The sequence below is a fragment of the Polypterus senegalus genome, chromosome 11 (assembly GCF_016835505.1).
Source record: "Polypterus senegalus isolate Bchr_013 chromosome 11, ASM1683550v1, whole genome shotgun sequence".
In the NCBI taxonomy this organism is placed as follows: domain Eukaryota; kingdom Metazoa; phylum Chordata; class Cladistia; order Polypteriformes; family Polypteridae; genus Polypterus; species Polypterus senegalus.
Window position 1 is genome coordinate 51,793,515 of NC_053164.1, and position 144,179 is coordinate 51,937,693.

Genomic DNA, 144,179 nt, shown 5'->3' on the forward strand with positions numbered 1-144,179 from the left:
AAAAAAAAATCATCATTTCTTGAGCTGAAAAAGTAGTAGAAAGAGTCATCATTTTAATTATGTGAGGGACTCTCTGGACTGATTAATCCATGTTTTTCCTAACAACCTTCTCCAGCTCTTTCTAGGGAATTCACAAATGCTTCCAGGCTAGCTGAGCAATAAAATCTCTCCAGCATGTCCTGAGTCTGCCCCTGGTTTATTCCTAGTGGCTCAAGACTTTTACACCTCCCATGGGATGTCCTTAGTCAGCATCCTGTGTAAAAAGAACCTCGGACAGCTCCTCTTCATCCAGAGATGCCACTATTTTACTCCTGTTTTGCTGAGCTCCTTATCCTACCTTTTCTCAATGAAGACTGAAAACTTCATCTGGGAACTTAGTTTCTACTTCACAATACTATGTACAATGTCTGTTAAACTGATGCCTCTACTGATTCAAAAGTTAGTCTCGCAATCAGTACTATCAAAAGTTATTCTTCTACCTGTTTACTCCATAGCTACAGGAAACAAACTTCTCATTTTCTGAAAGGACCGTGATGGGCCAATTCATATCTCAGCCCCATCATACAAAGTAGTCAAATGTGCCAGTGCATGACAAAGAGGACGTCTTATACACGCAGTAGAGATTCAGTCCTTAGTTGTCTAGATTGGGTCCTGTCCAAACCCAATTTTTTTCCTTGATATCCCGACTGTAAAAATTACAAACTGGAGAGGAGATGAGACAATCTCTGGAAGAGTATGTCAACCATGTTGAACAGACATAGTGTTATGCAGTAATTTAATTTGCAAAATGAATAGGCTGCTGTGTGATCTGACAGTGCACATTTTCTTATTCATTTAGACATTATTGAGGAGAGGAGTCTTAGGATGAATACAAGTAAGCAGTTAATTCAGTTCAGTTATGCTTTACTGAAATGGCTATAGGATGTATTGATATAGCTGCATGTAATGAATTAATTGGAATTTTTGGTTTCAGGGTAATGGTGGACAGTAGGCTACTTTTCCAGCATCAGGTGCAAAACACCCACCCCTGCTAAAGTCTGCTGTAGGGCAGACTCCCACACACTCGCGTGTAAACCTGGCAATTTAAAACCCCAGTTTACACAAAACACACCCATCATAGGGATATAAATCATAAACCCAAACAGACAGGGAAAGCATGCAGATATTCATGAACTGACCAACCTGGAGTGGAAATTAAACTCGTGATGCTAAATCTGCAAAGCAACTGTGCTGACAGACACCCCACCCCCAAACTTCTAAAGCATAAGATATTAAACTCACTTCCTCCTTTACTGCTTTGAGTTGGCATCAAGTGCAAGGCCTGAAAAAAAATACTGGTTTAGATGCCAACCCAACTTGAACTTTGGGAAATGGAAGGAAACTGGAGATCTCTTGGAAAGCAAATACAGACATACAAGTAGGGGGGACATGGACACTAAACCTGGGGTCTGGTTCAGCCACCCTGCAGCTGTAGGGTAAGAATATTTTTTTCTGTATTTCTCTAGTTTTGAGCAGTTGTAATTTAAATGATTGCTCAATGTTGGTTACAGTAAAACAGAGCCAATAATATTATATACATAATAAATGTACATAATTAAATGTAGACTTTGTCGCTTGGGGCCTTTACGTCCTGACTCATATCGTCCATAACATCTGTTTAGAAATTTTAAGAACTAACATGCTTTTTCTATGGGTGTCTGGAATGTTTGGAATTTTGTACTTCACCTAGAAACTTTGGATAGGAAGGAATTATTTATAGTTGAAAAATTAAGTCCTTACTGAGAAAAAAAATCAACGCCGGGTACAGAAGGGAACAGGTAGACCACAAAATGATTTAATTGAATCCTGTCTTGAAATAGCTTGCATTTTTTCTCAGAACAAGGTCATATTTTGTTGTATTTTTCCGTATTTTAGTAGACCTTAAAATCATCAATACTGTGAAAAAAGTATTATGGCCCTGTCAGATAAATTTCATATTTACAGTACAATACAATACAATACAGTTTATTTTTGTATAGCCCAAAATCACACAGGAAGTGCCGCAATGGGCTTTAACAGGCACTGCCTCTTGACAGCCCCCCAGCCTTGACTCTCTGAGAAGACAAGGAAAAACTCCCAAAAAAACCTTGTGGGGAAAAATGGGAGAAACCTTAGGAAAGGCAGTTCAAAGAGAGACCCCTTTCCAGGTAGGTTGGGCGTGCAGTGGGTGTCAAAAGAAGGGGGTCAATAGAACACAATACACAGAACAGAACAAATTCTTAATAGAGCATAATAATAAATATTTTAGAAGTACGGAGCAGAATTTAACAGTAGATGATATCACATAATAAGATTTGGATATTTTTAGAGTCCTGGAGACCTCATCCATCAAGCTGCCTCCCCATTTGGCCATTTACCCGGCTGAAACGTTGCCCCGATGAAAGGACCCCTCTTTCCCATGATTCCTGTGATCCTCCATCAGGGATGACTTTACCATAGGCAGGCAAACAACTTGGCAGGTGGGCCGTGGCACCAATTGCCACATTTGGGTACCGAGAACAGAAACAGAATAGGTGAGGGTTAGTATTCAATTCTAACTCTCATGTTACTTATGTTTTAGTGCTAACAACTAACAACAGAGATGCAGTCTGTACAGTTAATCAGCAGCTCTAGTCAGGATATGCTAAACTGAAGTAGTGAGTCTTCAGCCGGGATTTAAAGGCTGAGACTGAAGGGGCATCTCTTATAGAAGCAGGAAGACCATTCCACAGTTTAGGGGCCCTGTAACTAAAAGCTCGACCTCCCACTGTTATTTTATTAATCTTTGGAATCCTAAGTAGACCGGCATCTTGAGATCTTAATGTGCACTCAGGTTTGTAAGTCATGATAAGTTCAGACAAGTAAGCCGGACCTTGGCCATTTAATGCTTTATATGTTAAAAGGAGGATTTTGAAATCAGCCCTAAACTTAACCGGGAGCCAGTGTAAGGATTTAAGAACTGGAGTTATGTGTTCATATTTTCTTGTTCTTGTAATAATTCTTGCAGCCGCATTCTGGATTAACTGGAGGCTGTATAAAGAACAGTTTGAACAGCCAGTGAACACCGCATTGCAGTAGTCAATCCTACTAGAGATAAATGCATGAATTCATTTCTCTGAATCCTGTTTATTTAGAACGCCTTAATTTCCTAACATTTTTAAGATGGAAGAAACATGTTTTGGACAACTTTGTAATATGTGCTTTAAATGACATGCTAGAATCAAAGATAACTCCTAAATTGCGGGCTGATTCAGTAAAATTAATTGGGATTCCAACTGAGTTAAATGACAACAAAATATTGCTGTGATCAGCGTCATTCCCTCAACAATTAACATCTCTGTTTTATCTGTATTTAAAGACAAGTAGTTCTCATTCATCCATTCCTTTAATTCACTAACACAACTAATTAAAGACAACATCGGAGAAACTTCACTTGATTTAAATGAAAGGTATAACTGGGTGTCATCTGCATACGAGTGAAAATTGACATTGTTTCTTAATGAGAGTTCCAAGTGGAAGCATGTAAAGTGAAAACAGTAAAGGTCCCAGTACTGAGCCCTGTGGGACACCATATTGAACTTCTGTGTATAATGATGGAGTACTGCCATCACATTTCTGTACATATTGGAATCGATTTGATAAATAAGAACTGAACCAAGCTAGCACGGGGCCTGTAAGCCCAACATCGTTTTCTAGCCTGTGCAGTAAAATAGAATGGTCAATGGTGTCAAATGCTGCACTTAAGTCTAACAACATAATTAAAGTGGAGTTTCCTTCGTCAGAGGATATCAGAATGTCATTTACAACTCGTGTTAGTGCAGTTTCTGTACTATGACCAGTGTGAAAGCCAGACTGGAATTTCTCAAATAAATTGTAATGCGTAAGGTGTGACTGAAGCTGACTGGCGACTACTTTTTCTAGTATTTTAGAGAGAAGTGGTAAAATTGAAATAGGCCTATAATTGTTTAGTATGGGGTGGCGCAGTGGTAGCGCTGCTGCCTCAGTTAGGAGACCCGGGTTCGCTTCGGGTCCTCCCTGCGTGGAGTTTGCATGTTCTCTCCGTGTCTGCGTGGGTTTCCTCCGGGCGCTTCGGTTTCCTCCCACAATCCAAAGACATGCAGGTTAGGTGGATTGACAATTCTAAATTGACCCTAGTGTGTGCTTGGTGTGTGGGTGTGCTTGTGTGTGTCCTGTGGTGGGTTGGCACCCTGCCCAGGATTGGTTCCTGCCTTGTGCCCTGTGTTAGCTGGGATTGGCTCCAGCAGACCCCCGTGACCCTGTATTTGGATTCAGCGGGTTAGAAAATGGATGGATGGATGGATTATTTAGTATGTGTGGGTCTAGGTCTGACTTTTTAAGTAAAGGTTTAATGACTGATATTTTTAGTGCATCAGGTACGGTGCCATGCAGTAATGAACTATTGATAACGGTTAGAATAGGCGCTGCAATAACATCCATTGCACTTTTTACTAGTTTTGTTGGCACTGGATCTAGGGAACAAGTAGTGGGCTTCATTTTAGTAATTAAAGTTAAGACTTCCTGGTGAGTTACAGGATTAAAATTACTAAAGTGCTGAATGCAATGTGCGGCAGGGTCTGCTAAGCTATTATTTGGTTTGTACTGTGATGCTGAGATCTGGGATCTTATATTTTTAATTTTCTCATTGAAGAAGTTCATAAAGTCTGTACTGCTAATATCTGTTGGTATTTTGAACTGTTGATCTGAATTGCCATTTGTTAATTTAGCCACTGTTCTAAACAGTACCCAAGGATTTTTGTTATTGCTATCTATTAATGTAGAATAGTATTCTGAGCGAGCTTTAAAGAGGGCTTTTTTATATTTTTTAACACTCACTGTCCATGCAATTTGAAAGACATGTAGCTTTTTTGTTCTCCATCTGCGCTCCAGTTTTCGACACTCTAATTTAAGAGCTCGAGTGTTTTCATTAAACCAGGGAGAGTTTCTATGTGCTTTGATCACTTTTGTTTTAAGGGAGCCACTGTGTCCAGAGCATCTCTCAAGGTCACATTATAATGTGATATTAGCTGATCTAAATTGTATTCCATGTTTACATTTGATGTTAACTGATCTAAACGGTTTTCTACAATTACGCTCGACTTACTCAAGGTATCTATAAATTTTGAAGCAGAATTACAATCTAGATGTCGCACTGTCTTTGTTTTAATCTGTGAGTGCGTTGGCATGGGCAGAACTAAATCAAATGTAATTAAGAAGTGATCGGAAATAACTACATTTAATGGAGTAATATTTAAATTTTGAATTTCAACTTTGTAAGTTATAATTAAGTCTAATGTGTGGTTATGATTATGAGTTGGACCTTTGACAATCTGACAGAATCCTACTGAATTTAACAAATAATTAAAACATTTGCTAAAAGTGTCAGTTTCCACATCAATGTGTACATTAACATCCCCCATCAGAACTACGTGATCATAATTTATAGCCAAATCAGATAGAAGGTTGCTAAATTCAGTCATGAGCAATGAATATGGCCCTGGTGGTCTCTAGACTAGCACTATAATTGTGTTGGAATCTGTTTTAATATTTAAAATGAATACCTCAAAGGATGTAAAGTTGCCTACATTTTTAGAAGTGATTTGCATTTTGTTACAATGAATTATTCCAAGGCCTCCTCCTCGACCAGAATCTCTAGACTTATGAAGGAACGAGTATCCATCTGGTGACACCTCAGCTAGGGGGACAGTGTCGCATTTACTAAGCCAGGTTTCAGTAAGAAGACACAGATCAGATTTTGTACTTAATATAATATCATTTACCAAAATAGCTTTAGTGCCAAGAGAGCGAATGTTCAATAAACAGCATTTAAAACTGCATGGTTCTTTCTGGTGGTAAATTTGACTCGATCTTGTGAGTTGATGTTGGTACAAAGTGATGAGGCCGAGAGAAAACTGACATCATGCTTAATGCTTAGCATGTGTTTGGTGTGCAAGTTAATCGAAAATGCAATATTTGGTCAGCTGGCCAATCCAACCTGGTTAATAGGATGATTACAAGAAGCTGTTTGAGGTTTTGGTTAGACCTAAATTAGAGCAGATGATGCTGAAGCAAAGCCAGGATACGCAGCAAGACAACAATCTGTAATGGACAACCAAATCTACAGCAGAACAGCTGAAGAAAATTCAGTGTGTGGCTTTGGAATGACCTAATCAAAGTCCAAACCATTAAGATGTCGTGACAAGCCATGAAAGGTGCCAGTCATGCTCAGAAACCTGAAATGTCACCAAGACAAAGCAGTCCTGCAAGGAAAAACACAAATAATTCCACCACAGCACTGTAAGAAATGGAGCAAAAACTACTTGGGAAAATGATTTTTTTTTCTAAGCTTTGCTTTCTGAAAATGTTTGGGTGAATAAGACAAATATCATTTCAGATTGACATAATCAAATAGGAACTTAGAGACACGTGAATATAAGTTTTATTGTGTTCCTTCTGAATGCTTGGAAATGTGGTCTGGTGTTTTTTTTTTGGTCTGGCACCTTTGACTGGCCAGTATGAGAAAATCCCCACGTAATATACTATTCAACTCATCTTGATGCCTAGTTATGTCAGGTGTTTTGGAGTTCTTTATTCTTAACTGGTGGTCCTAGCCAAAAGGCAAATTTCAAACATTAGCAAGTGGGCTATTGTTTTAGACTATTCCAAGGTCCATCCATCCATTATCCAACCCGCTATATCCTAACTACAGGGTAGTTAGTTATAAATATGATGTTACTTTTGATTTTTAATACTTTACAAGCCCTCTGTGGACCTCTAACAGAAAAATGACACATCTCTATTTCATTACAGAATATTTAGACTTTAAGCCTTTAAATGAAGCACACATTTTTATATTTCAAATATCTAATGCAGCTTTTCTTGTTTATTATGTGCTTAAGTAAATTGTTACATTTTGTGATGACACACCACATTTGGGCAGCTTATGCTAATTCAGACTTTTTGCCTTTAACTTGTATAACCACTTAATGATGCTGACATATTGCACTTGTTCAGTTGAGCTAAAAATGCTCTGGTGCTGAGTCTCGTTTGTACTCTGCCTCTGATGCTTCTCATTTCATTGTCCAACAACAATCGGCCAGCAATATGCTTGGATGCTTGTATGTTGTCCACAAGGTGGACGTAGTTTGGTTCTCTACATTTGCCTAGATGATTCTCAATAACACCCTTGAATGCCTTCCATCCAATTTCTTCTGGCTATACCAGCAGATCATCGAATCTTTTGTCAATGATTTGTGGAGCTTACACCAAACATCTTGTCTTCCTTAATCTTGACATCAGTTATTTATGGAAGCTTCTGTCTGAAATATCAAGATCCTTCACCTTTCTTGTTCATTGCTTTCACCATTTTTTATATCACTCCAAGTTTTATATGAAGAGGAAGCGTAAATATCTTTCTTGTTTCGGCATATGTTTTATGTGCCACATGTTATTGCCCTGAAACCAAACTCTTGCACAAGGGTCAGTTTTTTTTTTTTAATTAATGACACTGTTAGCACAGCTGTCCCATTTGCAGTACTCTGTATATCTGAGCTCCATTCCCATCACCACCGCAATTGCTTTTAGATAATCAACTGTATATTTATAATATGAGAGGAAATCACAAAAATATGCAATACCACTTAAATGGTATGAAAATAGGAAAATGTAAAGGTGATTTGTGTGATCAGCAGGCCAACATCTATAAGATCCTTGCAAAAGTGTTCAGGATCTTCATTGTCCAGTGTTATTAGAAATATCTGCATGTAGTTTTTGAGTCAGTACACAAATGACTTCTTCACATGTAGCATTGATTAGATAGATACTTTATTAATCCCAAGGGGAAATTGACATAATCCAGCAGCAGTATACTGATACAAAAAACAATATTAAATTAAAGAGTAATAAAAATGCATGTAAAAACAGACAATAACTTTGAATAATGTTAGTGTTTACCCCCCTGGGTGAAACTGAAGAGTCGCATAGTGTGAGGGAGGAACGATCTCCTCAATCTGTCAGTGGAGCAAGACAGTGACAAAAGTCTGTCACTGAAGCTACTCCTCTGCCTGGAGATGACACTGTTAAGTGGATGCAGTGAATTCTCCATGATTGACAGGAGCTTGCTTAGCGCCCGTCGCTCTGCCACAGATTACTGAATGTCTTATTTTTTAATAAATGATTTCCGGACTTTTTATTGGACTTTTCAGGGTCCTGTTATTTAATATTAGAATTCAGTTTAAGTTCTGATATCATTTTCTGTAAAAAATCTAAAATAAGGCCCCAAACATCCATTTATTTTGTACTCCATTTATCCAGCTGAAGTCCTTGGCAGAGCTCAGTCTCGCACACAGACCCCCTCACTAAATCATGAGCACCCAGTTACCTAACTACACATCTTTAGGGAGTGAGAGGAGGGTAAGATTACATGAAGAAAACCCCACACAGGGAGAAGGCAGAATGCACAAACTATATTGACAGAGCAGATACAATTTCATACTCTCAATGTGCCAGCTTTTCTGAATTATTTACTATTTGAATTGTTTTTCATTCATTTTTTTCTTTTTTAAACCATGAAATGTTTTTAGAGATTTTATTTGCTTGTTGTAAACGTTGTTTCACTACTCAAGCCTTGCATAATTTTTCCAAAAGATGAACTCCTTAATTGAATGTTTGTATGAAGAGGTCCGAAGACTGGGTTCACATTCCAGTTCAGTCACTGCGTCCGTCCACTCAGACTCAGTCACACAAGCCCAGTTTAGAGCTGGCAATCAGCTAAACCCACAGGAAGAGAAGGAGTGCAGAATATCCAGAGAAGACACAGCCGGAAACGGGATAATGTGAAGGTCATGCCACACACGTAGTGAATGTGATGGGGATGGCAATTCAATCAGGTCTCCGGAGCTGTTCAGGACTGCTACTTATTGAATTCCAGATCACATCTGTCCATCGTCAAGCCACTGTCAATTCCGGAGCACAGAGCCTATGGTGACATCATCAGGAACAGGGCAGGGACTAGCCCTGGAAGAGAGACCAGTTCAGTGTGTTAGAAAACAGTTATTGGGCTAAGAGCAATGAATTGCTTTAAAGTAGCAAAAAAAAATCTAATCTGTCATGTTGGTTCATCCCTGGGCCTCCGTTGGAATGATGTTTCCAGCTGCCACGTGCAGTTTTTCCTTGGAAAAAATGTTGCAAAGTTTTTTCCTTGAATGATACAGTTTCCAAAGCCCTTTTTTTAATGTTTCATCACATGGCCGAAAAGACAGCCTGGAAAAATTACTCATAGTGACAAACGACAAAATTAGGGACTCGTAATACAATATGAATTGTGCCTACGTAGGAGATGTGGGCTGGAATGGCGCAGTTATTTGCTTTGGCTGAAAGCACAGCTCAGTAAATGGATAGATGGGGGAGGCACTATATGATTGACAGACAGATAGATATGAAAGACATTATATACAAAAGTTACGGTTGAGTGATAGATGTGAAAGGCGCTATATGATAAACAAAGATATGAGAGTCACTATAAGATAGATAGATAGATAGATACGGAAGACTCTATATACCACAGATATGATAGATAGATATGAAAAACGCTGTATATGAAAGGTATGACTGATCGATAGGTAGATTAAGGCTGTATATGATAGATAGATGAATTCAGAAAGTATTCAGACCCCTTCACTTTTTTCCTCATTTTGTTATGTTGCAGCCTTATGCTAAAATCATTTAAACTCTTTTTTTCCCACATCAAAAAACACTTGGTAGCCCCGAATGACAAAGCAAAAACAGGATTTTAGATTTTTTTGCAAATTTATTAAAAATAAAAACCTGAAATATCCCATTGACACAAGTTGTCGGATGCTTTACTTAGTACTTGTCTAAAGCCCTTTGCCAGCGATTCCAGCCTGGAGTCTTCTTGGGTCTGACGTGATGAGCGTCACACCGCCTGATATGGGGATTTTCTGCTGTACTGCTCTGCAGATCCTCTCAAGCTCTGTCAGGTGGGATGGAGGCTGTCAGTGGACAGCTGTTTTCAGGTCTGTCTAGAGTTGTTCGATTGGGTTCAAGTCAGTGCTCCTTTGTTATCTTTGCTTTGTGCTTTGGGTCATTGTCCTGTTAGAAGGGGAACCTTCTGCCCAGTCTGAGGTCCAGGGTCCTCTAGAGTAGGTTTTCATTATGGGTATGTCTGCACTTTGCAGTCTCCTAGTCCCTGCTGCTGAAAAACAACCCCCACAGCATGATGTTGACACCACCATGCTTCACCTTTGGAATGGTGTTGTACAGGCAATGAACAGTGCCTGGTTTCCACCAGACATGACACTCATTTTGCTTTCAGCAGACCAAAGAATCTCATTTGTTACAGTCTGTGAATCCTTTAGATGCCTTTTTGCCAACTCCGAGCTCGCTTTTTTGTGTCTTTTACTGAGGTCACTCTGTCATAAAGCCTAGATCAGTGGAGTGTTGTGGTTGTCCTTCTGGAGGTTTCTTCTATCTCCACACAGGTTCTCTGCAGTTTGGACAGAGTGACCATCAGGTTTTTGGTTACCTCTCTTAGCAAGGCTTTTTGCCCCCCATTGCTCAGTTTAGCTGGGTGGCCAGCCCTAGGAGGAACCATGGTTGTTCAAAAACTCTTATGGGGGTCACTTTTTCTTGGGAACCTTCAGTACTGCAAAAAGATTTTGTAACCTTCTTCAGATCTTTGCCTTTTCTTTAGTTTCTTTAATCATGTCTTTAGTTTCTGCAGGCAGTTCCTTCAACCTCACGACTTTGGGATACACACTGTCACCTGTGGGATCGTTTATAGACGTGTGTGCCTTTCATATTCATATGCAGTCAACTGAGTTGACTATAATTGGACTCCAAACATCTCAGTGGTGATCAATAGACAGGGATGCACCTAAGCCAAATTTCAAGTGTCATAGCAACTTGTGTGTAATATTTCAGTTTTTTAATTCTAATAAATTTGCAAAAAGTTGTAAAGTCCCGTTTTCGCTTTGTCATTTTGGGGATATTGAGTGTTCTTTGATGATGGGGAAAAATTATTTTAATTGATTTTAGCACAAGGCTAAAATATAGCAAACCTTGAAAAAAATTGAAGGGGTCTGAATGCACCATAAATAGAAATGTAATTTGACTGCCAACAGGAAATTCACTTAGTCCAGAAATAGCATATAAAGCCATAGCACGAGAAGTAAAAAAAACAAAACAAAGTGCAAATAAGTGCCAGAACCGGAACTGCAGACACAAGCTAATAAAGATATAAGAACTGGTGTGCCTGTCATGACTGTCTAGGATGAAGATGAGCACAATTGAAAAGGAGCCTTTACACTAATACAATAATAAACTCATCCTTTGACACTGGCTCTGTGCCACTCACTTTTAAAATCGCCTCTGTAACCCCAGTGTTAAAATAGTCTGGTCTTGATGCTGACGATCTTAAAAATTTTCGGCCTATTTCCCATTTACCTTTCCTGTCAAAATTTCTTGAGAATGTTGTAGTCTTCCAGCTCACCAATTATTTAACCACTAATAACTTGATGGAACCCTTTCAATCTGGTTTCAGGGCGTGGCACAGCTGTGAAACTGCTGTGCTACGGGTAGCCAATGATTTGCTTATGGCAGAAGACTCTGGACAAACCAGCATATTAATTCTGTTAGGCCTCAGTGCAGCATTTGACACTGTCACATATGACATCCTACTGTCCAGAATGGAGAATATGCTGGGTATCTCTGGCACTGCCCTCCAGTGGTTCAAGTCCTATCTGACTGATAGGCAAGAGTTTGTTAGTCTTGGCAACAGCAGTTCTAGCTCAGCACCAGGCACACAAGGAGTTCCTCAGGGCTCTGTCCTCGGCCCTCTTCTCTTCTGTATTTATATGTTTCCCTTTGGCCATATTATCCGTAGCTATGGACTGGGTTATCATTTTTGTGCAGATGATACTCAACTCTACTTCAATGTTAAAAGTGGAACTTCAGAGCTTTCTCAGCTCACAACCTGCCTTAGTGAAATTAAAACCTGGATGGAGCAGAACTCTTTAAAATTAAATTGCAACAAAATTGAACTCCTGCAAATTGGGGCTAAAATGCAACTTAATAAAATGAGCTCCTTCCCAGTCAATCTTGGCGGAGATCTCATCAGACCTGCCTCTACTGCAAAGAATCTTGGTGTCATTTTTGATTCCTCTCTTTCTTATTCCGCCCACATAAGTCACATTAAGAAACATTCTTACTTTCACCTCCGTAACATATCCTGTGTTCACTCCTTCCTCTACTTTTCTAATGCTGAGAAACCTGTCCATGCTTTTATCACATCCTGCATCGATTATTGTAACTCGCTGCTGGCAGGTGCCCCTTCTAATCTTATATCACAGCTCCAGCTTATTCAAAACTCAGCTGCAAGAGTCCTTACTCGAACCAGCAGCAGTGAGCACATCACACCCATCCTGCTCCGTCTTCAGTGACCTCCTCCATCACTATGTGCCTGCCTGCCCACTAAGGTCCTCTGACTCTGGCAATCTTGTTGTGCCCCACACTAATCTACACTCCATGGGTGACAGGGCCTTCAGCTGTATAGCGCCCAGACTCTGGAATGACCTACCGAAATTAATCAGGTCAGCTGACTCCATGAATTCTTTTAAAAAACAACTCAAAACTCATCTGTTCAGGAAGGCTTTTAGCTCTACTTGACTTTATTACCCTTCTCTCAGTTTACCTCTCTGTCAAAATACTCATGTAACCTGTGTGTATGTGATAGACCATCAATTATGCTGTCTGTTAGGCTTTTCTCCAAATTTACTGTCTCAATCTTCTTTATTTATTTATATGGTTCGTACAATGCTATATACTGTATACCCTGCCGTTCTTTCTTATATTCTGTAAGTGCCTTAAGCATGGGAAAGGCGCTATATAAATAAAATGTATTATTATGATTATTATTATTATTATTACACTGAGATGGCTGTTAGCAAAATAAGTCCCAGCACCACTTTAGCCCACTGTGGTGGGAGGACCAAAGGTACTTGAGGTCAGCACATCATGGAGATGATGCTCAGCGTTAGTCATGATGACCTCAAATTTTGCCATCATTCTCTTTTCTCCCACTACTGTAAATCGAAAACAGAGTGAATTCCTGGCCACTTTATCCACTAATTTGGTGTCACCTCAGCTGGAATTTTGTAGCAGCCCACTGTGTTAATCAGAACACTGGTCTCTCTGAATTGATCTTCACACGCTTTAAACTATTTATTTGTATTTGTAAAATGTCCTTCCAGTTTCCTCCCACCTTTCGTGTTAGGTGTATGTCTAATTGTAATTTGGCTTTGTGTGAGTGTGTTCTGCAATGGCCACATCTGGATTTGGTTTTTGCTATGCACTCAATGCTGGACAGGATTTGAATCCTGTAATTCCGAACTGGATTAAGTTGGTTTAAAGAGGATAGCTTGTTGATTCCGCATAGCACCATCTTTTCTTTTGGAACAATAGAAGCTATAGAAATTACTGTTACTCTTCAACTTTTTTTAGTATTAAATTGATATGCTATTGATCAAATCCAAAAAGCGCTATAAGTGCAAGTGTCTCTTTGAGGTGGTATCCCCACCGTAGACCAACACTACAGCCCTCAGACCAGACTCTATCTTGTCATCTGCAAGTCTGAGGGCTCCATTTATCTCGGAGCTCATGGTTCCCTGGGAAAATGCTGTTTGTCTGAGATACGCTGAGCTGGCCACAGATGCTAAGCAGCACAGATAGAAGGTGCAGATTCTTCTAGCTGAGGTTGGCTGCAGAGGATTTGTGGCTACTTCCGTGTTCAGGCTACTAAAGGGGTTGGGAGTCGGGGGACGGGACCAGAACCAAGCTATAAAACAGCCATTGGTTATGGATGAGGAGGAGTGATGGCAGCTGGACCCCAAAATGATGTATAGGTATTTAGAGGGTAGTGTACCTGGAATGCCAGGGTGCATAGTTGGGCCTTGTAGATAAATCAATGAAATATCTAAGAAGGGGGGTTCCTACCTAATAACCCATGGGAAGGATCTGCCACCCATCAAAACCTACATCTAGATCTCCAAGCGATGACCCAAGTTAGGGTGGTCTTATGTATGGGATTGAAACATCTAGTCCTGTGTGCTTGAATGCCAGTTGTGGCTGTGTGTGTCTCTACCAGTTGTAATTTCTGCTAATTTATTTTTTCTCAGATTGCACTTAGCTAGATGGGAGCACATCCCTCAGAGTATTCTTGATGGTCATATTTGGCATGGCTTCCTTCAAAGCACTGATGTTATTTTTACATCAATCGAGTATGAATGACTTTGTCTGTATGTTTCGCGTTGTTGTTCTGCCGGAAGTTGAATCTTCTCCCTTCTCCTTGTTCTGCACACTGCAGCAGGTTTTTCTGGTTTACTGCACCTCTTTTTGCTTTTGGTCATTCTGACTCTTCCATGACCTGATAACTTAACATGCAGAAACGTCAGCATAGCAAGATGTGACCACCAGCCTGCGCCACAGTAACATTCTTTTATGAGGCGCATTGCGACACACTTTAATGCATCAAAAACCTCTAATCGTCTCACAAATAAAACATAAAACCATTTTCTTGTTTTTGATATCATTCGCCATTCTGAAACTTTTTCATTCTTCTGCCACAAAAGGGTTGAAAGAAATTTTTTTAATAAGAGACCAGAAGAAGCGATGTGAGCCATAGGACAGGTAAAGATCTGTAACAACCGTCAAGCCAAAATCAAAACCCAAAATCGTAGCCGAAAAATCTAAAGTACTGAAATCATTTAACTAAATAAACTTTTCTTCACTCCTCCCAAACCTCAAATGAATAGGAAGCGCACATCGTGACCTTTATACCTTCAGGATGATAAAAATGAAACAAATATAATCATTCTATGTTAAATATATTTTACTTAAAAGAAAACAATGGGAGGTTTGAAATGCCCGTCTTCAAAAACCTAATTAGAGAAGCAAACGGTTTATCAAAAAACAGCAGGAAAAAGTCTGATTTAACGTAAGCCGCCCTAATTCGGGGGTCCATAAGAATGTAATAATTTACTTCATGATGTAAAAGTACGTAATAAACAGGAACAGTTGTCAAGTATTTGAAATATTAAAACGTATGCTTCAATTTAAAAGGTTAAAAAGGTTAAAGTTCAAGTACAGTGGTGCTTTGTACTTAGAATGATTCTAACATTGAACAATCCAGAGTTTTGAATGCTAAATTTGAGAGAAAATTGATCCGGAACTTGAACGATGCTTCTATGTTTAAACTGTATAAACAGTGAAAATGTGCAGCAAAAGATGGCTCTTATGCAGAAAGTGTAAACGTCATCTGTTGTGTGCCCAAGTCGTCTCTCGCTCTTGCTGTGAAAGCACCACTTACGTTACACTTGTGTTTTCAGTGCTTTTTTCACTTTATTTTTGGTGTGTTTGGTTATATATATATATATATATATATATATATATATATATATATCATAACCCTTATCTATTAACCACAGTATCCAAAGAGAGTGTGGAAGCAAAGAAGCCTAAGTGGAAGATTAAAGTATCAACAATTGAGGTGATAAAGGAACTTATCGCAAAGCAAAAGTTGAGCATGTGTGGCTGATCTGGCAGCCATGTTTAAAATATGAAGTACAGTGAGTGCAACTTTCATTTTATTATACAGTATTTATGTAATTTATTGTTTTCATTTAATTTATTGTTTAGGGCATTCCATTGTGTTATTTTTACTTTAAATTTTGTGTATTTGCTGTTTAAGTTTATCGACATGGGTATTGTTTAGGGCCTGGGAATGGATTAATTCACTTTCCATTATTTCTAATGGGGGAAAATTGATTCAGACTTCGAACAATTCAGAGCACAACTTTAAGTCCTTCTAGTGATTTTTGATGTAAACACTGTTTGGTTTACTCTATCATAAGGGTAAAATTTTCTGCACAAAATACGGACCAAAAATGGCTTCATAATCAAGGTTGCTCAGGTCTAAAAGACCAAAAAGGGGGAGAACCTCAAAAAGCTCAACATCTTGCATAACCAGATATCAAGACGCATTGAGTGATATATCATATGTTGGGCTTTTCTCATATTGGTAAGTTGCCAGACAAAAAACTCTGAAGTGGTTTATAAGCATTCATAGTTAATTCTTATGGACACAAAATGACAAACAAATTAAATTTGTAACAAAATCATAACATCTTTGCAGCCCCAAACTGAGGGACACCCATGTAAGTGCTGTCAGTTGGTGATTGCATAGCATTTTCCAGCATATGAAGATCTTTCATGGATATTACCAGATGTAAATAGTATTTTTCTGCAAGGTTAGATTAGTAATAATTATTTATTTGTCTCCAAGGGGAAATTAAAACTTTACAGAAATTCAAGAGAAGGAAAATATATCTTTATATATAATACGCTACCATGGCTGTTCGTTTGTCTGTCCACTATTTTAAATCACCTGTAGTTCACAAACCATTTGACCTACTGACCAGAAATTTGGTACACATAAACTACGTGACGTCTACTATCTGCTTTCGGGGTGATAATGGACTTCCAATGTTATTATGTACTAATTGCAACACAAACACTGACTTAATCAGTTTTTTGTTCTTTTTTTATTATAATTTTATTGTAATCATTCCATACAGATAGATCAATTTTTACAAAAATTTTAACGTGAAAAGATGCCGACGGAAGAAGAAAAGAAATGGGCCGCTAGAGCAGAGAAAAGAAGAGCTGCTCATGAAGCAGCAAGGGCATCAACCTCTGAGCAAACGAATGCTAAACGTACAGAGAAAGAGGATGACAACTAGGAATGCTCAAGTCAAATGTATTCGCATTGTGCCGTTATTGGTTAGTATAATAACCAGATCACCCCACAAAGCAGGAAGAAAATACTGTTAACAAGTTTTAAAAACTGCTTATTCCCCATATAACTGCTTTATACATTTTAATAAAAATTTGCCAAATTTAATTTCTATAATTTCTACATTGACCCCAAAACACAGAAACTGGGACATAAGAACTCTGACAGTGCCCTCTGTCTGCCCAGGGAGGTATTGCCTACCTTACTTGAGCCTTGATGATGTCCCTGAGGCGTGCGTGTGCTTGACAATATAAAGGATGTAAACTTTAATGATTTACTATTAGTTTGTATGTTGCAAATTAGTATAAACACACGGAGACTCTAATGAAGAACACAGTACAAAAACTACACTCAAAGTTCATTTGCAGAAGATTTTTGTGACAACTTGGAAGTGTGACATGTCTGTCAAAGTGAAGTACTTGAAATGACGTTGAGCCGCATTCTGAAATGCCTTGCGTTGATCTCTGAAGGTTGCTCCATAAAGTCAACACAAATGATATCAAAGTACAGCCGCTTTTGCTTGTGACCTCCCAGCCTGTTTTTCTGCTGATATTGCTGCTCAGGTCAGCCAACATTTGAAATCTGGAGGGTGAAGAGACAGTTCCTCATGTACTGAGAGTGAATGAAGCCTCCCCTCGTGCCGTGGCGCTCAGCTGGCTGCTACTTCCTCTCTAAAAATTCACGTTTTGCTGATTGGAGTGATTTCACAAGACACTAATGTCTGTTGTTCTAGTCAGCAATGGAAAATAAAATGGTTGTGTTGGTTTAGAGCCAGCCTTCGGTTTTTACACCCTTTCAAGTGGCTTGCAGATCTCCTTGTGTAAACAGTTTACTGTTTCACTGTCACATATTGGGGAAGTTCTCCAGGCGGCTTTTTGTTTTATTATTATTAGGATGGTGATGAGAAAAAATTCTTTGTGATAGATTACAGGACATGTCTTACCTTGCATAACGTGCAAGAACGGGTCTGCTTCATGGACAGATGGGACCGATTTGAAGCACATGAATGCCTTTCATGGTTAATTGGTTACACTTTATGTGTGTTAAGAGCAAATCTTAGAAAGTTAATATTAAAGGTAAATTCACACGTGTTTGCTTAATCAGAATAGAATGTAGGCTTAGCACAGCTACTTAGATAAAAACGATTTTGGTTTATCCCTTGTAAGTTAACTTGTTAATGGAATGTCCGACCTTACTACTCTGCTGTTTTCTAATGTGACAACAGAATGATCTCAGGTTGTTAGATAGAAACATGAACTGTTAGACAGGTTAGATCGAATGCTACACAGACAGAAAGTTTTCTGACTATATGTCATAATGTGTGCGATAACATTTTGAAAAGTACAGAAATGTAACTTAAGGCCATGTCACATTATGTGACTTTCCCAGTGAATTTCAAACGTAGCCTTCATTTTCATAACCTTAGTGATTTGGAGGCAGTTGGTGATGTGCTGCCATGAATCCAGTCTCATAATGTGGCTCACTCCAACTAGTATGTGACTCACCAGTCAATCAAGCAGGTTTCTCTTTAGTTATGGGGTCGTTTTAGAGTACATGAGAGATGACAAGCATTGAATACTCTTCAATAAGTACATTACATCAAATGATAAGGAGTGTGGGGGCTTTGGACTTCATAAACACAAGAGAAGCTCACCTTCTTATGTCTCATGTTTTACGTACCATGACAGAATGGAAAAAAGTGTCCAAACTTGCCGTACCTGTAAACCCTTCGTACAGCTCTAGCTCCATCAGTCAGCATCCTACTAGCTTTCAGAAAAAGGGATGACCAAGAATGCGCAGGAAAGTCAACATCCAATCACTTCATTTGACACGGGCAGAGATTTTCAGTTGTGTAAACTGACACAATCTGTGACAAGATCAGCAACTGCCATCAGCAAATCTGACATACCCCACAACTACAAGGCGCATAACGTGACATCAGATTAAGATTCTTAAACCTAAAATAGAGACATCATAGACAAGAAGGGTTTCTTTTTTCTGTGCATTATCAGTTTTTGTTCTACATTTTTGTTTGGATTGTTTCTTTTGAATTCATTGAAACTTTTAAAATAAAGTTACCAGGAGCCTCATGTATAACGCCGTGCGTAGAATTCACACTATAACATGGCGTAAGCACAAAAGCCGAAAAGTGCTTGCACACAGAAAAATCCAGATGCAGGAATCTGTGCGTACTCCAACTTCCACGTTCTTCCGCTACATAAATCCCGGTCAGCGTGAAAAGTAACGCTCGTGCACGTGCTTTATGTAACGCCCTAACTCCTCCCAGAATTACACCTCTTTGAATATGCAAATCAATATAAATCACCCTTAAGCTCAGCCTTCTGTGAAAACACAATGGGAAAAGGAAGCGGGAAAATGGAAGAATTTCAGCGAATACCAAGTGGAGGCAAAGTCACCGTGAAAAGGCAAGAAGTAGCTCACCATCTGAGTGTCATATGAAAGCTTATTAGGGTACAGAGAAAAAAAAAGGCACACAGTAAGAAAAAATCAATAATTGTCAACTTTAATCTCGAAATTTCCACTTTAATCACATAGTTTATTTTGTCAATAAAATAGAACATCATAAACTTCATCTTAAAATCGTTTAATTAACCAGTTTCTCAAATCACATCGTAATTAAAGTAGCACGTTAAATGCTTTGTTTTGTATTTGATCTTCTATGTGCTCTATGTGTGTGAATCGCTACATGCTTCTTAAACCGGCTCTCTTCCTCTGACAGGACACAGAATCCATTACATTCATGATATTACAGCTCTCTGAATAACTAAAATACTGATATGTATACGTGATATCATTTTCATGATGATAGTTAAAGCACGTTATTAAACATGGGTTTCACAGCGCAGTGATTGTGTGTGACCTTCGATGAAATAATTTATTGCAGCAGTACTCATGGGCGGCTCTATGTCCAATAGAGAAAGTCCAATGTCAATATGTTATCTTATGCACGGTGGATTGCCACACAATCAGCTCTGTAATAGACGTTAAGCCATCTGTAAGCTCAGAGCGCCGATTCTTCAAAACGTTTAAGGAACATTGAAATATCTTCGTAGTACATGTTTAATTATGCTATCTTTCACGCCAGTCCCAGTGAAGAATATAGATTATTTAAATGAAGTTAAAGTTTTATCTGTATAATATAATAAACATATTTTGCTGCATTTCACCTTAAAAATGATATCGTCATCATATGTAAATACGCGCTTCATAAAGTGGCGCAGGTTGTGTAATATTATAACTGTAGTGCAAGTTTACAGTGAAGTAATTGTACTTATAAGTACAAACAGTTCTACAAGGAGCACTTGATTGAGTGCGTTTAAAGTTCTTTGGAGGAAACTGTTTCTGAACCGTGAGGTCCGTACAGGAAAGGCTTTGAAACGTTTTGCCGTGGCTGAGACAGAGTGTACTTGAAGCTGTATATCGATAATTCTCTTTCCGATCAGCTGCTGCTGTGATTCACATTCAGATACAGTGATATAAATACTCCGAGTGGTGCAGTGAGAGTAATATGGAAAAAGATGATGCGCTGTGGCAACTCCTAACGGGAGCAGCGGAAAGAAGAAGAAGGTGCAGTTAGAGTAACAACACTAAAGCAGTTATGGTATTTGGTATACTATGGCTATTCCCTAGACCATTATATTGTTACAAGTTAATTACAATCAGATGCATTACACTAATAAACAATATGCAGTTAGTTTCAGTGTATTTATAAAGCCGCGTCAGGAAAATAAGAAGTAACCACAGAGGAACAGTAGCATTGCTTTGACGCTGGGTGCCGCCAGTCTGCAAAACCGAGCGGAGAACTTGCGTACGACAAGGCATGAGGTACCGTGGAAAAGTGCGTGGCTTTACGCCAAGTGTAGGTTTTACACATCGCGATTTGAACGTGGAAAAGTTCTTACGCAACATTTCTGTGCATACGCACCGTTTATACATGAGGCCCCAGGACTGTAGAACTTGGTTTTTTATATGTGTCACACTTAATGCTCAAACATTTCTTTTTTAAGCATTTTATTGGTTTTATTAAAATCAAATAACATTTCATACAAGCAAGTTAAGTTTAACAAAACTAGGTTTGAAACAAATTAACCCCCAGCCATGCGCAAACATTTCATATAGCTGTAATTGAAACTCTTTTGGAGATCTTCAACCAACGCCGCTACAATAGGTGTGTGACATCTCAAGGGTCACTTTCGTCGAGGGAGGCGCAAGAAATGGAAATGTTATCAGGCAAAAGATGGCCATACATGCTTGTGCTTTATTATTTATGGCTTTGCTGGTGTTTTTTATTAGAACAAAGTTGTGCGTGTTTGGGGTCAGCACAGTAGTTAGTCCTGCAGCCTCACACGCCTGGGAGACTTGGTTTGAATCCTGCCAGACCTATAAGATAGATAGATAGATAGATGTCAGAACTATGGAGGTTGCTTTGATTGGTCACACTGACTTGGCCATGTACATCTACAGTGGAGTGGTCCAGGTGAGATTTGTGCCCAGTGCTGCTGGGATAAGATTAAAGGAGCTGAACCTTTTCATTTTAAGCAAAAGGAGATTAAGAGGGGACATGACTGGAGTTTTCAAAATGATGAAAGGAATTATTAAAATGAGTTTTTCAACAAGAACACAGACACAGTTGAAAACTTATTAAGGGTACATTTTGCACAAACATTGGAAAGTTTTTCTTCACACAGAGAACAATAGACACATGGAATACATTTCAAAGTAGTGCGGTAGAAAGCATAACTTCAGGGACATTAGGAGGCCATGGAACAACAGAGCAGCTCTTCTTCCCAGTGTTGTGGGTGGAGGGTAAATGAGAGTATGAAAACACAGTCTGAAAATAAATAGATAGATGGATGGAAAAGCCACTATATAATTGATAGATAGATAGACAGACAGACTGATCGACCAACCTGTATTTATCCTGGGGGAAATTTGGCTTTTTACAGAAGTTCTTTAAATAAAAAACATTTTATAGATTTGGAAAAAACATATGACGTGTCTGGGTGGCACAGTGGGTAGCGCTGCTGCCTTGCAGTTAGGGAACCCGGGTTTGCTTCCCAGGTCCTCCCTGCGTGGAGTTTGCATGTTCTCCCCGTGTCTGCGTGGGTTTCCTCCGGGTGCTCTGGTTTCCTCTCACAGTCCAAAGACATGCAAGTTAGGTGCATTGGCGATTCTAAATTGTCTCTAGTGTGTGTGCTTGGTGTGTGTGTGTGTGTGTATGCTACCTGCGGTGGGCTGGCGTTCTCCCTGGGGTTTGTTTCCCTCCTTGCACCCTGTGTTGGCTGGGATTGGCTCCAGCAGACCCCCGTGACCCTGTAGTTGGGATATAGCAGGTTGGATAATGGATGGATGAATGGATATGACGTGTCTCATGGCAAGTGCTGAGGGAGGTGCAACAGGAATGTGGGGTAACAGGGCCGCTCTTATGTGCTATTCACAGCCTTTATGAATGCAATGAGAGCTACGTCTGAATAGTTGACGTTCACTGTGGGTGTTTGGCTCCATCAAGGCTGCTTCTGTTCCCTTCTCCTGTCTGTGGCTTTCTTTGACAGCACTTCAAGGTGCAGCTGAGGATGTGAGGGTGTCCATTGCTGAGGCCAGGGATATCGTCATTGCTTTATGCAGATGATGATGTCTTCTTTGCCTCATCTGACTGTGACCATCAAGCGATTCGCTGCTGAGTGTGAAGCGGCTGGGATGAGGATCAGCACCTCTCAGTCTGAGGTCATAGTCCTCTTGGAAAAGTGTGGATTGAACTCTGCAGGTGAGAAGGGAACAGCTACCCTTAGTAGCAGAGTTCAAGTGTCTCGGGGTCTTGTTCATGAGTGGTCGACAAGCGGATTGGAGTGGTGGTGCTGTGCCAGTCTGTGGTGGTGAAGTGAGAACTGAGTCTAAAGACAAAACTACTGGCCGATAGTCATTCTGGCAGGTTATGGGTGATTGTTTTGGTAAAGGGAGTAAGATGGAGGATTTCAGACAGGGAGGAAGTGAGGCCTGGAACAGTGACAGGTTAAAGACCTTGACCTCTTCTCATCAAACTTTTTCATCAGACTTCCAGCAAGCCTAACGCTGAGTTAAGCAGGTTCACTATTGACATATCTGATAGTAAATTCTTGCACCTGTCATATTAGCTTTTTGCTCAACTCCAGATTCAAGACATCTAGTTTTCTCTGTTTCTCACTTTTCATGGCTCCGTACTTAATGTCCATATGTTTAACTACATCTTCTTATACCTGCTCTCTTTCTTTCTGAGCTGTTGTGAGGTTCACGTCTCTTCAGACTTCACTCAATCATTCATTTGTTCATTTTCTGGACCCAGTTTTTCCAAGTACTACACAAGTAGTGTTCATGACTGAATTTAGCAACCTTCTGTCTGATTTGGCAATAAATTATGATCACGTAGTTCTGATGGGGGATTTTAATGTACACATCGATGTGGAAACTGACACTTTTAGCAAATGTTTTACTTATTTGTTAAATTCAGTAGGATTTTGTCAGATTGTCAAAGGCCCAACTCATAATCATAACCATACATTAGATTTAATTATAACTTACAAAGTTGAAATTCAAAATTTAAATATTACTCCATTAAATGTAGTTATTTCCGATCACTTCTTAATTACGTTTGATTTAGTTCTGCCCATGCCAGCGCACTCGCAGATTAAAACAAAGACAGTGCGACATCTAGATTGTAATTCTGCTTCAAAATTTATAGATACCTTGAGTAAGTCGAGTGTAATTGTGGAAAACCATTTAGATCAGTTAACATCAAATGTAAACGTGGAAAACAATTTAGATCAGCTAACATCACATTATAATGTGACCTTGAGAGATGCTCTGGACACAGTGGCTCCCCTAAAACAAAAGTGATCAAAGCACATAGAAACTCTCCCTGGTTTAATGAAAACACTCGAGCTCTTAAATTAGAGTGTCGAAAACTGGAGCGCAGATGGAGAACAACAAAGCTACATGTCTTTCAAATTGCATGGACAGAGAGTGTTAATAAATATAAAAGGCCCTCTTTAAAGCTCGCTCAGAATACTATTCTACATTAATAGATAGCAATAATAAAAATCCTAGGGTACTTTTTAGAGCAGTGGCTAAATTAACAAATGGGAATTCAGATCAACAGTGCAAAATACCAACAGATATTAGCAGTACAGACTTTATGAACTTCTTCAATGAGAAAATTAAAAATATAAGATCCCAGATCTCAGCATCACAGTACAAACCAAATACTAGCTTAGCAGACCCTGTCTCACATTGCATTCAGCACTTTAATAATTTTAATCCTGTAACTGAGCAGGAAGTCTTAACTTTAATTTAAAATGAAGCCCACTACTTGTTCCCTAGATCCAGTGCCAACAAAACTAGTAAAAAGTGCAATGGATGTTCTTGTAGCACCAATTCTAAACATTATCAATAGTTCATTATTGCATGGCACAGTACCTGATGCACTAAAAGTGTCAGTCATTAAACCTTTACTTAAAAAGTCAGACCTAGACCCACACATACTAAATAACTATAGGCCTATTTCAAATTTACCATTTCTCTCTAAAATACTAGAAAAGTAGTCGCCAGTCAGCTTCAGTCACACCTTACGCATTACAATTTATTTGAGAAATTCCAGTCTGGCTTTCGACTGGTCATAGTACAGAAACGGCACTAACACGGGTTGTAAATGACATTCTGATATCCTCTGATGAAGGAAATTCCACTGTAATTATGTTGTTGGACTTAAGTGCAGCATTTGACACCATTGACCATTCTATTTTACTGCACAGGCTAGAAAATGATGTTGGGCTTACAGGCCCGTGCTCGCTTGGTTCAGTTCTTATTTATCAAATCGATTCCAGTATGTACAGAAATGTGCTGACAGTACTCCATCATTATACACAGAAGTTGAATATGGTGTCCGCAGGGCTCAGTACTGGGACCTTTACTGTTTTCACTTTACATGCTTCCACTGGGATCTCTCATTAGGAAACATAATGTTAATTTTCACTCGTATGCAGATGACACCCAGTTATACCTTTCATTTAAATCAAATGAAGTTTCTCCGATGTTGTCTTTAATTAGTTGTGTTAGTGAATTAAAGGAATGGATGAATGAGAACTACTTGTCTTTAAATACAGATAAAACAGAGATGTTAATTGTTGGAGGGAATGACGCTGATCACAGCAATATTTTGTCGTCATTTAACTCAGTTGGAATCCCAATTAATTTTACTGAATCAGCCCGCAATCTAGGAGTTATCTTTGACTCTAGCATGTCATTTAAAGCATATTACAAAGTCGTCCAAAACCTGTTTTTCCATCTTAAAAATATTAGGAAATTAAGGCGCTTTCTAAATAAACAGGATTGTGAGAAATTAATTCATGCATTTATCTCTAGTAGGATTGACTACTGCAATGCGGTGTTCACTGGCTGTTCAAACTGTTCTCTATACAGCCTCCAGTTAATCCAAAATGCGCTGCAAGAATTATTACAAGAACAAGAAAATATGAACACATAACCCCAGTTCTTAAATCTTTACACTGGCTCCCAGTTAAATTTAGGGCAGATTTCAAAATCCTCCTTTTAACATATAAAGCATTAAATGGCCAAGGTCCGCTTACTTGTCTGAACTTATCATGACTTACAAACCTGAGCACATTAAGATCTCAAGATGCCGGTCTGCTTAGGATTCCAAGGATTAATAAAATAACAGTGGGAGGTCGAGCTTTTAGTTACAGGGCCCCTAAACTGTGGAATGGTCTTCCTGCTTCCATAAGAGATGCCCCTCGGTCTCAGCCTTTAAATCCCGGCTGAAGACTCACTACTTCAGTTTAGCATATCCTGACTAGAGCTGCTGATTAACTGTACATACTGCATCTCTGTTGTTAGTCATTAGCACTATAACATAAGTAACATGATAATTATATTTGAATACTAACCCTCACCTATTCTGTTTCTTTTCTCGGTACCCAAATGTGGCCATTGGTGCCACGGCCCACCTGCCAAGTTGTTTGCCTGCCTATGGTAAAGTCATCCCTGATGGAGGATCACAGGAATCATGGGAAAGAGGGGTCCTTTCATCGGAGCAATGTTTCAGCCGTGGCATGGCCAAATGGAGATGCAGCTAGATGGATGAGGTCTCCAGGACTCTAAAATTATCGAAACCTAATTATGTCATATCATCTACTGTTAAACCGTAATTCTAAATTTTTTATTATGCTGTCTTAAGGAATTGTTCTGTTGTGTATATTGTATTGTATTGACCCCCTACTTTTGACACCTACTGCACGCCCAACCTACCTGGAAAGGGGTCTCTCTTTGAACTGCCTTTCCCGAGGTTTCTTCCATTTTCCCTACAAGGTTTTATTGGGAGTTTTTCCTTGTCTTCTCAGAGAGTCAAGGCTGGGGGGCTGTCAAAAGGCAGGGCCTGTTAAAGCCCATTGCGGCACTTCCTGTGTGATTTTGGGCTATACAAAAATAAACTGTATTGTGTACTGTATTGTATTTGGGGGTTGCATGAGCCTGGGGCAGATCACTGCAGTGTTGGACATGAGACAGGACCCTGGCCTGGATGGGATGCCGGTGCATTTAAAGACTCACACAAGTAGTGTCACCAATTAAACTGATGTTCGTGAGTTTGGTTTAAGAGAGTAAAACTTCTGCAAAACTTCCAGCACTGCAATAAAACCTAGGGTTGTGAAGATGGGAGTAGTAGCACAACTAAACAGTTCACCACTGTGCTGCCCACCGGTCGAGCAATCATTCAATTTATAAGCGCATTTATTTCAACATGGAATTCCAGCAGATACGGAAAATCATTTTCAGATATTTTTAGTACCAAATGCTAACAGCATTTTTCCTACAAGGCAGTTTCAATCTCCCGAAACAAATCCAATTCAAAGCCATGGAGCCAGAGCCTTATGGGTATTGCTGAGCACAAGGCAGGAACCAAAAATAGCAAAAAAAAAAAAAAATCAAGAATATAGAAGACTACTAAGACCATTCTAAAATTAGCCCATATCTTAAAATGAAGCTCCATCAGGCTGGTAAAATAAAAATAATAAAAGGCAACACTGCCAGGTGGACATTTGTAATTAGACCTTGCATCATGTCCTAAAGCAGAGGTTTCTTTACATGAGCAGGTTGTGCGGTGAGTGAAAACTTTGTGATGGATTTAATGGATGTGCTGCTTGGGATGAATTACTGGTATTTTGAGATGATCGAAGTCGTAACGAAAGGAATGAGGTGGGGTGACAGAACTGGAACCCTGCAGCACTCCTGCACAGCCGCAAGCAATGCGTCAAGTCACCAGACAGGTTGCTCTTCAAGTGTCCTGAAAAGGAGAGGCGTGCTACTTTAACTTGTCTCTTTGACACTTTGTTTCAATATTATTATCCAGATTGGTGTGACACCTCCCAACTACAGTTCATGGAGTCAGTCTGCTGACTTGGCGATGCTCCTCCGTCCTACAGCTCCAGGGACCAGCGTTTAATCACTGGCCCAGTCTGGCCATTCGCCCGTGTCTGTTGAGTTAGAGAGTTTATTCCAGCTATTCTAGTCTGACATCTGGAGGATCTGCTTCGTAGGTTGACTGGTGACAAAAGGCAAAAGAGTGTGCGTGCTTGAACGTACTGGCGGCCCACCCAAGGCTGGCTGCTGCTGATACCCTACACCAGCTAAAGACAAATGAGATAAGTCAATCTGTAACCTAGCCATTGAACACAGTATTTTTTTCTCTCTTAACTAGTCAATTCCTTACAATTTGAATTTGTTAGGTATGTACATTGACTCTAATCTGTATCTGTACAAAATTACAAAATATGCTTCCTCATGTATTGGATTTATCAAAGAACTTTTCCTACATTTATTCATTTTCTTGCTAAATTTTATTTCACGATTTTGTACCTATGATTTTGTGTCTCAGTGGGTTGGCAGACATTACTCTACTTGTTTCTGCCAAAGTGTACACAGGATGATAGGTACTTTTATTTGGGGGTCTCAAACAGCTATGAGTGCTCATATTGGAATTGTCTCTATGGACTATATTCTCTCATTTTCTTACCTGTGCCAGTGCCATTCTGAACCAACCATCACTGGGCGCACAGAAAATCTGGAGAAAAGCTTCTGTCAGACATGCAGAGGAGAGAGGCCCAGCCAGGATTCAGAATAGGGTTCATGGATTTGGCATGCAGCAGTGCTATGCAGTATCCCATCATGCCACCCTGATAAGCATATAGAAGAAGAAGATGGCGTTACATTTATATAGTGCTCTTCTTCCTACTCAAGACACTTGAAATACACAGTTGGGAGCCAATTCAACCACCACCAATGTGTAGTATCCATGTGGTTGATGAGACGGCAGCCACTCTTACACCAGTATGTTTACACATTGGCATTTAGAACATTAGAACACTCTAGACGAGAACAGGCCATTCAGCCCAACAAAGCTCGCCAGTCCTATCCACTTGTTTCCTCCAAGAAAACATCAAGTCGAGATTTGAAAGTCCCTAACGTCCCTTACTGTCTACCACACTACTTGGTAGCTTATTCCAAGTGTCTATCGTTCTTTGTGTAAAGAAAAACTTCCTAATGTTTGTGTGAAATTTACCCTTAACAAGTTTAAACTGTGTCCCCGTGTCCTTGATGAACTCATTTTAAAATAACAGTCTCGATCCACTGTACTAATTCCCTTCATAATTTTAAACACTTCAATCATGTCACCTCTTAATATTCTTTTGCTTAAACTGTAAAGGCTCAGCTCTTTTAATCTTTCCTCATAATTCAACCCCTGTAGCCCTGGAACCAGCCTAGTCGCTCTTCTCTGGACCTTTTCTAGTGCTGCTATGTCCTTTTTTTAGCCTGGAGACCAAAACTGCACACAGTACTCCAGATGAGGCCTCACCAGTGCATTATAAAGGTTGAGCATAACCTCCTGTGACTTGTACTCCACACGTCGTGCTATAAAAACTAACATTCTGTTAGCCTTCTTAATGGCTTCTAAACACTGTCGGGAAGTTGATAGCTTAGAGTCCACTATGACTCCTAAATCCTTCTCATAAAGTGTACTCTCGATTTTTCTGACCGCCCATTGTGTGTTCACGCAGGCGGTGAAGGGGTGAGAGAGATAGGTAGCCAGTTAGAGATAGGGGTTGAATAGGGGGCCAAAATGACCAGGCAGTAATGAACAGTTCAGTCTGGACATCAGGAAACACTCTACTCCTTTTAATGGATACCCATTATGACCACAGAGAGTCAGGACCTTAGTTTTATGTCATATCCGTCACTGTGTTGTGGCATTGGGATTCACACACAGACAACAGGGTGAGTGCCCCCTGCTGGCTTCAAAAAAAAACCTCCTCCTACAGCAACCCAACTTTCTCCTTACTGGTCTCACATCCAAGTACTGTCTGGGCACAAATATTCTTAGCTTCAGGTGATGACCTGTTCTGAAGTGCAGTCAACCTTCTGATGGAATTAAATAATAGTATTTTGTCTTTGCTTATTATGCCTTTTGTGTGTTCTGTCCATACAGTACATGACAATAACTGAAAACACTTCCTTTCAAAAGTATGGCACACATACTGTACATTGATATAGCCAAAACAATGCTGTTTAGTTGTTATTCGATGCAGAATTTATTAATGTGGCTCATAATCATTACCAATCTGCCGTCCTTGGTTCAAACTCCGCTCCTGCATGTGGTTTGCATGTTCACCCCTCGACATCCTCAAAAACTTGCTGTTTAAGTTAACTGGAGACTCTGAACTGATGCTGCAGGACTGTGGAGGTGGGTTTGCATGTGAGTGGGCCCTGCCACAGTCTGGTGCGCCCCAACACTTCAAACTGGATTGAGAAAGTTACTCAAGTTGCGCTTTTATTCCTTTACTGCAGTTAAAGAAGTAAGAAATGAGACAATCATAGGAGCATCAAAAGTGAGACTGATATCTAAGAAAGTGCAAGAAAGTTGGATAAAGTGGAAAGCAAGTGTGATGAGGAGAGGCAATGAATTGGGGGGCCAAAGGGTGATGGAAATGGAAGTACAGTGGAAGAAAAAGAGGCTGAAGCAGAGGCTGAAGGATAAAATTAAAGAAGATCTGACAGAAAAGGGTCTGACTGGGGAGATAGTGCAGGGCAAAGTTGTATGGATAAGGAGAACGAGACACATCGATCCCACGCACCACTGACAAGAAATGAAGAGGAACAAGACCGCGCTGTATAAGACTAAAGCATCAAATTACTTACGGATATCTCGTTTGCCTTATAGTCTGATACAAGCCCGATATAGTTAGTTCTTCTGCCAGCCCGTATTTTTCTGCTGCCATTTATGCTTTTTGTTATCAAACTAAACAACTTGGGTCTCAACGCACACTTGTGTAACTGGAGTTTACCTTTTCTCACTAGCAGGCAACAAACTGTGCTCATGGGTAAGCACTTCTCTTCATCAGTAACACTGACCTCTGGGGTACCACAGGTCTCTGTGCTGAGCCCTCTCCTTCACTTCCTCTTCACAAACGAAAGCAACCCTACCCATGATGCTAACATCATAATAAAGTTTGCAAATGCCACCACAATGATAGGCCTGATCTCCAATGATGATGAAACAGCCTATAGAGAAGAGGTGGAGAATCTGGAGAGTTGGAGCCAGAACAACAACCTTGCACTCAATTCCAAGAAAACAAAGGAACCGATTCTGGACTTTAGGAGACTGAACAACAGTGGTCACCATCCCATAAGCATTAACAGCGAAAGGGTGGAGACAGTCCAGACTTTCAGGTTCTTAGGAGTCATGGACATCAAACACGACAGCAATAGCCAAGAAAGCTCTTCAGAGGCTTCACTTTCTGAGGAGCCTGAAGAAACCACAACTCCCAGAACAGCTGCTGGTTAACTTCTACAGCTGCACCATAGAGTCTGTCATCCCGTACTGCATTACAGTGTGCTACTCTGACAACAGGAGGATCAAAACAGCTCAGACAATTACTGGCACTCAGCTGCCATCACTGGAAGATATCTTCACTACCCACTGGATCAGAAAAGCAAAGAACATTTGTAAAGATCCAACGCCTCTGCCCTCTGGCAAACGCTTCAGAAACCCCTGCATGCCCGCACTACCAGGCTGAAGAACAGCTTTTACCCCAAAGCAATCAGCCTATTAAATGCATGGTGACCACTGCCCCTTCCTGCAACAGAGACCACCACAGATTGAGCTGAACGTCTGCATCAACCACATACATATACTTATACAAGACCCATGTGGAGCTCATGACCATTACATTGACTGTAATCTTCACTGTGACTTTATTTATTATTTCTCTATTTATGCTTACATTTACCTTTACTTTTACACTGTGTATCTGGAATTGTTAATAGTAACTGTGCTTCTCATATTTTAATGTTTATTATCTACTCTTATATACTTTTATCTAAGGTTTGCTTCAAGCGATATTGTATTGTATTGTACAGTGACAATAAAGGTATCGTGCATCTTATTTCATGCTCTGGAGTGGGACAAAGAGGGGCGCGGTTTCTGGCTCATGAATATCGATTAGGCAGTAGCCAATCCAATGGCGTTTTCAGCAGGTTTGTGCCACGCCCTCCAACTCGAGGCTGGACGATGGCAGCGGCGAACTGCTAAGGGTCCGGGTTGTACGGTGGTCACTTCAGTCGAGCTGGGATGAGTCGTGGACGAGCGCGGAGGTGACGGCGATGTCTCTTAACTCGAGCGGAACTCGTTCCGCACTTCAGGTATTGCTCTATCGGCTGTAGCCACATTTGCGGTCGGCATTCTAAATTTAACAGAGTTTTTGCTGTCTTCTGTGTTTGGTTGCGCTTTGGGCGTACAGTGGTTTTTAACTTTTTTTTTTTTTAAGTATTTTAAGGTATGTGTTTTTGTATACGTACGGCTTTGCAAGGTTGTGGGAGCTGCATGTTTACGGTGAGCCGAAGTGCTCCTTTCGGCACCGCTCACCTGCGCGTTCTTTTCACGGTTGGCTAATTTGCATTCTGCCCACAGTTTAGGTGCCTGCTCCGAAATCCGGTACGGCGTTCCCTGTCTCTCTCTCTCTCTCTCTCTCTCTCTCTCTCTCTCTCTCTCTTTCATTGTAAACTCATTAAAATACTGCTGGCTTGTCTTATTGAAGCTGAGATATGAGATGACGAATTAATAACTAAGTAAAATATGATAACTGATGACAGCTGTTGCGAATTACTCTCTGAAATTGATAGTCCGTCTGTTACACTTGATCATCTCCTAAAGTAACTGTTCCCTTCATTAACAACAAAGCTTTATAAAGGAACGCGGTTTGTTGAGGAAATCATACTTAAGTTTTTGAACTCGCATTAGCAACTTTTTCTTAAATTGTGAAATTCAATATTCGTTCTCTCTGGCAGCTACACACTCGATGATTCTGCTTTATCAGCTGTTAAACGTTCACGCCGTGCATTCGGACACTTAACAATGTAATTAGCATTACACTGCGAAGAGATTTAAAATTTCGTTCACGGCATCACTTTAAAATGAATGGGCTTAGAAAAGACTACGTTTACTGAAGGATTCTTTTTTTCCACTCCGGAGTTAGTAAATCACACTGGTCAGTTTAGCTGTCTCTGGGTAGTTAAGAAATAGAGGCAGAGCTGTCCCTAATTTTAAGTTTTTAACCAAACTGTTACTCCAATTTAACTGTCCGTGGCACTGCATACGCCATTAGAGTACTTGCTTTTGCTTTGTTTTGTCGGTTTTTAAAACCAAATGCAGGGATTTAAGTCTTGAAAATGAACATCACCAAAATACCTGTGTGTGTTTTCTAGACTTTAGTGGGAGTGAAGATGTGACACAACATATTAGATATAATCAAATGGTTATGGGGAGCCGAAGATGTCACATGTACCCACTGACCAGAGGCTTTTCTTCAAGCAACTTGAAAGTCACAGGCACCAGAAGAGAAATTCCAAAGCCACCACAGAAGTGCTGACTAGGGTATCATATCCTGTAAGTCACAATTAGTGTGTCTGCAGATGGGCAATGCTGGCGCTGCCAGGCTTTCCTCCTGCCTCACTGGGCACTTAGGTTTCTTCACACAATCAAACGGCAGGCAGGACTGAAGGCATATCAGAAGGCTGATGGACTGGCATCCAGTCCTGTCCACCTCCCTGGTTTCTGCCCACCACTGCAGGGATAAACGAGTCGGCTTGCAGTTTTCATTCATATTGTTTATTCTTCTGTGGCTTTTAGTAACATTTCTGTTATCACAAACTGAAGGCCTTTATGGGGGGGAAAGGACCAAATCTCTGAGCACAGCAGCTCTCCAGAGGCCAGCTGAAGGTCTGTTCTTACACACCAGTTCTTAGTAATGTTCCTGCTAAGTTGGCATCCTGTGTGGAATTTGCCGCTCCTCTCGGAGGAGGACTAAGGCACAAGACTTTGCCCGGGCTGGAGTAGTTAATGTGCTTTTGAAAGCAATTGACACAACAGTCCATGTCTTGGCCATCTGGAGCCCAAAAGGAGTCCTGCAGTGTCTGCTAGTATTATTTTTATTTATTTGTAAGCCATTACTTTACGTAAATGTCAAGTTTACTAGTTTGATCTGTTTATTCTTTGTAATTTGACAGTCGAGGGGGAATAAAACACATTTGTAAATTTGTATAGGTTTTTTTTGCTTTCTCTATATAGGAAGAACCCCCGCCCCCTTAAAATCATCCAATTTATTTTTAATAACGTGGCAGTTAACACAGAGCAGAGACAGGTGCAAATGACAAATGTGTCCATAAAAGGAGTAGCAAATTCAGTGTTTCCCCTTGTGTGATCTGTGCCAAGCAGCTGTTTTAATTAAAAAATATAAGTAAGCAAAGATCAAGCGTTCTTATGGAAAAAGTGTATAAACTCCGCACATGCTTTATAATAACAGAAGCTGTCAACTGTCTTTGATGGCGGTGGATTGGCTCCATAAAGAGAGACTTTGGGGACGGCATGTTCCCTTAAGGTAGGGACTGACATGGGGTTAGAAATTTAGAATAAAAACATTAAGCTGTAGGGGCTCTGTGGGACTTACAACATTTTAAAGATGTACCTGTGTGGTGGTCACTTAAATATGTGAAAAAATATGTAATTATCAAAAGGAAGGACTGTGTCTAATGTGCGGGCGTCTGTGTGATGGCATAGGGGTTTGCAGGTTTGTTCAGTATACGGGCAGAGCAGCGCTAAGCCACTTGCATGCACTCTTCAAAATTAAGGATCTTTAGTGGCACTTTATGGTTGTGTGGTTCCTTGTAGCTCCGTTGCTTGACAAAGCACCATTTTAGTTCTATGCATGTGAAGTTGGTTCTTTGTGCCTTGGAAAAACCTTCTAATATTTAGAAAAAATATGAAGGGTATCCCATCAGGCCATAACAGATTAGTAAACCTGGACTTGGCCGGTAACCCTTTGGGATTTCAAAAATCTGTTACTAACTATTCACGGTTATTTATGGAGTCTGATATGAACCTAAATAAATAAAACCTTCTTGTGGATGCGGCTTTTCCCTTATGGCATCGCTCTGAAGTGCCACTCTGGCACCTTCGTGTTAAGGAGCGTGTGAGGCAGCTCAGCATCATGGATGAAAACTGTCAGCTTTTCTTTTTGTCTCCCATTTCTTAAGACTATTAGAATAATTTATTTCAGTAAATTCTACATTTAAGCTGCTTGTGCCTGTCTGTTACATAGGGAGTTGCCTGCACTTCTCCAGAGACCTTCAGCTGTGGCACTTGGGGCTACTAACTGAATTTGGGATTTGTCACCAGAGTGTCTTCTCAGTTGTCCCAATTGTGTGTTCTTTGCCATCACTCCAACACCAGCTTCAGGTTGTGTTGTACATTTTTACTCCTCTGCAGTGCACACAATTTAAAGTTGTAATTCCCTGCAAACATTTTTTTTGGTATCATGCTTCTGAATTGCTGTCCTTTACGAACCTCATTGTGTTCTGTAGGCGGCCAGGGCCGTTTTACTGGTGTTCCTTGACTGCCTTCCCTTTGGCCCATTAATCTGACTCTCCACTTCATGCGTCTGACACCCATGGAGCCTCCGGCCGTTGCTTATGGTCGTGAGTGTAGAGATTTTTTTTCCACTTGTAATGTTCCACTTCACAATTTCTGATATTTCAGCAGTTAGTGGGTAAGCTAAAATGACCACATGTTTTTAGAAGTAAAGTTCAACCCAAGACAGCCGACTGCTGTTGAGCAATAGTAAAAATAAAATAAGTGCAAACATTTTCAGCTAATTTAGGCTTTTCTATGCTGAGCTCCTAAAACACTTCCTTGTTTTGTGGTTGTTTATCATTTATTTTTGGTAAATTCAATTGTGTGACAAGTGCCCAGGCTTTAGCTGCTATAGTTTCATTTTGTTTTGGTAAGAATGTTTAGTTCTTTTTTTATTTATTTCTTTTACTAGATGAATACAGTCCTCCTAGTAACCTTAGTGTGTTTTGGTTCAGTAAATTCAGCTTCATCGTAAAGACAACTGAATGCATAGAAAAAGCAGCGAGCTGATTACTGCTGCGGCCGCCCCGTTTTATTTTTTTGCACTTGTCTGCCATACTTGGAATCACGTGTGCGGCATTCAGCACCCTTGCAGGTTTATGGGCCTACGAAAGAGTCGACCTGTCCCTTTGTTTAATTATTTAGTTTCAAATCTCTCTCTGTCTCTGTCTCTGTGTCTGTGTATATACACATAGTGCATTAGGAAAGTATTCACAGCGCATCACTTTTTCCACATTTTGTTATGTTACAGCCTTATTCCAAAATGGATTAAATTCATTTTTTTTCCTCAGAATTCTACACAACATCCCGTAATGACAACGTGAAAAAAGTTTACTTGAGGTTTTTGCAAATTTATTAAAAAAAAAAAACAATAAACTGAGTAATCACATGTACATAAGTATTCACAGCCTTTGCTCAATACTTTGTTGATGCACCTTTGGCAGCAATTACAGCCTAAAGTCTTTTTGAAATATGATGCCACAAGCTTGGCACATCTATCCTTGGCCAGTTTCACCCATTCCTCTTTGCAGCACCTCTCAAGCTCCATCAGGTTGGATGGGAAGTGTCAGTGCACAGCCATTTTAAGATCTCTCCAGAGATGTTCAAATCGGATTCAAGTCTGCGCTCTGGCTGGGCCACTCAAGGACATTCACAGAGTTGTCCTGAAGCCACTCCTTTGATATGTTTGCTGTGTGCTTAGGGTCGTTGTCCTGCTGAAAGATGAACTGTCGCCCCAATCTGAGGTCAAGAGCGCTCTGGAGCAGGTTTTCATCCAGGATGTCTCTGTACCTTGCTGCAGTCATCGTTCCCTTCATCCTGACTAGTCTCCCAGTTCCTGCCGCTGAAAAACATCCCCACAGCATGATGCTGCCACCACCATGCTTCACTGTAGGGATGGTATTGGCCTGGTGATGAATGGTGGCTGGTTTCCTCCAAACGTGACACCTGGCATTCACACCAAAGAGTTCAATCTTTGTCTCATCAGACCAGAGAATTTTGTTTCTCATGGTCTGAGAGTCCTTCAGGTGCCTTTTGGCAAACTCCAGGTGGGCTGCCATGTTCCTTTTACTTACTCTACCATACAAGCCTGATTGGTGGATTGCTGCAGAGATGGTTGTCCTTCTGGAAGGTTCTCCTCTCTCCACAGAGGACCTCTGGAGCTCTGACAAAGTGACCATCATGATAGATAGATATATATATATATATATACACACACACACACACACTAGGCACGGCTGACTTTTAAGTTGACCACTTCTTAAGGCAATTCAATATGTAGATCAATTTGATATTTTATACAAACTCATTAATTTGGTTATATTGCATTTGAGCGGTATTACTTTAATACTCGTAGTTTCTGTTATTTTTGTGATGAAATTTAAACTTTTTTTCTATATTGAGGTCGCCCTTTTGAACTCCCCTGATATTTACTACGCGGTGAGGCATTTGTAGTCCATCAACATTAATTATTTCCAGTGACATACTTTTGTCTATTTTTCCAGCGCATCGCGCACAAAAGCAAGGGAACGATGGGAGCACCAGAACTCTGCTCACATCATGTCACTTCGTACCGCAGGCTGCAAGTAGTAAGTCTGTGATAAGCGGAATACCGCTACGCTTTCCACTCACGGGATGGAAGGACAATCCCGACCGCTTTTATATAGTAAGAAAGAAGAAGAAGATATCGCACAGTCTGGAGTAGAAAAATCATCTTTTACCTGTAAAAACGATACTACAAATCCCATCGTGCATTTCAAAATGGACGGGGCGTGTGTGAAACTCGGCGCCTGCGTAGCACTCACAGGACGGAAGGACAATCCCGACCGCTCTTTATATATATATATATATATATATATATATATATATATATATATATATATATATATATATATATATATATATATATATATATATATAATAGAGAGAGAGAGAGGGTACGTGTGGTCACCAATCAGCCACCTACTTAAGGAGCCGCCGCCCTGCAATCAAGGCTGGAGTCGGGTGAGGAGGAGGACAAGGTCGTGGCAGTGGAGGCGAGGAGAGGCCCGAGTGTGTTGTGTTTAAAAGACAGTGGCTAGTGAGAGCCTAGACTTTGGGGAACTGGGGGGTTGGTGGCGGTGCACTTTTGTAAATATTGTAAATAAACGTGGTGTGATGTATCAAACGGTGTCCGCCTGTGTGTGTCCTGGCCACTTTACTTCACAGTGGCGTAGTCGGCAGGATGCTCCACCTGGGTTACGGTGGGGACCTGCAGTGAAAAATAAGTCGGTGAAGGGCCTGGCACAACAGGGGAGCCCACCCACGTGCCGCAGGGGTGGCGTGCACCCAACCCCGCCGCAACGAAGTGCTGTATGGACCATAGGGGGTCCATTGAAGGACTTTGTTCTAGAGGAGCGGCTCACCGACGCGGAGCCCAGGAAGAGGGCTGCCGAGAAGGAGAGGCTGTGGCTGTGGAAGCCGCAACAGCAGAGCTGCCCGGAGTGATGCTCTCCAGCGAGAGAGGAGAGCGTGATGGCCGACCAGAAGTTCCTCCACGTTAGAGGCGCAGGATTGGACAGTGTGTCCTGGTCTCTCGCTGGAATTTGCTCGAAGGTGAGAGCAGGGAATGTCGGTCCCGTGCGCCCAAGAAACCCGAGTGAACCGCAAGGAAAGGCTGGCAGAGAGCAGTCGGCAGGTGGAACTACTCGCAAGGCAAGTCCTCCGCCGGCTGCTTCTTTCTCCTTGGCAGCAATCTTACAGGAGCTGCAAGAACTACTGCGCCTTGTGCTGTTGCCGCCGGCCGAGCAATGTGCCCTTCGGGCAGAGAGTGGACTGAGCTTGCTGGAGGAGGCAAGGAGGTGGCCTGAAGAGGAAGAAAGGAATTATGTGGCCAGGACTTTGGGGTTTTGTGGTTCACTTTGTGACTGTATATAGTGTAAATAAACGTGTGTGTGGGTGACATGAACGTGTCTGCCTGTCTGTGTCCGGGCCAGCTTCCACTCCAAGGTCCAAGCGTGAAATTTCTTACAGTTTTTTAGACCCGTTTATATGCTTGTCCGCTTTTCATGAGAGAACTACTTAACGGATTTAGATTTTTTTTTTTTCTTTTTACAATAATTTGCTTAAACTTTCTGGTTGATTTTTGCAACTTTCTCATCACGCTAAGTACCATAGTTCTCTTGCGGCACCGATTTATTAGTGCAAATCCGAGAGAGGCTCATTGAGCTGCAGGGCCCTCCTCACTCACATGTCTGTCTCGGGGCGTAACCTTATCTCTGCTTAGTTAGCGAACAATAGAACTGCTTAAGGGATTTAGATTGGGGGTGTTTTTTCCTTTTTTTTTTTTCTTCTCCCTTTTTCTCTATGATTTCCTTGAACATTCTGGTTGATTTTGTGACTTCTTTCGTTTCGCTAAGAATCATATTTCACTTTTGCAGGAGCAATATATTTGCACTAATCCCACGATGGAAGGGGAAAGAGTGACGTCAGGAGTAGAGAGCTGGGCGGGGCCTCCTCACTGCCCTGTTTCACTAATATATGGGCAGAGCCGATGGGTATGGCTAATCTGCAATATTATGTTGAGATGAGCTTTGAGTGGTCGGGCTTATACAGTGTGAAGGTAGGGTACACGACTGGAGAGGCAGAGTATCCACTGTTGATTTCAGATGCTGAACATTTATATAGTGAGCTCTCTTTACATTGTGCAGATAGATGGTTAGTTTGGAGTCACTGTAGATTTTTATCTCTCCCCAATTGGCTTATGTTATCCATCTGTCCATTCTTTTTATGCACCTTGTCCTTCTGAAAGTTTGCCGTCTAGCCAGAGATTACACTTCAGAATTCTCCGTGATAGTCAACATTAGACTTGGAAGATTCTGTCTTAGATAAGAAACCAGACCATCTGTTCTTCGCTTGAATTTACTCGCTGAGATACTTAGGTAATCCATTATTCAGCCCAATATGGTCCTCCAGAGTGCTGGGTCCTTAGTGGAGGTCTTCCAGTGTTGTGATGCTAGTGGTAAAGTAATGGATGTAGGGGGTTTGAGGCCCTCCTGAGAGTATCAGGCCACCCACCAGGTTGTGCCAGGTTGGATGCTTGGTCCCTTGAAGTCATGGGGAAGCCGTTCCATAACTGCCTGGGCACCCCTTCTGTTGTCAGTGCTGCCCATCAATGCTTAAATTCTTTGCATAGGTGGTGGAGTCTGCCAATAGAGACTTCTCCCTGTGATACTGAGACTGCCGGCTGATAGTGTGGTGTAGTGGGTAAGGCTTTGGACTTCAAACCCTCAGGTTGTGAGTTCAAGTCCCACTAATGATACAGGGTGACCTTGAGTAAGTCACTTGACCTGCCTATGCTCCATAATTGGAAAACCAAAGGAATTGTAACCAGTTGTATCATAAATGTAAGTTGCCTTGGATAATGGTGTCAAACAATGAAATAAATGAGTCCACCACCTGCATGCTGCCTTTTGAAGGTGTGACCCTTCTGATGGCATTCTAGTGCATGTCTTAGTGGTCTGGACCCTCTCATACTGTGCCTCGGATCCTGCATAGGTCTCATTTTAGTAGCAGAATGCGGGGAATATGGTGATGTTGAAAATGTTTTCCCATATTGTGGGGTTTTCTTCATTAGGGAGCCTAAGCTTTCTTAACTTTGTTGTGTAGACTTTTACACGCTTAACACCAGCCCTCCCTTACTTAGAGATCCTAGCTTACTAGTCATTATGTCTTTTAGTACATTTTCCGTTTCTTACGGTGGAGTTTTTTTATGGCAAAATGCTTATCTTGCCTGTGACTAGCACAGGCAGGTCAATGAAAGTTTGTTCTAAACAAATATCTTTGTTACTATGCAGATGATGCATGCCATTCCTAACAATGCATTTCTTTCACCCAACACATTGGCATATTGCATTTTTTTTTGCCTTTTTTAATGTCAGCTGTTAAGTGAATTGCGCTTTCTTGAATTTTCTTAAAATCCTTGCAGATAATTACTGTGTGTTTCCAAATAAATACAAATGCACTTTTCTCTTTTAGCTCAGTTCATTTTTGGACCATCACAGCCTGCACTGTTGTTAATTGTCTGCTTTGATTAAACTAAGGGATTCAAAGTCAGCATATACAGTAGATTTATAATTTACATATATTCAACTTGGAGAAACAATCGAACACCCAGGTTTACAATTAGTCGACTGACGTGAAAGTCACACCCTGTAGATGATGGCCTTCATTTAAAAGACAAACTGCACACCCTCTAGTGACTCGCCTACCCTGTAGATTGAAAATGTAGGCAACTGTTTGGCTTTGTTTTACGTGGCTCAGTCACATATGCTGTATGGTTTTGAGACATGGATGCTATCCAGTGACCTGAGACGAAGACTGGATTCCTTTGGTACTGTGCCTCTCCGGAAAATCCTTGGGTACTGCTGGTTTGACTTTGTGTGAAATAAGCGGTTGTTCGTGGAGTCCCGAATGAGGTGCATTACCTGCATTTTGAGGGAGCGTCAGTTACAACACTACAGCCGTGTGGCGCGATTCCCTGAGGGTCATCCGGCTCTCGAGATCATCATTGTTGAGGAGTCGACTGGACCAGGCTAAGGGGTCATCCATGTAACACCTGGCTACAGCAGATAGATCATTTCCGGAAGGTGGGACTGGTCCACGTGTCTGCCTAGGGGGGTTGCCAACCGGGATCCCAAGCTGTTTCACCGTGTGGTGGGTGCGGCAACGCTCTGTACCAGTCCATACTCCCCAACTTGACTTGAGTCAAAATAATAAAGTATGTACAGCACTTGCATTCACTCTCACACACTCTCATTCTCTCTCTGTTATTGTAATAGAGGGGATGGGTGGGATGGACAGTGGTACTCTCCTTGGATGTGTAGACCGAATAATGGAGGGGCATTGGAAGACTTCCTCACACGGCAATATAACGTGTTCCTCCAACACAATGGGGGTCAGTATAACTTTGGTTGTGGAGACGCTCAGGGCTGCGTCAGATGTTTAGTCTGAACTGGCGGCCCTGTTGTGGTCTTTCAGAGCCACTGGAGGGAGTGACCATAAGGAGGTTCTCCAGTTATCGTGACGCTCAAGCTTCTGAGCTACACCACTTGATGTGCTGAGAGTCTCCCCAGATTTGTTTTTAGACAGAGCTCCTCTTCAGCCAGGTGTGGTGCTCATCTGGGGTGGGGGAAGGCGAGTTATATTCTGGGGTTGGAGTGTGGGCCACACTGTGTAAGCCACAATATATAAATATTGAGAGACAGAGAGATATGGTATAGAGGTATAGATAAATATTGAATATTCAATTTTACAACTTAACTCATTTAAAGAACAATAAATACAGTAATGCTGCACACTATGTTGCCTTATGAAAACACAAAGTATAATTCCAAAATAAAACAAAATCTAAACGCAACAAATTGTTTCTACCATGGAAGGGCATGATTGGGCGGAATTGCCCCCCCGATCTGAACCCGAGTGGCGTTTTGTTATTGGACTTCTGTGCTCGTCATGGATTGTCCATAATGAACACCATGTTCAAGCATAGGGGTGTTCATATGTGCACTTGGCACGAGGACACCCTAGGCCTCAGTTCGATGATCGACTTTGTGGTCGTGTCGTTGGACTTGCGGCCACATGTCTTGGACACTTGGGTGAAGAGAGGGGCGGAGCTGTCAACTGATCACCACCTGGACCTTTTTGTCCTGTGGGACTCTGGAGGCAGATGATAGGTACTGGCAGGCCAAGCGGAATGCGGCTATGGTGGTTGCAAAAAATTGGGCGTGGGAGGAGTTTGGGGAGGCCATGGAGAACGACTTTTGGACGGCTTCGAGAAGATTCTGGTCCACCATCTGGCGTCTCGGGAGGGGGAAGCGGTGCAGTGTCAACACTGTTATATGGTGGGGATGGTGCACTGCTAACCTTGACTCGGGACATTGTGGGTCGGTGGGGGAGGAGTACTTCGAAGACCTCCTCAATCCCACCAACATGCCCTCTAATGAGGAAGCAGAGCCTTGGGACATCTCTGGGACTGAGGTCACCGAGGTGGTCAAAAAACTCCTTGGTGGCAGGGTCCTGGGGGTGGATGAGATACGCCCGGAGTTCCTCAAGGCTCTGGATGTTGTAGGACTGTCTTGGTTGACACGCCTCTGCAACATCGCATGGACATCAGGGACAGTGCCTCTGGATTGGCAGAGTGGGGTGGTGGTCCCCCTCTTTAAGAAAGGGGACCGGAGGGTGTGTTCCAACTACAGAGGGATCACACTCCTCAGCCTCCCTGGAAAAGTCTATTCGGGGGTCCTGGAGAGGAGGGTCCGTCGGATAGTCAAACCTCAGATTCGGGAGGAACAGTGTGGTTTTCGTCCTGGTCGTGGAACAGTGGACCAGCTCTACACCCTTAGCAGGGTCCTGGAGGGTGCATGGGAGTTTGACCAACCAGTCTTCATGTGTTTTGTGGACTTGGAAAAGGCGTTCGACTGTGTCCCTTGGGGAATCCTGTGGGGGGTACTCCGAGAGTATGGGGTACCAGACTCCCTGGTAAGGGCTGTTTGGTCCCTGTACGATCAGTGCCAGAGCTTGGTCCGCATTGCCGGCAGTAAGTCAAACCAATTTCCAGTGAGAGTTGGACTCCGCCAGGGCTGCCCTTTGTCACCAATTCTGTTCATAACTTTTATGGACAGAATTTCTAGGCGCAGCCAGGGCCTTGAGGGGGTCCGGTTTGGTGGACTCAGGATTGGTCACTGCTTTTTGCAGATGATGTTGTGCTGTTTGCTTCATCAGGCTGTGATCTTCAGCTCTCTCTGGATTGGTTCACAGCGGAGTGTGAAGCGGCTGGGATGGGAATCGGCACCTCCAAATCCGAGACCATGGTCCTCAGTCGAAAAAGGGTGGAATGCCCTATCAGGGTTGGGAGTGAGATCCTGCTCCAAGTGGAGGAGTTCAGGTATCTCGGGATCTTGTTCACAAGTGAGGGAAGAATGGAGCATGAGATCGACATGTGGATCGGTGCGGCATCTGCAGTGATGCGGGCTCTGCATCGGTCTGTTGTGGTAAAAAAGGAGCTGAGCCGCAAGGCAAAGCTCTTAGTTTACTGGTCGATCTATGTTCCTACCCTTGCCTATGGTCATAAACTATGGGTAGTGACTGAAAGAACGAGATTGCGAATACAAGCGGCTGAAATTAGTTTCCCTTAAAAATAGGGTGAGAAGCTCAGTAATCCGGGAGGGGCTCAGAGTAGAGCCGTTGCTCCTCTGCATCGAGAGGAGTCAGATGAGGTGGCTCAGGCATCTGATAAGAATGCCTCCCTGGTGAGGTGTTCCGGGCACGTCCAACCGGGAGAAGGCCCCGGGGAAGACCCAGGACACGCTGGAGGGCCTATGTCTCTTGGCTGGCCTGGGAACGCCTTGGGATTCTCCCGGAAGAGCTAGAAGAAGTGGGCAGGGAGAGGGAAGTCTGGGCATCTCTGCTCAAGCTGCTGCCCCCGTGACATGATCTCGGATAAGTGGAAGAGGATGGATAGATATATGTATGAGTCTAAAGGTTGGAATAGGCAACCATATTGACAATGCATAATATATAAAATGAGTCACTATAGATTGAAAACTAATTACACATTGAAAAAAGACCAGTTGAAGTCCGTGAAAAAGGAAGACTGACAGCCAAAATGCCCTTCATTGCTCTAGCACTCTTGCTACATTGTGTGCCAAGTGCTAACTGTAATGTAGGTCATAGCCCAGTAAGGGCTCCATTAGTACATGTTCTTGGTCACACGGCTCTTTAAGTTGGTCTCTTTGCGGGTTGCACATCATGTTGTTTTGGCACCACTAGCTTGATTAGTAAGGTGAAGTCTTCTCGTACACACATTCAAAAGTAAATATCCACACAAGTACTAGTCTTCTACTGTAAATGCAGTTCATACCAACTCAACCAGCTAGTGACCGCAAATAAGCCATTTACCAAGTGTACCAGGGTCCCAGACTACTGTATCTCTAAAGTTCAACACCATCATGGGCCTTTAGAAGACATCCATGTTCATGGTGAACACACGTTTGCTGCATGGAATCGTGACCCTGGTAAATCAAAGTGGAACTGTGTGTCTAGGACTGAATTAGCTTATTCATGACAAACGTCAAAAGTGTAGTTGTTGCAAAGGTTTACCACAGTTCAGCGTAAATGTAAAGCAGTCTGTGTCTCCTGGTCTTCCACAAAGCCACTTTTAATCTTTAGATTTTTTTTTTCCTCTCTGTGTTAAGGTTAAGCAGCCAATATGTCCCTGTCGTCCATAAATACAGCATGTACATGTGCCAGAAGGCTTCTAACAAGCCATCTCTAACTGGTAGCGTGATATTTTTTCCCCTTGTAGCTTGGAGCAAATGGTCCCATGTAAAGCAGGTCTGCCTGTTCCTCTTCTTTTTTTATATATATTAAAAACAAACTAATTTCCCACCCTCTCCCCTTTTTGAAGATAGCACACTTTGTGTGAGCCTTTTGTTTGCTTATTTATTTTAAACAAAGGAGTATGAAGGGGACAGTTTTTCAATTTCTTGTTTCATATTTTCAGATTTTCTGTGAGTTAATGAGAGAGTGTGGGGTGCACTTCTGTGGCATATCACCTTTTACTTGTATCAGCACTTTCTGTTTACCAGCCTTACATGCGAAACCCATCATTATCTAACATTAGTGCATCTGTATGTGCACCACACCTATGATCATTGTCGCTACTCTGAGATCTTCTTACTGATAACCATAAGCATTGGACTTTGTTGTGACAGCAATTATTTTAGGAGTTGACACACAGAGCAGTAACAAAGTATGAAAGAGTGGGTAAAGGCAAGCCTATTATTGTTATGCGTAGATTGACTTATGTAGAAAATGTACAGTATATTTGTATTTTTGTACTGACATGGCTTCTTTTTTTATTTTCTATGAATAATTGCAAGGTATTTTGCATAAGCTATTTGTGTTATGGGGGCATTTCCCAAAAAGGTATTTGTAGTTTTTGCTTTACAGCTTACAACTTCTGGAACTCCACCTTTACTGGACCTGCTCAGGAGCCACTTTTATGTGTCAGGAAGATGGTGACCAAAATGGAATCCCCGCATCTATTCATAGCCCATACAAATCGCAGCATTGCTCTCATTTACAGATGCATCTTTCTTTTGTTCCTTCAATCATATACAGTTGACCAAAAAAATATGACAAATTGTAGTGCGGCTAACATTAAACAAATCTTTAACATGCAAATCTTTTAACATGGGCGCTTTGACCAACTGAAAGCACAGCACTTGGTGCTCATATAATACCAGTTTCACTGACCTGAAACTGCCTTGGCCTCGAGTTACACTCGACTTTCATCTTTCTTTGGCTTTTATGATCTGTTCTACCATTTCAAGATCTCTCTGCACACGCAGCTGGAAATCCCCATCTGGCAGAGTTGTGTATAGAAATCCTTCAGATGAATCATTCCAGTCAAGTAGAGTTTGTGACAAAAGATATTTTACTGTTCTGAGAGGGAAAGTGCTCCACTAAAATGTTTTTAAAATGCCAGCAATGTTGGGGCCCCGAATAGAATGCAGAGGCCTTGACTAAAGACACTAAAATCTAGTGCTGGGAGGTATACAGGTTCATACTGAAAACCGTTTTTTATTTTTGTTATGATATGGATTTTGCTTATACTGCAACACCGGTTTAAATAGCCTGAACAACATTTGGAACGTGGCGCAGTGGGAAACTGTTTAAAGGGGGGGGACCTTTTTCACTGCTACACCGCTAAACACGCATGCAACGAAGTACATACATTAGTTGGAGGTATTGTGCGGTGAAAATGGACAGAGAAGATTCTAAAACTGAAGCTGTAGCAGACGATAAAGTTGAACATGATGACACAGAACAACTTTTGCCGAAAAAAGGAGCCGTTTTTGTTGTCTGGAGATATTTTGGTTTTAAAAGGTCGGATGTGGACTATTTACTGCAAATGCTGTTGAGCTAAAGTTGTCGCCGGAGGCGGCAACACAAGCAATTTGCTGCACTACCTTACCCGCACACGTGCTTTGGAGTACCATGAATGTATGGAACTAAGATCAGCACCCTCCACGTCCTCCGGTAAAACTGAAAAGGCTAGAGGACACTCGAGTCAGACGTCACTTGTAGACGCATTTGCTAGCGGTACTGCCTACAATAAAAAAGCAAGCGGTGGTTCAAGATAACCAACAACATTACAATCCATATAGCTGACGAGTCAGTGGATAGAGATTGTTAACATTAACAGAAAGTATAGTTGGTTTACAAAAAATATTTACTCTTTGTTCTTTTTCTAAGACATGTTCAGTGCAATACAACTTTTGACAAGCACCTCTGGATATTTTACTATGTCTAAATGCCTCTTTGGATGGTTGAAAATATGTTGTCAAAATTATAGTTTTAAGTTGTTTGCAAAATTTGTTCAATAAAAAGGTTCTATATTTTGACTGCAACTGCCATGCAATGTGATTCCTTCTCTTCATTAGTGCCAACCCCTCACGCTATCACTTTATGGGGCTGTGCAAACCTGTATTAATACTTGTGTGCACATTAAAATGTTTTTTTGTACAATGTATAATCTCATGACAGTGGAGTAGGTTATTCTTTGCCAGTCCACTGAAGTAATTGCAGTGGAAAATGTGGTTAACATCCACTCATGCATAGGAAAAGAATACAATCGAATACCGTGAAATCGAGATAATTTTGAAAAATACCGTGATATAGAATTTTGGTCATACCGCCGAGAACTACTAGAATATTTGGTAACTGTGTAGATTCATTTTCTTTTATAAAATAATCGGAGTACCAAAACAACACAAAGTACTCCTGAGCTCCTGAACACACATCTCTAGTAGGAACTTGTTCTTCCTTTTAGTTTTTGTAATATTATCACTACTGTGCGCACTGCCAGCCTATCAATGAGGCTGTAAGCGGAAGAGCAGCTCACCTGCAAGCAACGCTATCAGTGCTTAAATACGATAAATCCGCAGAGCTTCCTGCCCTTGGCAGTTGTCATATAAGATGTTGATCACTGCTTATTGTGTTACGCATATTGAGTCTTGAATCTTAGGACAAAATTTTTTTCTGCAATCACCCTACTTTGTTTTTAAAAAAGATTTTTAAATGAAAACATTCTGTGCCAACATTATAGTTCTCACATAATTTTCAAAAGTATCTCCATCCACACTGAAATGATTGAAAATGCATATAGTGTAAATGTTTGCCCAGACTGGGCATGTGCTCAATGCTGGAAGCATTCTGGAAGCAATGGCAACACTGCTGTCCACGGGGCTTATCATAAAACTTGGCCAGTAAATTCTTTGCATTCTGCACACAAAGTGCAACTTACATGCATACAGGTAAGCAACACAACAGGTGCTGCTGAAAGCAGCTCTTCTATCTCTGCAGTTTTGGTATTTGTTTTTTTTCTGTGAAGGGTGACCAATCCAGGAACAACCTTGCAATTAGCAGGATCCAATCAGGAAAGGGCTACTTAATAAGCACAAACAAATCTGAATGCCACCAGAGTCTACAATAATGGTTCTGGCTTTGCTAGATGTATATGGCGCTGGAGACGTTTTTCAAAATTCTCCATTTTTAGGGGTTAAATGTACCAGGTTAGTGTGGATGAAAGTTGAAAACCAACTGATGCCTGTGTTTTTAAGTGAAAATGTAGCAGTGTGGACATAATGCTCCTGCATTACACACCCCAGTACCTCTATAGGGTGGTCCAGATCTAATTGTGCAATTTTCATTACGCTATAACTTAAGTTTATTACATAGAAAATCACCCGAAAAATCCCAGACCATCGAGAAGTGTGCGAACTGACAACATGAAGAAGTGTCTTTGTGCCAAACTGGAATCGTCCCCGCATAAATCAGTCATCCAGACGATGTGGATCTGCATAATTAGATCTGGACCACCCTGTTCTTTGTTTGCTACTTAACTATAGGGTCACTGTTGCTTCCAAGACTGTGTTATAAAAGGCACTAGTGTTGGAAAACTCATCCACCTTAATAAAAGGATAAGAGTCTGCGTCTGTCTGTCCGGTTGCTGTATCTCTGTCATTCCAAAAGATGGCACATCACAAACATTTTTAGTAATGGAATAAATTGCACCTGACATTCCAGCAGGTGGCACATACCAAATGGCGTACAACTGAAACCTGTGCATTGCAAACGTTAACACTGAGGTCTACATTGATTGCTTAGATTTCAGCACAGCTAGTCCCCCTTAATAAAGTGACGTGTCTGTCCAGTTGCTATGTCTCTATCCTTTCACTAGATGGCACATCACAAACATTAACTTTGCCTTTATGAATCCCATACCAAATGTTATAACAAAACGCATGCATTGTATGGTGTACTGCAAAGGTTAATTCTAAGGTCAGCGTTGATTACTTGGATTTCAACCCCTCTGAGATGGGTAGCACAGTTAGTTGTATTTAGAAGTTATTACAACGCCATGAGGAGAACTGGTGAGGGGGTGTTCCACCGACTTTGTTAGAATAGTTGATTCAGTTTAATTTATAGCTTGTCAAAGTGAATGTTGATGCTATATTGTAACTTTGTTTTGTACAGTTTTCATGTTCTGTTTGGCTAAACAGGTTTTTTTTATATAAATAAAAGTTTTTATTTACATCCCTATTAAACTCTTACTGGCTTCTGCTTATCTGTACTTTTGCTATTTACAAGTTGAGAAAATAGGGTGCAAAAGACAACTAAAATTACACTTGTGCCAGTTGTGTTTATGCCGTTTTGTATGAAATACATCACTCGGTTTTTCTGAACCTCCTTTTCCTGGCACCTTTTCAGGTTGCAGTTGTTTACCTCGGCTGCTTCGGATATTAAGGTAGGAACCTGTCCTGGATTGAGTGAGAGTCCATCTCAAACACAAACACGACTCCCCACGCTATTTTTTGTGAATTACAAACACATTCAGCTGAGAGGGACATTACATACAGAAGAAAAAGGGATTTAACATCTGTTGTATGTTACGTTTTGCTTAAATTCATATTGAATGGAAATTATTTCTTTTTGTTCTTACCAGCAGAGGCATGAACACTGCACAGGTTTCCTTGAAGTTATAACTTTATAAAAAGAGTTAAAAGATAATTTGGTGCTAATCAACAATTTTCATATATAATTCTTTTACAAGTGAGAAGTTAGCAGGCTCTTAACCTTTCCGATTCCGTGCAGTCACATTAATTCTAGAAGCAAAAGCATGTAGGATTATTAGATAAACATAGGCTTGGAAATTGCCACGTTATGAAATGTTAAACCACTGTTATAAACTGCTGTTTATATATATTTTTTAAAATATTTTATTGCCCCACACACACTGTTAATACGTATAAATATGTTTAAGATGTGTCTTAATGATGCATTGATATGGTTTACTTGTTTTGGCGTTTCCATATTTTTCAAGAACTGTACTCTCCTGTTTGATGCAGCAGGCCTTGTACTTGGAGATGATGGTGGCCTGCTTTTGACATTTGCATCTGCATTTCTCAGCCTTGCTTTGGTGTGCTGCTAGTTTTGTTGTTACACTGCAGCAAATTTTTAGTTGTTTTTAATTTTTCAGATGCTTGCTGGATAAGCAGTGTGCCTTTTTTCATCAATAGAGTTTATGCTGTGTTCTGGATTTCTAAATATTTACATCACATTACCAGTAGATGTTAAAGCTGCTTTTTGTGTTTATAACGAGATGATGTGAAATCCGAGCCCCAGTCGACTTGCACAGGAATGCTTCCTCTCCAAACCTTACCTGGATGTTGAATTGACAGTATGCTGTCCACCTTTAATAGAAAAGGCCACACAGATTTGCAGCTCTAATAGATGAACCGGAGACACTTTTTTATCTGAAAGATCTGTTAGTGTTCTTCTATTTGATTACCTTGCATCTCAAAACGTTAAAAAAGCCCCATATTTTTCTTTTTACCTGAAAATGCCCTTTTTGATTGTACGCCTGTGCACTTTAATGCATCCTTCCACTCTCGGGTGAATTTCAGAAATATATTTATTTCAGTACACGATTGTAGGAGCACAGGGTACAAGTGAGGGGCTAACCCTGCGCAGTGGGGAGAAGCCAGTCCTTCACAGAACATGTCCACTGAGACACGCCTTGTCTGTCTGATTTGCGTTCTTTTGCCATACTGGAGTAAAGCAATAAAACCTACATGTTGTGCAAACCTGGGCTACGATTTAAATTCAGGAAATCTTTTAAACAAAGTGGTGCTAAGCCATTGTACCTCCATTCTATCTTGAGGCAGATTTGCTGGATTAAAAAATGCACTTTGGCAAGAATATGATGCTAAATAATCATCCGTTGATACTCTCCATTGAACATTCAGAGGTCCATTTACCTTGAAAGCTCTTAGATGGCAGTCTACACTTAAGTTCTGGAGGATCAGCTTGTCTTTTTTTTTATTATACATAGATGTGTTTAGGCCTTTTGTGAGACATTGTAGCTTTAAAATTGGATTGCATCACTTCTCTCATTGCCTTCAGTCCAGCTACGTTCGTTTTCCATGTTATGTTATAGCAACACAAATCAACTCTGAATCGTTACAGAATGTTTTGGTAATTAATATGAAGTGATTTGTCTTGGAACTTGTCATTCTAAATACCGTACTGACCTGGACAAGCACACAATTTTATGAATTTGAGACTGTGAGAATCCACAGGCTTATAGCTTACAGTGTTGTGCCTGAACTGTTTCCTCACTTTTATTTGTAGGTAAAGTAAACTGATGTAATTCTGTTCCTTGTGGGGCAATTCATAAATCGTGGTTAGAAAACAGCTGTTCTCTTTGGATTCATTTGGCTACCCTTTTGAAATAATCAAGCCTTTTGTTCTTGAAGGGAAACTTCACATTTCTGCCTGACGGTGAAAGAAAAACAGACAAGATTATACAAGCCCTCCCACATGCTTCTCTGTTCTTTCAGACTTAATGGAAATGTCTGTAAGGGGTTAGAATGTACTGAACAGAAACATTTTGTTCAGGGATTTTTTTTTTTTTCCCTTCAGTGTTAAGGGTGATATGTAGAGGGAACTTTGACTTTTCTTTTTTGTTAAGATGAAACAGTAGAAAAGTATTGAGTGACATGCCCTGGGCTTCAAAAAGAGTTTGGTAGAGTTTAGCTTCTCCACCGAACATGCACGTTCATGTTCGGATATTTTGGACCCTGAAAAGAAGTCCAGTGAGGCTGGTGATAATTGTTGTTATTGATTTTGTTGATGTATTTTTAATGTTGCAATATTTTACAATGCTATTTTGTCCGCATATAAACACTGTGGGTGGTATGCAGTGCACATTGGAGATTTTTTTTTCCCTAGTTATCGTAAGGGGATGTTAATTTGAAAAACCAATGCATTTAATACTAAGTTAAAAAAATAATTCTCTTCCATATGTTGCTTGAATGTTTGTTTGCAGTGTAATTCTGAAGGCTAATACAAATGTATTAAGAACAATCTGAACACTGTATTCGTAATAGTGGTGTTGCCTCATGTACACAGTACAGTGAAATTCAAACTTTCAGGTCTGAACAGCATGCAATAAGTCGCCACACTCCAGTGCCACGATAAACAAGAATGTATGAATTTCTCACGGTTGACTAATGCCAGCTCTGTATTTATTACACCACACACCTGCCATAGTATGGCATGTGAGGTGAACACTCTTGTGTGTCAATTTCAGAATTAATTCTTCAGAAAACCAAATGTTTACAAAACTGTTAAACCAATACAATGTCAAAGGAACCTGAGTCAAGTGTTTTCAAATACCATTCTTTTCAAAATCTGCACAATAGTCACCTAGTAATCTGTGTCTCACTCGCTCTCAGTTTTAATGCTTTGGAGTTTGATCCCACACGGCTAAAACATGGAAAAAGGCATAAACCTCAACTATACAACACAAACATTGGTAGATCTTAAGTATAAGAATTTCCTTGGAGTTTTGTGTGAAGAGAGTTTCTATTGAATAATGTAAGTTTCCTAGAACATTCTTGGAGGCATCTACCCCAGAGCTGGAAGTGTCCAACAGTTTTCAGGACTTTGTAGATCTGGATGGTGATTCTGATCACTGAGATGGTAGACAGAGAAGTGGAGCCTCAACAGGTCACCACAAAACCTGTCCTCCAAGAGCCCTAAATGTAGTTATATTTGAAGGCTCTGTTATTGGAGGGATGTTTAGCACCATAGAGTTGGATAGGTCTTGATGACGTTGTCCTTGCTGGTAAGGGTTGGCTGCTGAGGAACAATACTGACAGGGTGGTCTTCTCAAAAGTTCTGCCGGTGCCGTATTCTGGGTAAAATTGTAAAAATGAGAAGGTAGAATTGGCTGAAATATTGGCTTAGGATAGAGGAACATAGGTTTGAAGGACATTGGGGAAAATCTGGCAGGTTGCCTATGAACTGAAGGTGCATCAGTGTACTGAGGATGCATTCGAGTAGATTCTGTAAACTGTGCAATTGAGGAAGGAGTTTAGGACAGTACATGTTTATAACTAAAGGAACGGACAGTAATCTTACTAGAAGTATAGATGATATCTTTGAAATTTACTAGTATATTGATAATATTTCTAAATAAAATGAGTAATTGAAAATTTGTTTTTCAAGTGTCAAGAATAAAACAAATGAATTTAAATTATATGCATCTGCACATATTATAGCAGTAGCAGAATCCTGTCTGAATTTGAATGATGGCCATGTGTATAACCTAGTTAAAAATTATTTAGGAAAGGCCAGCAGAAAGGAGAGACGTTTATGGAAATGATTGATTATATATGTGTTTGCTTCAAATGGGTGATGAGTCTCATCTTGGTGTGGATATCCTGGTTCAAGTAGTACTAGGGTGTTGTACCATGTTGGCCATTATGGATGTAGTGAGAAGTCGAGCAATGTGACACCTTTTATTGTCTAACTAAAAAGATTACAATATGCAAGCTTTCAAGGCAACTCGGGCCCCTTCAGGCAAGATGATTCACGCTGGCAGTGATGAAAACAGGCAACATACAAGATACAAGTAGCAAATATATTAGTCTTAATTACAAATAGACGAGTCTGAGTTGGTGGACCAAAAGCTTAAAAGTTAGAGTCGAACATTTTGTGTACCAACACTGCATAAAACTGTTAAATTAATTTTAGAAAAGTGAGTTTTGAGTAGGTGTGGAAAATTCTAAAACGGACCGAATCTCAGCAAAGTATGAAGATGATCAAGGAACAGTGGAGCAGGCCTCAAAGCATTCCACACAAAGCACTGGAAAGATTCATTCCAAATTTTAGAAGCATTACGAAATTAAAGGAAGCTTTGCAGTGGATCAATAAAGAATTAAAAAAAAAAAAAAAATAGTGGGGGAAAAAAAAACCCAGTTTTGTATAAAGCAGACAACAGTTATTAAAAAAGAATAATGGGAATGCCAAAAGGCAGTTGTGGACAAATACTGCAAAACATACAAAAGCTGTCCCAGAGGCCTCCTTCTTGCGTTTTACTAATGAAAGAACATTCAAGTTAGTGGTGAAGTATATTCGGGATGGTATAAGTGAACTTAAAATATACAAATTATAAAAACGCATTGTGCCCTAAATTTACATTTTTGTGAAGAAGCTGATAACCTCCCTGAACCTTCCTGAGAATGTTAAGGAGGTCCGGAGTGATTTGTCAATTCTGTTTGGATTAAAAGGCCAAAATCAAACAAATCACCAGGACCAGATAACATTAACCTAGGAGTGCTTAAATAGGTTAATGAGTACAAGTCTGAACTCTAGACTCACTGAACAAGGTGGAAATTCCCAGTTTGGAAGATGACGGAGGTCACCCCATTACATACATAGGTGATCTGGGCTGATCCAAGTCATTTAGGCCAGTAAATTAAACATGCACCACTGGTAAATGAATGGAAGCAATTAATAAAGTAAAGAGACATGCTACAAGAGGTGCATTGGTGAACTGTCTGTATGGATTAGCGAGAGTATTGGGTGTCAGTAACATGTTGGAATTCTAGAAGGAAGCAGTATGTTGCTCGATCAGAGAGGTGCATATGGTATTATTTATCTTGAACTTTCAGAAAGCATGTGGTAAGGTCATACACGAAAGCTTAGTGGTCAAACTGAATGAAGTGGGAATTCAGGACGCAACATGTAAAATTGTGCAAAACTGGCAAAGTGTTAAGATACAAGGACACACTTTTTTTTTTTTTTAAAGTGATGCCCTCATGGGATCAGTCTTGGAGCAGCAGCTTTTTCTAACATGTTAATGATCTTGATGAAAATAAAATGCCTGTTGTCGACCATTTCACCAAGTTTAGTGTCAGCCAAATTGTTACGGGGTGCACTTGGGCAGAGGACAGACTTGTGGCAGATGAAATGTAAAGTAACTCATCAAGTAAAAAGTTAGACCTTATTACACAGTGGTGGTGGGGTGGGAGTGTTGGATTTTGAAAGTAAACCTTATGAGATGGATGCAGGAGTCACAGTGGACATCCAGGCATAGCACAGAAGTCCTTCAGAAGGTAAACAGAAGTTAAGTTTATTTAATGCACTGCTGAGGCCTCACCTGAACTACTGTATTCAGTTTTGGTGTCCATATTACAACCAAAGACATAGCAGTAGTAGAGAAAGTCTAGACCAGTGGCTGGACTGATTCGAATAGTGTGGAGTGAGAGCTGTGAGGAAGGACTGAAGAAATTTAACTTGTTTTGTTTTAAACCAATGGAGAGTAAGAGTTTTTGAAGTGTTAAAAATTATAGAGTTAATTAAAAATATTAGATCATGTCTAATACTTAAGTGAGTCCTTCAATAAGGACATGAGTGAAAACTGATTAAGGGGAAATTTGACATCATCTTTAGGACGTTTTTCATCACAAAGAGGATCACAAATTCAGGGAAACGTTACCAAGCTACAGTATGTGGTACTTGGTTGTACTTTAGAGATCTTCAAAGCTCAACTTAATGTTGTTTTACAAGAGAGTGGCGAGTAGAGATTGATGACTTATGACAATGATGGACTGAATGGCCTGCTGTTGTCGTGATTGCTCCGACGTTCTTGCCTTTACTTTATCAAGAGACACGAGTGAAATCAATATTAACGGCCCTATCCCTAATGCTTCATAACAATGACAGAACACTGTTATTAGGTTATTGTTTGGAACATAGTGTGCAAAGAAATGCCACATACTCATAATGAAACAAATGAGGATCCTGTTAGCTTGCACTGTACCCTGTTGTAACAAATGAGGTTTTGTGTGCATAGCCTGGCTGAAGTGCTGGTCAGCTTTTAACTAAGGATCAGAAGTGATGCTGTAATGCGCTCTGCTAATTCCATGCTTGGGCAATGCGGACTGTGATTTAAAGGTAGTGAAAAGTCAAATCAATTTGATTTGTTGTGATCAATTGTCAACAGAAGGAGATCTAAGGTAAATCTGAATCTGAGCAAATGCAGGAGTGTCCGTGTTTTACAAGAACCAAAACTGAAAAGCTTTTAGGTGTCGTTTAGGGCATTATTTACAAGAAAACGCAGTGTGACTTTACATTTGAAACATACTTTCTTGTTGACTTCCATTGTGTCTTGATATTTTTTTTTTTTAATAAGTGTTTGTTAGTGTGTCTTTATGGTGAAGTGTGAAACTCGCTAAATTAACATTGTACCATTTTTGGTGTGTGCCCATTGCTGCCCAGACATTACCCTCCCCTTGGTTTCTCTATCCACTGTCGTTCATTTGTACACACAGTGTCATTTTTCCGTTTTTTGTTTGATTGGAATTTTTTTACTTTAAAACATTTAAACAGCATAAGCTCCTTTTATACAGACTGCCTTGCCTCATTTTTTTTTTCTTATTCTTGCTTTCTCAGAGTTCACCACAGGACCTCACTTGGCGCTCGCTTGGCCTCTCCGGGATCAGCAATGGTGAGTGTACAATAACCCCCACACATTTTGGCCTTTTATTGGTTTGGCAGGCAGGGTGTGAGAGATGCTGCTGACTCAGATAATTGAAGGGAGCGGACATTTTTGTTTTCGTTTCCATTGCTCCATGAAGAGCAATTTCTTTACTGTTGACGTGCATCAGATTGAAACGTTACTCTTCAAATTTAGATGCTTAAATTTGCTAAGCGAATGAATTTTTACAGTTGCTTGATATTCGGCTACAGAGAGGCTGTGCTGATAAGTGATCCTCGGGATTGCTGACAGCATGGCCATTTGATTCAGGCATATTCCCTTACTGCATTATTTTTTTTTTTTTAAGTGCTTAACTGCTAATCCAGATATATGATTATATGTGCTCAGATGTTGTGGAAAAACTATGTGGTCATTGTTTGTGTCTGTAATCATTGCTTTAGTGCTGCCTTTTCCTTGTTTATATCTTCCTCCTTACTTGGCCTAACGTCACACTTTCAAGGCTAAACAAGTCTGCGCCTAGTGGAGCATATGGTAATGTGTGGCCCTTGTTCGGCTGTCTTAAGGTAAATGACATGGAGACTGTTTTGACTGTTCTCACTTGTGTTCCTAACTAGCTGCTCTTGTTATTTTTTTCACTGTTCCTGTCAATGCTCTGTTTTGCATGTTAAACACCGTCTGTGCGGCTCCTGTGTTTTCATTGTCAGGCTCCACTGAGCACACCAAGTGGCTTCCAACAAAGCCTACCAGCAGCAAGGATGAGATGGCTAGGGGTAGCGGCATCATTCCAGGTAGGCTGTTAACAATTTACAAATTACCTTCTTCTCAGCTCTTGTTTGATTATGAATTTCATATTTTCTTTACTACTTAAAGTAATAGATGACAATTCAGCTGCAAATGCTTGCTATAGAAAAACTTTGAAAAACAGTAAACACTCATGATGACATTTGCAAATTAGAACACCAGCAAAATTGTTAATGACATTTCAATTATTGCAGGTTTCCTTGTAAATACTCCTGTAGCAGCAACTGTGTTTATACAGCGTGCTCGAGTGGGGAATGACAAGCTGCGTTGGGGCACAACCCTGGTCATCCTTGTTGAATTCCCCAAAGGCTTTTCTTAACATCAAAATAAACAGGCATTGTACGGTGCAGATATAAACGGACGAAAAGTAGATCACCTCTCGAGGCTTAGGAGGTCCGTCCTGTGGGGTGCTCAGATCATAGAGTGACACTTCCTTCTGGTAGCCTCTGAACTTGCAGGTGGTGGACCGGGAAGGCGGAGTCACCTGCCCTCACTGAGCGTGTTCTCGCCACGGTGGAGGGAAGGGACGAGCAGATTAGCACCAGCGCCCCCTCTCGTCCCGGGGTGGAATTGTCGGTGAGCCTGAATGGTGACCATCTGAAATACATGTGACAACTCTGTCAGAATGGTATAAGTGTACACTGGCATAGGTGTCTTCTATCCTTCAAGATATTTATGCCAGCTGTTTTCTAAAATTGTGTTGCACATTTTTTGAAGGTTGTAATGTCATGCCTTTTACCTTTACAGATCACACAACAAAAGTGTCCGGTGCTGAGGCTTGATTTGTAGCACTGGCTTTACCGTATTAACAACTTTAATACACCCCAGTCCCCAAGCATGAAAATGAAGTTGTATCCCCTTATTGTAATGTTCAATAGAAATGTAAGAATATACTGCTGAACAAGTATGTACAGTCATGGCCAAAGGTTTTGAGAGTGACGCAAGTATTGGTTTTCACAAAGTTTGCTGATTCAGCGTTTTTAGATTTTTTTTGTCAGATGTTTCTATGGTATACTGAAGTATAATTACAAACATTTCATGACTTTCAAAGGCTTTTATTGACAATTACATTAAGTTTATGCAAAGAGTCAATATTTGTAGTGTTGGCCCTTCTCACCCATGCATGTGTTACCATGTCTACTGTTTGACGTCTTACCGTTGTCGTCTACTTCTGAAAATGTACTGGGTCCTAGCATCATCGGAGTTGGTGTGCCCCATTTCTAATAACGATCAGATGTGTGCATGGAGGGGACTTGGCTTAATGTGTAATCTTGACAGCATTCTCAGATAGGCGCATCACAAACACTGTGGGGTTATTTTGAGGGGCTTTAAGACCTTACCACAAGTTGCCTAAATATTTTGTCTACTTGATAATCTGTTCCATCAAATAGTCACTTATGTATTTCATTATTAAAAATGGTTCAAGTGTATATAATATGATTTGTTTAGGCTCCTATTCTCTTTATACTGTATGTCATAGGCTGACTCCAGCATCTATAATTGAGCTTCTGAAGCTACGCCATGATCCCACTTTTAGCTGCATAATTATGACTGTAGCTTCCTGCTGCTGCATGGGCACGGATAAAAACGCTCATTCTTACCTGTAGGTGCTTCATTACGTATAGTTTCCCCATATGTCTCTCTTAGAAGCTTCAGTTCTTTCTAAACCTGTCTTCCAAACTTCTGTACTCTCTCCAGATAAAATAAAAACGGTGTTTATGTCTTAGTTCAGAGGTGGACAGTGTCGGTCCTGGAGGACATTTTTGTTCCAACCCAGTTTCTTAATCAGAAGTCAGTTATTGCTGATGAAGCACTTGCTGCTCAAGTGACATTTTGTTGCTTCATTTTAGTGGTCTCACTTGTTAAGGTTCACCACACTTAAACAGCTACATTCACTGTTTTTAATGGCTTCTTATTAGCAATAAGATGCAAATGACAAAGGAGCCAACAGTTCTCCATCTAACATGTTTTCATTAACACCGTAGTGGATTCATTATGCACTGTTTGAATTAATAAAACATTTAAGAGAAAAATATGACAGTCTGAAAATGATCCGTTTTAGGCTTCAAATCATTTGGAAGTTGTATTTGGAAAGGGAAAAAAATCTATGATATAAGAACCTAAGTGCAGACTAACAAGCCATAAAATGAAATAAGGTCTGAAACCGGCAAGGATTGATTTCTAGTTTAGCAGTTTGGTTGGAATGAAAACCTGCAGCCACTGTGGCCCTCCAGGACAGACATTACCCACCCCTGCCTTAGTTTGTGGACCTGGAGAAAGCATATGACAAGGTGCCTCGAGAGGAGCTGTGGTATTGTATGAGGAAGTCGGGTGTGGCAGAGAAGTATGTAAGAGTTGTACAGAATATGTACGAGGGAAATGTGACAGTGGTGAGGTCTGCGGTAGGAGCGACGGATGCATTCAACATGGAGGTGGGATTACATCAGGGATCAGCTCTGAGCCCTTTCTTATTTGCAATGGTGATGGACAGGTTAACAGACGAGATTAGACAGGAGTCCCCGTGGACTATGATGTTTGCTGATGACATTGTGATCTGTAGCAATAGTAGGGAGCAGGTTGAGGAGACCCTGGAGAGTTGGAGATATGCTCTAGAGAGGAGAGGAATGAAAGTCAGTAGGAACAAAACAGAATACATGTGTGTAAATGAGAGGGAGGTCAGTGGAATAGTGAGGATGCAAGGAGTAGAGTTGGCGAAGGTGGGTGAGTTTAAATACTTGGCATCAACAGTACAGAGTAATGAGGATTGTGGAAGAGAGGTGAAGAAGAGAGTGCAGGAAGGGTTGAATGGGTGGAGAAGAGTGTCAGGAGTGATTTGTGACAGACGGGTATCAGCAAGAGTGAAAGGGAAGGTCTACAGGACAGTAGTGAGACCAGCTATGTTTTATGGTTTGGAGACGGTGGCACTGACCAGAAAGCAGGAGACAGAGCTGGGGGTGGCAGAGTTAAAGATGTTAAGATTTGCATTGGGTGTGACAAGGATGGACAGGATTAGAAATGAGTACATTAGAGGGTCAGCTCAGGTTGGATGGTTGGGAGACAAAGTCAGAGAGGCGAGATTGCGTTGGTTTGGACATGTGCAGAGGAGAGATGCTGAGTATATTGGGAGAAGGATGTTAAGGATAGAGCTGCCAGGGAAGAAGGCCTAAGAGGAGGTTTATGCATGTAGCAAGAGAGGACATGCGGGTGATGGGTGTGACAAAGCAAAATGTAGAGGACAGGAAGATATGGAAAAAGATCATCTGCTGTGGCACCCTCTATCGGGAGCAGCTTAAAGAAGAAGATGAATGCACCTCGCTTATCTAAATATTTTTAAAGTCTACTGGTGTCCAAATATGTCTTTCTCCCTTCAGTTCTCCTGGATATCTCCAGCTCACTCTGAACCTTTGCCGATGTTTCTTCCTCCAGTCCTGTTGTCTTTGTGTCTGTCAGATGTCTGTTTCTGTCCGGTTGTCTGCTATTCTCAGTTTTCTGTGAATTTTGCGTTCATTTGATCTTGACCCCAGTATAGGTGTGTACGTTTTTGGGGCATAAATAAAAAAAAAAAAAAAAAAAGTCTTTGTATTCTAATGGAAGATCTGTGTAGGAAGGATATATACACACATTTACAGTTAAGCTAAGAGAACATTAATTGTATGGTCAAATTCTAAAGACATTAATTGTTCATTTTATAATCCTTTTATGTTGCAAAGTCTTCAATATTTAACTATAATAGAAGACATCTGACTGAAAGTTAAAATTGCTTTCTGCTGTCCTCTTTGATTCTGAAATACTGTATCAAAACTCTAACAGAACGGTGTCGCTGCTGCTCACGGTTTGTCTTGGAGTGTACCTCACTATGGTTCAGCCCTCATTAGTGTTCAGGGAGACCTGCACCCCCTTGCGCACTTTTTAATGTACCAGTTGGATCCAGTTGAGGGGATTTGGGGTTGAGACCATGCTTGTGGCATTGCATACATGTGGGGACCAAGCCAGGCCCAAGTAAACAAGAACCCCCCACCTTGCAGATATTGGTGCAGCGGAGTCGTTCTTTTTGAGTTATCGTATCAGTCAGACGTTTTTCTCACGTTGCAGTTTCCTTTGTGCAAGCACCGACTCGTTTTTCCAAAATATTTGAAAAATGTCTTCTATGGCTGAAGTCAGACATTGCCCCCTAGTGGCCTTGTTGCTGTATTACATCTTTACACATAGGATAATAATGACAGTGAGAATTCTTGCTGTATTTAGTAGAAGTGCCAAGTGTGGCAGTTTGCAGTGTTACAGAAAAAACAAGTGAGTTGTCCTTTCTGGTTTCTTGTGTCATTCCCTTGATGTAAACTTGCCCAGTAACCACATATATGCAGTGCAGGTTTTTTATTCCTTGTACACTTGGGATTTTTTTCTGTCTGAGCCTGAACAAACACTTTGTGGTGTGTGTCTGTCTGTCTGTCTGAGCCTGATGCAAGGTCACTCAGCTCCACACCCTGTGACCTCCGAGCCACTCACACCCAGCAAAACCTTCCAGTTTCTCCGAGATGATTGCAGCTGCGTTAGAGAGATTCCCAAGATAAATGGACCTTTTTAATGTAAGCTTCTCCCCTTGGGACCCCTATGAGGTCTGCCTTTGCTCCCCGGCAGCCAGGTGAAGTTCTACTGGGTGGTTCTTATTAAGGACGCTGGTCGTTTTAATGCTGAGATAGGAGAGTCCAGCAGTGGGCTTAATGTGGTTTTTGCCTTGGCAGTTGAGTTTGTGGCTAATGGTTTGTGTTTTTAGACAGAACTTACAGTGGAGGAGATGTCAGCACTGTGGGACCTTGACGTGTGTCTGGTGCTGTGTGTTCTGCTGATAGGGAGTCTGGAATGTCTGAATCAGAATGTTTTGGCTCACCTCAGCCTTCACACCCACGCAGATGTTCTTCCAAGGTCCTGATGTCAACATTTACACAATTTCCTGGGAACCCTTTTTCCCTTTCTTTTGAAAGCCGAAGAAGTCATAATTTTAATATGATGAGCAGTTTATGAATAATATTTCACTCTCTGCTAAGCTAGGTGTCTTTTTCTGTTGTTATCATAGCAATTTTCATACAATCCAAATGAATGGCCTTTATTTATCAAAGTTTATAATGTCGCCATGGATTTAATTAAATCAGCTTTTTAATTTATTTTTTAACCACCTTACTATTGGGACATGGTTTTTCTAAAATATATTGTAGGTTAAGAAAAATATTCTGGCTTTAAGAAGGTGGGCTTTGTTTTAAAAGATGCCTGGTACATGAGGGGCTTTTTTGTCAAATTCTAGGTGCTGGCACATGTATGAGTAAGTGTGCACCAAGGTAGTCTGGTGCCCAGTCCAGGATTTGCACCCAGTGCTGCCATGATAGCCTGCCAAGCCCCTTAGGAAGTGAATTTGTTAACAAAAAAGCGGGGTCCAAAGTCTTGGGGTAATGCTCAATCACTGCTTAATGGCAGAGTGCGATTCCAAACTTGGAACTAGAGTTGCACAGATTGAGATCGAAGAAGCTGCTTCACATTTCTGATTTATGCCACGTCCGCTCCAATGTGTCATATGGATAATTCAGGCGGAGCCCATAAACATCAGGATTCTGTTGAAGTTCTATTGAATTTTTTTTTCCCATAATAACATAATACCCAGGATGTTGTAGATCTTTAAAAGTTATAAATTATACAAAACACAAAATCATGTACATCACACAAAAATACTTTATTAAACGTATACAGAAATACATTTATCTGCTATATAATAAAACACTTTAAGGTCTGTGTGTCCAGTCCCTCAGTCCCCCTGACTTGATTGGTCAGTTGGGATTTGATGATGCAATCGAAAGATAAAGTACGAGTGCGAGAGGCACGAAGATCAGGGTTCATACTTCACGCGTAGTGACGTGTGCACCTGTGGACGCTACTGCTGTGCAAGCGTTGTACAGTTTATACTTGCGCGCATACTTTGCGTAAATCTGGAAGATTCAACCAGCTGGCAGTGTGAGATATTGTCACGGAGAGAACAGGTTCGGCTTCGCTGTGTTGTGGATTGCCTGAAACCTCCATTAAGTTCTGAGGACACCTTACCGTAATATCTCTGAAAAGGATGTTTAATGATTAAATCCATCAATCCAGGGATCGCCCATTCCAGCAAGCATTGGGCACAAGGCAGAAACAATCCCTGGACAGGACGTCCGCTCATCGCAAGATTAATACAAACACACACTAGCGTTGTTTTAGAATCACCAAATCCCCAAACCTGCATATCTTTGGAAGGAAACAGGAGCATTTGTTGTTTAAATGAAGTTAACAATTTATCTGTAAAATGTGATATACATGCATTAAAGTATTTCATCATGAAAATGATCTCAAGTATAAATCTAAGGATTGTAAATGTGCAGAGAGCTGGAATATCATAAATTTAATGTGCTCTGCTTGCCGCTGCTGTCAGATCAGGAGGAAGCCCTGAAGCACATGGCGATTAACAACTGGGTCGGTTTTAAGATGACGTTTACGATGGTCTACTTCAATGATAAAATAAACTACAAGACTGAAGTGGACAATTTGAATTTTAAGCTGAAATTTCCACATTAATCATAAAATAGACCTTTTAACTGTGTCCCTAAGGTGTTTTTTTTTCTCCGTGGCTCAAATATGCCACCATACCTTCTGGTGGCATTTTGAAGGTCCAAAAAAAAAAAAAAGATGGCAAAGATGGTATATGAGATCTTTAAAATGCATCATGTCATTACGATGGAAGCACACACATCGATCGTGGAGGATCTGTATGGCTTTCTGTTGCATGTAGATAGTGAACAGAGACTCTGACGTCATATTCCGACTTAATCACACTGTGCCCCCCACCCCTGACGTTTTTCCTGATATTGCAACGTTAATTTCTGAGGACATGCTCAGAGGACACATCAAATGAATTCTGGGAATGCGTGGCAGCCATGATGCGTGCGTGTATGTGTTCTGAGCGTGAAGTATAAACTGCAGACACTGCCTCCCTTCAAAGGCGCCTCAGTAATCGCGAAAGAGATGGAGAAGCAGACTTTATGAGGACACGCATGAGAAGGAGCATCGGTGATGGCACTAACCATATAGTGTTGTACAGAAGCAAATGAAATGACACAACTACCAGACCTCATTAAAAAATCTTTCACAAAGTTTCTGTGCTTTCCATAATGTGCCGCACTGTTCAGGATACACTCCAAGAAAATTGTAACCGCACTTATGAAATGGCTAACCAGAAAGCTGCAGATAATGGGACTAAAGTCCTCTCGTCACATTTTTCACCTTGCGGTTCAGATTTCCAGTAGCCCAGCCATAACATCGATGTACTGGCCAGCCCATGACAAACAAGTCCGCTATAACGCAGGACAGTCTCGTGGCTCCTGAGGTGGACTTCAGCTCCACCCTAAGGACCGTCTGCATGTGCCTTTCACAGTAGTCGCAGGTTTCTTACATTTAGCTTAATATGACCAACCACTTCATATTGACTCAGAGTGGCCTGGCTGTGCGTTGACATGTCCTGCAATCGTATAAATATTCTTTTGTCATATATAAATGTCTACGCAAGGAAGTCTGTGTGTCTGTCCAGCCCGGAAGTAAGAGGTGGAGCTGGGGTGATGGCTCCACCTCCGAGGAAACAAACTCGCTTAGCTGCTAATAACACAAGCGGGGCCAGCATGTCAGCAAAACGAAACCTCAGAAGAAAAAGTCGCTTAGCCACTAACATCTGCAAAACGGTATCCCTTTTACTTTTCCTCCCGCCTCTAATACACAAGTGATGCAAGCATGTCCGCAAAGTGAATCTTCCTAGGGCAGAGACGCCCAGAGTAGTTCCCTTCAATTAGCTGACATCTCTACATTTAAAATTTCTGATGATTTCAAATGTTTCTAGAATCCCCAACTTTTTACAGCACAGGCTTACACAGCTAGTTTTTTATATTGAAATATGAGGGTTAAATTAACAATTAATATTTAAAAAGTGTAACATCCTAAGCTAATTTCTAATCTACCTTGCATTAACCGAAGGTAGCAGAAAGCTGTTAAATTTTTTTTTTTGTTCTTTGCAGCTTCTTTATAGATTAAAAGATTACAATTTTATCAACTAACCAAAGCATTACATTAGACAGAATATTTAATAACTATCACCCTTAGTCACTGTCTTTGACGTAATAATCTACCTAGTGCTACTCTTTCCACCTTCACCCTGCAGGACTGATGTATCCCAGAAGCACCTTAGAGAACTGTGTGGGGATCAGCAGCTGAGGCAGTCGGCGCAGCAGTTAGCACCAGGCAGCCACCAGTTGAAGTTGGGTTAGAGGTGTGCTTTAGTGCAATTTACTCTTATAATACATTGATTCAACATCAAAGTAAAACTTGCATACAACATCCAGAAAGTTTATTTTGGCCTGAGTAGCATCACAACAAGGCTGATATAACAGAACGTCGTAACCTAGCTGCACTATGTTTTTTAATGAGCAAAGCAAAAATATTACGAATTATTTAAATTGGTTATGGTTTTTGAAGTACTTGAAGTTGATGTTTTGTGTGATACTAGTCGTACCATGAACAATAAGTTTTATGGACTTGGGTTTATTCCACATATGTGCAGGTATTGATGAACATCTCCAATTAAAGTGTGTGTTTAACAAACCAAATTGTATATTTTACAGGAAAAAAAATCCATCCAACCAGAAGTAAAATACAGTGGACCCTTGACTTACGAACTCAATTCGTTCGAGAGGGCTGGTTGTAACTCAAGTTGGTTGTAAGTCAAGACTATTTTTCCCATAAGAAATAATGGAAATACCCATAATGTGCTCCGAACTTCCCACAGCAACACTTACAATGATAAAAAAGGGTTGTATAATGCACATAATTTACCAAAACACCAATAATATTTCTAATGTACTAACCAAAAAGTTATAAAAAGTGCCTAGCCTACCAGAAACAACAATTTCATACTGTACTCACCATTTAATTTGACATCTTTGGGTTACAGGAAGGGAGGAGGAGGAGAATGAAACGAAAGGTGGTTATTATTTAGAAGGAGCCTCCTTATGCAAATCTTTTCTTTGTAAAATTGTCGCGATGGTGGATTTCGACATGTTGTACATATTAGCGAGATCGGTCACGAACGCCACTCTCATATTTCCGAACAATTTCCTTCTTCGTTTCGATTGTGATCGCTGTTTCTCAAGTTAATAATGACAGTAGTCGAGCACTCCGTTCAAAGCTGGTCGTGTTGTAAACTGCTGTAATAATGCACTCCAAAGCAAGCCGGTGCTGACTCAGCCTGATGACATCATCATGTGCGCGACAGCCCACTAGCTAACATCCCTTAACAATCTCTTTCTTTACCTTTGTTACCGTCTCTTCCTTCCTTAGCAATTATGCGTCTTGCTTGCCATGATCTTAGTTAGTTATATATATATATATATATATATATATATATATATAGAGAGAGAAATCACTACACTGACCGAAATTCCGTCCACAAACACATGTATCTGGGCTCCGACTGCCGCTTACGAACGCTCTCGGCTGTTTGTTTACAATCGTACAAGCGGATACACGTGACCGCATTTGGGTCGCAACACAAGATGTTGGTCGTAAATCAAAACAAAAATTTTGATCATAAATCAAGTTGTTCGCATGTCAGGTCGGTCGTATGTCAAGGGTCGACTGTAGTTAGTTTTTACCACATTACAATTGTAATTGTAGCAGTCATTAAAACAAAAGGTTATGCCCTTATTGAAATAAATCAAATCTTAAATCGGAAGAAGGTGGTAATGTGACTTTTATGTTTAACTTAACATTAATGGCTTGTAATTCTTTACAAAAAGCAGTTTCTCCGCTTTGTCTCCAGATTCTCCGTTTCTTTCTTCGTCAAGTTAGGGTGAAGCTGAGCTGAAGATTCAGGCAGGGAGCACACAGTAAGATCACGCGACTTCAGCTAGCACATAAAACCAACTCGTATCGTTCTGCCAGGAAAGTGGCCTCCTGACACTGGTGCTTGTGACTGGAGGCTGCTGACAGGGTGCAGCATATCCACCTAAAGTGTTGGTTCCCAACCAGGGGTGTGGAGATGACATTTCAGGGGGTGCAACAAAGAAGGCAGCGTTGCGATTCACCAGATTTGAGCAAGGTGTGTTGTCTGACTTTATCGTGGTGTCTTGCGGTGTGCTGTCATTTATGAGTTAGTCCTCCTGCATTACGAGCAAAATTGTGATTGAACCGCATAGGTGCGCATCCTCGTGGGTTCCTTGCTGCTGGCGGAGTGAATCTGTTTTTTTTAAGAGAATGTAATTTGAACCTTGCAGTGATTCATGGTCAAGTATTGATTTCAGTGCAAGCACTGATCATGAAGCGTCACGAATTTCGCTGTCTGATTGATGTGTTTGCCAGACCGGCACTAGAGATGCTGAATTGGATGCAACACTTGCTGCTTACACTCGGCCCATCTCTCCTGCTGGCGGTCCTGGCAGTAGCGCAGCAATTTAAGCTGTGTCGCTGACTGGGCTTCAGCGCTTAGCGACGTGTCAGCACTTGTTCCTTCATGGGGATCTCAATTCCCCCAAACCCCTCAATTGCTGATCATGTGTCATTTCTTTACGCCGCTTGATGCTTTGTGGAATATCTCAACCCCTGGATCATCAATTGAGTATCTAAGATTCATGGGGGACACATTTATTGAGATTTATAAAGGTAAATTGCTCATAAATTTTATGCACAAGTTATTTATTTTTTTCTTTAATTTTTTTAGCATCCATTTTCATGGGGTGAAAGCAGTGAGTTAGTGTGGACAATGGCCAGAAGAGAGACAAATGTCTGTGTTATTTAAATGACCACCTAGGAGTGTGGACAGGTCAATGTGTTGATGTTTGAGCATTCTGAGCTCAAGTAGGAGCAAAGAACTAAAGAGCTTAGAAGATAGCTCAACTTTCTGAATACCATGAGTGACTGCATCTGCATTAACGCCCTTCTAGCCTGCCGTGTGCTCCCTGCTGCTGTGCCAACTCACTTATGGTGCTGATGACTTGCAGTTCATACTTTTTAAGCACAACAACAATTTATTTCTTGTACAGCCCAAAATCACACAAGGAATGCTGCAATGGGCTTTAACAGGACAGCCCCCCAGCTTTGACTCCCTAAGAAGACAGGAAAAATTCCCAAAACAAAGACCCTTGTAAGAGGGGAAAAAATGGAAGAAATCTTGGGAAAGGCAATTTATAGAGAGAGAGAGAGAGACCCCCTTCCAGATCAATGATCTGTTCTGCCTGCTTTGGCTCATCCTGACCACCCTTACACAATTTAGCATGTTCTTTTATCATTTTGTTGTTTAGTTGAAGATGTGACCGTGAAGTCTGTGCTTGGCTGCTCTGGTCACATCAGGTGTGGTGGCAGTGAATGGACATCATGGTGTTGGTCTTGACTGGCACATCTCATCATCAGAAGAAGCAGAAGTCGGGCCTGCTTTCAAAAGGCGTGTGCCTCAGGCTCAAAGGTGAAGCTCTGCTGCTTTGGGTTGTTGGCCCATCCACATGTTGTGCTGTGAATTCCAACATTTTCAAGTTTTAGCTTTTGGGGATTTTTTATGGTGTGGAAGAAATTGTTACCTTAAGTATATATCTATTAATAATCAGCCTAAAGAACCAGGCAGGAGGAAGCTTGTCCATTGCACCTTTTATTTCTCTTCATGAAGCAGTAGGTGATGGAATGACCACAAAGTAAAAAGAACACTATATAGGGTGGTCCAGATCTAATTCTGCAACTTTTAATGCAATGCAGGAAAACAATACAAGACAAAAGAATTGTTTTAAATATCTTGAATATAATGAACAAAAATGGACTTGCATTGAATTAATTCACTGATTTTTCCATGTAATGTCCCACTTTTCCAAGTTTTTTGTGAATTCTCTATGTAAGTTATAGCGTAATGAAAATTGCATAATTAGATCTAGACCACCCTATATTTATAAATGACCGAATTTGCATAACAGTCCTTAATTAATGTAATGACGTTTACTCTGATTGGTTTGTTGGCTTGCACCATCTGAATATTTACTCGGATTGGTTAAAAGACATGTTTCTAGCACAGAGTGTAACCATTTCTACAACATTCTTGGTTATCACAATACTTTCCAGTAATTCTCGAGTTCCTGTGTGTGTGACGTCTGTCAAGTCTTACTGAGTTACATGATAGTCGGCCCTCACCCAGGACCACATTGTTCTTTGTTGTTCACTTGATCTTTATCTGGTTTCCTGATATCCCCCTCCCTGACATTTATTAACCCTTTTATACTCCTAAGATAGATGCTATATTTTAATGTAGATAGCATACCAAACACCTTATGTGCAATAACTATAAATCCCCAAAATGTGACCCCTAAGTCTCATTGTTCTTTCACATTGGAAATGAAATAAAACAAGAAGCCCTTACTCAAGTATGTTGTGTTTGTTCCTTTTATGTCTTCTCCTAGCTGGAATAGCAGCCGCTGTCTTTATTGGCTTCCTCCTCTTGTTGTATGCCATCTTATGGAAGTGCATGGTGGCAGGTGCAAGCAGGTAAGCCCATCTGTGTGATTCGTGTTGTGCCGGTCAGTTTATTTTGTGCGGTTGGGTGTTGGTTGGCATCATGCTGAACGTCCATTAAGTTTATCCAAACATTTTATTAAATCAAACAACCGGACACCACCATTTCAATGCTCAATGTTTTAGAAATTGATAAAAAGAGGAAAAAAATGAACTGAAATGAGTTCAAATAATCTCACTTTACGAAGGATTATTTTTCTGCCGTCTTTTAATAATTCTACTTCTGCAAAATTTCAGAAAGAAGAAGAAAATTAAAAAAAAGCAGCCCAAGGTCTCGTCCGAAGAGATGCTGTGTTGATTCCAAAGAACAAAAGCCGACTGGGACCCTCCACCGGCAGCGCATTGAGGCTGAATTTGTGAAGTTGGACCGATGCAGTAAAGATGGCGGGCACGGCCCACCTGGAGTGCGGCTTTGGAGACCGAAGTGGGTGGGGCAGTGGTGTTTTTCAGCCCATTGGGATCTGCTCCTGCCACTTCTGTAGCTCCGTTCTGTGGTGTCCCTCGTGGGCCCTCCACCACAGAGGATCACAGATCTGACTACTGTGTTTGTCTTATGGGTACTTTTCACAATAAACTGCCTCATCGCGTTTATTTGCTCCAGCCATTTTAGCATTGGGCAGAAATTTTATTTGAAAGCCAAAATCAGGAAAACGTGGCTTTTGATGTGATGGCTAATGGAGCTGGCTGACTGGTGAAGCCTTCCGTTATATATTGTGTGGCGAAGTTCACTGCTCTTTTGATTCGGCATGCTCCACCCTGTGTGTTACTGGCATTTGGGTTTCCTGTCTAGGAGGGGGGCGGATTGAAAAAATGTGATTTCTGTAAGCTAAGTTTGAATTCACAGGCCGGGCTTCATGGAGGTTGGAGAATGCCGTTGTTGAATAAGGAATCAGGGAAGCCGCGCCAACCTTCCTGGCACTTCAGCTTTGTCTGTAAAGAAGGCCGTTTTTAACCAACCGTGGATGGCCTTTGGAAACCTCGCTGGTGGGTCGGAACAGTCAGGCGGGGGAACGGCATTCAAAACACTGTGGACACTTGAATGCACCAGAGAGAGTGTGCTTGGGCTTGATGGTGGGCTGCAGCGGGACATCTGGTCAGTCCCAGAAGAAGCTTGTGTGATGTGGCAGGAAACGACGCACCTGGGCACTCTGGGATACTGGGAGCCGCCTTTGTGTTTGTGTGCTCGCGTGCAAAGAACAAAGGCAGGAGAAGGAGCATTTGACGACTTGTGTAACGTTTGGACAGGACTGGGTGTGCATTTGTACGTGGAGGATTTTATTAAAGCTTGTCTAAAATCCCAGAGTGCAACTTGCTTTATTGAGTGGGGGTCTAACTAGCCACCGAGTGAAAAAAACAAAATGGCTGAATTAGCATAAGCTGCCTTAATTGGGGGTGTTTGTATGAAATGTAATGGTTTACTTCATGAGGCAGAAGATGCATAATAAACGAGTAGCTGTCATTTTAACTACTAAACTGTTACTAAAATGTAAACTGTGTCTATATTTTCTAGAGTGTAGTAGGAAAAAAAAAAAACTAGCACCCTATCTGTAACTGCTGACCTTGAGTCTAAAATGATACCCTCATGTGGTTATGTTTGAAATTTGTCACTTTGGGAGTGTTTATTAGAGGGCTAGAACCACCGGTAAAGAATCAGATATCACAAATATGAAATGACACTCCACATGCCTGTCTTTCTGTTCGCCATTTTTATGATAAGTAGTAACTTTGACCCCTCATATCCTATTTAGGGGGTGAACCCCCGGGGTCAGTCGATGTGGGACATGCAGAACTTAAAATCCTTGTGATCGTTTTCGTTGAAGACACCTATTGGTTTTTCTTTTCTATCATAAGGATGGAATTTCTGCACAAAATATGGTCCGAAAATGAGGGATTCTCAGGTCTAGAGGGTCAAAAATGGGGATGGACCCCCCAAAAAGGTCAATATTTCCCATAACTAGACATCAAGATGAATAGTAGATCGTGTGGGGTTTTCTTGTATTGGTGAGTTACAAGGTGCCAGACGTGGGGCAAAAAAAAGGAAGCGATTTGTAAGCATTCAGAAGTAATTCTTGGGAACACAAAAAAACTACAGAGCAGCCGATTTAGTAGGTCCACCTGACTTGTTCCAAGACCACAGTTTTTGCCTCTGAAACAAATTGAATTCTTTGAGGTGTGGATTGACTGCATCACATGCTTCTGCCGCATTTTTTGAGCCACACTTTCACGCTGCCAACCTCCAACTCCACTTCAGCAGGATTGACATCTGGGGACCGCGCAGGCCATTGAAGCAAACTGAAGTCCCCATCGCGTTTGTGGACCGAGCTGGGGACCTGTACTGTATTTTAGAACTGTTACCAGTTATCAACTTTAAGACATTTGCAGAAGTCCAAACTCCTCAGACCAGGTGACGGCTTTACTAGTTTTCATTTGACCGGTCGGTGCCAACTGTACCTGTGTCTCTAAGAACAGGGAGATGACGATGCCTTTCTGTTCCTGTTCTTGATTGGCAGCAGTGGAGCCCGACGAGGGGTGTGATGCGTTGTCCATTTAGTGACGCCTGCATCATAAAGCGCTTCTGTCTTGAGTATTTGTATCCTCGTTGCCACTTCTCCCTTTCCTGTCTGACTAATCGCCCACAGAGCTGCCATCCTCTAGACTTTACTTTTTCAGAATCCCATCAACTCCAGAGCTTGTGGTGCTCGGCTGTCAAATTTAAATCTTGGGGGGGCTGCAGAGTTTCATTCCAGCAACTTTCCTAATTTCTCGCCACTTAAACCAAAATTCTTCCATGCAGAAAAATTGGTTTACTTTAAAGTTTCAGATGTGCTGAACCCATTTCTAAAATTGGAATTTCTCCACCACAAACTGTTTCCACGAGATTTCAGATTCAAGGTTTTGAAAAAAATTTTTTTTAATACTTTAAGTACATAAATATGCTTCGAGTATTATATGAAGTATATTTTAAACAGACAGTGGCAGCCTTCCTCATTCTTACTGTTAGTTGAGGTAGAAACAACCCAAGATATATATATATATTTTTTTATATGTTTTTTGCTTTCAAAACAATACTTTTTTTTTCTCTCTTTATTCCTTGAAAATAGCCAGGAATTTATACTTCAAAGGTAGCAAAGGTGCCACTTTATTGCTGATTGAATGTTATTTTACAGAAATATGCAACATTGGGTTGATAGCAGGGGACAGGCAATCCAAATGGTAAAAGAATACGCACCGTTCTTTATTGAAGGGGGGAAAAAAAAGTGACGTGCCTCAAATATTCTTTGGAATACAAACCGGAAAACTACAAGAAGATGGGTGGGGAGCTCCTGTCTGCCTCCTTAGAGCTTCCAGCAGAGCATCACTCAGATGGAGAGGCAGCACAATGGAAAGTGGAGGGAGGCCGGCCATGTTAGCAGATGCTTGTTAATTGTATTTAAAACAATTGTGTTTTTTCAAGTCTAATTTTAAAAATTCCTGACCGAGCAATTCTGTTGCCAGGTTCACATCCAACCTCCATCAATCTATAAAAGGCATCTACAACGTTTAACTGGGGTGAAATCCCCCCCAAATACCACTGTTACTGCTGCTAATGGAAGAGATGTCCTTTCCTTTTAATGTTTGGTTTTAAACTGCACGGGTTTTGCTTGATTTATGGTGAACCGTAACCTGGGCTGGACTGCAACTGCAAAAAGTCTGTCATCTGCGAGTTTAAATGGAGATTAAAAATAAGAAATGGAACAATTGTAAAGGGGCTGAAGAGGGAAAAAGTGAGTGGTGATTAGTCTGAATTTTATAAATAGGTGAGTAAACCGTGTTTGAGGTTTAGACGGAAGGCACATTATTACTATATGGTCACTGGTTAGCTTGCCTAAATAATTTTACGCGTGATCGGAGACTGTAGAGGCTCCCCAAGCCCCGTATCCGCACACTGAAGTACAGAATGCTCTGCTGAATGTGCGTACTGTCAACACTATAAAGAAAACCCTGAAACAAAGCATTTGGAAAAAACTACTGCAGATGACAATGTTAAACATTTTTTAGGGTAATCGGCTGGTGAAAATGACATGAAATTAATGGAGATGATAAAAGATTTTACACTTGAGAGTTTTTCAATAAAAACAAGCCTTTAATTTGTGTAATGGTAACATAACATTAAGAACTTCAAGTCTGGTCTTGTTAAAGCATTTTAAATATTTCAATACTGACATTCATTCATTTACATAACAATGAGGACTGCTCTGGCGTCTCGTAAAGTGCACCTTCAGTTCTGTTGACTGTATTTACACTGACAGTTTCTTGGAAAGGCATGGAGTGTCACAGACTTTTCTTTTTTAAAGGAACTAATCCATCTCGCCTCTCCTCACCACAAGACTTATTTCCCTGAGATAAATGCATGCGTTTTTTTTTATGCTACCCAAACAATGTGACCATTGAGAAGTTTAAACCCTGACAAGTCAGTAAGTCCAAGTATCGACTCCGCTTGTGAGTGCTGTGCTGTGGACCCTGAGAGTCAGCAAAATTCACAGCAATTTGAGATGTTAACACAAATGGCCTTTTATCGTTTTCTCTGAGGGACTTTCCAAGGCCCGTTACTATAGTCTTTGTCTTGGATCCTAAAAACATCTTGTGACAAGCTGGTGGACAATCTATGGTTTTATTTCCATAGCATCAAATTCACTTTATATTGGTTTATAAGAGTGAATGGCTAATGGCAGCATTCTGGATTCAAACTTGGTTTGGTTGCAGTTATCAAGGCACCACTAACAGGCGCTGGTTTTTATCGAACTTACTTGCTTGCTTTTGCTTATTGAGCCATTTAAATTGGACTTATTGGGTAGAACATTTTCTGGATATGGTGTGAAGGTTCCATTCCCATAACCAGCACTAGTTTCATGCGCAGCTCCATCCACAAAGTGCCCCTCATGTGAAACCTCTTTCTTGTGTTGTACCGAGTTCTTCATATTTGGTCCTAAATAGAAAATCAGACAAAAGTTAATTTAGTAATATAACACAAGCACAGGTGCATTTAAAACTTGTCACTAGATGTGATTTGTTACTGAAGACAAGGTAGTTTAGGAAATCAATGGAAATTTAGGATAATTTCCCAGGCTACACAGTAAGACATATGAACAATCTGGACAAGAACAGGCCAATGAAGTTCACCAGTCCTATCCATCTAATTCTTTTGAAAAAAACACTGACTCCAGTTTTGAAAGACCAACTGTCTTCTCTTTATTCCAAGTGTCTATCGTTCTTTATGTAAAGAAAAACTTCCTAATGTTTGTGTGAAATTTACTCTTAACAAGTTTCCAACTGTGTCCCCGTGTTCTTGATGAACTCATTTTAAAATAACAGTCTTAATCCACGGTACTAATTCCCTTCATAATTTTAAACACTTCAACCATGTCACCTCTTAATCTTCTTTTGCTTTAGACTTTTAAGATAAAATTTATAAAATATTTTCTAAAAATGTTCCAGCTTTATATTTTTCATAGCAAAACAAAAACAACCAAACTGGTAAGTGCAACTGATCCCTGGTTTGGGTTCTTTAAGGCCGTCCACTCCTCTCGTCTTTTACGGACGGTGCTGCCCCCAGTGGCTGGTGCAGATATGTGTTGTGATGAAACAAAACTGAAACATCTCTTCATCACAGAAATGTACTTCCTGCCACTGTGCTGATCAAACCTGTCTTTCGCAGAGTCGGACGTTTTAAAAGCAACCTTGAGCGTTGGAAGGGAGAATATAAACTGTACGGCAAAGGGAGGACAGATTGGCTTTTGTTAGCATTGCTTGAGTTGTATTGTCAGTAGCTGCTGTAGTCGTTTGTCTATACTGTACTTTCATATCTCTGTTACTGGTTAATCTTAGGCGGAGGTTAGCTTTCAGTTTGGTCATAGGGCCTTTTTAGAAGAGAGATGTGGGAACATCAAATGCATGTTCTCTCTTAGATTACATCCACACTGCTATGTTTTCATTCAACAATGGTATTTTTAAATGAAAATGACCTCCATTCACACTATCATTTATGAAAATATCCCTGTGCACGAAAACAAACACGTATGACATAGGCAATTGCCTACACTGGGCAAACGCATATCACCGGAAAAATATAGCAACTGGTAAATTGTCTTCCTGTGGCCCATGTATGCGGCATCTAAACTGTACAAAACACAATTTAGTTGCATACTGGGAAGCAACCCAACAAGCACCATGGAAAGCAACTCCTCCATGTCTACTGTGTTGGAATGTGTGTGTGTTTTCCTTCATCTTGTAAAGGGTGACACATCTGGTAGTGAGATGCTGTAATGAGCAGGATCCAATCAGGGAAGGGCCACGAAATAAGCACAAACCAATGAGAGTGCGATTTGAATCGGAGTGTTCAAAACTTCTCGTTTCCAGCTGTTCACATTCCAGTGTAAGTCGGTTTCTGAAGGCTTTAAAAGTGATGGGCAGTGTGAGCAAAATGCAAGAAGGGAGACTAATGTCTGCAGTTTAAATCAAAACAGCAGTATGGGTGTAGCTTTAGAGATCTACGGGGGGTGATCAACAGACGTGAGTGAGAAGGCATTGCTAAGAATACTATAAAGTATTAACAGCATAGCTCAGGATAGTCTTGGAGCTTGATATATATATATATTTTATTATATTTTGTAATATATTAAGTATTGCAGTTTGATACATTAATATAATACAGTCAGGTATCTTTTTCTTATTTGATTCAAGTAAAAGTTTATTCTTATCAGTCAAACAATAAAAAAACAAGCTCTAAATCAATTTAATTGCGCCGATGTCTTTCTTTTTTAACTGTGGGCATTTAATTGAAGTATCTCACATTTATATTCACATTTGCTGCCTACACTGGGTAAGTAAAGTCCTGGCTTATGAGGTGAGCCTTATGCGTGTAGTGATGTCTGACTGCTTACTTAATATAACAGTGACTACAGATGGTATGATTTATAGCAAGTTCATATGGAAACTGACATGAATCCAAATATTGAACTCCAACACAGCCAGCATTTTGTATCAAAAGGTCTGCAGCCATACCAATGATAGCAGTAGGCCTCTCTACTCTTAACAGCAATGAAAGAAAATGGTTTGCATGCAGTTTCCATTGTCATGTTAAAGAGGAGATCAATGCAAACTTTAGAATGCAAATAAAAAACCTCAATGCTTCTTATCAGTTAAATCTCTTAATGAAAGGTTCTGCAGTGCTACTCTGTGCCATTTTATTTTCTCGCACCACTACTAAGGCTGTTATGCCAGACATTTATTAAATGAGCCCACGTGACACAGCACCACAACTCTATAGAGATTATATAAAGTGAGAAGGTCTGGTTCTAACTTGTCCCTACTGTGTGCATGGTGTGTTTGTGTGTGTGTGTGTGTGTGTGTGTGTGCCCTGCGGTGGGCTGGCGCCCTGCCCGGGGTTTGTTACCTGCCTTGCGCCCTGTGTTGCCTGGGATTAGTTCCAGCAGACCCCCATGACCCTATAGTTAGGATATAGCGGGTTGGATGGATGCATGGAGGGAAAAGGTCTGGCTAAACTGGTACCAAAAGCAGATTCACTGGCCTATAAAGATATATTATTTAGCTAAAACAACTTTCCATTTGTAAAAGAGTGCAAAATGGTAAAAATGCTGCTAAATAAATACACTAACATTTATGATGATTTCAATCCTGTTTAAAATGTATTCCTTACCAAAATAACTTAGTAACACAGGGAGGAAGATCAGACCATGTGCCATTCCTAGCAGAGTGATGACCAGGTTTAGTCGGAAAAAGAAAATCTGGATCAGCTGTGCCTTTGCAAATGCCAGCACTATAATTCCTGGGAGATTGGTCATGGCAACACCAGCAAACACCTAAAAGATAAGCATTAAACACTGGGTTATTGCATACTTTTATTAAGAAAAGTCAAATATTTGATAGTGGACATGTCCCCCCATCAGAATACAGCCTAGTTACCTCTCTTCTACTTTAGTTTAAGGCAAGGAAGCTCTAACTGTGGCCCTGCTTTACTAATCTCAGGGCGCCAAGTTTTATTGTGGAGAAAAAGAAAAGCAGAATAATTATTTATGTATGTGCTGGTTGCATATTGCATGTTATATTAGAGTAAAGCTTCTCATTGCTGCTGAAATACTACTTTTATTGCATGTTATAGGTTTTAAGTAACATATTTAGTAATTTTGTCGAGGAGCCAAATTATACAGCATATGAAACAATAATACAAATGACTGTTTGTGTGCACTGATACTCACCGCGCTGCCCATTTTTGCTGTGGCCTCTTTTGCTCTTTCTACCCGGTCGGGCTGTGTGCTGATAGCAAAGGAGCGAGTCAAGTGAGAAACAAACTCAACAGAGATGCCCACAGCCTGTCAACAAGAGCGAATAATCTGCATTACAAACTCATCTTTTCACTGGATAAAATAGAATTCTACAATAGCAAATGAGGTGCCATGTCACTCCAAGTTCCCTCACAAGGGATCAGTATTTACACTCTACATTAGGAAAAACGGGTAAAAAAACAACATTTTGAACAGTTTGACAGTTTAGAATTATTATATTAAGCACAACCTCTTAATTTGTATATTACTTTAGTTTTTGAATATCAAGAATGTTCTCCCTGTGCCTGCGTGGGTTTCCTCCCACAGTCCAAAGACATGCAGGTTTGGTGCATCGGTGATCCTAAATTGTCCCTAGTGTGTGCTTGGTTTGTGTGTGTGTGTATGCCCTGCGGTGGGCTGGCGCCCTTCCCGGGGTTTGTTTCCTGCCTTGTGCCCTGTGCTGGCTGGGATTGGCTCCAGCGGACCCCTGTGACCCTGTAGTTAGGATATAGCTGGTTGGATAATGGATGGATGTCAAGGAGTTAATGGGCTTCCATTGGTGGAGACAATACTTAATACAATTAAAAAAACAAGGCACATTAGAACAATTATGATGAAAAGACCCAACACAGATTCTGCTCAGCTAATTTTTGCAAAGCAGCGGCAACTATAAATAATATAGAAAATAAACTAAGCATTAGGTTAATGGGTAGCTGGCAGTGTGATATGGTGATTAAGACTTTGGACCTCAAAGCCTGAGGTTGTGGGTTCAAATCCTGCTGCTGACACTGTGTGACCGTGAGAAGGTCTCTTCACCTGTCTGTGCTCCAATTGGAAAGAACAAAAGAAATGTGTCCAATCGTGTGTGTGTGTGTGTGCATGTGTATATATATATATATATATATATATATATATATATATATATATATATATATATACACACACACGTTAAAACACTGTGACCATATTCAGGTGGGGCATGTTTAGCATTTCCAGTTAGACAGTAATGTTAGCTTAATTCAGTTATTCGTTTACCCGTGCAGTCAGATACTGGGCGCTGTACAGTCTTGTCTGTGCTTCTGCTGGAGTGGTGTACATGTTTGGCACATTTACTGTTTTGGCTGTACTGAGTATTGTTAAAGAAGAGCAATGGGAAGTGTAATTTTCATCTTCCTTAACAGCAGTTATCTTCATCCCCTTTTAACTTGTGTGATGGCACACCATTAGCTCTTCCATCCATTATCTTAACCCACTTATTCACAGTAGGGTCACAGCCAGCAAAGCTTGGGAGCAGACCAGGAGCAATCCCTGGAGAGGGTATCAATAGTGATGTTTAGTTTCAAAGCATATTTTACAGTTCATCTTTTTGTGGACTTTGTGCCATTTTTTTTCAACTTCATATTGACTGTGGCAGTATCATTGTAACTGAAAGCGACAGATGCCATGTACTACAGCCAGTGGCAGTGCTTTATTCACTTTTGTCACTAACCCAGTGATGTCATTGAATGCCAAAGTAGAAACTGGTTTTATGGAAAGGTTTTTCCATTGCAACAGGTTATGTTTAACAAATGTGATGTGTTCTCCTCACACATGATACACATTTACTTGTTCAACAGGGGTCTCTTTAGGCGATATTCCAGCCATAGAAGGTATATCTGTCATGTCCATAGGATTGTTTGTCAGACAGGGTTAACAAGAGCACAGTTACTTCTTGCTGTTTAAACTGATATCCTGAATTCCACTGTCCTGAGGGACTGGATTGGTTTAGAAATTCAAACTGAGTGAACCATCTCATTGCTCCCATCCACTTTTAAGCACGTTTCACTCACGGTTGACTTCAGATGCATTATACATCTGGCTTTGAGAGGCCACTGTGGGTGTCATCTATTCTACGGGACCTTCTGTGGGTTTCCACTCTTCTGCTGGGTTTCTGGTATTATTTCTTATTCAGTGTTAAATTTAAAATATTTGTACTTCACCATTTCTTCACAGGTCTGACCTATTCCATTTTAATCTTTGATTATTTTTGTATTTCCTAAATCTTTTATCTTCCAATGTCTGTCTGCTGCAGTTTTGTAGATCTTTTTCATGCTGTGCTCAGCAGTGAATTCTTCATATCATTCATCCATAGCTTTTTTGCATTTCTTACCACATTCTTTATATTTCTCCTTTCCTGTTCACATACTTCTTTATGTGAGAGTTTTCCTCATTTCATTCACTTCTTTAACTTCCTCTTTAATTTTACAACTTTTTCTATCTTCAGCCAACTGGCAGCCTTTTACCTTATCTGCTTTCACATTTCGCTGCTCCCACCTTCCTTATCATTTTTGTCCATCTGCTCCACCAAACTTTCAAGTCCTGTTTGCTCAGTTCCTCTGTTTCTGCCAGCCAATTTCCAATTCCTCCTCTAGTTCCTGTTCTGTTATTTTAGATGCCATAATCTCTTGTGCTCTTCTCATCTTTCCTAGCTTTCGCCTTGCTTTTTTTGATCTGCTACTTATACTCTATGATGTGTCATTACTGTACTACTTTGAAAGGCTGGGTTTCACATATGCTTAGCTTAACTCTTGACTACTTTTTCATTATAATGTCCTCAATTAGTGTTCTCCTTCCAAACCTACCAAAGTGGTTTACAATCTTTAACTCATACTGGCATTTTGTACCACCTTAATTTCTCTCTCCAGCTAATGTCTTGAGTTGTAATGTACAGTATGGATTTTTTTTAATCTAGTAAAGACAAGATGGTGACTGGACTGAGATTCAAACTAACAGATCTGGAGCTTTAGTGCTGCATAGCTACCTACTGTGCCACCATTCCAAGTGAACTAGTCAAATGTGATCATCTTAAAGTGAAAGAAATTTTCTTTACAAAGTTCATTTTAAAAAATAAAGAACGTCCTGTACTTACTGTGACTAAGTTGATGAGAGATACAGCATTGTAGTCAATGCTCCACAATGTCATGACCCCAACTGTATCTACAATGATCATAACAATTGTGAGAAGGTTAAGGAATCCAGACCGCACATCCATGCCCAACAGGATACAACACACCACAAAGGTTGGGAGAAGGCAGAGAGATAAGTTGAAGAGCCCTTCCCACACAATGGTGAGGTATTGTTCGTAATAGACATAGGTAATCCTGCCAGAGAACAGAATTTAAGAAAATCATAGTAAATAAAAGGAATCCGGAATCTTGGAGTTTGAGTTCTGAATGAAAGAAACAGTTATTAAATAAAGAAAAAGTCATCTGATGGTTTTGCTGTTACACAAAATTGTAATAACGATGACAGAACTGGTCTTTCTTAGTTTTACAGAGGACAATTTGAAACAGCAATTGCTTACGTGTAAGGGAAGACCTGAAAATTGGGATCAGTGCCAGGAACCTTCCGCATGCTTTTAGTGATATTGTCAGCCAGCTCCCTTGCACTCTGCAGTGCGGCCGTGAACTCTTCTGAATTGGTCAGTGGGGTGTGATACGCCATGAACCGAGAGGCTGCAAAGAAATACCAGCAGTGGCTTTACTTTTACAGTATACAATAAATGAAAAGCTATCATGAAGCCCATTGAAATGGGCAGATGGCTGTAGCATTTCAATAACATGCAGTTAGGAGACCTGGGTTCACTTCCCGGTGTGGAGTTTGCATGTTCTCCCCGTGTCTGCGTGGGTTTCCTCCCACAGTCCAAATGACATGTAGGTTAGGTGCATTGGCAATCCTAAATTGTCCCTAGTGTGGGTGTGTGGGTGGGGGTCTGCCCTGCCCGGGATTTTTTCCTGCCTTGTGCCCTGTGCTGGCTGGAATTGGCTCCAGCAGACCTCCGTGACCCTGTAGTTAGGATATAGCGGGTTGGATGATGACTGACTAACTGACTCACAAACATCATATAGGGGTAAAATAGGTCTGAAGTGCAGTGTCAGTTATGTTTAAAATGTAAAACCTTCTAACAATATGTCACCACTCTTTACAGGACTCGTACATGCTGACATACTTTGCATACCCGCACAAGTACTTTGAGGTGGGAGTCCTCACCTACTTTGTAACAACTAGAGGATATAATGTGTTAGGATATGGCAGGTTGGACAATGACTGACTAATTTAATTTCTAAAAATGATTTTGTTTCTGTTCTTCTAAACTTTAATAGTTTATACTGTACAAGCATATTGAATACAAAGCTTCCAGTATCATGTTTATTTTTTTAATTGCAAAAAGTTGTTTGATTTATTTTGGCTAAACATTGGCTAGTTTTTATATTGAATTCTTGCAGATGCCTATTCCTTAATGTTTGTCCTGCTACAGAAACCAGAGGGCACTGTGGGCAGCTGGTACCAAAATCTCATAGAGAAATCAATAATTCTGGAATGAACTTTTGGATAACATGGAAATAAATGTAAAAATAAGTCACAAATGACTATCACAATCCTGACTATAATTATTCGAAAGCTGTGACATAGAAAATAATGGCTCACTTTACAGGCATGTGGAATGGCTAGAATCTTTTACAGAATATTGTACATCTAGAGCATTTTTTTGTTGTTGCCTTTTTTCCCAGAAATGCATGGTTTCCTTACCCATTATTTCTCCATCATTTCCAATTATAACTGCCTTGTCATATGCTCCCAGGCCCCTATAAACACAGAAAAATTATTTGTTTGGCAACCATCATGATACATCAACAATAAGGCAAATGTAAAACTTAACAATTATGTTTGCATCATTCATAGTATTTAATGATAGGAGCTGATAAGAATGTTTGCCTGTTCACTCCCATAAGAGTACTCATCAAGACCTCACACAAACATACACAATAAAAGTGTGTGTGTGGATTCAATAATTTATCAAATGTGGGAATCCTGGGAGAGATAACGACAAACTTGACTGAGGTGAGATCGGATAAGAGAAGGCTGAATCTGATCTGGGAAGTGTTGATTAAAAGTGACTGGCGGCTTACTACATTCTTTTTGAGATGCCTATCAACATTTCCTGTTTTACTTTAGTCAATATAATTGTCAGCGTCAGCGAGGCAAGGACCACTTAAAAGTCAATCATAGGTTGTTCTGGGTATTACTAAAAATTAAAATTACTCCGATGAGGGATCAAAAACATATTTTTAATGATGTATATAACCATACTACTCGTTTAATAAACAAAGCCATATTACCAACTTGTCCTTGTGACCTTTCTGTCATCAGAATGGAGAAACATAACTTTATAAATAGAAAGTATATGTCATTTCTTTTTTCTCCTGAACTGCATGTTTGCTGTCATATTCTAAAGATCTTATACTGGTTTGTGATTCTTTACTCGCTTCGATATGACCGTATACACCACGGTTAGTTCTCTCTCTGCTACTGACATCACCAGACAAGACCCTGGACAGCCATTCCCCTTCATTATAATAGGATTTTGAAAATGAATGACTCGTAAATGCTCTGCAGTTTGTTTTTTGTTTTTTTAATTTAAAATGTTGTACTCTGCTTACCTTACACTATTTGTAAGCCCTACATGCCAGGAGCATTATTTCACTCAAGAAATGGGTTTTAAAAACTAAATTAACCACATTTGAAACCATTTGAATGCACTGTTTTTGCATTAACGTGTAGCTAATGTGTAGAATCACCCGATAGTAACAGTAGTCACTGAAGTGTTGGACAAAAAAGATGTATGACAGGCAATCAATGATTTAACATTTAATGCTAATTTGGCAGGGTTACACATCGCAGTATTTTCCAGTGCTGCATATCTGTTTTAATTGTTATTTTTCATTCTGCTGTTACTGCATAACTGGTTGTATATTGTAATCTTGCTTATTCTGTAATTCTCTTTGTGTTTGTCCTGCTAGCAACAAAATTAATAGTGACTACTTAAAGTACACTCACCCTTTAGAGCACTTTATATTGGGATAGTCCTGAAGAAAGTAAGGTAAGAATTTGTTGAACTGTGCAGCACTGGGTCTAACCTCACCAAATGCATTGGCCATGCACTTTCTGCATATTTTATTTGCTGCAAGTGAAAATATATTACTTAATTGAGAGACACATTAAAACATAAAAACAAGCAAAGATCTTTAACTCCTTTGTTCAAGTGGGTCTTGTCTAGTCAATTTATCAACCAGCAGTCACTGTCTTGTACCATCCCCACACCATAAGTGAAGATCAATTTAATTATCATCACCCAGTATGATCAATTCATTCATTAGGCAGTGAGTGCTACAGGACTCTAAATGTGAGTAACTGTCAGGCGCAGATCCATGTTATTCTTACAGGTTGATGGGCAGAAGTTTCCAGTTACGGTGAGACGGCAGCAGCCGTTCAGTGGATTCAGCCAGTCGATAAAGTCATCCACCCAGGAGTTAGCCGGAATTTTCAGGTACGATCTGTCAAAATATGAATTAGTATTAATTGAATTTGCACATGTCTGAAAATGGTGCCTCAGTTATTTCAGTTCTGTGATCTTAAACAAAAGGTCAAGTCCTAAAAAGGCATCCATCCATTTACTGGACCGACTTATCCAAGATGGAGTTGTGTGACGGGTTGGAATCTATCTTGTATTATGCTATATTCCAATATTAAATTCCTTCCAAAAAAGATACTAAAAAATTTTAAATATTACTTACAGCTCAGGATAGTCAGTGGCATACTGAATTTTTTGGACGAGTGAATTGTTGTCACAGCCCACACTGGCACAGACTCCATTCATTCCTTGCAGGGTAGAGAAGTTATATCCTCTAGTTGTTACAAAGTAGGTGGGGACACCCACCTCAAAGTACTTGTACAGGTATTCAAAGTACGTCAGCATGTACGAGTCCTGCAAAGAGTGGCAACGTATTGTTAGAAGGTTTTACATTTTAAACACAACTGACACTGCACTTTAGACCTGTTTTACCCCTATATGACGTTTGTCAGTCAGTCAGTCAGTCATTCATTCTCCAACCCGCCATATCCTAACACAGGGTCACGGGGGGTCTGCCATAGCCAATCCCAGCCAACACAGGGTGCAAGGCAAAAAAAAAACCCCGGGCAGGGCGCCAGCCCACCGAAAGGGCACACACTAGGGATAATTTAGGAACGCCAGTGCACCTAACCTACATGTCTTTGGACTGTGGGAGGAAACCCATGCAGGCACGGGGAGAACCCTGCAAGTGAACCCGGGTCTCCTAACTGTGAGGCAGCAGCGCTACCACTGCACCAGAGTGCTGCCCTTGACGTTTGTGAAAACCGTATGAGCATTTTTTTACCCTGTTAACTTTTTAAAATGTTTTCACTTTCTCAGTATTTCATATATGAAGGAAGTATTGCTTTAATGAAAACATCTTCTTTCTGGTTTTTAATGGAAGAATACATTGTGAATATCCCTGGGACATGTTTTGACCATTTTTGGAAAGATGTGTAGGCGCCTGAATGTCCATGTGTCCAAAGTAAAAATGTTTGGATTTGGAAACTCAAGAATAAATGGACCAATTTTTATGAAATGTTGTGGACACTATAAACTTATTTTAGTCTTAAGAACTGATTAGGTTTTTGAGTGAATTCCTTGTTATTAGCATCAAGTTTTCAATAGTATAGTTTTATATTTGAAAAACTACCTGAAAAGTCGGAATTAGCTTAAGTTGCCCTAAATGTAAGTGTTCATAAGAAATGTAATGATCTACTTTGAGGTACAAATACATAATAAGAATAGTTGTGTCAGATATGTGACATAATTAAACAAGTGCTTCAATTGAAATGTTTAAAGTCTGAATATTTACAATTATGATAGGAATTTGTTTTTTTACTCTCTGATTGAGGTCCATAGATGACTAGATACCTAGTAAAGGATCACTATCAGTGACAGTCAAAGCAGAGCTAAAAAGTTTACAAAATGTAGCATAAATATGTAGGATTTAAAAGAATGACGGTGAATTTGGATATGTCTTGCTGATGACCTCACCTTTGGCATGGCCAACTCTTGATCCAAACCCACTCTGACCTTAAACAGCAGGAAGAATCCAGCACAGAACATGAACAGAAAGATAATCATCTGTGGAATCAAAACAATGGACATGATTTCACCCGCATAGACATACAGTATGTTAGCATATACAGCACTTAAGACTTAGGAGAACATAGCAGAGACCGAAGGATCTTCAATAACCATAGTCTTGTGAAATCAGTCTGTGATTCCATAAACTGATTCACCTTTTCAGACAATCTTGGAAGTTGTAGTATATTTTCATAAAATGCATATTATGAGTATACATTGAAGCATTTAAATGGCTAAGCCAAACAGTTTTATGATTTGAGTTCTCAGGTCTGCTGGTTTGCATTCCAAACGCATTTTTCTTGCTTGTAATTTAAACCCTGTTTCTTCATCTTTTTTAAGGCAAGGAGGCTGCTGTTCTAAATAATATCAGCTGCATTTTTTTTCTTTCAACCTAAGGCAGTTTAAAAAAAAAATAAATAAAAAGATCTGTTAAATATAAAGTGCTTGGTCAGATAACAAGATGATGAAGTACCCAAGAATCAATGCAGTGTTTAGGGTGCATGCTGGCTGTGTTGATTATTTGGAATTGAATTCTTAAATAAGCTCAGTGCTGGTCTAGTGATGTCACTGCTCTGCCTTTTTCTGCTAATTCTTATGAAAACTGATGCTTTACTTCACTGTGTGACTTTTTCACAGCTCCTACATGAAATAGTATTTTTTCTGTAAACACAATGAAAAAATATGAGTGTTCCCCTTCAAGTGTTGTGGTGTTCTCTCACAGTTCTCTAATACAAAGTTCCCAGTTAACTCGCCACTAACAGCTTGTGGGAATGTAGCTGCATCATATCTGCATTTGAGGATCTAGTGTTTATCTATACATTTTCTTCAAAGCCACCCTGAAAATACCTTGAGATACTGTGGGCTCCACAAGTAGCCATATACAATTCTTGGAAAAAAATTCCCAAAGAGGTAAGTGCTGCAAGTTTCATGGTGATACAGCCATTCCCTCAAGCACTTTTAAAACTAGCACTGTATTTATTATTCATCATATAACCTCACAGAGATTCCATACCACAAAAATCCGAGTGCAGTTGTTCAAGAGAAAAGGTGCATAGTACTTCTTCATGAGTGGCATGAGAAAGCCTTCACTCTTTTTCTTCTGTTTGGTTTTACTCTTGGTCTTGATACAGCAGACCACATCATAACGCATGGCTTCTTGCCGCTTTGCATCCAGAGAAAGCAGTGCCACAAAGGCAGTCATTTGGAGGAGAAAGTCAAATAACACTGCAAGAGCAGCATATAAAGCAAATGTCTTCACGGCTGGCATGGTACTGAGTGCTCCTGTAAGACATAAAGGAATAGCCTGAGCCTGTGCAAGCAGTTTTACCAAACACCAAGAGGATGGCCCCTGAAGGGAGGCATGTGTATGTTAGGCCCTCCAGTCCTGGAAAGGTGTCCTGTGAGAGTAAAAGGAAACGAGTCAAAGAGACACTGGCCTGAAAATCACAGTTCAGTCAAACAGCAAATTACCACTGACGGCTGCTTGACTGAAAAATTCGCAAACATTATGCCAAGCAATAAAAAAAGCATTCTCTGTGACCACAGTAATATCTAGGAGGTCAAGCTTAGGGACGCACCATTATGCACTAATCCGTGTCATGTCATATATGTTGATTCCAGTACTGATGTTTGTTATTTCCTGCTTTTTCTGCATTTTGTTTATTTTTTTGTTCTAAACTGACAATTTAAGACATATTATTTAAATGATCCGCGGTGGGCTGGCACCCTGCCCGGGGTTTGTTTCCTGCCTTGCGCCCTGTGTTGGCTGGGATTGGCTCCAGCAGACCCCTGTGACCCTGTAGTTTAGGATATAGCGATTTGGATTATGGATGGATTATTTAAATGATATAATATTTTTCCTCTTGTCTTCATTTCTAGATCAAATTAAATAAAAATAACAAAACAGTCTTACATTTTTTCATGTTTTTTTTTAAATGGCAGCATTGGAATAGTGCTTTATTCATTTTCCTCAAATAACAGCTCAACTGCCAAAGCAAAAATGGCTTGTGATGAAGACAACATGGAATTTTCATCTTTTTTTTTTTAGACTCCTCCAGGTGGCATAATTGTTTATATCACTTTTTTTGTTGTCACTAATATTCATGATGAAAAACTACCACACAGCCAACAATTTATCAAGAAAATGGAATGTTACTCATGGAAAAGTGTTCTATCATATTATGTATATAGCATATCAACAATCTTGACATCAGATATGTTACCCGGTCAGTTTTTATTTACTCCATTATTGGCTAACACAAAGTTGGATTTGAATGCATAATTTCCCAGTATATACTGTATAAGAGTGGTGCATGTATTACTCAGAACATGTAAGGAAAGTCTTATCATAAAGTACAAAGTAAATCAGAATCCACTGCAAAATTCAAATGCCATTTGAAGTCAAACTGCACAGGTGGAGTAGCTTTTGTTGACCTCAAACATTTCAGCAAGCACCCCCTTTCTTACCTCCCATCTCCTTGTCTCTCATTCACTTGTGACCTTTACTTGTTCCTTCTGCCAGTAAGCCTTTGGTAGAACTCTGCATGAGACTCTAGACTGATTACGTGCTCTGACTTGAGGCAGATTTAAACACCCTCTCAGGGCCAATTTTAACTATGCCCATAAAAAATGTATGTGGTTGGGGCAGTCCTGCTTACACTAAAAGAACTGAAGCACAGACCTCTTTTATCAACCCCAATATCTCTGCACTGTTTCAATTTCAGTAGCCCTTGAAATGCTGAGTTTCTCAGACAGCCTTCTCAGCTATCTATACATTCCTTTAAGAAACAACTTAGTCCCAGTCATTTCTAGGACCCCGTGCTACCACCTTATTGGTTGATGATTTCTAACTGGTTTGTGCTATTCTCCACTTTTGAAAGGGCAACATGATTTCCCACCTCTTACCATGGGCAATGTGCTACCTAACTGCTGCGAAATGTTGCAGCCACTCGCTGATCTTCACTTCCTCAAATAGGTCAGACATCCATGGCACCAACTTGTATTTTGGAATAAACACTGCACCTAGGAAGCAGTGGTAGCTGGTTAAAAAAAATAATTTGGGCTGGGGTGCAGTTTTTGGGGAAACAAACTAAAGCCGCACTTATCTATTATATAGTGCCCTTCACATCTATCTGGTCATTCCACATGCTCTCATGGTCCTCATCATAGTGCAAATGCAATTTTGTCCTGTCCAGTACCAGATCTATAGGACAGATCCACATCCAGATCAGTGTTTCCCAACCTTTTTTTTCCTGTGGTGGCACACTTTCTGTAACCAAAATCAACGGTACAGCACTGTTCTACTAACCACAAACATGTATACTGTATGTATGTATGTGTATATATATATATATGTGTATATATGTATGTATATATATGTATATGTGTATATGTATATGTATGTGTATATATATATATGTATATGTATATGTATATGTGTATATGTATATGTGTATATATATATATATGTATATATGTATATGTATATGTATATGTGTATATGTATATGTGTGTGTATATATATATGTATGTATATGTGTGTGTATATGTATATATATACTGTATATATATATGTATATATATATATATATATAATATACTGTGTATATCACACACATGCTCAACTGACCAAAGGGGAGGAACTACCAGAGAAGCCACTAAGAATGGATCTCTGAGATCAGCGTTTGCAGACATGGCCCTTAATGAGCACTTTGAAGGCATCTGCAAGGTGCATCGACCATTTGCCTGCCCCTCTCTGCCTTCAGAGTCAAATCTTATGCCCACTATCCATCAGCCCTGTGAGGGTAGTTTGCCCCTCTCAGATTCAGCCCCAAGTGCACTTCACTGTTATGTCCATGGCACACCTGGGTAGCTCTCATGGCACACCACTGTTGAAAAACATTGGTCTAGATGACTGCGGCAACTTTCACACCACTTTTGCAATTTTCAGAAAAATGTTTTAGGTCTCTACCCCCATCATTTTCAAAACAGCAAAAGGGAAAACAAAAAAAAGGAATTACTTATTTCACATTCAGTTAGCCATCTTTGTCACAAGAGCAGAAAAAGTCTGTGTGTAAGCTCATCCTCAATCACTTGCCTGCTGCTGAACTCTTAAGTCAGGTTGGTCCAGTCCAAGCTTCTTTATATTATTTTTTTCTTCAAGTGAACAATTTATGAAGGGCTGTTTTATTAAAGAATTAACAATTTTTTTTGTTTTCTGAAGTTCCACTTGAAGTTGCCATCTGCATAAAGTCACACTCGCTCATCTCTAGTTACGTTAATGGTGGGTGTGAACTGCAAACCATTAATGTGAAACTGAAATAGTGTGTCGACAATTGTGCAATCACATTAGATTAAATAAACCTAAAACAAAACTAATTTGCTGCCAATAAATGTGGAAGTGTCCAGGGTGCAGGGAGCTGCATCCCCATAAAAAAACTGGACAGCAACCAATTAAAGGTCTGCCTCAGATCACCTGTTTGCAAAAAGATCCAGGACTTTCATACACTCACATATGACCAGCGCCTTGATAAGTATTCACACAGAAATGAAACACGTACAAATCAGAACCAGTTTTTAATGGATGTTGAGATATGCGGACAGCAGGCACATTGTACAAATAAACAAATTTATTTCATGATTATTTTGCATTACCTAATTAATTTAAGTACATTTTTAAACTGACAATGCTAGGACGTCATTTTTTTCTGCCCTGTACTGGTACCCCTGTCTATTGACTTGTTAGGGTCTTTCCCTGAAGTCACTTTCCCCTAAAAGTGCTACAGTGTAGCTAGGTTCCAATGGCCTGTTTACTTGTCTAGAGTGTCTGCTTTGTTTTTGGAAGCCTGGCATAAACATATCTGTCATGTGACAGAGTAGGTACTCTTTCTGGAAAAACAATAGAAGATGCAACACTTATATCTAAAGGGGCCACAACCTTTCAACTCTGACATTTTACGTTGCTCTCTTCTTATTAGAGTATGTCTTTTTATTTGCTGGAGGTCTGCTATAGAGGTTTACTCAGTTCTGGCACTCGTCCACTGTGTCCAGAGTTAAGTCAGTTAGTGAACATCTACATTACAACATTCACTTTGAAAATTCTCTACTGTGTCCCTTAGACAGCATCTTTGAAAAGTTGTCACTGAGTTTCTGCTAAGCAGCAGAGCCACTCACCTAAAAAGAAGCATATAGACTCTGACAGGCTGCACAGGAGCATGCTGGGAGCTACAGAGCCAAGCACTCTTCCAATATGTTCCTCTGTCTTCTCACCTGGCTTTCTCTCATCTCTCTATAACAGTTAGAAAAACATTCATGTGTCCACAGTGTTTAACAAAGACATGTTATGAGACAGAGAGAATGCTCAAAACGAAGTAAATTAGGCAATAAAATGTGTACTGTTTGCAGAAAGTGTAGGCGGGGTATGTAGAAAGCTAATATAGCAACTAAATTTTTTAACTGACAAAGGAGTTGTTATGCAGAAAGTAATGAATTTCTACAACATAGGTGGCACTTTGGGTGCAGAAAATGGTGTGGGAATAGCAATAGTAGCCAGTGTGAGAAATCCACGTAAAAACGATTGGACCATGTTCTCCATTCTGACTTCTAAAGGAGTCTCCATGGCATTAAGGAGAAATTAAACTGTGTCAAAAGTAGTATATGGTCTATGGGAGTGACAAGTCAGAACATGAAGCAGCAATGATGGAGATGAGAATGATGTGTGGAGTGCAACCAAATTAGAGGAAGAAGAATGACATGGTGTGAGAGCAAAGGGCATTATGCTGACAGAGTATGAATGAGTAAAGAAGTGCATCAAGAAATAGGTGAAAGGGATTAGGCCAAGAGGGAGGCCTATGATGACATGATTGATGTGGTGTGAGATGATATGTAAAGAATTGGCCTCACCCCAAAAGATGCCCTGGAGTGTGGAGAAAAGATCTGGGACAACTGGTTAACCTTGGTGAAACCAAAAATTAACCAATAAACCATGATGCTGATAATGAACTGGCTATGGTTGGGAAACACTACCATCTGCCCTTAGTGATATTTTAGAAGTTGCTGGCCCCTTGAGAATCCTTAACCAGGCAGCTGGGATGTATAGTGGTATTGGGGATACGAGAAGGAAGCCAGGGACAGAGTATATCTACGGCCTGTGATTCTAAAGCATGAAACTGTTATACTTATCCATGAGCACAGACAATCATGCAGGCTGAAAGACGGTGTCTGGAGTGTCTACTCGCCCTATTTAGAACCAGACATGCCTTTCATGCCCACTAGGATGTTTCCCATGTCCTCCAAAGAAGGTTTCTGCTACCCTGCCATGCTGGTAGCCTGGAAGCAGTTTAAATGTAAATGCTGACCATGAGAGTGTGGTGGGGTATGAGGAGGGAATATACATGCTGGTGGCCAGAATTGAACAGTGGTAAGTAAATACCCTAACATAAAAGTACAGCAGGGGAAGAGTTCTTAGGTGGGAGGAATGTGACCAAAGAGAGGGTGGAAGATGTGAAAGGAATTAGCATTTACTGTATTATGTATTAGTAGGTTTTTACCCTCCATATTATTCCTAGATAACAATAGGCAAAAGGGTTATAAAAGTTTCAAATAGTTGGAGGTTACTGGATCGGATCTTTAAGCCCTGAGCTTGGTTCTACTGTTGGCATACATTATAGAATTTACCTGCAGCTCCAGCACAAAGATGAAGACATTGTCCGCTCCCACTGCCAGCACTAGAAAGGGCACAACTTCCAAGATAATAAGTGAGGATGGAATTCCAATCCAGGCATAGAAGCCCATGGAGGACAGAACAGCACACCCCACCACCAAGATTCCTCCAAGTCCCACAACAATCTTTGAGTCAATCTGAAAATGGAGAGAAGTCAGCTCTGCTCAGTTTTCCAGCAGGTCTCATGCATTACTTTTGTGGTTTCTAGAGATTTCGTAAGTCTTTTGTGTTTGAGCTGTTAAACATATATTCCCATGGTTCTGTGTATAAACAGACATTATTTATTGTGATTTTTATTCAATGTGCTGTAAATAGAATAAATTATGCTTGCAAATGGACAAAAAACAAAGAAGGGTGCTGGTTAGTCTGGCCTGCACACTGCCCTGGCTAAAAGAACTAGAAGGAGAAAGTTCAGGCAGCTGTGCATGAAATGAAAATAATGTAGGATTGCGCCTTGATGAGAAGCTGCTAAGTGCAGTTCTTGAGGAAGTTGCTTAAATATCAATCCTACTGCATCACCTTATATATAAAATTGCAAATCTACCTCTAAGTTTGGAATTATTCATATACAGTATTGGGGTTTTGGTATCATTGAATGATTTCACCAGAATGATAAGTTTTGATACGTTCTGTACAGTTTAATACAGTGGTCTGTCTGCCTCTTGTAATCTTGGATTTTCGTGAGCTGCTTTCCCAGCCTCACTGACACATGCGGTGTGACTTTCATAAGAACACAAGGAAAGTTTTTTGCAAGAACAGACCATTTAATGCTTTATATCTTGTTGTGTCCAACATAAGGTCAGGTCAAAATGTTAGGGTTTCACAATATTGCACTTTAATGCTTCATATATCTTATTTCTCAGTTTGAGAAAGTAATGTATACTACTGGCTATCACTTGTGGACATGATGTATTTCAACACTTTTAACATGTATTTTCTTACTTTCAGTGAATGAAGACTGAACTGTTGTTTCTTTTTAAATCTCTTTTTCTAGCTCACACATTACAGTTCTAAGGTTAGCTTAGTAACTCTTCTCTTGACCTTCTGCGTTAATGAAAACACTTTCTAGTAACATGAAGATCAAAACTAACAGTATTAGAGATATTACTTCTCAATTATGTTATTCAATATGTAACAAAACTTTCTTTCACTTGTTCATCACCAAAGCCACCTAATAGATACTGTAATTTCATTAATATACTACAAGTCAGTTACCAGTCTAAAAATGCATATTTTACAAACAGTGTAACCAACACACTTTAGAAATATTAAAACATATTACTGACAGAAAGATGAGTCGAAGCTCGGCCATTTCAAGCCCCTTCTCTCTCAACTCACCAGCACACGTTTACATGAAGAGTACTCGCCGAGAGCCAAAGCAATGTAAATAAAGATTACAATGTAGCTGATCATAAACACTGGAATGTCTTCTGCTGTTGTCCTGTTGATTTCATCTTCTAGTGATCTCTGTAGATAATGGAAAGAAGTGTTAGGACTTATTCATCTTTATGGATGCTACAGACTTAAAATGCCATCTTGCATCCTGACATTCTTTAGGTCCTATCACAGTGTGGAAGTTAACTTTGGCCTTCGTTCAAGATTAAAACAAGTTTCAGAAATGACCCTTGTGTGTCCTTGAAGAAGACTGCTGTTAAATGAAGGATGGAGTGTATTCTCGTTATCATACCAGTTTAATTGGGACTCGGTTGCATGAATTTTTCAATCGTCACTCACTATCTCAAACAATAACACAAAATAATTTCCTGTCTTTCTTGGTGAAGAACGTACCTCTGCCATATATGCCAATGTGAAGTTGGTTGAAGGGTTTTTCTGGTACTCCTGGATAATCTCTAAGTACTTCTGCTCCCATTTTTCAACAATTTTGAACTTGGAGTCGCCCCGAGGATAGTTGTTTAGTGAAAATGTGAGGATGAGTGCTTGTGCCAAGGAGTAATCATTGTCTTTTGGAGTAAAGAAACATAAAGAAATATTATTAAAAAATAAGGGAATTGGCAAACTTTTTCTCATTTAAAACCAAATAAACAGAAAGAGAGCAAAACTGGTGAAGTTTTATAAAGTGGTGTTCAAGAGCTGCCACATTCTTTTTGCAGTCATCATATTCTGGAACAAAGACAAATGCTTTTTTCCCCCAGTAGGTTGATGCATACATATGGATGGAAAAACATAAGGGAAGGACGTAAGACAAATAGATAACCAGACTGGTAAAAAAAAATATTTATTGACTAGCAGACCTTGTGCGCTTCGCTGCATTCGCTGTAGTTGGAATAATTATGTATCTACATGCAACTTATAGAGCTTCTTTATATACATTTTTGGTTTGTCCTCCTGAAGCCAAAATATATAAATTTTCTCTTTGACTAATTCGTGAACATGCTACATAAAAAATAGAAACGGGAAAAACGGCAACACCGCCGGGAACAACAGTAAATGAGATAAAGTAAAAGTCTACCAAACACTAAATGAGATAAAGTAAAAAAGGGCAACAGCGCCAGGAACAACAGTAAAAAACAACAGTAAATGAGATAAAGTAAAAGTCTACTAAACACTAAAGTACAAAAACGAAGTAGAAAGTAACAATAAACTGCAACACCACCGGGAACACAGTCACACTGCGTCTACTAAACACTAAGAAACACTAAGTAGAAACACTAAAGGAAAAAATACTATTCAGTAAGTACTGCGTCTAGTAAACAGTAAATCAGTAAAGGAGAGAGGACTAAACACTAAGGAAAAAGAACGGCAAGACGGTGTCAGCTGCGGAGCTCAGCTCGGAGCGAAATGAAGTGAATGAAATGAGGTGAATGGGAGGGGAGATGATCACGTGACTCCCCCACCCGCCTTAACTCTCCATCCCTCCACAAACACAGTCTCTCGGATCCCAACTCTCCTTTATACTGTATGTATAGATGAATTACAGCATTCTAAACATTGTCACCTTCTATATACTTCCCCCTCCTGATCTCTACACTGTTCCATATGTATATTCCATTCTTCTTCTTCTTCTTCTTCTTCTTCTTCCAGTCTTCCCTACTTTCTCTTCTGTTCTTTTTCTAGTTTTCTGTGGTGGTGCAGATCACCACCACCTAATCAAAGCACCGTGATGTCCCTACATTGATGGATTAAAGGCCAGAAGTCCACGTGACCGTCATCATCAAGTCCTTCCATGAGAACCCTGAATACCATGAGGACTGATCATTTCTGTTAGGTAGAATGCCTAGAGGGGGCTGGCTGGTCTCATGGCCATGCGCTTTTGAATATGAATTTCCCCTTGGGATTAATAAAAGTATCTATTTATCTACCTATGGCCTGGAACCCCTGCAGAGTTTATTTTTTCTCCAGCCGTCTGTTTTTTCTGTCCTCCCTGGTCGTCAGACTTTTCATTTTATTCTATGTTAATTAGTGTTCTCTAATTTTAATTATTTATTTTGTCTTTTTTCTCTTTCTACATCATGTAAAGCACTTTGAGCTACATTGTTTGTATGAAAATGTGCTATAAAAATAAATGTTGTTGTTGTTCCACTGATTGAAACAGTGCTGGGTCTTCTTGCTTGAGGCTCTTCAACAGACTTGCTGTTTCTGTCTTCATTTCATCCATTGAAGAAAAATGTGTTCCCTTCAGGTCACTTTTGATTTTTGAAAACAAGTAAAAATCACAGGGAGCTAAATCAGGCGAATAGGGAGGATGATCAAGGACAGGAATGTTTTTGTCAGTCAAAAACTGCTTTATAGAAAAAGCATTGTGCGCAGGAGAGTTGTCCTGTCTTGTCTCGCTGTTCGATTTTTTTTATAGCGGCAACTCGTGTAGCGATTGTGGTATAAATACTGACTGGGCTCTTCACAGGATATACCTAGCTGGTCGGCGCTTTGAGAGGGCGTGTAGGAGGGGATATAGTTCTATGATTCACGTCCAGCCGACCTCCGGATATTTTTGTGTCTCACCTCGTAAGTCTTGATTTGGAGTGTCATGTTCTTTGCTTTTGGTTGTCATGAATGTATGCCACTTGTATCAATCTTTTATAGTACTTGTAAGAGACTGGCCAGTGGCCAGTTAGAGTCTAGCATGTTTTTTTCAGGCCTGAAGAGCATTCGCTATACGGTGGTAGAGAACATTACTGTCCTTAAATTGTATCCAACAATCAAGCCTGAAAAAAAATTTCAACCTTGGATCATCTGGAGACATTGCATGTCTAATATAGCTATTGACCTTAAGAGGATACTATTTAATATCAAATGCTATCAACTGGCAAAGCTCATAAAATTTTAATTGGAAAGAGAGTGAAATAACACACGTCATGTGAATGGGAATGATTGTCAGTTTTGTACAGCTAGTGGACAATGATTTACAGAAGCACTTCAGAAGAACTTCGATAAGTGCAATTAGAAGGCAGGCCTGGCAGATGGCAGTGGAAATAATTGGCTGGAATAGTCATATCTGAAAGAGAACACTAGACACATTATAAGAAGCTCAAAAATATTTTTTCACTACGTTCACTAATTCCTTCTAAATGGCGGTTTGTAACTGACATCTTGCATGAATGTGGGGTATTCACAGATACATCGACAGCAGGCTTTAAGATTTTAGCTCTTTGTTAGTGTGCAGCCTGTGGATGATGTTACACGTCACTTTTGGAATCTAGCAAACAGAAGGCATCTAGTTTATCTAACAACGTTATTAAAAAAAATGCATTTGTGATATACATTTATAGCAAGTTATTTTTTCCGGCATTAATATGTTAACCTCTTAAAAAAAAGAGTAGTCAAGTGTCTGAAAACTTCTGTGGCCTCAAAATCCTCCTTCAAAGATAAAACAGCTTTTCAAAGCCATTATCTATCTGTGCAAGGCATAAAGTCACGAAAGCAACAGGGAAAGGAAGTAAAACTTTTAAGGCACCTGCATTATGATCTACATTCTGCCTCAGATTGTCTGCTTAGAAAATGCTGGAATATCCATTGTGGTAGCAACTGATACAAAAAAATCAAATATAAGTTCTGTAGGGCAGCACGGTGACGCAGTGGTAGCACTGCTGCCTCGCAGTTAGGGTTTGCTTCCTGGGTCCTCCCCGTGTCTGCGTTGGTTTCCTCCCACAGTCCAAAGACATGCAGGTTAGGTGCACTGGCGATACTAAATTGTCCCTACTGCTTGGTGTGTGTGTGTGTGCCCTGCGGTGGGCTGGCGCCCTGCCCGGGGTTTGTTTCCTGCCTTGCACCCTGTGTTGGCTGAGATTGGCTCCAGCAGACCCCCCGTGACCCTGTGTTAGGAAATAGCGGGTTGGATAATGACTGACTGACTAATCTCTTTATAGTACAATTTTACCTTGGCAAATGTATTTACTTGTATTTAATCAATTTAAGGCAGACTCATTGGTGCTTCTGGTACTGCAGTCGTCTCTGCTGTGCGGTCAATTAACCCAACCACTTACTGGTATTGGCTTTTTTCTGACACTTATCTTTGCTAACTACATCTTGGTATTTGAAAGAAGAACCTTTAAACTGCCCGGTTAATCATGAGGATATCAATTTTCCTATGTCTGTGTAATATATAATGTCATTTAATGGGCAGCAATATCAAGATCATGCAAAACTATTCAAATGTTTCACTTTGAATGTGGAGGTTTTTGACATCCTTAGCATTTGTTGGCCACCAACACAATACTGCGTAATAGTGAATAAAACCCTTTTGATTTGTGCCTCATAGTAGCTTAAAAATGCATTCCTGTTGATAGTCTCAGACTTTAACGCGGTGATTCCCAATGTGAGAATGTAGGTACGTTAAACAATTTATAAAATGAAAAAACAGAAATTCACTGTTAAAAATGATAGAAAAAATTAAACAAATAATTTAAATTTTTTACAGAGACATTTATATATTTATATAAAGAGAGAAGGGATGGTGAAGAACCCTTTAATTAATGATTTTACAACCGGCTTGGGTTTTTCTACTTAGAAATCTTTTTTACCATTAAAATAATACAATTTTGCAATATAACAAAAATATAAAATGATCAAAATATTACAGAAAAAGCTGTCATTAAAGTTATTTTATATTTATGAATATGAATCTCATAGTATATGTTTTCAAAACTGTATTTGCTGCATTTTCATATTATATTATTTTTTTTTTTTCTTAGTGATTTCCTTTCCCCCTTAGACCAAATTAATGACATTATGGGCTTCCTCCACTTGAGTAGTTCACTTTTTGAATAGGTAATAATAAGAATAAGGTACATGTTTCAGTGGGGGACATCATCATTTTACAGAGGCCTAGGTGGGACACGGCCAAAAAAAGGTTGCGAACCGCTGGTGTAACTGATAGCTTTAATCATAACATCATCTGCATTTTAACCTGGTAGAGATTTGTTTACTGCCTTTTTCTTTGTAAAGATTCGTCCTGTGAAAGTGGCTATATAAAGTAAAGTCAGATTATTTGAAATACTCTTCTGTTTTTACAAATTGTCTGGAAGGCTTCTTTTTACGAACTTGTTCTATTAGGACTGTTAGCCCCACGGATCGAGTGGCTAAAGGGAAAACACCACCTCCTTGATCAAGTCATGGTTGACAACGAACTCTTGAGACAATATGGTATCATTTTTATCAGTTACCCGCATGTTATAAACTTTTCCTTAACCCTCTTTATATAACTCGGGAGTGAGCACTGGCGAGGGGGGTTTCTCTTTCAAATGCCTTTTTAACAATTTGTTATTGTCCTCTTATTTTTCTGAATTCAAATGAAAAAAAAAATGATCACAAAAAAGGTCCATGTGTGATTTAAACAACACAAGAAAGAAAGTGTACAACCGTTTGGGCCCACTGAGTGCAATATTTACCCAGCACTTTGCTTAATTCTCAGTATTTGTCACCACTATCTGTTTCCACTTCTTTAGCAGGTACACTATCGTCAAATCTCTTACTTTCATAGCCTCCAACTGCCAGGAAAGGGAACACTGGAGCTCCATAATCAGCCATGCAACTGAGTCCAAGGCCTGTTGTATCTTTGAAGGTCAGAGGAGAGCTGCATGAGATGTAAAATATGACAGTAGTTAGTATCTTTGGCTAGTGTCATGCGACTGGAACTCAACAGATCTACACTCCTTTCCACCAGTGTCACTCTGCATGTCTTCTCAGATCTCGTTCATGTTAGATAATGTGTGGATTTGAGTGTAAATGGGCCCCTGCCATGAACCGGTACCCCCTTGACAGCCGGTTCCTGCCTTGAACCCAAAGCTGCCAAGGTAGTTTCCAGTTCCTCCTGTGACACTGACCTGAATTAGGCAGGGCTGAGAATGTTATACCATGTTATGTTATTTTCAGTGTGAAAAATCTCTCCGTAGAAGACATTTCCTGAATTGTGTTAAAGTTTTCTGAACCTTATCAGGCGTGTTTTCTTAATCACTCTTTATGTGACTGTGATTCTGTTAGTAGGTGACACCAAATGCATAAATGATTTACAAAACAATACAAAATACATTTTAGACCTTGATAGCTCATCTCTCATTTTAGGTGTTAAAAATTAAAATATTAGTTCATTTTCTGTTTTTTTTTTTCTCTCTAAATGAACTCAATAATATATATACATAAGTCATGTACCTTCAGGAGGCCAGATTCACATCTCAGCAGTCATGGTCTACTGGAGCTTGTATGTCCTCCAGCAATAATCCACATTTTTCCATAATTTCCAAACTATATAGATTACGCCAAATTAATCGGCAGCTTTAGACCTTGTATGTGTGTTGGAGTTAATGAGTGTGCTTGAGATGAACTGGTTAACCAATAAATGGTTGGTTTCTTGTCTTGTGCTGCACCAGCTCCATAAATCCTTGCAATTGGAAGAAGTGAGCTCAGGAAATCGCCAGGTTTCTGTCATGTCACTGAAATATCTTATAATGTAATTTTTTATCTCAATTTGGATTAACTGGTTTAAAAACTTGATCGATATTATGCCTAATGTGTTTTACATGAAAATATTTTAACACAAACAGCATTCCATATTGTAGTAACTACTGTAAAAGAAGGAACTCATGGATTTATCCTGCCAAATCCAAACTGAACCCAACAGCATTTTATTTAGCAAATAAGAAAGGAAAGAATTTGAAAACCAGCAGAAAAGAGTCATTTGGACAAGGATTGTTGAAAAGTGGCAGAAATGTTTAAAGATATAGTGCGAACTCTATGTAAGTACCCCTAAAAGCCAGATCATCTGCTAGGTGGACTTTTTAAATTTTCATTAGTTAGCATGTTGTTTTGGGTGAAAAATGCAGTCTCAGCACAAACTCCACTAATGATCATCTACACAAATATTAAAAAAAAATGATGCAAGTCGAAGAAAATTGTAGGCATTAGTGTTGCTTTGTCTGTGTCATTGTCACGTGACCTCCATGCATTCATTTTTCAAACATTTAATTGCCTGAACACCATCATGTCATCTTAATGAGTAACAAGCTTATAAATGGTGTTCCTGTGTTGTGGGCAGTTCAGAAAAAATGCCTTTACTGCAGAGAATAGCGAATATAAAGAAATAAGAAAAGCAATGAAAATGAAAACTTCCAGTTATCACTGTATTGCATCTGATAGCAATGTCTTCCAGACAACTGATAATGTTGACTCATATGGAAAAAATGAAAATGAAAAAAAAAAAGATTGTTTTCATTGCTAATGTTCATTATTTTAAAATACAATTCCACAGGGGAAAACTTTTGCCCCCAAACTAAATCCACCACGATGAGCAACTTTGCATATCTGCCCGAAGTCATAAAGTTATATACAGTATACCTCGTTAAGAGGATTTCCCTAGTAAATAAAGTATCTATCTATCTATCTATCTATCTATCTATCTATCTATCTATCTATCTATCTATCTATCTAAAGCGCAGGGACAGTCACTAACAAGGGGAAAACGTCTGGAATGGGGAATATGTGCAACATTTGGCAGAGGAAGGTTCAACAAGGTGGATTTTCATGCCACACAAACACACATTCAGCTTTACATTACAAGTATGTACTGGGACCAGATGTATTACTTTACCACTCATGTCTTTTATAAAACAAATTGTAAACAGAAGCCTATAAAGTGATTCAGTGGACATAATTCAGACTCATTCTCATAGGTACAATTTACTTACATTCATAATTTGACCAAACATCTCTACTTTATTCACCAAGAAATATCTGCAGCATATCATCACAATCTGTGTTTTTGTGGAACATGTTGGGTGTCCACATTAGCACAGTGTAAATAATAAATGCCGTATACTTCCCAGAAGCTCAGTATGATTGATGTTCTTAAAGGCACATTATCAGAATCTGTTTAGTACATCAGAAGTGGAGTCTTTATATCACTTTCCTTTCTCGGCACAAAATAAAATGAAGGAATGTAGTGGGAATTGAAATTAGAATCCACTAAAATATTCAGTCAGTTTTAACATTCTTTTGAAAACGTTTGTCATATTCAATTTTCAAAGGTTCTTTTGCATTGATATCTGCTGTAATTCAGTAAGCCATCCAAACTGATTTTGTCAAACACGTCTTACTTAGATACACACTCATGCTAATGTGCACTCACATAAATGCTTGTACAACTGTGAAAAAGATGCTGAATGTAGACTTATCCATGATTAGATAGACAGATAGACAGATAGATAGATAGATAGATAGATGTATGCAGCTTTACTAAGACCATTTTACTGCTTTCACTATGTCCAAACTTTTTTTGTATTAAATTCCTTCTTCCCAGTTTGATTATGAGGTGGACTCTGGAACCTATCCAAGACAGTAACCAGCAATGACAAGAGTCCATTACAAGACACATGTGTTTGATTTTGATTTGATTTAATATACTTTATTAACCCCCAAGGGTAAACTGTCTTTTCGCATACCTTTGGGGGTCACAGTGCTATTGTACTGTACCCTGGAGCAATTTTCAGGTTAAAGGCCTTGCTCAAGGGACCAACAGAGTAGGGGTCTATTCTGGCAATAATAAGATATGAACTGGCAAACTACCACATAGCAATACAGATTCTTAGCGATAGAGTCATTCATATACACACATACTCATGCCAGGCCAATTCAGAGTCATCCATCCACTGCAGAGCAAGCCATTGGATTGTGAGAGAAAACTCATAGAAACACAGACATAACATGCAAAGTCTAGAAAAAAATGTATAAAGCAATCAGACCACAGTGTAGCAAAAAGCCCCTTAAGTGAGTATGCTGTTCACTCCATAAACAGGAACATTCACAATGTGAAATATAACATGAAAAATACAACAGGCAAATGTACACTGATACACACACACATTTCATACATGTACTATAAGATGAACCTGCAAGTAAGAATGTCAGTGTTTATGTGTGTGTATATACTGTATACTGATGCTCTGTGCAAGAAAGGACAGAGCCGACTATACTTCTTTAGAAGGCTGGTGTTCTTCAACATCTGCAATAAGATGCTGCAGATGTTCAATCAGATGGTTGTGGCGAGTGCCCTCTTCTACATGTTGGTGTGCTGGGGAGGCAACATAAAGAAAAGGGACGCCTCATGCCTGGACAAACTGGTGAGGAAGGCTGGCTGTATTGTAGGCACGGAGCTGGACAGTTTGACACCCGTGGTGGAGCGACGGGCGCTGAGCAGGCTCCTGCCAATCATGGAGAATCCACTGCATCCACTGAACAGGATCATCTCCAGACAGAGGAGTAGCTTCAGTGACAGACTGAGGAGATCGTTCCTCCCCCACACTATGCAACTCTTCCAATTCCACCCGGGGAGGGTAAACGTTAATATTATACAAAGTTATTGTCTGTCTGTTATACCTTCATTGTTATCACTCTTTTATTTAATATTGTTCTTTATCAGTATGCTGCTGCTGGAGTATGTGAATTTCACCTTGGGATTAATAAAGTATCTATCTATCTATCTATCTATATAACATATGAAACCATGGGACATTTACATTGTCTGTTTTAATAAACAGTAATAAACTAATAAAAAAGTCTGAATACTTTGCATCATCTTCTTATTAAGGCACAATTTAAGAAGACATCAACTTAGAAAAGCAAAAAAAAACGTATCAATATATGAAGAATGAGTGATTTGAACCCATATTTCTCTCGCTCCTCTTCCTTTTAACTGTCCCTTGTCTTATTTATCCCAACACTTTCTCATCTGTGTGAGCATTTTGTAATCACCCGTTGAAGGCTCCATGCAGTCCCTCTAACCCCTCTATCTATGGACTGGATTTAAATTAAACCAAGTGCTGCATACTCACTTTGTACAGTAAAGGAAATGATCCCTCCAGTCAACTTCCCCATGTTCTCCAAAAATGGTTGTATTAGCTTTTGCCTCAATGTTGCTTGGATTATTTTGGAAGTATTGTACCAGACTATTGACAGCACAGTCAGTCAGTGTGGCATTAAAAGGATTCAAAGGAGCATAGCAGACATCCTTGAGACTAGCATTCCTACCCAATTCGTCAGACCAAAACTCAATGGCCTGGATTCTTGACTGCAGTTCTATGAGCTGTAAGATGAGATCCTTAGACAGAAGACCACTAAAATTTAACTGTCCAAACATAACTGAGTCGTAGGTATATAAAGGTCTGTTGGGAGCTGTAAGAATAACTTGATTGGTACGGAAAAATGGATCAAACATTTTGTCATGAAAATCTTTTTCCTTTCTAGCTCGGCTTTCAGGAGCAGACCATAACTCCACTGGATCAGTTGTCAGTTTAATAAAGATCATGCCAACTGATAAAACTAGAACTAAAACTAAACAGATTACAATAACCTTGACTGGATGGAGAGCCATCAAGGTGCCCCACTTCTCAAAGAAGGATCCAAGTACATCCTGGGTCGCCACTGTTACTTTCTCCGAGCACGAGGGCTCATGCTGGTAGTCAGGCTTTACTAGGCTGTTGTCATCAGGGTCTTTCAAAGAGGGCTTGCAAAAACAACACATTCTCTTGTAAATCACAAAACTGAAGAATAAAAGCAGGAGGCCACAAAAGATAATGAGAGAGATAACCAGCACCCCATCTGCTCTTCCAATGGTGAAGCTGTTGTCCTTAACTACTGGTGTTGGGATTACAGGGCAAGACTGCACACAGTCTAGGCATGAACAAGCTGTTGCATTTGGTGATGTGGGCTCGTTGCAGTGCCAAGCTTTGGAATTGTAGGGTACAATGCCATTTCCCACGACTGTATGATTATTGATCAACTTGAAGATAACGTCTAGAGGTGCTAATCCATTGCTGGAATCTCCTTGGTAATCTAACCAGCGCTGAGTTGTGCAATGAGTATGGCCATATTTGCCACACATGGCGGAGATAGCGTAGTTCCCTGTGGTTAGGAGCCTTACACTCTTGCAAGAATTGAATGAATCGTCTGCAAACTGTCTATCAAAGTAAGCTTGATACTCCAACACTGCCTCTTTTACCTGTCCATTAATAGTAACATTCACTGTTTTGGTAATGTTAATGTGCAGGCTTTGGTTGGGACTACATGTGTTTTGGCAGTAGATGTTTATAAAGTTTTCAACACAGGAAGGACATCGGCCCAGAATAGCTTTGGAAGTAAATAAGCTTTCTTGAAGAGTCTTGAGCTGCTTGAAATTACAGCACACCATGGTGTTAGGCCCGTGGTCCAGCATTGGACAAACCTCCTTTAACTTGATCAAGACGTCTTCTGTTGCCTTCTTAGCTGGTCCGTGATACACACAAGGAATTATTAGGTTAAGAAAACCATTTTCAATTGTGGGGTTTTTACCACATTCATCATAAAAAGTACAGTAGCCTTCTTTATGCAGATCTGAGCTGGCTACCTGCAAAAAAGCAACAAATTCATTTAAGACAGAGAAGTGAAACCAGCGGACTCATCAGGGCAACAACTGAGACCACTTGCAAAGCAGCACATTCTGCACAATGTGCAATGATTCATATCAGCACCTCACTCTATTCAGTTAGTTAAAAATATCTAAATGTATGCTCTCTTCTCCTATAGTTTTACATATGGAGGTGGACATTATTATTTTAAAGACAGAGGGCCAGGTGTACTAGTCTAAAAAAATGGATATTCATACCCTTGGGTACTGTATGCAACCACTCCACTTTTGACTACTGGCTCCTACCCTATTAACATTGACATTGTTGTTATTTATCAAGCCCCAAAGTCTGCTGGCACTGTGGCATAGTGGTTACGGCTTTGGTTTCAAATCCCATTACTAACACTGTGTGACCATGAACAAGTCACTTCTCCTTGTGACTATGGGGGTTCGGCTCCATACTCCCATCGCTGTTTGGGAGCCCTTGAACCCAACACCGTTGATAGATATAACCGAGTTGAGCTAGACAGTGGAGGCAACAACTGAGCAAGGGGATGGTTCAAAAAGTGCAAAGTGCTTTTATTAAAAGACAATCAAAAACAAAGTATTCAATAAATAGTGCAGTGCTTTCAAAATTCAGTCATTTAACAAATAATCCATAAAACAAATGTGGAGATTAAAAAAACAATAAATAGAACAATCCTTTAAAACCAGAGGTTAAAACGTTCCATGTGGAAGCCGTCTTTAAAAACAACAAGCTCGGTGCTTCTTCTATGCTGGCGTCTCACCTGCTTCTCCCGACTAGGCTTTGCAGCAGGCGAGACGCTCTCTCTGCAGCTGCCCTTTTCCATTCGTTAACACATGAGACTGGAGACCTCCCGATCCCTGGTCGAGACTTGGTTCAATCCAATGGCCAGGACGCTCACATTGGACATTCCCTGACCAAGCCTCCCGACTCCTGCCTTTCCGGCCTTCCGCGGCCAGTTGCCTTTCCCTAGTCACACCCGCTACCTGGTCGCTCAGCGGGAGCAACAACAACTCCAACCCCTGGGTGTAGGCCTAACACCCAGGCTCTCGCAACTGCCCGCAAGCGCTCGTTCGCTCGCTCACCCACCCGCTCTTCGTGGCTCTCCCTCTTGCACCGACATGCTTCCCTATAACCTCTGTCTCCTTCTCCTTTTCTCTCTCGTTCTTTCTTGATCCTTCTCCCAACCGACTCGCGCTTCTTTTATATAGCGAGGGGCCATAGCAGCTGCAGCACATTAGCCACAGGAACAATCACGGATGTGGGCAGTCCCTCACCTGTGCACACGGTGAGAAACGCCCACACCGCAGATCGTCCCGCGGCTTGCTACGACCACTACGCCGCCTCATGAAGCCGCCTCGAGTGCGGTGATTATTTATTTAAAAAGAAACAGCCTTTGCTCAGCAAGCTGTGGACCCATAACACCACGCTCCTGCCTGTGCTCCAACTGGAAAAATAAAAGAAATGTAACCAATTGTATCATAAATGTTGTGATAAAGGCATCAGCTAAATAAGTAAGTGTAAAAACTGAAGAAGCTCCTTGAAAAGTCGGACATGCTGCTCTCCACCATTCCAGATGATCTCTGATCCTTGGGTACCTGAACAACCTCTGTGATCGTCTCACTACCAATCCACCTGATCCCATTCCCTGACATCTCCTCCAGACTATCAATCCCTTACTCATTTCTGCATCAATACCTCACTCAGCAAAGGCTGTTTTCTTAAATTGTTCAAATAGGCCCTAATAACTGCCTATTTCAAGAAGTCCACACTTGATCCATCTCAAGTTGGTAAATACAGACCTATTTCTCTCTTCTACTTTCTATCCAAAACAATGGATTGTGCTGTCTGTAATCAAGTCTCTTCCTTTCTTCTACAGTGCAGACTGCTTGAGCCAAATCAGCCAGGCTTTAAAGAGGAGTCATTCCACGGTGGCGGCTCTTCTTACCATTGTTGATGCTTTACATGTCCTCATCCCACTAGATTTCTCCTCTACCCTTGAGACGGTCAACAAACAGATCCTTCTTGCCACACTCTCTGACCATGGCATCAATAGGACTGCCCTCAGGTTCTACTGAGTTCTACTACTTGGGCAGATCCTGCAGTGTGTCCTGGAGATGAGAGATGTCAAGAGATGCACCAGACAAGCACTGAAGTGTTCTAAGGATTGGTGCTTGGCCTCTTCTCTCTATATACTTCCTCACTAGGCCCTATCATCCTGTCCCATGGTTTCTCTTATTAGTGCTATGCCGATGATACACATCTGTACTTGTTGTTCACTCCAGAGGACCACACAGCAACAGCTAAAACTTAGACATGTCTTGCTGATATTGCAACCTGGATGAAGGCACACCATCTCCGGCTCAACCTGCCAAAGATGGAACGTTTTGTTATTCCAGCTCGTCTGTCTATTCAGCAGTGCACACCTGTTTATCCTGGCTCACTATCACTAACACCCACCAAAATCTGTATGGAACCTTGGGGCGGTGATCGATGTCCAGCAGTCCTTCACTGACCATGTTGAAAGAGTCTTGCAGATTCACTCCACACAACATTTGCAAGGTCAGACAATATCTTACAGAGCATGCAGCGCAAGACCTGGTTCAAGGCTTTGATCTTGTCACATCGGACCTACTGCAACTATCTGCTGGAAGGGATACCAGCCTGTGTCTCCAAGCTGCTGTAGATCATTCAAAATGCAATGGCACATCTGGTGTTCAACAAGTCAAGGAGGACACATATTACTTCTCTTTTCAGATTAATACATTTGCTCCCTGTAGCAGTACAGATTAAGTTCAAACCCTATACAGTCTCAATGAAGACTCTTTTCTTCTCTGACTACCTCAAAGTGTTTAAGACGCATTCGAAGACTCTCTTGTTCTGTGAATTTCTATCTAATTGATAATGGTGTTGATACATTTGTGTAACTAATGGAGTGTAATTAGCATTACATTCAACTTTGATTTGAACTCCACACTTATGACAGCCAATTCTGTAACCTTGCCCTGTAATCCCTCTTCCCAAACAAACTGATGTTTATTTGATTATGTTGAACTTTTTTGTAAGTCACTTTGGATAAAAGTGTCTGCTAAGAAAATAAATGTAGATAGTTATCATGCAGCAATGACATTACTGTAGCAGTGGTTAAGGTTGTGTACGCAGCAGAAACCTATTTGGACACAGTTGTGTTTAGCACACGCATACAGGTGTATCTATCACCGAGGAGGAGCTAATGCACTGCATGATTTGCTGATTTCTATCAGATTGCTGCACACCATCTTCATGGTTTTCTTTCTTCTTGTTTTCTCCAGTTTTGCTTAGTTGTTTTAAGCAACTTGTTCATTTTGTGTTTGCTGCTGATCTTTTTATTTGCTCTTTACCCTAACGTTTTTCTTTATTCTTAATGCTGTTTATCTCTAGTGCTTTATGTTATGCTTCAGGGCCCCTTGGATTATGTTAGCGCAAGGGCTTTCCTCTGGCGTCTTAGAACTAAAGAAAGCATTCACAGGCTCTTTCTATGAGTCCTATGAGCTTACTCGGTGTCACATTGAGTGCTAGTTCAATGGTCTGTTAGCTGTTTGGATCTCCTCATCACTAGAAAACAAGTGCAGCTACATGACTTTCTGCTTTATTATCCTATGCTGCTTGAATCCTAACATACTAATAGTGAGATTTGTCCTAAATCTATTTCTAAACTAATATTATATGTGCTTCTCCCTAAAAGATTGCATGCAAATCTTGGTCACACAAGGCTGTGTGGAATTCTGTAACTGAAACAAAGCCATCTAGCCTGACACTCCACATAAGCTAAAGGCTAATGAGCCAAAGCAGGTACCCTGGGAAAAAACTGGGTTCTCAAAAGCCACTATCCCAATGTCGCTGCTACTAAAGGAACTAGATGACATCGAGGTTCCACCCTTATCTGTCTCCTACGTTGTGTCTAGTGCTGCAATGATAGGTTTCTACTTCTCTATTACCCTATAACACAAAATCTACAAAAGGAAAGAATGAAATTTATTACATTTATTTTTTATTATGTCACCAACACCTTGAAATAAACAGACTTCTCTCCTTTGATATTTACAGCTTTCGCATCACTGTAGTGATTTTAGCAGTTTAAAGAATATGAAATTAAGTCAGGCATGAAAATTGCTGATTAACTGAAAAAAAAACCCTTAACCTTAAAAGACAATAATTAACTAGTTCTGCAAACTGCCACTCCTATGATGTTTTTGTCAGTCAGTTTCCCAGTTTAGAGGTCAGTTCCTAATGCTTCTCAGCTCTATCACTTCCCCTACAGTAGCTTCTTAATCTAATACTTTACGAAAAGTCTAATACGACTTTTAACACACATCTAAAGTGAGTACTTACTGTTGGTTGATTTCTACATTATCTAAATATGTTACTTTAGACATGACTCTTTTATATAAAATTTTAAATAATATTTTAATGTAAATCAGAGCGTAGACTGTCTATATTGAGGGCTTCTCAGTTTTTCATTTTTTTTTTCTTTCCTGGATAAAGTTTCTATACCGGCCATCATTTTTTCATATAAATCTATTTAAATCTCCTTCTTACTTCAAAATAAACCATCCTATGCCACTTCTTTAAATTCTACCATCCAATTTTTGGACTCACTACTTTGCATCTCTGTCCTGACATCAGCACTATTGAAAGATGTCTCTGTGAAATATCAGGCCTCCTGTATATTGTGCTTGATTGGCACCATCTTCCTTTCTTTCTGTTATGTGTCCCTCATTCTCTATTGTTTAGGTCCTGAGACACGTAGCTTTACTAGCAGACATGGAAGGCCAAGTGGTCAACAATATCAGAAAGTGTTTTGGCATATTCTTTTCTCCTTAACCTTATACCTCCATCCATCCATTATCCAACCCGCTATTTCCTAACACAGGGTCACAGGGGTCTGCTGGGGCCAATCTCAGCCAACACAGAGTGCAAGACAAGAAACAAACCCTGGGCAGAGCGCCAGCCCACACCAAGAACAATTTAGAATCGCCAATCCACCTAACCTGCATGTTTGGACTGTGGGAGGAAACCCACGCAGACACGGGGAGAACATGCAAACTCCACGCAGGGAGGACCCGGGAGGCGAACCCAGGTCTCCTAACTGCAAGGCAGCAGCACTACCCACTGCGCCACCGTGCCGCCACCTTATACCTGATACTCATAAATAAAATAAACTGAATGAAAAAAGGTATGCAAAAATAATAGAATATTAGAAGAGTATTAAACACGATTGCTTGAAGAACAGGCACTTCCAAGTAGGATATCTCACAATAAACACATCATGGTGCTGCTCAAATCCATCTGCTTTTTTTCCATTGTAGGGTTACAGTTAGCTGAAACTTACCCTGTCAACAGTAGGCTCAAAGTGGAAAGAAACTTTCATAAATTCTGAAATTCATAACAGGGCATAACAGGATAAGCATGGAAACCCATGTGCCTTGAGAACGTTCACAAGAACATAGGAAGAAAGTGTCAACCGCACAACTAGTAACAGTACTGACAAATGAATACTGCATGTTGCCTGAGAATAGCAGGACAAAATCTGTGCTGCTCTCCAACCCTTCCTACAAGTTAACTGGGTACCAAATTCTAATCTTTGACAAAACAAGGCATAAATGGATTGAAATTAAAATCCAGAAGTTCAGTTATACCCTTTGAGGGACAAATTGGCAGAAGCAAGAAGCTGTGTATGGCACAAAGTGCAAGAACGTAATTCAGGTCTATGTGCTAGGAAGTAGCAAAACCAAATTATTACAAAAATATATCAGATCACAATGCTTTAGGCATTTGTCCCGTTTCCCTGCAATTTTGCTGTGGGAAAAGAAGATTTAGACAATCGATCGATGGATATTTGTTCAAAAAATGAATAAATCTTTGGCAATATCAGACAGATTTTCATAATATATATAGATAAGATGGAATAAGCTTTCTAGGTGAACATTCATCAGTGCTTACCTTCATTTATTACCACCTTACTAAATAGCGCCTCTTTTACATTTTTTACAGTAGTAGCACATCTACTAAATCATTCATCATGCAGTCATCTTTTTTTTTTAAACTATATAGCGTTTAGTTGGTTCTGAATTATATTCATGTATGCTGTGTAAAAAGCCCATTGATTATGTGAAGTACACAACAGTATAAAGGTTTTCACCCATCCGTCATAGTCGACCCAGTGTTAGGGTTGCACTGGGTGGGAGGTCAGAAGCACTGCAGGACACATTGTCCAACACATCCACACTCCCTCACACCACGGTAGTTTAGAGCCACCAGTTATTCTAACCTAAGCATCTTCGAGAAGAAGTGGAGGAAAAAGCCCATCCAGACAGTAGCCGGTCCAAGGCTTGAACCGAGTCTCGTACCACCAGCTGACCTCTGCACTACAGTGCTGCCAAAAATACGTCTGGCGTTTCATGTTAAAACTCTTAAAATGTTTATATGGTAGGGATGCTCTGAACAGGTGTTTTTATGGCTGATGTCACTGAACTGTCCGATTCTGATACTTTGTTTAATCCCTTTAAAAACACTTTTTACAGTAAGCTAAAGCATAACCAGTCACACAGAAGCCTTATGCTCTATATTAAAGTGTTAACTTTGGTGTTTTTATAATTAAACTATGGACAGGGTCCATACACTTCAGTACATTTCAAATTCCAGTTGACTAATGCCAATATTTTTTCATGTGTTCAAGCAAAAGAAACAAAGATATGATGAAAAAAGCTTGTTTTGTCTGAGTGCTGTTTACAAACACAACATTTCAAAGCGCACGTAAAAATAAAGAATCTTTACTGTTTCAGGGAGCCAATACCTATTAGACAAAAAAATAATTCTAGCATATTTTAGGTAGTAAATTGTTGTGGGTGAAAAGTATGAGGTTTACCTTGAAAAGGACCTCCACGCACACTGTATGACATTCTACGGTCTCTTTCTTAGGAAGCTTTTCTAACTAAGTCTTCACCATGATTTGTATGAATAATGTTAGTCCATCACATTTAACACCCAGAGGATTTCAGATTTCAGACACTCACTTTTAGTCACATATGAAGACAAAGAAGACAATTTAGTAGACTCACAAGTATCACCGTCCCGACTAGAGATCTCGCTTGCACTACTGCCGACTAATCCACTGGCGCTCAAACAGCTGACGGGTGTTGCAATCAGACGTAACAAAAGCCTCGCAAAAGGTCCAGAAAATTTATTTGAAAGAATTTCTGACTTGCTTGCTCTCCCTCAGTTCGAAATGTTTACTTTGTCTAAAATCGCTTTTCAAAGTAGACTCACCCATATTCCCAAGTTGTGTAATCAGCATTTTCCAACGATTTCAAGTTAAATTTGCACTTTGCTGGCATTTTGACTGCTCGATAAATCACACTGACACGTCTAATATACACAATTTCATTTACCTTAGCCACTTAATGCTAACTCACCACTAATAATTGGACGTGCAGGTTAATGGCTACTACATAGCTTTTCTCATCTTATCCAATGTTTCCATTTGCTTTTCTTTGTGAGGGTTGTGGTGGCAACAGACCAAGCACATCAGCCCAGGTTTCCCTGTTCCCAGCTACAGATTCAAGCTCTTTGTGGAAAATTACCATGCCAAAGAACATGATCTTATGTTTTTTCCAGATCTGCAAAACAAATGTAGACTGAATTATCAAACTCCCATGCAGCCTTCAGTAACAATGACAGGGAGCAGAGCTGGTCTACTGTTCCATGGCCACAATGGAATCCACATTGTTCCTCTTGTATCTTTGGCTCAGGAATCAGATGGAACCTTCTCCCCAGCACCCTTGCATATGCCTTATTTGGGAGGCTGAAGAGTGTGATCCCTCTGTATTTGGAACACATCCTCTGGCCCTCTTTCTTCAATAGGGTGACCAAGCCTGCCATTCCATACTTTTCCCAGCCTTCCATGCAACACTGAATAGATGTGTTAACCACGCTATCCCTGCAATATCCTGCACTTTTGACATACACTTTCAACATATTCTTGCTTAACACATTATGGGCAAGGTCACGCCTTCGTCTCCTGAGGTGTTGCACAGTTTGCCACAACAACCTCATGGCCATCCGATAATCTTTGCCCATGGTCTTTCCAAACTCATGCTTGACATTTTGCTTCCACAACCACTTTGCCAGCAGTACTCTTAGCCTGATGGTACCTCTCAACTCAGTCAGGAGATCCCATACAAAGCATTTCTCTGAAGGCCACAATCTTCAGTCTGAAAGTTCCCTCACCTTTTGTGTCCACCATTGGGTCCTAAGGTTGCTGCCATGACATGCCTAAAATGCTTTAGGATTATAGCTTTTAGCAGTCGCTTCCACAAGAGATCTTGAGCAGGGTGCATTTGGACACAAGGTCTCCGAACTCAACGCTCATCTAGACTTCCTGGTCCAAACACCCAACTCCCTTTGCTTTAAATCCAACTCACTACCAAGTGGGGATGAGATGACAGCTCTGCTCCTCTCTATCACTGACCTTTGGTCCAAAGTGCTGCAGTACCAGGTGCAATTATGAACTTCCTTGTGTTCAAATATGGTGCTTATTATGGAAACATACAATCAGGCCTTGGCATTTACTGCAAAGAAATACAAAAATCACTACTCTCTTCAAAACATTTGATTTAATCGTACAATTTGACTTGTGATTGAACGCCAGCTCTTACTTAAAACACCTTTCATGTGTAACAGTATTGAAGTGACTGTGTTGTTCCACAGTGTTTTGAGTGTGAATGACATAGTTCTTCGACGTTAAAAGCCCTCATTTTTGGGTAATGAGTGTACAGCAGTCGCTACTTTCAGAGGTCACGTCCTTGAAGGTAAGTGGTTAAGCAGCAGCCTCGTCAAAAAGAACCCATCTCGCTGAAGACATGATCTGGATTTGTCCAATCGGTGCTGACTTGTCCAAGATATAAATTTGTTTTAACTATTCATTGTATTACAGATTTTGACTGTCAAAATACTCCATTCAGGGCGGCAGGGTGGCGCAGTGGTAATGCTGCTGCCTCGCAGTTAGGAGACCCGGGTTCGCTTCCCGGGTCCTCCCTGCGTGGAGTTTGCATGTTCTCCCCGTGTCTGCGTGGGTTTCTTCTGGGTGCTCCGGTTTCCTCCCACAATCCAAAGACATGCAGGTTAGGTGGATTGGCGATTCTAAATTAGCCCTAGTGTGTGCTTGGTGTGTTTGTGGTGCCCTGCTGTGGGCTGGCGCCCTGCCCGGGATTGGTTCCTGCCTTGTGCCCTGTGTTGGCTGGGATTGGCTCCAGCAGACCCCCATGACCCTGTATTCGGATTCAACGGGTTGGGACATGGATGGATGGAAATACTCCATTCATCTATCCATTACCCAACCCGCTATATCCTAACTACAGGGTCACGGGGGTCTGCTGGAGGCAATCTCAGCCAACACAGGGCGCAAGGCAGAAAACAAACCCAGAGCAGGGTGCCAGCCCACTGCAGGGCACACACACACCAGGGACAATTTTAGGATCGCCAATGGACCTAACCTGACTGCCTTTGGGAGGAAACCCACACAGACACGGGGAGAACATGCAAACTCTATGCAGGGAGGACCCAGGAAGCGAACCCGGGTCTCCTAACTGCGAGGCAGCAGCGCTACCCACTGCGCCACCATGCTGTGTGAAAATACTCAATTAATGTAATGTTATTTTTACTGGAATTAATTTTACAGTGTATTCACATATTTTCCCCAAAATTGACTTTAAGTTGAGTTCTGAAGGTCCCTAAAGTTTTTCTCACTATTTGGTCACTTACTCCTTGTTCATGTGGTTCTCTGTGTGAATGTAAACTTTCAAATGTTTGTAAGATATCATGCACGTTTCCATTTTCCAGTAGCCAGGATTTCATTTTTAACTGTAATCTTACTACATATATAAGTGAAATGCTATGAAAATGCACAAACTGAAAATGTCCCACAATGCAATGCAGACCAGTCCAAATACAATTTGACAGTACTTTGCTGTCTTATGATGGAGGATGGCTTAGCTTGCTGTGATTGTACAATGCATGTTTCATTACAATATTTTATGGTGAACAATTACAGTTAATTCCTGTGAAATGCTGGCAGTTTTTTACAGTGTACTATTCACAAGTTACTGTTCAACTATCAATCTTTTTTTGCAAAATATACACAAAATTTAAATATTCATATATTTAAACTATTCAGTTATTTCAAGTAGTTTATTTAAAGTAAAATGTCAAAAGTATTTGGTTTATCTTTCTGCAAATTATCTTGCGCTTTTAGGTTAAAAAGAAGTTCTCTATAAAACTGTTCCTACTCAGTACAACGTATGCTGTGATTGTGACAATACATCTGTCACATAATGCGACATACCTAAATAAAGATGTACAGGATGCATGTCAATCAATATTGCCTGAAATTAAATACACCAAAAACATTTAATTTTACTAAATGTTTTAAACACACCTGGATTAACAGTAATTCATACGGGCTCTGGCTTTTTCTACACTAATAAACACCACACATTTTCTTTGGTTTTAATTAAACATAAGGTTTTTATTTAACCTTAATCCACTATGGTTTACAAAAGACAGAAAGAACAGTAAGGAAATTGTTAAAATAAAGGTCCTAAAATAAACCTGTATTTCATGATTTCCATTGGCTTACTCAAGGACAAGTTTTACCATTAGTTTAACTTATTGGGTAATCAAATTTTCCTTCCCAATTCTACCAGTTCATGTTTTCAGTTTTCAAACAAATTTAGAAATGGTTTTAATTTAGTCTAGAAATGTTTATCTAACAACTTAATAGTAATGATAATTTAAACACTTATAAAAAAAATGAAAAGATGCAAGCGTTAAATACACTAGAGTGTGTTCTTCTTAGGAAAATACATGTTGACCTTGACCAAAAATTTAAAATTTCGAAAAAATGAATAAATAGCTCAGTGGTAAAGGCTGAACTATCAAGTCATAATCTGAAACCATTTAACTCGGTAGCAGAAAGTAGCACCGGACAAGAAGACATTCCATGACATGACACAATCCTGCACAAACAAATGATTATTCACATTTTTCAGTGCAAAATGCCTTACTGATTTCATCTTTGCAACTGTAAATAACAACTGGATAGTAAAAAATAACACCCAAGTTACAATATTGAACCACATCAATTAACTAAACAGGTGGAAAATAAAAGCCTCTTACTAAATACAAACCATATATCATAGGATATTCTCAAGACTACTTAATTTGATTCAGGATAACTGACTGGCCCAAGCCTATCCTGAAAGAACCAGACAAGGCAGGACCAGCCCTGGAAGGAATATCAGTCTATCAGCTTCAAAGTCACTTAAACCGAGTAGAAAACAATACAAATTAATTTATTACGTAGAAAATTGCATAACACGCAGCACCAACAAGAGAAGTGGAGTGCACGGAACTGAAACAAAAATAATCAAACAAACAAAGAACCTTCTCAAACCAAACTTCTCAACTATGATGTGCCTCACAGCCCTTGGCTCGTCGGGCTCCACATCTTGCTGAATGCTGTCGTAAGAGGCTATTTACTATCTCAGTTTCAATCTGAAAATGCACCTCAACAAGAAGTTGTCACTGTACGTGTGGTTTTAAACATAACACTTACCAGACACAGTAAAGCCTGAAATACAGCAAAACCAAGGAGGGAGTTCATTTTAAGCGTTTTCATGATTTCATTGCCCACCCAGGAAAACAAAAAAATATAAAGTTAAATCTTGTTGGTGAATATAAAATGAAAATCCAGAACTGGCCACAGAATGTCAGCATTAACAGCCTCTGTGTTGGCTGCATGAGGAAAACAATCTCCTGGTAGAGTCTGTTTTATTGATATTTCTTATCTTTCATCTGGTGTGATGAAGAAGCACCAATCCCAGAACAGCAAAACAGTAAATCCAGCTGATCATTAATGGACGGGGAAGGTAATGGGTGTTGGAAATGCCCTGGTAGTGGCAAACACAGTAATTTCTATAGCAACCGCATCAATGTAACTAAACAGCAGATAATGACAATGTATTTGTCTTTTTTTCATATATACAGTATAATAGCATTTTGTGAATTATGTATTCCTTAGTGAATGTCTACTGAAAATCAGTTTTCTGGTTTTAAAAGGAAGAAAAATGAGGACACCTCACACCAGATATTTTTAAAAAGGAATGCCAAATTCTGCAAAAAATGTTACTATGTCAGCTTCAATTGTGCAACAAAATAAAGATTAAAAGTCTTATAAGGGATAAAAGTTATTTAAGAAACATAAAATCTGGGAAGAAAAATATACATCTTGAACATCTGTACAGAAATGATCAACTGATACAATTAAATCATAGAGGAAGAATGAAGTATAAACATTATATACAGCTAAAACTGTTTAATTTCATCATTATCTTCCTTCCACTTTGTCTAGCGAGGACCATAGGAGCAACAAGATGAGGTGGGCTGACCATAATTCTCTATCCCCTTCAACTTTCTCCAGATTTTCCTGTAGAGAAATTCATACGCTCCCAAGTTAATGGAGAGATAGAACCCCTGTAGAGTGTTCTTGTTCTGCATGGAGGACATCCTAACTGCCGTATATTACCTCAATGGCCTCCATCTGATGCCAGGTTCCTTACTGCAGAACTTCTTATCCTCTCACAAACAGTGAGCCCACCAGCCCTGCATAAGAAACTTAATTTCGGTCCGTTGTAATCTGATTCTTAACTTCACTACGGCTTCACCACAATGGTCTTGTAATGACTGCTGCATTGATTTCTTGGACGTAATCACCTCTACCCCTTACTCATAATAATAATACCTTAAGAAACTTGAACTCATTCACAAGAGGCAGCTATTCACCCCTTTCATTTCTGGGAGAGGATTGTGACCTCAGATTTGGAGATGCTGATTCTCATTGTTCCCACAACACACTCATCTGCAAGCTAAGTGTGGCATGGGCAGGATCTGTGACTTTGACATCACAGTTGGATGAGGCCAAGAGGACAACACCATCTGTAAAAAGGATAGCTGTCATCCTTAGGTTCTTAAACTTGATAGCTTCCATGCTTTAGCTGCATCCTGATACCCTGTCCATGAAAATCATGAACAGGAGAGAAGGCAAGACCCACCCTTGGGGGAGCTCAACACCCACACTAAATATACTCGACTTAACACCATGTTTGCAAACACAACTCTTAATCTAAAAATACTGAGACTGAGGAATGTGATTTTTTTTAATGGGGTGGGGGTACCACAGTGATTAGCCAGTTCTATTGACCTACCTCACAACACTTAAAAGATCTCCACAATATCGTAAATACTTCTGTGGAGCTTCTGGTTTTGCCTCCTCTCAGAAAGATAGATACATCAGGTTTAGAGTTTCTTCAAATTGTTCCTTCTGCCTCACAATGACATTCACCGATTATTCAGCATTTCCTAACCCTTACTGAGAATGGCTTAAGACTGTGTTTCTCAACCAAAAATGGTTTATGGCTGCTGCCGATGAGTCGCAATTTGCTATATTTGGTCAAGGTAGGTCAAAAGTGGGTCACGGATCAACTGATTGCACTTGATTCCTCCCCTGCCTGAAGATTACAACCGCACTCGATTTACTAAGAGGGACTATGAGGGTGAGCCGCTAAACCAAAACTGTTGCTCTGTTTACTCTTTCACAAATCATCAGATGGTGTGCCAGAACTTCTTGAAGCTGTTCAAAAGCCATTCCACATGGCCTTACTAAACTCCACCCACACTTGGGACTTCATTTCAAACACTACCATGGCAGCATCCTCTGCAGTCCACCAGTATCTCTCAGTCAAATATGGAGACCCTCCTGTTAACAGTGAGTGGATGAAAGGCCTATTCTTTCAACTTGACAGCTTCCATACAGCTGGTGTCTACCAACAGGATCCAGGCTTGCTGCCATTATAGGCACTACAATCCTCAACCTTCCGGTCATAGATCCACTATTAAGGTCTTGAATAGGGTTCATTCAGAGCAAATGATCCTGACCTCTTCATAGACATAGGAGATGCTAATTTGGAGGTTCGAGTTTAACCTGAAAAGAGGCATCTTCTAGTCATTCCAGCATACCCTCACTAACCGTTCGGGTCTTTCAGGCTTGTCCAGCAGGCACTTCATTGATCTGAACTAGCTCACTAACAATCAGTAAACAGTTAAAAAGCTGTAACTACAAGGTGTGCCACTGAGCCCCATGCCTCAGACACAATTCCAAGTTCATATAAATGTATTTATTTGCCAACAACACATTTCCAATAACTATCAGACAAAAGATCAATATCAAAATACAATACGTAATCAGTAATAAGTCTCTTCCCTCCTTCCTTCCTCCAAGTGAGTGTCCCGCCCTGCCTCCTGAATCTGACTCCCAGAGGTAAGGCTTCTTTTAAATTAGACCCCAGAACTGTTTCCAGTATCATGCCCAAGTTGTCCAGTACACTTCCAGACCATGCAGAAATCAGGGCAGCACCCTAAGAAGTTTTTTCGAACTCCAATTCCCAGCATGCCCTGTGGGTGTCCTGACTGGATTTAGCCCTGAGCAGCACCTGCCGTGTGTGGGAACAAACTGCTTCCATCAGCCATGTCTGCTTAGTCCATCCATTATGGCCTCACGGCAGGGCAAGAAATCATCCTCTATCCTGGCCAGGATGCCTGACCTTCCTCCATGGCATTTACACAGCTCAGCACTTCCCTGCACCTGACAGTCCAGAACATACTGCCTCAGATCTGACGAAATGACTACAAAGCTGATCATTGACCTTTGATCCAAGGTAATTTCACAGCAGATACACTTAAAAGCATCCTTGAATTTGTGGTGTCCTTTCTATGATTAGCATTCACTCCTTGAATTCAGATCAGGTTCTCTATGTTGTTTCACCCAGTCATGTCCCTCCAAGAGTCTCCATTATTCTGCATGCAAAGTTTCCCAACAGGACAACAGAGTAATAGATGATGCCCTCCCTATTAGTACTATATTCAATGTCTCTAACAAGGATGAATGCTCTGAATAGTTGTAAAGGGCATAAATGCAAACAAAGTTTTCATCTCTTAAAGCCAAATTCAGACAGCCCTGTTATGGACATAAACAAACTCCAAATGGAAGGTCACCTTTCTAGCTGGTTATGTTTCAATGTCCCTCATTAGGTCTGGCACCTTCCATGCCAACAACATTCCGTCCCATTACCCAAAAGCCAGTTTGCATTGACACAATTTAGTATGCCAAGGTGTATCCCAGTCTTTCCTGTCAACTGAATGGCACTGCACCTGACCTTCAACCTTTGAATCTGCATGGAGGGTCTGCACAGATGATTTTGGGCTGAATCATACTGAACTACATGGGTCACCCAGTGAACGGGTTTTTTTTTCCTAGACAATTTCTCTTAGATTTAATCTTCAAACTGACTGCTCTTTGTCTAGGCTCTCCACTTACACCTGTTTTCTGTAGGTAATTTTATATTGAACACATATATCTAGAAAACAGTTCGAAGTATCACTGAGGCACAAAACAACTAAACCCGACCACCATTCCAAGATAGGTAGCTTAGTTTTGAAATGTAATCAAGCTAACATGAAAATATATTCTGTATAAATATGGAATTATTGAAACATGACAGGATGGCACAGTTGTTAGCTTCTCTGCTCCACAGACTTTAAACAGTTCACAGGTACAGTAACTAGAGGTTTCTCCCTGGTACCCTTCTATTATTTACAAAACAATGTGCATACAAGTTTGATTATGGTGACTCTAAAATAACTTGGTGAGTGAGAATACTTTGGACTCATGGTCAGTGGTGCTTCCTGCATTGAGCTCAGTGCTGTGCTTCTTTTACAACTTTGTAATGAAAAATGAAACTGAAATGAAAAATGTAACTGTCCCATGAAGAACAAGAGTCCTATTTATGGTTAGTTCCTGCTTTGAAATTCATGCTACAGAAATAGGCTACAGCTCCCTTCAATCATAAACTGAATTCGGAAGGGTTTAGAAAGTGAATTGATTGATTAGTTGTAAGAAGATTATTTTGGAATCATGTATAAATATAAAACTACTGTATATACACATGCTCTATCAAGGCTTTTACAGGTACTGTAGCTACATAAATTAATTCCTTTGCTCATCTCTTTTTTGTCATAGCTGTGTTCTTGATAAGTATTTAAAGCCTATAGATCATAAGTCAGAAGGGCATTATAACATGGACAATCTTATTTTGATGTTTTATACTTCCAGTATAAAATGTATCAGATCCAGATGACTATCAAGAAATAGAGTGCAAATTTGAAAATAATATTTAACAATGAGCAAAAAACTGAAAGTTTTCAACTTTACAGTTTCGACCATCAGTTTGGATTATATTTCACATTTATATTTAAAAACCTTGGCACATAGCTTTATCCAAAATGACTTACAAAAGAGGTCAACATAATCAAGTAAACATCAATCTGGGGACTGTTTGGGGACAAGTGTTACAGGATATAAGCACAAAATTGATCATTACAAGTGAGGACCTCAGAACAAAAAACAAGCTAGTTACGATTTTTAAGTTACAAAACTAAAGAATAAGTGAATGTTTTTATTTCATTAAAATTAAATTTAAAAAGAAAATATCACTCTATAACCTTAGTTACACAATTCTCAACTGATAAAAATTCTGAAACCATGAGCACATTTCTGCCCATAAAGCCTTCAGCAATGAGCTGGAATAAAGACGTTTTCTAATAGATTGGGAAATTGATCAGTCATTTGAAGTTTACTGGACAAAAAAGTAATAACATACTAAAAAATATGTGTACGTTTGTGTTGTCATTTTGAGTAAAGCTTTTGTTAATTGAACAGAGGGAGACAACTAACTGAAAAACCAAAGCCACTATACATCTTCAATCAGTCAATCAAGAGGGGGCTTTTTGGCCTGGGTCTCTAGGCATATGCTGCCCATATTTTAATTATTGGAATATTTCCATGAAATGAGAAAATCTTCTTAAAACAAAAACACAATTTTAATTTCACTCTTTTTAAATGTAACGCTTGTTTTGTTCTGGTTTCATTTAGGTTTTTGGAGCAGCTAGTGATAATGCTTCCAAAGACACGTCCCCTTGATTTTATTCTTGGCCCAAGTGCTAACTGTGTGGGGTTTGCATTGTCTCTCTTAAGCATAAGCACATTTACAGAGGATATTCATTCATGTGGTAAGATTATTAAGGACTCCAAATGGGACTTGTGTGAGTGTGCATGCCCTGCAATAAAAATGGATTTCAACTAGGATTTTTTTCTAAAACCCTAAATCAGAAAAAGTCGGGACAGTATGGAAAACATTGGTAAAAAAAAATGTGATTCTTAAATTTGCTTTCAGGTCAGTCAGGTCACTAGGGAGCAGGCACTGCTACAGCGTGTTGCTGCACCCACCACATAATGAAACAGCTGAGGATCCTGGTTGGCAACCCCACAGGCAGACACGCGGTCCAGGCCCACCCTCCAGAAATGACCCTCTATTTGCCACAGCCAGGTGTTACATGGGTGTCTCCTTGGCCTGGTCCAGCCACTCGGGTCCTCAGCAATGAGGATCCTGCGAGCTGGATCACCCTCGGGGAATCGAGCCATATGGTTGTAGTGCCGTAACTGGCGCTCCCTCACAATGCAGGCAATGTGCCTCATTCAGGACTCCATGAGCAACCGCTCATTTGACACAAAGTCAAACCAACGATACCCAAGGATTTTCCGGAGAGACACAGTACCAAAGGAGTCCAGTCTTCATCTCAGGTCACTAGATAGCGTCCATGCCTCGCCCCCATACAGCAAAACAGGAAGCACCAGGACTCTAAAGACTTGGACCTTCATCCTTTAGCATAGATATCAGGAGCACAACACACCCCTTTCCAGAGACCTCATGACCCCCACATACTCTTCCAATCCATCTACTGATTTCACAGGAAAAGTCATGAATGTCAGTGCCAAGGTAAGTAAACCTTGACACTCTCTCCACAGACAGACACACTGCTGATGGCTGTTCCTAAGAGGTCATTAAAGTCCTGGATCTTGGTTGTTATCCAGGCACTTGCAAGCCCAGACACTCCTCGCTTGGTCTCTCGAGAGCCCCAATCAAAGTCTTCATTGACTCCGATAAGATCACACCATTGTCAGCAAAGTCAAGATTAGTAAGTCTTTCTTCACCAACAGATGCCCAACATCCACTGGACCCCATGACCTTGCCCAACACCCAATCCATGCAAGCACTGAACAGAGTAGGAAGAAGAACGCACCCCTGATTAACCCCAGAATTAACCTCTCTGCACAGCACTCACAGTACCAGTGTACAGGCTGGCCATGATATTCAACAACGTTGAGGGAATCTGACAAAGTCTCAGAATGTCCTACAGTGCAGATTGACCAACTGAGTTGAATACTTTATGAAAAGTGACAAAGGTTACGAAGAAATTTTGCCTATATTCACATTTGCCCTCCATGTGAACCCTCAGTGCCAGGATGCGGTCGATGGTAGACTTCTTAAGCGTAAAACCAGACTGTTCCAGTCTTTTATAGGTGAGCAAGTGATCACGGGTCCTATTGAGGATGACCCTAGCAAGGCCTTACCCGGCAACGAGAGCAGTGTTATCCCCCTGTAGTTGCTGGAATCCAGGCGATCACCCTTCCCTTTCCAGATTGGGATGACAAGTCCTGTTTTCCAGTCAGTTCGGAGGACGCCCATCTCCCAAATGGTAGCAAAGATTGCTTGCAATGCCAGGAGGACAACCTTACCACCAGCCTGGAGAAGTTCACCCTTCAGTGAGATTGGGTGGTTCACAGCTAGTTGGAGTTGACTTATATTTTCTTTCAATTTTTTTTCTTATTTTTATTTTTTTATTTTAAAATTGACTTTTTTTTCATGCAGTATGAACCCACAATATTTCAAGTGTTGTCAGGTCATCTTCTTGCCATTTGTTAATAAACATCCATTTCCTGCATTTCAGTCCTTAAACACTTCAGAAGAGGATGGGGTGGTAAAGCATTTGCCACTCCATAATGTCACCAGTCCTTCTCACAACACTTAAACCAATATGTGGCCCTGAGGATTCCAAACAAGGAAGCGTCTCAGATATTACTTTTGGCCCATTCTTCCTGCAAACACGTCTTAAGGTGTACGGCACTATGGGATTGTTGTTGTTGTTGCATTTTTTTGTTTTAAAATCCTCCACACATTCTCCATTGAGAACAGGTCAGGACTGCAGGCAGGCCAATCCAGTTCATGTAGCCTCTTCTTCCACAGCCATGCCTTCATAATGTGTGTAGAATGTGGTTTTGCATTTTCTTGTTGAAAAATGCATGGACATCCTAGCATAAGTTGCTCTAAAATTGAAATTCACTTTTATGCATTAATGCTGCCATCACAGAAGTATACATTAAAGTGCCAAAGGCACTGACACAACCCCGTATAATGACAGACCCAGGCTTTTGGACTTGTTGCTGACAACAGTCTGGATGGTCCTTTTCGTCTTCGGTCCAGAGAACACGGCGTCCATTTCTTCCAAAAAGATCTGGAATACTGATTTGTCGGACCACAATCCACGTTTCCACTGTGAAATGGTCCATCCCAGATGCACCCCAAAGAAATCCACTCCGCTTCTGGACATGATTAACATAAAGCTTCGTTTTTGCACATTAAAGTTTTAAGTGGCATTTGAGAATGTAACTCTGTATTGTAGTGGTTGACAAAGGTTTGCCAAAGTAATCCCTTGTCCATGTGGTTCTATCAGATATTGATAAGTGATGGTTCTTGATGCAGTGCTGTCTCAGAGATCAAAGATCATGGCTGTTCAGCTTAGGTTTGCGCCCTTGTGCTTTATGCATTGAAAATCCTCCCGATTCCTTGAATGTTTCAGTGATATCATGCACTATAAGGGGAGAAATATGCAAACCCTTCCAGTCTTTCTTTGGGGAACATTGTTTATTAAACATTTCAATAATTTTCTCATGCAGTTGTTGACAAACTGGAGATTTTCTGCCTATCTTTGAACCTTAAAGACCTTTCGTGGATACTGCTTTTGTACCAAATCATGATTACACTCATCTGTTGACATCACCTGTTTGAAATCACATTGGTATTGAATTATTTTACCTCATTACTGGACCTAAGTTGACCCCATTCCAACATTTATTGTGATGTGTTGCAGACCCGAAATGCAGGAATGGATGCATATTAACAAATGAAATTAAATTGACCAGACAAAACATGAAATATCTTGGGCTTATACTGTCTGCAATGAAATTAAAGTCAAAGTACATTTAAGAATCGCTGCCTTTTATTTTTTATTGTTTGGAATTTCCCTAGTGTTTCAAGTTTTTCTGATTTGGGGTTGTACCTTGCAAATGATGCCAATGTGATTAGGCTTAGGCTACACCTCTCAGTCACCTTGTTGTAGGCAAAGCCTATCTGGTAAATGGAATGGACAGTGTAGAGCAAACACAGAGTACAGATAAAGGGTTGGAGCACCACGGGTAGCCCCATATATTGTTGGATGATGAAAAAAAATAAACAGCAGAAAAAAAAAGGTCATAGTTGCCACTACCATACAGAGTGTTGTGGGTTTCATCTTAGAGAGCGCCACTCTAGATTGTGTTTTCGGTCAAAACTGACATTGCCCTTTCACTGATGTCTGCTTTTGTAGCAATGGAAGGCAGAAGGGAACGGGTTGATGATGAGATACAGGAAGTGATGTCAGATGTCCTGCAGTGAGAACGACCTCCTCCACTGTAAGAGAAACGGAAATTGCGTTATTTTGTGTGTCACATTAATTGGCTTCCCTGTAACCTTTTTAGACCAAAACCGTGGAACAACCCCTAAACTCACGTAAAGTCAAAGCAAAATTTTGTTTCTCTTGACTCATTTATCACTACAGAATAAAATACATTTTTAAAAAAGCATTCAGTAATATAAAATGTACTGTAGGTTGAGGAGCAAAAGTTTGTTGTTGACAGTTTAGGTTCCAAGTCCTGTAACCTTAAACATATTAAGACAATGAAGGGATGGATGTTTTTATATGCCAGTTTGAGATTTAAGACTCTGTTTGTTCAAAATAGACCTTGGGTACCTTTTTAAAATAATGAAAATGATTAGTACCCATATCCTCAGTTAGTAGTACATTTACATTTTTAACATGGAAACCGTTTAGTTTTTTATACAGCAGAATTTCCTACTGTGTCAGTACATTTTTGCCCACTTATTAATCACGCGTCATTCCCTGTCACCTGATGCAGGATTGTATGTCACAGCTTATCATGCTCCCTGGGATTATTTTAGCTTTCATAAGTATAGTGCCATGAACTCTCACAAACTACAGACTTGGCAAAAACAACCACTCCATAAGTACTTTAACAAATTAGAATACAGTTAAATATGTAGCACAATATGCTTTGAGAGAACAGCCTCAAAATTAAACATTTTTTTACACTTGGATAATAATATAATTGTTTTTTTCCTATGAATTCAAATTTTAAATATATTTTAACTATGTTAGCCCTGCGACAGCAGCTCTGTGCAGTCTTATCCAAACAGGCCTCATATGCAGTATCTGCAGCTTTAATCAGTTCTCATGGGCTTTCAAGTAAAATGGCAACTTATCTGGTTAGATTTCAGATACCCATACTTTATTATTTACAGTTGTGCTTGAAAGTTTGTGAACCCTTCAGAATTTGCTAGATTTCTGCATAAATATGACCTAAAACATCATCAGATTTTCACTCAAGTCCTAAAAGTAGATAAAGAGAAACCAGTTAAACACATGAGACAAAAATATTATACTTGGTCATTTGTTTATTAAGGAAAATGAATGAATATTACATATTTGTGAGTGGCAAAAGTATGTGACCCTTTGCTTTCAGTATCTGGTGTGACCCCCCTTTGCACCAATAACTGCAACTAAACGTTTCCGGTAACTTTTGATCATTCCTGCACACCGGCTTAGAGGAAATTTAGCCCATTCCTCCGTACAGAACAACTTCAACTCTGGGATGTTGGTGGGTTTCCTCACATTAACTGCTCGCTTCAGGTCCTTCCACAACATTTCGATTGGATTAAGGTCAGGACTTTGACTTGGCCATTCCAAAACATTAACTTTATTCTTCTTTAACCATTCTTTGGTAGAACGGCTTGTGTGCGTAGGGTCGTTGTCTTGCTGAAGGACCCACCTTCTCTTGAGATTCAGTTCATGGACAGATGTCCTGACATTTTCCTTTAAATTTCTCTGATATAATTCAGAATTCCTTGTTCCATCAATGAAGGCAAGCCGTCCTGGCCCAGATGCAGCAAAACAGGCCCAAACCATGATGCTACCACCACCATGTTTCACAGATGGGATAAGGTTCTTATGCTGGAATGCAGTGTTTTCCTTTCTCCAAACATAACGCTTTTCATTTAAACCAAAAGTTCTATTTTGGTCTCATCCGTCCACAAAACATTCTTCCAATAGCCTTCTGGTTTGTCCACGTGATTTTTAGCAAACTGCAGACGAGCAGCAATGTTTTTTTTGGAGAGCAGTGGCTTTTTCCTTGCAACCCTGCCGTGCACACCATTGTTGTTCAGTGTTCTCCTGATGGTGGACTCATGAACATGAACATTAGCCAATGTGAGAGAGGCCTTCAGCTGCTTAGAAGTTACCCTGGGGTTCTTTGTGACCTCGCTGACTATTACACGCCTTGCTCTTGGAGTGATCTTTGTTGATTGACCACTCCTGGTGAGGGTAACGATGGTCTTGAATTTCCTCCATTTGTACACAATCTGTCTGACTGTGGATTGGTGGAGTCCAAACTCTTTAGAGATGGTTTTGTAATCTTTTCCAGCCTGATGAGCATCAACAACTCTTTTACGGAGGTCCTCAGAAATCTTCTTTGTTCGTGCCATGATACACTTCAACAAACATGTTGTGAAGAGCAGACTTTGATAGATCTCTGTTCTTTAAATAACACAAGGTGCCCACTCACACCTGATTGGCATCCCATTGATTGAAAACACCTGACCCGAGTTTCACCTTCAAACTAACTGCTAATCCTAGAGGTTCACATACTTTTGCCGCTCACAAATATGTAATATTCGATCATTTTCCTTAATAAATAAATGACCAAGTGTAATATTTTTGTCTCGTTTGTTTAACTGGTTTCTCTTTAACTACTTTTAGGACTTGAGTGAAAATCTGATGATGTTTTAGGTCATATTTATGCAGAAATATAGAAAATTCGAAAGGGTTCACAAACTTTCAAGCACAACTGTACACCTTGGTAAAGCTTGACTCTTTCAGAGGCTGCACATTTACCACTGTGTTACAGACACCATATCCTTCTTACTCTACAAGAAAAGCATTGGATTTTAAATGACTTCCAACCTTAACGGTGGTAGGACGTTCTTATCAGAAAGTGGAATATCTAATAATAATATAATACTAAAAATGTGATCATTTAAGATTTGATGCTGGAGTCATTTTATACATCACATTTACCATATGTAATCTGATCTCCTTATATCACTATAGTTTTGATTTTAAAATAGGGACTTCTTATTAAGGCCTGTTTATCTACAATGTGGTATCCAATAGCTGCAGCTTTATCATATACAGTCCATTGTAAGCAATATACTGTACTGGCACAGTTTAAAAGATTACAGACTGAATTTATCTGATGTTAAAATTAATGTAATTTATAGCTATGCTTCAAAGTGATGGGAGGACCAAGAGAGACAAACAAAAGAAAAACTGGCAGAAATATACTGTACCACAGAAATTATGATTATAAAAAATTGCAAAATAATTAGCAAAGAATCAAAAGATACCAGTGCAGTCCACCATACTAGTTAAAATTAACAGTCTATGAAGCATCAATAGCATGTATTGTGCAAGTTTGGACTCTTGCCTAAAGTGATACATTTGCTGTGTGATTTCCTCTCTATACAGGTAAAGATGGAGATAAGATTGTGTTATCTGTGTTATCTGTCTTTTTAAGAAAGAGGACTGCAAATTATTCTATTAGTGAAGCACTATATTTGTACTAGTCATGCACTTTGACTTAAATTAGGGCTGAAACCATTGCCATCCAGCAGTCATTTGATAAGGATCTGAAAGTGAGTTACTGCTTCTTTATCTCTGTGTTTGTGGTGGTACAGTACAGTATATAGTTGGTGATGCCATAAACAGTCAATTAAGCAAGGTCACCCAAAGCGCACTTTTCAAGGACCTGATGGCCTTGTGGGACATTTCCAAGGAAGTTGTCCCTACCTTGCCATTGGTAGTTGTGGTAGTTTATACAGAAAGAACAGATTCTGTTTTTAAGATAGACACTAACAAAGGAAAAATTAGTTAAAGCAGACTTGTTTCTCAAATTTTTTTGCCATGGTAAGTTTGACAGAAGCAATAGGCTGAACATCAGAGACCAGAGTTTCCTGGTGTTAGCAGTGTTATTCAGCTCTACGAATTCCATATACTACCAATGAACCAGCTAAAGGAGAAGTGATTCTACTTGAGTCTCCTATGACTTCTACAATTAGGTTGTGCCTACTTGTTTGACTTCATGCCCAAAACATATAAAATTGTTTCTCTTGGTTTGCAACGGTAGCTGTTTTACTCCAAGGTCCTTCCTAATTCTTGAGCTACCTATCGCGTTCCTGGGAATGAACCCTGCATAGTTGGCTACTTACATACATAACTTTTACTTTATTTGTGTCAGTTAATTTAGAACACATAAAGACCTGAACTTTTCTTTACTCCAAGAAGAGCTAGAATGCATACAAAAACAAAATGAAACATTAAAGATTAATAGCTATAATCCTTACAGAGTACTTGGATTTATTTAACATGCACAGTACCAGTCAAATGTTTTAGAACACCTCTGTTTTTATGGAAATGCAAGCAATGAAATGAAATCAAAGCATATAACAAATAAACAATGGCAAATAAATAAATCAAGGAATCACTAAGTGTACAATATTCACTCTGTGCAAGTTGCCAACTCTGACTCCAGCAAAAGAACCCCAGACCATCACACTTCCTCCTTCATGTTTGACAGTTGGTGTCACACACTGAAGAACCATCCTTTCACCAACTCGACGGCATACTGGCACCCTATGTGATAAACCAAAGATGGCAAATTTTGATTCATCGGTCCATAAGACTTTCTTCAAGTCAGCAGTGGTCCATCCACATCCAGCAGTTCATGGCCCAGATAAGCCTTGATTTGTTATTATGTCCATTAAGGAATGGCTTCCTTACTGTAACTCACTCTGTCAAACCTGTAGCAGAAAGTGTCCTCTTCACAACAGAAACTGAGACTTGCTTTTTTGACCACTGTTAAGCTGTGCTTGAAGCTGTTATGCTGTGAGGAGCCTATCACACAAGCTGGTGACCCTCACAAACTTGTCTTCTGATTGGATGGTTGCTTTGGATCTTACAATCAGAGTTTCTTCCAGTTTCTAATTGCCTTTGGATTGTGTAGGACACCACAGGACTCACTGACACTTGGATTTTTTTTTTTTTGCAGTTTCTCTAAATGAAGGGCCTACACTTCGAGGGCAATACTCCTCTGTTTAATTTCATTTATTAATTGCAGTTTTCTTGCCATTATTACTGGAATTTACAACTTTCCATGGTGTAGAGGGTGTAATATGATAGTTCCAACTCTGCTTTAAGACAGACAAGAGGAATTTTAAGTAATCTACAGAAGTTGGAACACAGGTGCAAATTGTTAGCTTCAACATAATCTATACTAATAAAAGGCAAAGCCCTCACTGACTGACTGACTGACTCACTCACTCACTGACTCATCACTAATTCTCCAACTTCCCGTGTAGGTAGAAGGCTTATATATATAATTATATATATAATTATATATATAATTTATAATATATATATATAATTTGTGTGTGTGTATGTATATATGATGTAGATAGGTATGTATATATATATATATATATGTGTATATGTAGATATGTACTGTATATAGATATGTATATATGTATATAGCTATGAAGATATGTATGTGTATATATATATATGTATATATGTATGTATATATATGTAGACTCAAACCCATTATGACAGCAGCAATCCAAGCTGTGAGAAAACAGTAAAAAGGAGGCGTCAGACGTCATGGTACATTTTCTGATGCAGCTACCGAAAACAACTTCGTGACGCTGCCGCCAAATACACAAAACAATTACTTTGACAATCATGTTACGTTATTTTTAAAATGTTTCCTTTTCTTTTTCATAACTTCTTTAACACACGGCATTGCTGCGAAGCGCGGGTATTTTGCTATATAAACTGCTCAAAAAAATTAAAGGAACACTTTGAAAACACATCAGATCTCAATGGGAAAAAGAAATCCTCCTGGATATCTATACTGATATAGACTGGGTGATGTGTTAGGAACGAAAGGATGCCACATCGTTTGATGGAAATGAAAATGATCAACCTACAGAGCCCTGAATTCAAAGACGCCCCAAAAATCAGAGTGAAAAAATTATGTGTCAGGCTAGTCCATTTTGCCAAAATTTAATTGCAGCAACTCAAAATTGTACGCAGCACTTTGTATGGCCCCTGTGTTCTTGTATACATGCCTGACAACATCGGTGCATGCTTCTAATGAGATGACAGATGGTGTTGTGGGGGATCTCCTCCCAGATCTGGACCAGGGCATCACCGAGCTCCTGGACAGTCTGAGGTGCAACCTGGTGGCATTGGATGGACCAAAACATAATGTCCCAGAGGTGTTCTATTGGATTTAGGTCAGGAAAGTGTGGTGGCCAGTCAATGGTATCAATTCCTTCATCCTCCAGGAACTGCCTGCATACTCTCACCACATGAGGCCAGGAATTGTCGTGCACCAGGAGCCACTGTACCAGCATAGGGTCTGACAATGGGTCCAAGGATTTCATCCTGATACCTAATGGCAGCCAAGGTGCCTTTGTCAAGCCTGTAGCGGTCTGTGTGACCCTCCATGGATATGGCTCCCCAGACAATCATTAACCCACCACCAAACTGCTCATGCTGAATGATATTACAGGCAGCATAATGTTCTCTATGGCTTCTCCGGACCCTTTCACTTCTGTCACGTGTTCAGGGTGAACCTGCTCTCATCTGTAAAAAGCACAGGGCACCAGTGGTGCATCTGCCAATTCTGGTATTCTATGGCAAATGCCAATCGAGCTGCATGCTGCTGGGCAGTGAGCTCAGGGCCCATTAGAGGACATGGGGCCCTTGGGTCACCCTCATGCAGTCTTTCTGGTTGTTTGGTCAGAGACATTCACACCAGTGGCCTGCTGGAGGTCATTATGTAGGGCTCTGGCAGTGCTCATCCTGTTCCTCCTTGCCCAAAGGAGCAGATACTGGTCCTGCTGATGGGTTATGGACCTTCTATGGCCCTCTCCAGCTCTCCTAGAGTAACTGCTTGTCTCCTAGAATCTCCTCTATGGAGAAGTTGGACTACCTGTGCAACCTCTGTAGGGTCCAGGTATCGCCTCATGCTACCAGTAGTGACACTGACTGTAGCCAAATGCAAAACTAGTGAAGAAACAGTCAGAAAAGATGAGGATGGAAAAATGTCAGTGGCCTCCACCTGTTAAACCATTCCTGTTTTGGTGGTCATCTCATTGTTGCCCCTCTAGTGCATCTGTTGTTAATTTCATTAACACCACAGCAGCTGAAACTGATTAACAACCCCCTCTGCTACTTAACTGACCAGATTAATAGCCCATAAGTTTCATTGACTTTATGCTATACTCTGATTAAAAAGTGTTCCTTTAATTCTTTTGAGCAGTATATATAGATATAGATATGAGAACAACACTCATATCAATGACAAAAAAATTACATTAACAATCATGTTACGTTATTTTCAAAATGTTTCCTTTTCTTTTTCAGACCTTCTTTAACACACTACTTCTCCGCTGCGAAGCGCGGGTATTCTGCTAGTGCTTAATATACTTTAATTGCTGCAGAACATCTGCAAGCTGTAATCTATTAGTTGTTTCCCAAAGAAAACTAATTTGTAATATTTTGATATTTCTTTTCTTCAGTTTTTGCTAAACTAAACGATACATTTAAACCTCTGGAGGTTTACTGGTTATTTTTTCACCATTTTAGGCTATTCATTGAATTTCAACTGATTAATCTGGAAGGAAATCTGGAAAATCTTTTGGCTGATAGTATATATAAACTGTTTATTTTTTTTTACACAGTAAAACAAACATGATTAATTATGATAAACTCACTTACACTGGGATGTTTCCTGTGAGGCCCATTCCTTTACCCACTCTTGACTTCTAAAGGGAAAGTGTGTGAAAAGTCAATGCATGCAAACACTTTGGTTTTGATTTTAATCTGAAATTGGTGGTCAAAGTGGATGAACAAGCTGAAAAATCACTTGACATTAATAATATAAGAAAATGTACAACACACACACACATTTCCATTCTCATTGCTATTTGCCAGTCTCATATCTTTATCAAAGTGGTTAATGAATCAAGTAAACTTTACACAGAGAATACATTGTCTTTATAAATTATTCATCCTCCGGAATTGTTCACACTTTATTATCGTAAAACATTCAATAACAATTGATTTAAATTGGCTTTTTGAGATTGAACAACAGAAAAAAGACTTGTTAATATTAAAGTGAAAACTGGGCCTGAACTAATCAAGCATCTTAGAGTAGGAAAAGTGTCCTAACTGGCTAAAAATGTTAGAGTGATGCAAATTTAGTTCCATTCCTAGAGGGAGTAAAAGCATTTTAACAATTTTTCTCAGAATCTCAGAAAATACACCAAACTTCACAAATATTTAGGAGAGATTGTGAGCTTGTTACTGAACAAAATTTTGAAATAGAAACTGCAGTGCAATGGTTGTTAAATAATACTTGGCAATACTTGGAATTTATTTCCCTTTGTAATATAAGATTTAAAAATTCTGCGTTTATTCTGAGTTAGAAATGTTAAACAACTTTGTATTTTAAAAAGCATCAATCTGTACAGAATTTGTATGCTGAAGTTACCAGTGACTTATTTATCATTTATTTGCAAATATTTTAAACAGCTACTGATAAAAAGGACAAAGCAATTACATAATATGGATAAATGTAGGTTTGCTATATTTTATGGCTGCTTAAATGTAAAAGCAATTAATATTGCAAACTGTAACAAATAACACCCCAAAGCAGACAATGTCTCTTTACTAAATCTCTGCCATGCTAGTAAGGTAGACAGCGTGGTGTAGCAGTTAAGGATCTGGACTTTAAACCCTGAGAGTGTAGGTTCAAATCCTGCTACTGACACTGTGTGACCACGAGCAAGACACTTCACCAGCCTGTGCTCCAATTGGAAAAACAAAAAAAAAAAAATGTAAGCAATTCTATCATAAATGTTGTAAGTCACCTAGGATAAAGGTGTCAGCGAAATAAGTAAATAATAAAAAGGCATAGGTAGACTTTTCATCAAATGTCTACATACTCTGATAAATATAGTTAAAACAGAATACATGAAAACTAAAAAATATCTCGTTATGATGTTGGGACAAGTTAACCACTAGCTAATCAAATGAAGTTGACTTATTGAATGGTCTGCACTTGTTTCTAAAAAATCTTATATTCCCTGTAAGTACAATACTACAGTCTGTTTGATAGATAGATAGATAGATAGATAGATAGATAGATAGATAGATAGATAGATAGATTGATAGATAGATAGATATGAAAGGCACTATATACTAGATAGATAGATAGATAGATAGATAGATAGATAGATAGATAGATATGAAAGGCACTATAAGATAGATAGATAGATAGATAGATAGATAGATAGATAGATAGATAGATAGATAGATAGATATGAAAAGCACTATATGATAGATAGATAGATAGATAGATAGATAGATAGATATGAAAGGCACTATATACTAGATAGATAGATAGATAGATAGATAGATATGAAAGGTACTATATGATAGATAGATAGATAGATAGATAGATAGATAGATAGATAGATAGATACCCACTAAATAAAATGCAGGGTAACTAAGCCCAGACCTTACCACACCAACACATACTAGACAGGCCAAAGGTTCGGCACCAGGGTTGCTAGATTTCCAGATTCACAAATTGGGATAACCAACCAATTTGAGTGACCAAAAAAAAAGATGTTAAGGAACTAAGGAAGAGAAAAAAATAGATCACTGTAATTAAATTATAATTACAGATATTTAAACATAAGTATATGTAAATAAGTACACTAAAAGGAGAGCACATACATAATCACAGAATAATCATTACTTCACTTTCAAAACAAATAACACACAAGCACAAGCAGCCATGGTGAGCATTAGAAAACGTACGACAACATGAGCACCCTACATACACGAACACACACGATTCAAAAATTCGGATTCAGCTGACAGTTAAAAATTTTATTCATAAAAGCTGGTATGCCAGGCTGTCTACAAAAATTTAGCAAACCTCTTCAACAAGATATTCAATATAAAAATTAAGATTTTTTTCTACATACAATCTTTGTTCAATCGGGATTTTCAGAGACAATGTGGGACGTCTGTCCACTCTGTATGGCACCCACATCTACACACCACACTAAATTACACTAGGCTCAATTTAAAGTTGCCAAGTTAAAACCCATCTGTGTATAAATAAAAAAAGAATCTAGTACAGTTGGCTGCAATTAAATGTTTCAAATATATTTGAATGAGGACCAAATGTCAATCTTTTTGCTTAAAAATGATCTAGTTAATATGTTAAAAATAAATCAACATTAATCATTATATAGATAAAACAGTTTAAAAAACTGAAATATCATATTTGACCACCCACCACCACAAATTAAGCAAGACTATTATTTATTGGACTTGTACTTTAACTTCTAAATCCACTAACTAACAGAGGGGGGCCCTTATTTCGGATAGTGGGCTCAGATGTAGGGCTGGTAGGATGTCCAAGTGTTACCAAGCAAGACTTGGTGTCCGGGGATGATGCTACCCTCTCAGCAGGTAATGAAATCTAGTTTTGGTACAGTTGGAATATTTACTTTGTGCATCATGAAAATATAACCAATACCATTATCTTCAAATTGAATACAGAGTAAAGTTAATATTGAATTGAATAAATAAATACATCATATTTTCCTTCTATATGAAGGACCTTGACACCCAACCCCACCTCATCCAGTGTGCCACAGTGAGGGTTACCTGATTCAACCTCCTCTTCATGCTGGTTTCACTTCCGTTTTGCCTTTTTTGTTATTAGTGCCCATATCGGTCAAGCACATTATCCTGTGGCAGGTGCTTCCAATTTGTTTTTTTTTCGTGAGAATTGCTGAATTGTAGATTGATAAAACAATCCAGTTAATTGCGCTACACATCTTTCAACACACTTTTTAAAACTAGCCACTTTATACTTACTTAAACTGTAACGATGCACACAAACATGAAATATCCATTGTTCAGAAAGTTACCTTTTTACAGCTGTTGTCCGGCTGACTCTCTAAAAAGTGTTTTCAACTATTATTTTTTTTTTAATTACTTAATCTGTACTAATAAAAGACAAAGTCTTCACTCACTCACTCACTCACTGACTCATCACTAATTCTCCAACTTCCCGTGTAGGTAGAATGCTGAAATTTGGCAGGCCCATTCCTTACAGCTTACTTACAAAAGTTAAGCAGGTTTCATTTCGAAATTCTACACGTAACGGTCATAACGATCAACAACGTCCGCCATATTGAACTTTCTTATTCATGGCCCCATCTTCACAAAATTTGGTAGGCGGCTTCCCTGTGCTAACCAAAACCAATGTACGTACTTATTTCGGTGGTATGATGCCACTGTCAGCCGCCATATTGAACTTTCCAACGGTGTTTGTTACTTATGGGCGCATCTTCAAGAAATTTGGTACGCGGGTTCCCAACGCTAACTGAATCCTACTTACATACATATATACGTCCATAGCCTGCAGCTCGGTCACCGTGTGAGGCGCCGTTGGGTCCCCCATCCCCACGTCTCCCACGTTGTTGGCTGCCTGCCTATATAAGGTCGTCTGTCGCTCCGGTCTCTTCATTTCCTTCCTTGCTTCGTCACGGTATTCATGTCTCCCTGCTGATAACTGCAGCCTTTTTATTTAATCCATGGCTTCTCCGCTGTTTTATTGTTAGTTTATTACAATTATAGTTATTGTGTAGGTATTTTAGACTTACTTTACATTGTTCAGGTACCCATTTCCTTTATCATTCCAACCGTACCCCCATTAACATGTCTATCGAGGTGGTCACCATCGATCAAAGAACTGTCACTTACCGAGTGGTTTCCATGCCCAGAGATACCACCTACCTTTTCCATTCTCTTTGTTACATATTGCACGGCCATATCAGGCTCACTCTTGATATCCAGAGGAACATTGTGTCTTATGTATTGAATGACTGGGACAGGTTCAAGGTGTGGACTGATGACGGTACAGGAGATAATTATACTACACAGGCGCACTATAAGAGTGAAATGCTTAAGCCCTTCACCTATGGTTCTGCATTTGAGTTGATGGCTGCCGCTGAATTGTTCGGTTGTCGCTTTCAAGTGTGCCGAAATGGCCAAATATTTTACAACTTTCGACAACCGCCAATGCCTCTTAAACATCTTAGATTGACAGGTGATGATTTCAGTAGTGGACACTTTGATGTTTATGAATGTTTAAACTCTCAAAAGCTGGATGTGAAGTTAAAGATGAAACCGGTTGTGTGCTTACAACGCTTGACAAATGCCAAATGTCACTTCAACACAACAAATCCTGCAAATACTGTCGTAATTGAAACAAACCATGAAACTCAAACCGATTAGGACAGCAGCAATCCAAGCAGTGAGATTTGAGACAAGATTACTATTCACATGGCCAACTGTACGTTGCATGCTCAAGAGTAAGCTCAGTGCACAGTTTGGTCATATTATAACCGGAGGGCCGAACTCACAATGTGGTTTACAAGGAGATCCTTAACAAATAATTATTGGCATATTTTCCCTCAGTTTAAAAAGGTTTAATTTTCTTCTTAATAAAAATTTTAAGGCAGTACTTCGCCGCTGCGAAGCGCGGGTATTTTGCTAGTAAGGTTAAATAAAACATTCTTGGTTTCAACTGTGCGTTTGGCGGGATAAAACGTAACTGCGCAAAGCACGCATGCCGCACGGCAGCACTCAAGTACGGATCACCGCGTGGGTCAAAATACCTCTGACCTTAAACATTCGCATTTGGCATTTCATTGACCTGACAGAAATTTTTGTTTTCTGAACGCATTTTTACCGAAGAATAGCATGCCTACAATGAACGCGGAAGAAAACGAGTGCGGAACAGGAAATACTCAACTAAAGGTACCACCTAGCATAAGTACATAATTACGTCGAGAATATTTGCGAGTTCCGTTGGATAAAGCTGAAATTATTTTGGACATCTTCTCCCCCTCGTCTAACATTAATATTAAGGAAATATTTGATGAAAATGTTTAAAAAGTGTAATTAATATTGATTCAACCTATATTAATGTAATGTAAATATTTACGATTTTATACCATATTTTGAAAATTGCAATAATGTCTGAATTCGGTGTTACTGATGCTCTGAAAACCAGTTAATGTGTCAGGATTGGCTACGGTTTAAAGTAAGTGCAATTAGGGATAAAGTATTGAGAAAACAAAGTTACCAGAGTTTGTGTCACTTCTTTTGTCATTACAGGTGCAACTACTAAAAAATGAAACCTTCTTAAGCTTGATAAGGCCTGTTTTTATTTTTATTTATTTTTCTGTCATTAGAATACACTTTACAATATTGTCTGTTTACTCAGTTCATCTTAAAAGTAGGCATACCTATTATTACAGTTGACAGGATATGGAAATCGTGCAGCTTAGTATGATCTGAAACTGAGGTCTGTGTGCATTTTTTGTCATGAAGTGTTAAATTCTGTAATATTTAAAAAGGACCTCACATCTTAGCAAACTTTATCACATATATCTCCGAGGCAAAATCCAAGACCATAAAATAACAGTCATTTTTAAGATAATTTGACAATAATATTACTGTGTATCTGTTGTGACATTATTAAAAATACTGAAAACCTCACAATTGTCATGGCTCATTTAGAAATAAATCATTCTTTACATTCATTTTTTTTGGTAATAATATAATACAAAAATTAAATAATATTATGATAACAATATATTTTATATATAGTGTATAATAAATTTATAGTGGGTAAAGAGACCCTGAGAAATAACCCTACCTGTATGGTGCTCTGAAACCAAAACTGAATAAGGTTTCAGCAAAGTGTCCATCCTCCTTCAGGGTTTCAAACCGGTTCATCCACAACTGAATATACTGGCTTCCCAGTGTAAGAAGCCACCATCTCTCAATATGTCGCTTGCCGGTACTGGGACCAAAACTTGTACTCTCTTGTAATTGATCTGCACAGAGAGCCTGTTGCATATTTGTAATGTGAATATTCTGTGTCCCTTGGACTATTCTTACTCTTTTGGGCAGCCTTTATATTCAATTACTGCATTTGAAAAGTATCTTGCAGTAAGTGTTGGATCATTGTTTGTTTGTTTTGTAAGCTTCAAGCCATATGCTTTTTTTCTTGAAAAGCCATCAATACAGCCATTTATTCCAATTCCATATGGCTTCAGTTTAATATACCTGTTAATGTCAGTCAGTCATTGACCAACCCAATATATCCCAACACAGGGTTACGGAGGTCCACTGGAGCCAATCCCAGCCAGCACAGGGTGCAAGGCAGGAACAAATCCAGGGCATGGTGTGAGCCCACTGCAGGGCACACACACTCACCCCAAGCACAATTTAGGATAACCAATGCACCTAAACCTGCATGTCTTTGGACTGTGGGAGAAAACTGGAACTCCCGGAGGAAACCCATGCAGACACGTGGAGAACATGCAAACTCCACGCAGGGAGGACCCAGAAAGCGAACCCAGGTCTCCTTACTGCGAGGCAGCAGCGCTACCACTGCGCCACTGTGCTGCCCCATCCGTCAATGTGCCTTACATAATTTGGACCTCTACTAGTACAGCATATACTCTCATGCAGGGCCGATTTCTTGCTCTCAGGGCTTGGCTTTCACTATCTAGAATTCATAAGATAACACGCACAGTCTCTCTCTCTGTCTGTAATGATTCCATTAAGCCAACATTTTTGATGCATCCATTGATAGCCATGAGACTGCCCTGATGTAATATCATTCAACTACAGCTTCAAACATCAAACATCATCATCATCAAGCCCTTCCGTGAGAATCCTAAATCCAAAGAGGACTGTTTCATTTATGTTAGGTAGAATGTCCAGAGGGGACTGGGCGGTATCATGGTCTGGAATCCTTACAGATTTTATTTTTTCTCCAGCCGTCTGGAGTTTTTTTGTTTTTTCTGTCCCCCCTGGCCATTGAACCTTACTCTTATTCGATGTTAATGTTGATTTATTTTTTATAATTGTGTCTTTCATTTTTCTATTCTTTAATATGTAAAGCACTTTGAGCTACTGTTTGTATGAAAATGTGCTATATAAATAAATGTTGTTGTTGTTGTTGTATCTGCCTCATCAGTGTTGTTCTTGCATCTCCAAGGGCTGTTCTTGCTTAAAATTCTCTTGAGACAGTGTTGGTTTATACAAACTCCATGCCATTCCCTAAGCATTTTCAAAATCGCTGTTTTTTTAAATCCAAGCCTGAAATATTCTTCAACCTGTGTGGATGCCTTAGTTGATCACCTTGTTTTAAGGTCATACCACATCTGGTATTACCTAGAATACATCATATACAATAATTATATAAACACACATAAATAAAGTTTAATATATATACATTTTTACAAATGTAATACTGTGTGATGCTCAAAATAGGATTCCCATTAATGGGTTGGTAAAATCAGATTGATTTTCTTAAATTATTACACCAGTACATTTAACTGCCTTTCTGTAAGTTTAATATGAAGGATATTCAACAAGAAAATGAGCATTTTTGTCTGGAGTTGAGACATTTCCAGGTAGCTAGTGAGTGTATCATTGAGATGTGCTAATTCTCCGTCCAAGGTTGAATTCTGCCTTGTGTTCGGTGCTGCCTGGATAGCAAAAAATACCTAAGACAAATTATTTCAGTCAACGGAAAATCAAAAGCTTAAAGTTAACATTCTTGTTGATAAAAGGTTCTTTGTAATATCCCTTTTCTATCCGGGGGCTTTATTTGCAGGTATCCTGGTTTTTACCAATTCCATTTGTGTTCTTAAATGTATATAAAATTGAAGAGCGGTTCCACGTAGAGGCAGGGTGTCGCAAGTGTTTGTATACTGAGATAAAATTGATCAGGTACTACAGAAAAAGGTTAGGGGCTTGGCATAGTAGATCAGGGCTTAACCTCTGAAGCCCTGCCTGGACAGTGATGATTTTATAGACAATACGATAATTGCGTGCTATGTGCACGTTTGTCTTTTTATTGGTCTTCAAAGTGTCTCTGTAGCATGTTACAATTTATTTTCCCTGTAACTCCAAATTAGATTAAGTGGGTGTGTGATTTTGCATTTACTGTATTAATGTACTCTGATCTCATTTTCTTCACTACAAACATCATATGTATGTATTTGATTTGTTTTTGTGGCTAACAGCGGCACAGCCTCTGGCTCTACACAACACCCACATTAGGATAAGCAGGCAGGGAAAATGAATGGATTATAATTGATTTCATTTGAAACGTTACATTATTTTGTAACCTGATCATTGTTATACATCACGCCAACTCACACTGACCAAATCTGCAGCTTCATACTGGCCTGCAAAGGGGCAGAACGTTATCACCTCTTTCTCTACTTATACTGACAGGAGTGACTGAGGAGTAAAATAAGTGGATACTTATCATAATGCACTTTGTTACTGAAATACAAGGTTGGGAGCATGCGCTGATAGCATGTTGCCGCAGCCACCACACGATAAACCACCTGGATTGGGACCCTATAAGAATTGGATATAATTCTACATAGGTAATGTGCTGGCTTCAGCCTAGGAAAAGAAACATCACAAACAAGGCCCATTTAACACTAATAGCAATTGTGAGGAAAATTTGCAGAAGTACTACAATCTTTGAAACTGAATGATGAGCCACAGATGCACCTTAATGTATTAGTAAGATCCGTATGCCATCATTAATTTTGCTTGGCCAAAAACCAATATCTTTTAAGTTAACAGCCAGAATTGTTTGTTTGTCGTACTTTTCGTCGCTTGAATTTGAAGAACTAAGCGCGAAGATGGCTTTAATTTGGAAAACTAATTTTGGAAGTGTTTAAAATTATGAAGGGAATTAGTACAGTGTATCGAGGCTGTTATTTTAAAATGAGTTCATCAAGAACACGGGAATACAGATGGAAACCTGTTAAGGGTAAAAGTTTTTCTTTACACAGAGGACCATCAGCACCTGGAATAAGCTACCAAGTAGTATGGTCGACAGTAGGACTTTAGGGACCTTCAAACTAGACTTGATGTTTTTTTAGAAAAATAAGTTGGATAGGACTGGTGAGCTTTGTTGGGCCGAATTGCCTGTTCTCGTGCAGATTGTTCTAGTGATCTAGCAATGCGGATGCTTTCCATTTTTTAATTTTTAGTTATGCGTTTTAATTGTCCAGTTGATCAGATAAGAAATTAAATGTGCATTTTGGCAGGGTGAGCAACCTATATCTTTTAGGTTGCACACTTTATGCACATATACCTGAATTAGCATATAGAGGAGAGCAGGTATGGGTGTCGCACGTGTGAGTTGTTGAAACCTGTGTTCAGTTCAGTGAGGCTCATCAACAGCACTAGCATCTTGTAGAAGTCAAGGTTTTATTTAAAAGGTCTATATGAAGAATGTTATCTGCATCTTTGACCGAATGCCTTGTAAATCTTAATTACATTAGGTTTAGAATTTCTTTTCAATGAACCGAGGGGTTGGCCAAGGAGTTTGATGCACAATATGTGCTGCTGTGCCAAACTACACACTAATTGTCAAGATATATGTGCTAAAAGTCTAGTTTGGGTTTGTTTTGTGAATTTTTTTTTTGGTGGGGTGGGTTGCCCACCAGTTATTACTATATTATTACAATGTTAAAAAAAGATGTTTGTTAATAGAGCAATGCTACGAATTCCAGTAAGAATAACAGAGTGGGAGATCGCACTAGCTGATGTTGTGCTTAGGACAGTGTGTCAAGTTAAAGTTTCAGAAAAAGTATAAGTACAGTGCAGCTAAATATTTTGCCACTAATTAATGTGATTTTTCACCATTCATGTGTCAGACCTATGACTTTTGTGAGTGCCAGTAGACTGCAATTTGTTTAAGGCATTTCTCTTTTTCCTGCAAATTCAACTCCTTTGTATTTTTACGAGGCCTCACGCAAAGCAGGCACTTATCTGCTATAAGGAAAAGATAATACTGTGGCCGCTGTTTGTATTTCTCTGCAACTGGA

General features: G+C 39.9%; 2 protein-coding genes across 2 annotated transcripts; one reads left to right on the top strand and one right to left on the bottom strand.

Annotated features, from left to right (window-relative positions):
• The first annotated feature begins 31,511 nt into the window (after positions 1-31,511).
• sb:cb288 lies at positions 31,512-71,029 on the top strand. The gene is made up of 5 exons (XM_039768617.1): positions 31,512-31,666; positions 56,280-56,334; positions 57,030-57,113; positions 69,618-69,702; positions 69,967-71,029. Exons 1-5 carry the CDS (start codon positions 31,628-31,630, stop codon positions 70,025-70,027), a joined length of 324 nt encoding a protein of 107 aa, XP_039624551.1. The 5' UTR covers positions 31,512-31,627; the 3' UTR covers positions 70,028-71,029.
• Positions 71,030-71,494: 465 nt separating this feature from the next.
• npc1l1 (NPC1-like 1) lies at positions 71,495-117,470 on the bottom strand. Its single transcript, XM_039767941.1, has 19 exons — positions 117,299-117,470; positions 104,071-105,620; positions 99,721-99,821; positions 94,580-94,752; positions 94,130-94,258; positions 92,746-92,928; positions 91,243-91,357; positions 87,083-87,351; positions 85,978-86,067; positions 84,665-84,855; positions 84,312-84,424; positions 83,928-84,051; positions 82,620-82,675; positions 81,394-81,544; positions 80,959-81,190; positions 77,985-78,098; positions 77,426-77,588; positions 74,517-74,695; positions 71,495-71,590 (listed from the first exon to the last, which is right to left on the bottom strand). Exons 1-19 carry the CDS (start codon positions 117,359-117,361, stop codon positions 71,495-71,497), a joined length of 4,092 nt encoding a protein of 1,363 aa, XP_039623875.1. The 5' UTR covers positions 117,362-117,470.
• Between the last annotated feature and the right edge of the window lie 26,709 nt (positions 117,471-144,179).

Coding starts and splice junctions, on each gene's coding strand:
- sb:cb288 (XM_039768617.1), top strand. CDS start 31,628: ATGTCTCTTAACTCGAGCGGAACTCGTTCCGCACTTCAG. Junction 56,335..57,029: donor CCTCTCCGGGATCAGCAATG/GTGAGTGTACAA, acceptor TTTCATTGTCAG/GCTCCACTGAGCACACCAAG. Junction 57,114..69,617: donor GGGTAGCGGCATCATTCCAG/GTAGGCTGTTAA, acceptor GTCTTCTCCTAG/CTGGAATAGCAGCCGCTGTC.
- npc1l1 (XM_039767941.1), bottom strand. CDS start 117,361: ATGAAAACGCTTAAAATGAACTCCCTCCTTGGTTTTGCTGTATTTCAG. Junction 86,068..87,082: donor ACTGCACTCGGATTTTTGTG/GTATGGAATCTC, acceptor TTGATTCCACAG/ATGATTATCTTTCTGTTCAT. Junction 81,191..81,393: donor TTTCAGGTCTTCCCTTACAC/GTAAGCAATTGC, acceptor GTTCTCTGGCAG/GATTACCTATGTCTATTACG.